The sequence below is a fragment of the Phocoena sinus genome, chromosome X, assembly GCF_008692025.1.
Source record: "Phocoena sinus isolate mPhoSin1 chromosome X, mPhoSin1.pri, whole genome shotgun sequence".
NCBI classification, from domain to species: Eukaryota; Metazoa; Chordata; class Mammalia; order Artiodactyla; family Phocoenidae; genus Phocoena; species Phocoena sinus.
This window is the reverse complement of record NC_045784.1, coordinates 85,629,498-85,773,676: the sequence shown is the minus strand read 5'-3', so window position 1 is coordinate 85,773,676 and position 144,179 is coordinate 85,629,498. Positions and strand designations below refer to the sequence as shown.

General features: G+C 41.1%; 2 protein-coding genes across 7 annotated transcripts; one reads left to right on the top strand and one right to left on the bottom strand.

Moving 5' to 3' along the window:
• The first annotated feature begins 38,216 nt into the window (after positions 1-38,216).
• SYTL4 (synaptotagmin like 4) lies at positions 38,217-111,404 on the top strand. 5 transcript variants are annotated; one of them, XM_032620304.1, is made up of 18 exons: positions 38,231-38,351; positions 68,952-69,060; positions 69,194-69,376; positions 69,625-69,840; positions 69,982-70,091; positions 70,322-70,424; positions 95,373-95,474; positions 95,944-96,019; positions 96,354-96,444; positions 96,557-96,660; positions 97,196-97,291; positions 99,306-99,484; positions 99,778-99,880; positions 100,410-100,571; positions 104,409-104,517; positions 106,607-106,706; positions 107,465-107,673; positions 109,731-111,404. In XM_032620304.1, exons 3-18 carry the CDS (start codon positions 69,267-69,269, stop codon positions 109,877-109,879), a joined length of 2,019 nt encoding a protein of 672 aa, XP_032476195.1. In that variant the 5' UTR covers positions 38,231-38,351; positions 68,952-69,060; positions 69,194-69,266; the 3' UTR covers positions 109,880-111,404. The 5 variants fall into 5 exon arrangements, 4 of the variants coding, with proteins under 4 accessions (XP_032476194.1, XP_032476197.1, XP_032476196.1 ...); XR_004348110.1 differs by lacking the exon at positions 68,952-69,060 and having other exon boundaries at positions 38,217-38,351; positions 106,790-107,673; XM_032620303.1 differs by lacking the exon at positions 68,952-69,060 and having other exon boundaries at positions 38,217-38,351.
• A 2,911-nt stretch (positions 111,405-114,315) lies between these two features.
• SRPX2 (sushi repeat containing protein X-linked 2) lies at positions 114,316-138,727 on the bottom strand. Of its 2 annotated transcripts, none has more exons than XM_032620308.1 (11): positions 138,368-138,727; positions 136,443-136,684; positions 132,009-132,089; positions 123,816-124,007; positions 121,522-121,698; positions 121,119-121,245; positions 120,838-120,959; positions 119,374-119,553; positions 118,579-118,712; positions 115,958-116,079; positions 114,316-114,847 (listed from the first exon to the last, which is right to left on the bottom strand). In XM_032620308.1, the coding sequence occupies exons 2-11, from the start codon at positions 136,522-136,524 to the stop codon at positions 114,667-114,669; spliced, it is 1,398 nt and encodes a 465-aa protein (XP_032476199.1). In that variant the 5' UTR covers positions 136,525-136,684; positions 138,368-138,727; the 3' UTR covers positions 114,316-114,666. The 2 variants fall into 2 exon arrangements, with proteins under 2 accessions (XP_032476199.1, XP_032476198.1); XM_032620307.1 differs by having other exon boundaries at positions 114,320-114,847; positions 115,913-116,079; positions 138,368-138,698.
• Positions 138,728-144,179: the final 5,452 nt, after the last annotated feature.

Below are 144,179 nucleotides of genomic sequence, written 5' to 3'. Positions count from 1 at the left end.
GATCTTCATGGTGATTTCTTATTGGGGTTTTGCCAGAGGTTTCATACTACTCTGCCTGCCACAGACATATTTTGAATAGCATTGGATTTGTTGGGTCCTAAGACCCAAGTGGCAGATCAGCTTTCATTGCAACCAGCACCTGCTGCAAAGTCATTACTTTCTCTGAGATTCACTCAAGGTTGCAAGGTTCCTGATAAATGAGTCAGAGGGGCATAATCAAATATGGTAAATGTTACCTTCAAAATCCAAAGAGGCTCACCACACTTTGTGCCTCTGTCTTCATGGTAAATAGTACAAGTGCAGGAGCTTATATACTATTTTATAAGGAATATTCAGAAATGCCCCATACCACTGGACCCTTAGAAACTTCACCAATGTGGCACGCCCTTGAACTTCTCCAAGGTTCATCCACTATACTCTGGCATACATATGTCTTGCTAAGGTATTTATTTATTTGCTATTTCCTATTCACTGTGTTTGCTTAGCATAATATCATCAATATAATGGACCAGTATTATGTTCTCTGGGATATCAAGATGATCAAGCATCCTCTGGTCTATGACAGTGAGCAGAAGAGTTGACATAGCCCTAGGGCAACAGTAAAGGTATACAGCTAATCTATTGTCCTTGCCCTGTAAATGTAATCTGTTTCTGATTTTGCTTGTTGACTGAAATGAAAAAGTATACATTTTCCAGGTCAATAACTGCATACCAATAGAGATGGCTCATATGGAACCTCAGCTGCAATTGGTATCACTTGATTAAATTTGTGATAATTTACTCTAATTTTCCACAAATCATCTGACTTACAGTAGCCAAGCAGGTAAGTCAAATAGGAATTTGGTAGAAAGTGCCTTTATAGCATCTCTCAATTTTTGATATAGGTTATCTCTGCAGTTCCCCCAGGGAAACGATATTCCTTTAGGTTTAACTATCATGGTAGGGGTAAGTGTTGTTCCAGGGGCTTCCACTTGGATTTTCCTCCCATAATAGTTCTCACTCCATAGGTCAGAGGATCAATTTGGGAATTCTGTCAGTTAATATCTATTCTCATTATATATTCTGAGTCTTGGGAAATAACCATAGGATGCGTCCTTAGTTCCAATGTAAGACATGTTCAAGCCAAGACTCCATCTATCACCTAAACTCCATAGGTTCCCTATTATCAGAGGATAATAGTAGTTATTCCAGTTGTTTAGGGATCAGCATACCTTCGGAGCCAGTATCTAATAATCCCCAGAAGGTCTGAGTATTTCCTTTCCCTGAGTGCAGTTACCCTAATAAATTGCCACAAAACCTTTGGGGGAAGATTCATGATACATATCTGTGGCTGCATTGCAGGATCCCTCCTCCGTCAGGGGGCTCTGTGCCTGTGAACTGGCTTACGACTGGAAACTGGGTAAGATGCCATGAATTTTCTTTATGATGACCAAAGGAAGTTAGGTTTCTGCCCAGAAGACCTAATAATTTTTCCTACTATGTATTTAAAGCAGCACTTTAGTAGGCTAACCATATATTTCATTTTCAGGGACTCTATGAAAAATTAGCCATTGCCACAGATCTTTGTGGGTCAAAACATGGGTCAAAACACTGAGATTACCATTCTGTCCTTGTGTCTTATTGTGGTAAATGTTCTTATTTTGTGGTTAGGCTGCCACCTGACCTTTCACTTTGGGATCCCATTAGGTCCCATCTGAGATCAGGGAACCCAATTCCATCGTGGAATCTCCCATCATCGTCTTGGGCCTTCGGAGTATGGCCATTACTTAGCTTGTTAAGGATGCAGGTGCTCCCCTTACCCAATGCATATTTTTATAATTTTTTTGGGAAACAATCACAGGTGTACAGAAAATGTATAGAAAAGTGGCAAATACAAGTAACTTTTCCTGGAACCTTTAGAGGGTTAGTTGCCAAATTATTGCCCTTCCACCTCAAAATACTAAAGTATGAATTTCTCCAGATACTTAAGTGTGTATTTCTGATAAACAAGGATGTTCTCCTATATAATCACACAACAAACATCAGTATCAGGAGATTAACACTGATACATTATTACCATCTAATCCTCAGACCCCATTCAAGTTGTGCCAATTGTCCTTCAGTGCAAAGGGATTCAGGAATTGTGCATTGCATTAAATTGTAATGTACCTTTAGTTTCCTTTAGTCTGAAATGATTCTTCCTTAACTTTTATGATCTTGAAACTTTTGAAGATTACAGTTATTTTGTAGACTGTCCCTCAATTTGGATTATTCTGACATTTCCTCATAACTAGGTTCATGTTATGTATCTCTTGTGGCTTTATAATGTGTCAACTGGTTAGGGTGAGCTGCATTTTCCAGAACCCCTTTTCTGTATGTTTCTTGCTGAGGTGCACCACGAAAGACATTCTTATGGGAAATTTGGAGGGTAGAAGTGAAACAACAGCCATTTTGTAGTTTACACACATTATTGCTTATCTGTTGGCTTAGCGCGTTGGTGTGGGGCACCAGCTGGGCCCGCAACTGCCCCGCCTTCCCCTAGATCTCCCTTCAGCTTCTCTCGGTCAGGGGTAGGTTTAGCTTCACAATAAAGGGCCCAGCTTCTGTGGGATACACATACCACTAAAGGCAGAGACAACAAGAACTGCCTGCTAATGCTTGTGGGTTCCAACTTGTCTTTACTTTCCCCCTGCCTTCCATCTATCTTACCTTTCCAACTGCCTGACCTGTGGATTGCAAGCTCCAGCATCAGACACAAAGACAATAGCCTTGCATACACTTCTTAACTAGGTCCCACAATTGTATAAGGTCAGATTTCTGTGACAGATTCCTTGTGGTTCTGTTTCTCTCATTGAACCCTGACTGATAGAGCATCTTTAGTAGGAATATCACAGAAGTGATGCTGCATTCTTCTTATCATGTCCTACTGGGTGGTGAATAATTTCTGTTTGTCCCATTACTAATGATGTTCATTTTGATCACTTGATTAAGGTGGTATCTTCCAGGCTTCTCGATTGTAAAGTTACTAAGTTACTCTTTTTGTCTTTTGTAACTGGTAAGTATTTTGTGAGGAGATACTTAGAAACTACATAAATAACCCATTCTTCAAGCACTGCCTTCCTTCCTTAGTTTCTGGCACAAAAAGGGGTTCCAGGCTCATCTTATCATTTCCTGGTCTAGCCCTTGTAATAAGCTAATTCTCCAAGGAGCTCTGATTTCTTTTAGCAGAAAATGGTATTTAGAAAACAAGATCTGGGGCTTCCCTGGTAGCACAGTGGTTAAGAATCCGCCTGCCAATGCAGGGGACACAGGTTCGAGCCCTGGTCTGGGAAGATCCCACATGCCGCAGAGCAACTAAGCCCGTGAGCCACAACTACTGAGCCTGCGCTCTAGAGCCCACGAGCCACAACTACTGAGCCCGCGTGCCACAACTACTGAAGCCCACATGCCTAGAGCCCGTGCTTTGCAACAAGAGAAGCCACCGCAATGAGAAGCCCGCACACCACAATGAAGAGTAGCCCCGCTCGCCGCAACTAGAGAAAGCCCACACGCAACAACAAAGACCCAATGCAGCCAAAAACTAATAAATAAAAAATAAATAATTTTTTTAAAAATAGAAAACAAGATCTGGGGTACAGGTCTTTTGCCTCCTTAGGTAGGTTTAATCCTAGGTATTTTATTCTTTTTGATGTAGTGGTAAATGGGATTGTTTCTTTTTTTTTTCAAAAAGAATTTTTTAATTTGAAAAATTATTTGCTATACAAACTAGATAGTGGATCAATACCTCTAAAATATAAAGCACTTATAAATTCATAAGAAAACAATATCTAAGTAGAATATTAGCAATTCATAAATGTAGAAATACAAATAGGCAAAATGCAAATGAAAGTACATTTGAAAACAAAAACTATTATTCCTTGCCTGTACATTGGTAAAGAAAGGAAGATTAATAATTCCCAATATTAGTGAAGGCTTAGAGAAAACAGCACTGAAGGGGAGTGGAAAGCAGTTTGATGGGATATATTTTTTTAATTTTAATTTTATTGGAGTATAGTTGATTTACAATGTTGTGTTAGTTTCAGATGTACAGCAAAGTGATTCAGTTATAATATGCATATATTCATTCTTTTTTAGACTCTTTTCTCATATAGGTTATCACAGAATATTGAGTAGAGTTCCCTGTGCTATACAGTACATCTTTGTTGGTTATCTATCTTATATATAGTAGTGTGTGTATGTTCATCCCTGTTTCTTTAATTTCTCTTTCTGATCTTTCGTTGCTAGTGTATAGAAATGCAACAGATTCTGTTATTTTTTTTGTATCCTGAAACTTTACTGAATTCATTGATGAGCTCTAGTAGTTTTCTGGTAGCATCTTTAAGACTTTCTATGTGTAGTATCATGTCATCTGCAAACAGTGACAGTTTTACTTCTTCTTTTCCAATTTGGATTCCTTTTGTTTCTTTTTCTTCTCTGCTGTGGCTAGGACTTCCAAAACTATGTTGAATAAAAGTGGAGAGAGTGGGCATCCTTGTCTTGTTCCTGATCTTAGAGGAAGTGCTTTCAGCTTTTCACAGTTGAGTATGATGTTAGCTGTAGGTTTGTCATATATGGCCTTTGTTATCTTGAGGTATGTTCCCTATATGCCCACTTTCTGGAGAGTTTTGATCATAAATGGGCATTGAATTTTGTCAAAAGATTTTTCTGCATCTATTGAGATGATCATATGCGTTTTATTCTTCAATATGTTGATGTGGTGTATCACACTGTTTGATTTGTGGATATTGAAAAATCCTTGCATCGCTGGGATAAATCCCACTTGATCATGGTGTATGATCCTTTTAATTGTTGGATTTGGTTTGCTAAAACTATGAGATACTGATGAAAGAAATCGAAGATGACACACACAGATGGAAAGATATACCACATTCTTGGACTGGAAGAATCAGTATTGTCAAAATGACTGTACTGCCCAAGGCAACCTACAGACTCAGTGCAATACCTATCAAATTACCAATGGCATTTTTCACAGAACTAGAACAAAAATCTTAAAATTTGTATGGAGACACAAAAGACTTCAAATAGCCAAAGCAACCGTGAGAAAGAAAAATGGAGCTGGAGGAATCAGGCTCTCTGACTTCAGACTATACTACAAAGCTACAGTCATTAAAACAGTATGGTACTGGCACAAAAACAGAAATGTAGATCAATGGAACAGGATAGAAAGCCCAGAAATAAACCACACACCTATGGTAAATTAATCTATGACAAAGGAGGCAAGACTATACAATGGAGGAAAGACAGTCTCCTCAATAAATGGTGCTGTGTAAACTGGATAGTTACATATAAAAAATGAAATTAGGACATTCTTTAACACCATACACAAAAATAAACTCAAAATAGATTAAAGACCTAAATGCAAGACTGGATACTATAAAACTCTTAGAGGAAAACATAGGCAGAACACTCTTTGACATAAATAGCAGCAAAAGCTTTTTCAATCCGTCTGCTAGAGTAATGGAAATAAAAACAAAACTAAACAAATGGGACATAATTAAGCTCAAAAGCTTTTGCACAGCAAAGAAAACCATAAACAAAACAAAAAAGGCAACCCACAGAATGGGAGAAAATATTTGTAAACAATGCAGCTGACAAGTATTTAATCTCCAGAATTTACAAACAGCTCATGTGCCTCACTGTCAAAAAAGCAAACAACCCAATCGAAAAATGGGCATAAGACCTAAATAGACATTTCTCTAAAGAAGACATACAGATGGTCAAGAGGCACATGAAAAGATGCTCAACATCGCTAATCATTAGAGAAAGGCAAATCGAAACTACAATGAGATATCACCTCACACCAGTCAGAATGGTCATCATCAAAAAGTCTACAAACAATAAATGCTGGAGAGGGTGTGGAAAAAAGGGAACCCTCCTACACTGTTGGTGGGAATGTAAATTGGTAGAGCCACTATGGAGAACAGTATGGATGTTCCTTAAGAATCTAAATATAGAACTACCATATGACCCAGCAATCCCACTCCTAGTCATATATCTGGAGAAAAACATGGTTTGAAAGAGTACATGCACCCCAATGTTTATTGCAGCACTATTTACCATAGCCAAGGCATGGAAGCAACCTAAATGTCCATCGACAGGTATATGATAAAGAAGATGTGGTTCATATTTACAATGGAATATTGCTCAGCCACTAAAAAGAATGAAATAATGCCATTTGCAGCAACATGGATGGACCTGGAGAGTATCATACTAAGTGAAATAAGTCAGAGAAAGACAAATATCATATGATATTGCTTATATGCAGAATCTAAACAAAAATGATACAAATGAACTTACTTTTTTTATGTTGGGGGTAGGAGTTTATTAATTTATTATTTATTTTTGCTGTGTTGGGTCTTTGTTTCTGTGCGAGGGCTTTCTCTAGTTGTGGCAAGCAGGGGCCACTCTTCATCGTGGTGCGTGGGCCTCTCACTATCGCGGCCTCTCTTGTTGCGGAGCACAGGCTCCAGACGTGCAGGCTCAGTAGTTGTGGCTCACGGGCCCAGTTGCTCTGCAGCATGTGGGATCCTCCCAGACCAAGGCTCAAACCCGTGTTCCCTGCATTAGCAGGCAGACTCTCAACCACTGCGCCACCAGGGAAGCCCATTGAACTTATTTTTAAAACAGAAACAGACTCACAGACTTAGAGAACAAACTTATGGTTACCGGGGAAAAGGGTCGGGGGAGGGATAGACTGGGAATTTGGGATTGATATGTACACACTGCTATATTTAAAATAAATAACCAACAAGGACCTACTGTGTAGCACAGGGAGCTTTGCTCAATACTCCGTAGTAACCTAAATGGGAAAAAAATTGGAAAAGAATAGATACGTGTATATATATAACTGAGTCACTTTGCTATACACCTGAAACTAACCCAACATTGTTAATCAACTATAATATAAAATAAAAAATTTTTAAAAAGCCAAAACAGAATAGAAAACAAGATCTGGGTACTATGTATGATCATTGCTACTGATGTGTCATTGCTTCTAGGTCCTCTCAACAGACAGAGTTAGGAAATATATGTAGAAGTGCACAGGGGGACCTTGAAGATGGTGGAAGAGTAAGATGCGGAGATCGCCTTCCTCCCCACGGATACACCAGAAATACATCCACACGTGGAACAACTCCTACAGAACTCCTACTGAAGGCTGGCAGAAGACCTCAGACCTCCCAAAAGGCAAGAAACTCCCCACGTACCTGGGTAGGGCAAAAGAAAAAAAGAAAAAACAGAGACAAAAGAATAAGGACGGCACCTGCACCAGTGGGAGGGAGCTGTGAAGGAGGAAAAGTTTCCACACACTAGGAAGCCCCTCCGCGGGCGGAGACTGCGGGAGGCGGAGGGGGGAGTTTTGGGACCGCGGAGTAGTGCACAGCGACGGGTGCGGAGGGCAAAGCGGGGAGATTCCTGCACAGACGATCAGTGCCGACCGGCACTCACCAACCCGAGAGGCTTGTCTGCTCACCCGCCGGGGTGGGCGGGGCTGCGAGCTGAGGCTCGGGTTTTGGTTTTGGACGGAGCTCAGGGAGAGGACTGGGGTTGGCGGCTTGAACATAGCCTGAAGGGGCTAGTGCACCACGACTAGCCGGGAGGGAGTTCGGGGAAAAGCCTGCACCTGCCGAAGAGGCAAGAGACTTTTTCTTCCCTCTTTGTTCCCTGGTGCGCGAGGAGAGGGGTTTAAGAGCGCTGCTTAAAGGATCTCCAGAGAAGGGCGCGAGTCGCGGCTAAAAGCGCGAACCCCAGAGACGGGCGCGAGCCGCGGCTGAAAGCGCAAACCCCAGAGACGGGCGCGAGCCGCGGCTGAAAGCGCAAACCCCAGAGACGGGCGCGAGCCGCGGCTAAAACCGCGGACCCCAGAGACAGGCGGGAGACGCTAAGGCTGCTGCTGCCGCCACCAAGGGGCCTGTGTGCGAGCACAGGTCACTCTCCACACCCCTCTTCCACGGAGCCTGTGCAGCCCGCCACTGCCAGGTTCCGGGGATCCAGGGACAACTTCCCCGGGACAACGCACGGCGGGCCTCAGGCTGGTGCAACGTCACGCCGGCCTCTGCCGCAACGTCACGCTGCCTCTGCCGCCGCAGGCCCGCCCCGCACGCAGTGCCCCTCCTTCCCCCATCCCCCAACCCCCGGCCTGAGTGAGCCGGAGGCCCCGAATCAGCGGCTCCTTTAACCCCGTCCTGTCTGAGCGAAAAAACAAACGCCCTCCAGCGACCTACACGCAGAGGCAGGGCCAAATCCAAAGCTGAGCTCCTGTGAGCTGTGAGAACAAAGAAGAGAAAGGGAAATCTCTCCCAGCAGCCACAGAAGCAGCGGATTAAAGCTCCACAATCAACTTGATATACCCTGCATCTGTGGAATACCTGAATAGACAAGGAATGATCCCAAATTGAAGAGGTGGACTTTAGGAGCGAGATCTATGATTTTTTTCCCTTTTCCTCTTTTTGTGAATGTGTACGTGTATGCTTCTGTGTGAGATCTTGTCTGTATACTCTTGCTTCCACCATTTGTCCTAGGGCTCTATCCGTCCATGATTTTTTTTTAAAAATTCTTTTTCTTAATAAGTTTAATTGTAATAACTTTATTATACTTTACCTTCGTTCTTTCTTTCTTTCCTTCCTTCCTTCCCTCCTTTAGACAACGAATCACCCCAAATTGAGGAGGTGGTCTCAGGGAGCAGGATCTATGATTTTTCCCCCTTTACCTCTTTTTGTGAAGGTGTATGTGTATGCTTCTGTGTAAGATTTTCTCTGTATAGCTTTGCTTCCAACATTTGTCCTAAGGTTCTATCCGTCCCTTTTTTTTTTTCTAAATATTTTTTAATTCAATAACTATATTATACTTTATTTTATTTTTACTGTATCATCTTTCTTTCTGTCTTTTTTCCTTCTTTCCCTCCTTCCTTCCTTCCTCCCTCCCTCCCTTCCTCCCTCCTTTCTTTCCTTCTCTGCTTCTTTCTTCCTTCCTTCCTTTCCTCCTTTCCTTCTTTCTTTACTCATACTTCTACTAATTCTCCCTACTTTTTCTCCCTTTTATTCTGAGCTGTGTGGATGAAAGGCTCTTGGTGCTCCAGCCAGGAGTCAGGGCTCTGCCTCTGAGGTAGGAGAGCCAACTTCAGGACACTGGTCAACAAGAGACCTCCCAGCTCCACATAATATTAAACGGTGGAAATATCCCAGAGACCTCCATCTTAACACCAGCACCCAGCTTCACTCAACGACCAGCAAGCCACAGTGCTGGACAACCTATGCCAAACAACTAGCAAAACAGGAACACAACCCCACCCATTAGCAGAGAGGCTGCCTAAAATCATAATAAGGCCACAGACACCCCAAAACATACCACCAGACGTGAACCTGTCCACTAGAGAGACAAGATCCAGCCTCATCCAGCACAACACAGGCACTAGTCCCCTCCACCAGGAAGCCTACACAACCCACTGAAACAACCTTAGCCACTGGAGACAGACATCAAAAACAACGGGAACTACGAAAGTGCAGCCTGCAAAAAGGAGACCCCAAACACAGTAAGATAAGCAAAATGAGAAGACAGAAAAACACACAGCAGATGAAGGAGCAAGATAAAAACCAACCAGACCTAACAAATGAAGAGGAAATAGGCAATCTACCTGAAAAAGAATTCAGAATAATGATAGTAAGGATGATCCGAAATCTTGGAAGTAGAATGGACAAAATGCAAGAAACAGTTAACAAGGACCTACAAGAACTAAAGATGAAACAAGCAACGATGAACAATGCAATAAATGAAATTAAAACCACTCTAGATAGGATCAATAGCAGAATAACAGGCAGAAGAACGGATAAGTGACCTGGAAGATAAAGTAGTGGAAATAACTACTGCAGAGCAGAATAAAGAAAAAAGAATGAAAAGAACTGAGGACAGTCTCAGAGACCTCTGGGACAACATGAAACGCACCAACATTCGAATTATAGGGGTTCCAGAAGAAGAAGAAAGAAAGAAAGGGACTGAGAAAATATTTGAAGAGATTATAGTTGAAAACTTCCCTAATATGGGAAAGGAAATAGTTAATCAAGTCCAGGAAGCACAGAGAGTCCCATGCAGGATAAATACAAGGAGAAACACGCCAAGACACATATTAATCAAACTGTCAAAAATTAAATACAAAGAAAGCATATTAAAAGCAGCAAGGGAAAAACAACAAATAACACACAAGGGAATCCCCATAAGGTTAACAGGTGATCTTTCAGCAGAAACCCTACAAGCCAGAAGGGAGTGGCAGGACATACTGAAAGTGATGAAGGAGAAAAGCCTGCAACCAAGACTACTCTACCCAGCAAGGATCTCATTCACATTTGATGGAGAAATTAAAACCTTTACAGACAAGCAAAAGCTGAGAGAGTTCAGCACCACCAAACCAGCTTTACAACAAATGCTAAAGGAACTTCTCTAGACACGAAACACAAGAGAAGGAAACGACCTATAGTAGCAAACCCAAAACAATATATAAAATGGGAATAGGAACATACATATCGATAATTACCTTAAATGTAAATGGACTAAATGCTCCCACCAAAAGACACAGATTGGCTGAATGGATACAAAAACAAGACCCTTATATATGCTGTCTACAAGAGACCCACTTCAGACCTAGAGACACATACAGACTGAAAGTAAGGGGATGGAAAAAGATATTCCATGCAAATGGAAACCAAAAGAAAGCTGGAGTAGCAATTCTCATATCAGACAAAATAGACTTTAAAATAAGGACTATTAAAAGGGACAAAGAAGGACACTACATAATGATCAAGGGATCGATCCAAGAAGAAGATATAACAATTGTAAATATTTATGCACCCAACATAGGAGCACCTCAATACATAAGGCAAATACTAACAACCATAAAAGGGGAGATCAACAGTAACACGTTCATAGTAGGGGACTTTAACACCCCACTTTCACCCATGGACAGATCATCCAAAATGAAAATAAATAAGGAAACACAAGCTTTAAATGATACATTAAACAAGATGGACTTAATTGATATTTATAGGACACTCCATCCAAAAACAACAGAATACACATTTTTCTCAAGTGCTCATGGAACATTCTCCAGGATAGATCATATCTTGGGTCACAAATCAAGCCTTGGTAAATTTAAGAAAACTGAAATTGTATCAAGTATCTTTTCCGACCACAACGCCATGAGACTAGATATCAATTACAGGAAAAGATCTGTAAAAAATACAAACACATGGAGGCTAAACAATACACTACTTAATAATGAAGTGATCACTGAAGAAATCAAAGAGGAAATAAAAAAATACCTAGAAACAAATGACAATGGAGACACAACGACCCAAAACCTATGGGATGCAGCAAAAGCAGTTCTAAGGGGGAAGTTTATAGCAATACAAGCCCACCTTAAGAAGCAGGAAACATCTCGAATAAACAACCTAACCTTGCACCTCAAGCAATTAGAGAAAGAAGAACAAAAAAACCCCAAAGCTAGCAGAAGGAAAGAAATCATAAAAATCAGATCAGAAATAAATGAAAAAGAAATGAAGGAAACAATAGCAAAGATCAATAAAACTAAAAGCTGGTTCTTTGAGAAGATAAACAAAATAGATAAACCACTAGCCAGACTCATCAAGAAAAAAAGGGAGAAGACTCAAATCAATAGAATTAGAAATGAAAAAGGAGAAGTAACAACTGACACTGCAGAAATAAAAAAAATCATGAGAGATTACTACAAGCAACTCTATGCCAATAAAATGGACAATCTGGAAGAAATGGACACATTCTTAGAAATGCACAACCTGCCAAGACTGAATCAGGAAGAAATAGAAAATATGAACAGACCAATCACAAGCACTGAAATTGAAACTGTGATTAAAAACCTTCCAACAAACAAAAGCCCAGGACCAGATGGCTTCACAGGTGAATTCTATCAAACGTTTAGAGAAGAGCTAACACCTATCCTTCTCAAACTCTTCCAAAATATAGCAGAGGGAGGAACACTCCCAAATTCCTTCTACGAAGCCACCATCACCTTGATACCAAAACCAGACAAGGATGTCACAAAGAAAGAAAACTACAGGCCAATATCACTGATGAACATAGATGCAAAAATCCTCAACAAAATACTAGCAAACAGAATCCAACAGCACATTAAAAGGATCATACACCATGATCAAGTGGGGTTTATTCCAGGAATGCAAGGATTCTTCAATATACGCAAATCTATCAATGTGATAAACCATATTAACAAACTGAAGGAGAAAAACCATATGATCATCTCAATAGATGCAGAGAAAGCTTTCGACAAAATTCAACACCCATTTATGATAAAAACCCTCCAGAAAGTAGATATAGAGGGAACTTTCCTAAACATAATAAAAGCCATATATGAGAAGCCCACAGCAAACATCATCCTCAATGGTGAAAAACTGAAAGCATTTCCACTAAGATCAGGAACAAGACAAGGTTGCCCACTCTCACCACTCTTATTCAACATAGTATTGGAAGTTTTAGCCACAGCAATCAGAGAAGAAAAGGAAATAAAAGGAATCCAAATCGGAAAAGAAGAAGTAAAGCTGTCACTGTTTGCAGATGACATGATACTATACATAGAGAATCCTAAAGATGCTACCAGAAAACTACTAGAGCTAATCAATGAATTTGGTAAAGTAGCAGGATACAAAATTAATGCACAGAAATCTCTGGCATTCCTATATACTAATGATGAAAAATCTGAAAGTGAAATCAAGAAAACACTCCCATTTACCATTGCAACAAAAAGAATAAAATATCTAGGAATAAACCTACCTAAGGATACGAAAGACCTGTATGCAGAAAATTATAAGACACTGATGAAAGAAATTAAAGATGATACAAATAGATGGAGAGATATACCATGTTCTTGGATGGGAAGAATCAACATTGTGAAAATGACTCTACTATCCAAAGCAATCTACAGATTCAATGCAATCCCTATCAAACTACCACTGGCATTTTTCACAGAACTAGAACAAAAAATTTCGCAATTTGTATGGAAACACAAAAGACCCCGAATAGCCAAAGCAATCTTGAGAACGAAAAAAGGAGCTGGAGGAATCAGGCTCCCTGACTTCAGACTATATTACAAAGCAACAGTAATCAAGACAGTATGGTACTGGCACAAAAACAGAAAGATAGATCAGTGGAACAGGATAGAAAGCCCAGAGATAAACCCACGCACATATGGACACCTTATCTTTGATAAAGGAGGCAGGAATGTACAGTGGAGAAAGGACAGCCTCTTCAATAAATGGTGCTGGGAAAACTGGACAGGTACATGTAAAAGTATGAGATTAGATCACTCCCTAACACCATACACAAAAATAAGCTCAAAATGGATTAAAGACCTAAATGTAAGGCCAGAAACTATCAAACTCTTAGAAGAAAACATAGGAAGAACACTCTATGACATAAATCACAGCAAGATCCTTTCTGACCCACCTCCTAGAGTAATGGAAATAAAAACAAAAATAAACAAATGGGACCTAATGAAACTTCAAAGCTTTTGCACAGCAAAGGAAACCATAACCAAGACCAAAAGACAACCCTCAGAATGGGAGAAAACATTTGCAAATGAAGCAACTGACAAAGGATTAATCTCCAAAATTTACAAGCAGCTCATGCAGCTCAATAACAAAAAAACAAACAACCCCATCCAAAAATGGGCAGAAGACCTAAATAGACATTTCTCCAAAGAAGATATACAGAATGCCAACAAACACATGAAAGAATGCTCAACATCATTAATCATTAGAGAAATGCAAATCAAAACTACAATGAGATATCATCTCACACCAGTCAGAATGGCCATCATCAAAAAATCTAGAAACAATAAATGCTGGAGAGGGTGTGGAGAAAAGGGGACACTCTTGCACTGCTGGTGGGAATGTGAATTGGTTCAGCCACTGTGGAGAACAGTATGGAGGTTCCTTAAAAAACTACAAATAGAATTACCATATGACACAGCAATCCCACTACTTGGCATATACCCTGAGAAAACCAAAATTCAAAAAGAGTCATGTACCAAAATGTTCATTGCAGCTCTATTTACAATAGCCAGGACATGGAAACAACCTAAGCGCCCATCATCGGATGAATGGATAAAGAAGATGTGGCACATATACACAATGGAATATTACTCAGCCTTAAAAAGAAATGAAATTGAGCTATTTGTAATGAGATGGATAGACCTAGAGTCTGTCATACAGAGTGAAGTAAGTCAGAAAGAAAAGGACAAATACCGTATGCTAACACATATATATGGAATTTAAGGGAAAAAAATGTCGTGAAGAACCTAGGGGTAAGATAGGAATAAAGACGCAGACCTACTGGAGAACGGACTTGAGGATATGGGGAGGGGGAAGGGTGAGTTTTGACAGGGCGAGAGAGAGTCATGGACATATACACACTAACAAACGTAGTAAGGTAGATAGCTGGGGGGAAGCAGCCGCAAGGCACAGGGATATTAGCTCGGTGCTTTGTGACAGCCTGGAAGGGTGGGATGGGGAGAGTGGAAGGGAGGGAGACGCAAGAGGGAAGACATATGGGAACATATGTATATGTATGGCTGATTCACTTTGTTATAGAGCGGAAACTAACACACCATTGTAAAGCAATTATACCCCAATAAAGATGTTTAAAAAAAAAAAAATTACAAACTAAAAAAAAAAAAAAAAAAAAAAAGAAGTGCACATATGTGTATGCATGTGTATATTTATCTCTCTAGCTGTCTATCTAAATGTGTATAAATACACTTACACACATTTATATCCATATTTATTTTGTATTGAAAACCACAACTTCTCATTGATACCTCCAATTCCAGTCCAATGCCACAAGGTTCATTATAGTTTTTTTCCCTTATCAAATTGGTAACTCTCTTCTCTGACAATGCAAAAACCTGGCCTCAGTTATCCATAATAATTTGATTAGGCCTCTTGTATGTAATTAATCCGCATTTCCTCCACTACCACTTATCCTTTGGAGATGCCTTCCTAATCCCACTTTGGCTTCAACACCTGATATCAGGCCATCCCTCTGCATGGATGCTCTCCTCATCCTTCTTGGCTGCTGACACCCCATACCAGGCTATCTTTTTGTGGGGATACCCATTCTATCCCATCAAGTCTCTGATGTTGCACACTGCCCATCCCACTCCTATTCCACTGTGTGGATGTTCTGTTAACTCCACATGGGTTTTAACATTCCATGCAAGGCCATTCCTCTGCAGGGGTGCCTTCATCACCCTGCCTTGCTCAGGCTCTGACCGTTCAGTGCCAGGCTGCCCCTCTTCCTACATGGATGCTTTTTTTACACTGCTTGGGTTCTGACAGCCCACATCAGGCAGCCTCTTTCTGGAGACCTCATCTTCACTCTGTTTGGGCTCAAACACCCCTCTCTAGGCTGCTTCCTCACCTGTATGGAAACCATCCTACTCCAACGTGGACACTTACATCCTGCAGCGGGAAGTCTCTTCCCTTCATGGACATGCTTTTCACTCTTCTTGGATCTGACACCCCATGCCAGGCCTTACCCCTTCATGTATGCCTCCTTCGTCCTGCTCAGGCTCTGACACCTTGCTTTAGCTTGCCACTTTACTTCATGGATGCACTCCTCCCCTTGCTCAGGATCTGACGTCCTGTATGGGGCTCCCTGCCATTATGGACACCTTTCTTACTCCACTTGGGCTCTGATATTGCACGCCAAATTGCATCTCTGTGTGAATGCCTTCCTCACTGCTCAGCTCTGACTTTACATGCTGACTTGTGCTCCAGTGTGGACACCCTTCTCAGCCCACTTAGGCTGAGACATCCCATGCCAGGCCACCTCTCCCCACTGATGCCTTTCTCATTCCACTTGGGCCCTGACACCCAGTCATCAGGTCACCCTCTTTGCAAGGGGCTCTGATTCCCCATGCCACGCAGCTCTCCTCACTCCGTGTGCACGCTTTCCTCACTGTCCTTGGACTCTGATGATAGTCCATGCCAGAACACCTCTCCTTGGGGGTGTCCTTCTCACCCTGCCCTAGCTATAACTCCCTATGTTGGACTGCCCTCTAGAATGAACAGTCTTCTAACCCTATTTGGGTACCAGAACCCCATGCCAGACCACCCCTCTGCATGAACTCCCTCCTTTCTTCAATTCAGCTTTGACATTCCATGCCAGACTGCCTCCACGTGTGATGCCCTCTATACCAGCATAGGTGCCCTCCATACCCTGCTTGGGCTTCATAACCCTATGCCATGCCTTCTGTCAACTGAAAAAATGCACAACCTAAAAGTTGAGAATTATGTTTTATTTAGCGGACTTTCTGGGGACTCAAGCCTGGGACGAAGAAGTAAGGGAAGAGGCAGGATACATAGGGGTTTTGCAACAAAGACCAGGTAGTCAGAACACCAAAAGGTTACTGTTAATTAAAGAAAACCAGACATCTCTAGTTAATGAATTTAGTGCTGTTTTGTGTATAGGAAAATGCAAGAGTCTGGGCTCAGTGAAATCATTCCTTTGATATGTACCTCAGCAATCTGGGGCCAGAATCCTCTTCTTTCCCATCCTCACTCCCATCAGGGCACACCGTTGAGGGTGGCTCCAGTGGCTGAGGGCTTAATGGCCACAGCATCCTTTGTTTGCTGATATGGCAGGCAACATTTTTTATTCACATTTCTTTACCCCACTCAGGCTCTAATACCTTGCCCTCTAGATGCCTGCTTTTCTCCCCGCCCCCCCACCTAATGGCTTTTAGACTGAATTATTCAGGAATGGGAGGGAAGAGAAAGGGCATCAATACATGTTTTAATGCCTTGGTGAAGGGCGTGTCCTCTGTGTCCTCGACGAGGTGTGGTTAGGGGTAGCTAAGCAGTTTGCTAGTAAATCTATTCTGTTATATCCATTACCCAGAACCTCTGGACTCCTTCTTCTATAGGATGTCACAGAAGTTCAGGCATTTTGACTTCAATGACTGCAGGCTGTCACTGAGTCCAGGCTTTGATTGGCCAATTTAATAGACTATTACAACACAGCTCAGTGCTTCAGCCAACACTTTAAATTTTCAATTCTGGGTGAGTACATCAGTGAATTCGACCCTATCACATCTTACTCTTCTTCTCCCTTGGTCAACTACCTTAGAACACACTTCCATACATGCTTCCTATGCTCCTGTCAGTATAGACTGCTGAGGTCTTATGAGTCTCTTGGGGAATAGGCTCTCTCTTGGATCAAGCCTTGTACTGAGGTAGGAGATAGATGGGCCCCTGGCCTGGACAGCTGGTCTTTGTCAAGTGGAGTAAAATTGAAGCTTTGTTTCCCCCCAGACACTCCAAGGACAAAGCTAGTGGCAGAAGCTGAGCTCTGCTGAAGAGATAAGATAACCACTCCTGAGGTCAAGGAAAACTTCCCTGTCTGCACATGTGCAGGAAGGCTCCTTGGGGGTCAAAAAGAGAGGGAGTGCCACTGCATAATAAGTGTGGACATGCACCCACAGGCCTCTGGGGTGGGATCCATCTTAGCAAAAATTGAGCACGCATGTTGGGGAGGGTCCTGGGACCAGTCAGGTGTGAAAAAAGAAACAAGATAATTGGCCAAATGTAAACAAAGACAGAAGGACTGTCCTAGGTAAGTGATTTAAACCACCTCTTCACTGCACTCCTCCTCATTAAGGGGGATACCCATACCCTTTCTTTCTGGGTGTGTATTTCTGCCTCATCTCTGTCTTAAATAAACAAACTGCTTCTCTGTGTGCTCTCCCATATGTTGTGCTGCATCTCTAATAATAAACTTTGTACCTGTTTTTACAGTTTTTGCCTACTTGAAACAGTTATGCTTTCAAACAGGGGAAAGAGCCAGGGCCACTTTGCTTCTAGCCTCTAGCCCCTGGTGGTCTAGTGGCTAGGATTCCTGGTTTTCATCCAGGCTACCCAGGTTCAATTCCTGTGCAGGAAACTAAGATCTCTCTTCAGAACCACTCACTGCTGTCTCTCTGAGATCAGTACTGCTCCAATTTGTGCTGTGTTGGCAATCTAACGCCTTATGGACTTGGAGCTGACGAGAATGTGGATCCAGAGGAGGTCAAACACTAGCTTGTCAGGCAACTTCCCCAAGGGCATTTGTTGAAAGGACTGTATGCAGAGGAGGCCTTGTTCCCTGGGGGGAGGGGGTGTTGGGGGGGAGATGAGGGAGTGTTGGCTTAGTTTCTCAGCAAGTGGGGACTCTAAGAACTATAGATATTTGATGTTAATCAATTATCTTTTTCTCACTTCCCTTTCCTTGCTTACTTGATGAAGGGTACGGGTGGTGACAACTCTTATAATTTAGGTTCCAGATAAGAATATAACTGAATACCACCTCATGATGATATGGTGACTTATAGATTTTGTGTCTCCTCTGTGTTGGAAATGATAGTTCTTCTTTTGCATAAAGGACAGGAGTGGCTTCTGAGTGACAAAAGGGGTAGGCCATGCTGATTATTCTTTGCCCCCTACCCCCATCCAATTTCTATTCTTCATAGTCCTGCTCTGTTTTCTAGGTTTACCCCTGCGGACTGTATATTCTTGGCTCCTTTGCCTGCTGGCTTGTAGTTGGGTTTGGTAGAGGGGTAGAAATGGTAAGAGATCAGTTAGTGGGAAGAAAGGGAGGTCAGAGTATTTCTCCCCAACTCCCTTCCTGCGCTGGCACTGCACTTCTGGCAGTAGCTTCATCCCTGCACAGCTGGAGTACCTACTGGGCTCCTCCTCCTCCGTGGGTCCAGCACTCACTGGGCTCTGGCAACGGTATTACTTCCTTTGACCCTCCCACTCATACTTCACTCTTCCTTGTTTCTTCCTGTAACCCTGACCACTCACTGTAAACAGTCTTTTCACAGTCTATTCATCTGAACCATCTGGAGTGAATTATTTTCCTTCCAAGGCCCTGCTGATAGTCTATTCATATATTCATCCTTTGCCTTATCTCCATGATTTTAAAGAATAATAATGCTGGTAGTGGAAAACTCCCCACTTGGGTGTTTTTCTGTACATTTTCTGGGCTGTTCTCCAGTGCTTGGAGATAGAGCACCAGGGAAATAAAAATGTATCATCTAGGAAGGTTACCTTTTTAAACAAGACATTTAAAAACATCTATGCAAGTAATACATGGTCATGATGGAAAATTTAGGAAACCACAAAGAGAAAAGAAAAATCTCCAGTAATCCCACTCCAGAGAAATAACCACTATTCACATTTTGATGAATATCCTTTTAAACTAAGTTGTACACTTCTTTTTAAAAAATCCACAATTCCTGAAGCAGTGCCAGCTTGAATTTTTGGGCTTTCGGAATTTTCACAACTGCCCCATCTGTAGTAGGGTGTATAAAGCAGGAGCAATTGAAGAAAAGAGAAGCACGGTGGAGGAGGAAGCAGACCTGGGGTGGTTTCATAGTTCAACCCCTTTCTGGACTGTCATATTGGACGCACTGGATGAACCCCACCCACACTAAGTCCTGCTGTGCTGGGCTGGGCTTGTGTGCTCTCTGGGAGGGGCTGCCTTCTCCAGTCACATTTAGAGGAATCTAAACCAGAAGCATGAGTAAATAAGCCACAGTTGCACAGCTGGCTGCTCTGCACAAAGCTCCTTTGCCATACATGGAACCCTCTGGAGCCTAAGGCAGCCTAGAGAGAAGTTAAGAACCAATTAATTCTCCAGTGGCCCTGAAAAGGTTAATCCCAAACTGACTGCAGAACACAAATGTGTTCGCACAGGGCAGAATCTAATCTTATTGTGGGTAATAACTTCAGTCTTCGGAACTGGAGCTTATTTTCTAGATGCCAAGGTCATTTTGTTTTCCCTCAGAATCCGAAGAGCCAAAAATTCCTGCCATTTGATTCCTATGTCTCCTCAAAAGAAATGACACTATTATGTATGTATGGAACATCTTGTTCTCATCCCCTGTATTTGCTTTTCCACTGCCCAGTGTTATGCTGACCCCAAATAATCAACCCCTTTGTCATCAAGTTTATAAATTAGGCTGCTAAAATAGACCCCAGAGTGGTGGAATCTGCCCAGGCAGAGATATATACAGAGTTGAGGCTACTCTGAGCTAGCTGATTGGTGCTGATGCACGTTTTTTTTCTTCCCCTGGGTATGTCCCATTTGATTATTTGTCTCACTGCTTCAGAGCAACAGAAGCATCAACTTTCTACCAGTTTCCTCCTCTGACAGCAGTAGCAATGGAAGGATGGAATTTTGACATCATCCTTGCTTGTTCTTTCTTTCCTGTTCTATTCTTCAATGCCCAAGTTTCACTCTAAAAAGCTCCTGCTGTGATTTTTTTGAGACCTGAAGAAAGATACCGTGCAAAAAATTTGACACAGGCCAATCATAGGACTTAGAGCACAGAGGGAACCAATCTTCTTATTTAAAAAAGACCGCTTTTCACTTTAACTGCACTAATCATGTATCTTTCTTTTGGAAATCTTGTTGCAACTTTTCAGTTCATGTGGAGCTGAGATGTAAGTTTACTAAACTTCAAATAGAACGGTATCTGGGAAGGGTGGACTCTCAGAAAACTTGTTTGTATACTCAAAATGGGTGCCAGGACTCAACAAATTTGCTGAAGCTTCCTAGTTACTGCCTGCACATGTAATTGCAGTTTATTTTCATCAGGTTTCATTCTCACATATCTTTGGCTACACATTAAAAACAGCCCCAAGATTATCAAGTTGGAGTGTAAGAAGAACCACAAAGAGTATTTTAAGAGAAAGAAGCAGGGATTAAACCCAGATGAAGAGTTGTGCCGTCCTTCCTTGTAAGTATGAAGAGAGAAATTTTGAATTGCACTATCAGAAAGGAATGGCAGCAGCAAGGTAGGTGGAGATGTGACCTCCAAATCCTTGAAGATGAAGCTTGTGATACTAGAGTAGATATAAGCAGAGTGGGGGAGAGGCTGGTGATGCAGGTTGTGGTGTGAAATGTTTAGACTATATGCTACCACATCACCAAAAACTGTCCTTTGCATTGAGGCATGTTGATGCTTGAGTAACTGAGACATTATAAGGCAGGCACAATCTTATTATAATGACCACCATTCCTATGAAGCATTATATATGATGCTAGAACAGTCTTCAATGGTGGTGTTATCAGCAACAGAAAAATTGTATGATCCATGCTTTCCTCTGATTCTTGCTCATGCAATAGTCACTTCCTTTGGAAGGATTAGTTTCATGATGGTATAGCAGGTTACACAAAAAGAACTCCTGTGATCGTCGTCTAGCATATTGAGATTGTTTCCCACTCTACAGAATGGTGGAGGGGGAATATTGATGAGGACCCCAAAGGGATAGAAAGGGCAGCTGTAGTTTTGCAAAGAGGGAAAAGCAGACTGAATCCTAGGGAATTTTGGCTAGGGAGTGGGTCTGGGCCTGAGAAAGGACCCTAAAGTTGCATATTAGAAAAGCCTGTATGTGGGGTATATCACATTTATCATATCCTGTTGTTATCATAATCAAACTTTATCATTTTGCAGGTGAGAAATCAAGGAATAGTGAGGTAAAATGCCAGTCAATTTTTTTGAGTACACGTGATTAATTGAATGGGTTTATATCTTTTGATTCACAGCCTAGGCCTGATCCTATTGGACTACAGTGCCCCTAATGGAAATGTACCAAAGGAAGATGGGCCCTACTCAAGTGTGAAGAATCAAACAAAGGGTTAACTGGACTTAGAGTGGATGCCAAACTACTTTTTCTTTTTTAAGTTTGACAGAAGCAAACAAAACATTGAAAGAGTTAGAATATATCTTCTGCCTTGAGAACTTGATTTTTATGTGCCTTTAGCACTGAATCATCTAGCATGGTGTAATAGAAAGGCATCGGATTTAAGTGCTTATTTCTTCATTTATCATTAATGTGTTACTTAGCTTCTCTGAGCCACAGTTTCCTCACCTGTAAAGTGGAGATAGTAACAGTGCCTAATTTATAGTGCTGTTGTGAAGATTTTAAAAGAGATAATGTCTGTGAAGTACTTTGGCATATAGAAATAGCTCAGTACTTTACATAGTGTTTGGCATATGGAAATAGCTCAACAAATGTTCATTACTCTTTCCTTTTCCACTTGTACAGGAGTTTGTCTAGTGCACTTAGCTTGAGTAAAAAAATAGCTCTAAAGAGCTCTCTGAATCTAGTTAAAGCCCTTTGGGCCATTTGTAGAATGACTCATCTCTCTGTAAGTATTTTCCCAAATATGGGTTTTAGCACACATTCAAATATGGTTTTGCTCATCCAGGAAAACCCAAGGCCACAAGAACTTTATCTTTATGACTTGTTTTTCCTCCTCATTATTATCTTAGACCTCAGAAGACAGGACTGGATTTCACAGGCAGCTAATTCAGCACAAGAGAAACAAGGCTAGAAAAGTCCACCAGAGCTGCAGGGCTTTGCTTGCCCTCGGTGTGGGGGTCGGGGTGGGGGTTTCTTAGCCTCCATACTATCGATGTTTTCGTCTGGATACTTCTTTGCTGGAGGAACGCGCTGTACTGTGTACTACAGGATGTTTAGAAGCATCCCTGGCCTCTACCCACTAGATGCCAGTAGCACACTATCCCTTCTCCGAGTTGTGCCAACCACAAGTATCCCCGGACATTGCCAAATGTCCCCTGGGGAGGGGGACAACTTTGTTCCCAGTTGAGAAACAGCCCTAGGAGGAACAATCTGTTAGCTATGTAGCACACAAACATCCAGTAGGATAAGCTAATGAATTCTTAAGGAATGATTAGAAATTTAAAGGGCAAGGATGAGTAAGGAGGAGTTCAGGTAGAGGAACAGTCTGGATTTTGAAAGAGAACCTGTGTTATATGTCAGGTCTTATTGATACAGAGATTAATAAGACATAGATCCTGCTCTTGAGGAGCTCACATTTTAATGGGAAGGGCCACCACTTGAACAGTGAGAATACCATGGAGTGACTGCTATGTCAGAAATATATAGAAGGTGCTGTGGGACAGGGGGAACACAAAGCATGGGTACCCATCTTAGTGGGGTGCAGAAAAGGCTTTCCAGAAGACATCACATGTGAGCTGAAGAATGAGTAAGGATTAGCATGGCAAAGATAAAGGAGGATGGAAGAGATATAAGAGAATTTGGGGTTTCGAGGGAAGTGCAAATCATTTAGGTTGGCTGAGAGAGGAGCGCTCAAAAACAAGGAGTGGTGGAAGAGATGGCTTGTAAGATAGATAGGAAGCAGATCATAAAAGTCCCTCTAAGCCACATGAAAGACTCAACTCTGAGAACTATCCAGAGGTATTGAGTTTCTCTATTATCCTGTTTGGATTTAGGAAAGATTACTTTAGCTGCAGTGTGCAAGACAGATTGGAAGTAGGGTGACCAGTCAGGAGGCTATTATTGTAGTCCAGGTGAGAGATGATTATGACTTGAGTTAGGGTAGTGGCAGTGGGAGGGAATTCAAGATCTGTTTATGTGATGAGAACAATAGGATCTGGGACTGGTTAGATATGGGGACAGTTTCTGGCTTCTGCTACTTGTGCTATTCACTAGGATGGAAAACACTGGGGACAGAAGAGGTTTGGAAGAAAGGTGAAGTTTGGAGAAGTTGAATTTGAAACAGTTGTGATCATTGAGGCAGGGTTATCTGGTAGACATTAAATATATGAGTCTGAAGATCAGGAAAAAAATTAGGGTAGAGATACAAGATTGAGAGTCATCAGGGGAATTTAAGCTATGGGAATGGATGAGATAGCCCAAGGAGAATGTGTATACTGAAAAGGGCTAAGGGCTAAGGATATTCCTATGGCCTCCTATGGCCTGGTTCTTCACTTCATTTGTATCACATCTTCTGAGAAGCTCTCCTTGACTAACATATGTAAAATATCACCCCATCACTCTCTATTCATTTACCCTGCTTTTATCTGGTAACACATTACTATCCCGTACTGTGTTAGGTATATAACCCATTGGCTTTTTGGCTACTCTCAGATATTTACAATAGCTTAATCAACAGGCATTAAAAAGTTCAACCATTCAAAATTAAAAATTCTATCTCACATTGAATTTAAAGCTTCTCTTTCAGCCTTCAACTTCCAGTACAGTTTGACTAGAGATCCCACAGATCTCCAATGAAAAAAAGTGACTTGGTCTGTTCTTTCACTCTCCTGGATCCACTTCCTCCCCCACTTGCTCTGCAGCTTCTGGCTCCTCCAGTGTTGAGGTAGGTAGGAAGAGAGAGTCTTAAAGGGACAGTGAGGCTTAACTGACTGGGGCTGATGTAATCTGGCTACAATGCCTTTTGTAATGCCCCAATACTGCCTTTTCTTTTTTGTTGTTTTTAACATCTTTATTGGAGTATAATTGCTTTACAATGGTGTGTTAGTTTCTGCTTTATAACAAAGTGAATCAGTTATACATATACACATGTTCCCATATCTCTTCCCTCCTGCGTCTCCCTCCCTCCCACCCTCCCAATCCCACCCCTCTAGGCAGTCACAAACCACCTAGCTGATCTCCCTGTGCTACGCAGCTGCTTCCCACTAGCTATCCACTTTACGCTTGGTAGTGTATATATGTCCAGACCACTCTCTCACCTCGTCATAGCCTACCCCTCCCCGTCCCCATATCCTCAAGTCCATGCTCTAGTAGGTCTGTGTCTTTATTCCCGTCTTACCCCTAGGTTCTTCATGACCTTTTTTTTTTTCTTAGATTCCATATATGTGTGTTAGCATACGGTATTTATTTCTCTCTTTCTGACTTACTTCGCTCTGTATGACAGACTCTAGGTCCATCCACCTCACTACAAATAACTCAATTTCGTTTCTTTATATGGCTGAGAAATATTCCATTGTATATATGTGCCACATCTTCTTTATCCATTCATCTGTTGATGGACACTTAGGTTGCTTCCATGTCCTGGCTATTGTAAATAGAGCTGCAATGAACATTTTGGTACATGACTCTTTTTGAATTATGGTTTTCTCAGGGTATATGCTCAGTAGTGGGATTGCTGGGTCATATGGTAGTTCTATCTGTAGTTTTTTAAGGAACCTCCCTACTGTTCTCCATAGTGGCTGTATCAATTTACATTTCCACCAACAGTGCAAGAGTGTTCCCTTTTCTCCACACCCTCTCCAGCATTTATTGTTTCTAGATTTTTTGATGATGGCCATTCTGACTGGTGTGAGATGATATCTCATTGTCATTTTGATTTGCATTTCTCTAATGATTAATGATGTTGAGCATGCTTTCATGTGTTTGTTGGCAATCTGTATATCTTCTTTGGAGAAATGTCTATTTAGGTCTTCCACCCATTTTTGGATTGGATTATTTGTTTTTTTGTTATTGAGCTGCCTGAGCTGCTTGTAAATTTTGGAGATTAATCCTTTGTCAGTTGCTTCATTTGCAAATATTTTCTCCCATTCTGAGGGTTGTCTTTGGTCTTGTTTATGATTTCCTTCGCTGTGCAAAAGCTTTTAAGTTTCATTAGGTCCAATTTGTTTATTTTTGTTTTTATTTCCATTTCTCTAGGAGGTGGGTCTAAAAGGATCTTACTGTGATTTATGTCATAGAGTGTTCTGCCTATGTTTTCCTCTAAGAGTTTTATAGTGTCTGGCCTTACACTTAGGTCTTTAATCCATTTTGAGTTTATTTTTGTGTATGGTGTTAGGGTGTGTTCTAATTTCATACTTTTACATGTACCTCTCTGGTTTTCCCATCATCACTTATTGAAGAGGCTGTCTTTTCTCCACTGTATATTCTTGCCTCCTTTATCAAAGATAAGGTGACCATATGTGCTGGGTTTATCTCTGGGCTTTCTATCCTGTTCCATTGATCTATATTTCTCTTTTTGTGACAGTACCATACTGTCTTGATTACTGTAGCTTTGTAGTATAGTCTGAAGTCAGGGAGCCTGATTCCTCCAGCTCCGTTTTTCGTTCTCAAGATGGCTTTGGCTATTCAGGGTCTTTTGTGTTTCCATACACATTGTGAAATTTTTTGTTCCAGTTCTGTGAAAAATGCCAGTGGTAGTTTGATAGGGATTGCATTGAATCTGTAGATTGCTTTGGGTAGTAGGGTCATTTTCAGAATGTTGATTCTTCCAATCCAAGAACATGGTATATCTCTCCATCTATTTGTATCATCTTTAATTTCTTTCATCAGTGTCCTATAATTTCCCGCATACAGGTCTTTTGTCTCCTTAGGTGGGTTTATCCCTAAATATTTTATTCTTTTTGTTGCAATGGTAAATGGGAGTGTTTTCTTAATTTCACTTTCAGATTTTTCATCATTAGTTTATTAGAATACCAGAGATTTCTGTACATTAATTTTGTATCCTGCTACTTTACCGAATTCATTGATTGGTTCTAGTAGTTTTCTGGTAGCATCTTTAGGATTCTCTATGTATAGTATCATGTCATCTGCAAACAGTGACAGCTTTACTTCTTCTTTTCCGATTTGGATTCCTTTTATTTCTTTTTCTTCTCTGATTGCTGTGGCTAGAACTTCCAAAACTATGTTGAATAAGAGTGGTGAGAGTGGGCAACCTTGTCTTGTTCCTGATCTTAGTGGAAATGGTTTCAGTTTTTCACCATTGAGGGTGATGTTGGCTGTGGGTTTGACATGTATGGCCTTTATTATGTTGAGGAAAGTTCCCTCTATGCCTACTTTCTGCAGGGTTTTTATCATAAATGGGTGTTGAATTTCGTCGAAAGCTTTCTCTGCATCTAGTGAGATGATCATATGGTTTTTCTCCTTCAGTTTGTTAATATGGTGTATCACATTGATTGATTTGCGTATGTTGAAGAATCCTTGCATTCCTGGAATAAACCCCACTTGATCATGGTGTATGAGCCTTTTAATGTGCTGTTGGATTCTGCTGGCTAGTATTTTGTTGAGGATTTTTGCATCTATGTTCATCAGTGATATTGGCCTGTAGTTTTCTTTCTTTGTGACATCCTTGTCTGGTTTTTGTGTCAGGGTGACGGTGGCCTCGTAGAATGAGTTTGGGAGTGTTCCTCCCTCTGCTATATTTTGGAAGAGTTTGAGAAGAGTAGGTGTTAGCTCTTCTCTAAATGTTTGATAGAATTCGCCTGTGAAGCCATCTGGTCCTGGGCTTTTGTTTGTTGGAAGATTTTTAATCACAGTTTCAATTTCAGTGATTGTGATTGGTCTGTTCATATTTTCTATTTATTCTGGTTCAGTCTTGGCAGGTTGTGCATTTCTAAGAATTTGTCCATTTCTTCCAGGTTGTCCGTTTTATTGGCATAGAGTTGCTTGTAGTAATCTCTCATGATCTGTTGTATTTCTTCAGTGTCAGTTGTTACTTCTCGTTTTTCATTTCTAATTCTATTGATTTGAGTCTTCTCCCTTTTTTTCTTGATGAGTCTGGCTAATGGTTTATCAATTTTGTTTATCTTCTCAAAGAACCAGCTTTTAGTTTTATTGATTTTGCTATTGTTTCCTTCATTTCTTTTTCATTTATTTCTGATCTGATCTTTATGATTTCTTTCCTTCTGCTGACTTTGCGGTGTTTTGGTTCTTCTTTCTCTAACTGCTTTAGGTGCAAGGTTAGGTTGTTTATTTGAGATGTTTCCTGTTTCTCAAGGTAGGATTGTATTGCTATAAACTTCCCTCTTAGAACTGCTTTTGCTGCATCCCATAGCTTTTGGGTCGTCATGTCTCCATTGTCATTTGTTTCTAGGTGTTTTTTGATTTCCTCTTTGATTTCTTCAGTGATCACTTTGTTTTTAAGTAGTGTATTGTTTAGCCTCCATGTGTTTGTATTTTTTACAGATCTTTTCCTGTAATTGATATCTAGTCTCATAGCGTTGTGGTCAGAAAAGATACTGAATACGATTTCAATTTTCTTAAATATACCAAGGCTATATTTGTGACCCAAGATATGATCTATCCTGGAGAATATTCCATGAGCACTTGAGAATACAGTGTATTCTGTTGTTTTTGGATGGAATGTCCTATAAATATCAATTAAGTCCATCTTGTTTAATGTATCATTTAAAGCTTGTGTTTCCTTATTTATTTTCATTTTGGATGATAGGTCCATTGGTGAAAGTGGGGTGTTAAAGTCCCCTACTATGATTGTGTTACTGTCGATTTCCCCTTTTTTGGCTGTTAGTACTTGCCTTATGTTTTGAGGTGCTCCTATGTTGGGTGCATAAATATTTACAATTGTTATATCTTCTTCTTGGATCGATCCCTTGATCATTATGTAGTGTCCTTCGTTGTGTTTTGTAATAGTCTTTACTTTAAAGTCTATTTTGTCTGATATGAGAATTGCTACTCCAGCTTTCCTCTGATTTCCATTTGTATGGAATATCTTTTTCCATCCCCTCACTTTCAGTCTGTATGTGTCTCTAGATCTGAAGTGGGTCTCTTGTAGACAGCATATATACAGGTCTTGTTTTTGTATCCGTTCAGCCAGTCTGTGTGTTTTGGCGGGAGCATTTAATCCATTTACATAAGGTAATTATCGACGTGTAAGTTCCTATTCCCATTTTCTTAATTGTTTTTGGTTTGTTATTGTCAGTCTTTTCCTTATCTTGTGTTTCTTGCTTAGAGAAGTTCCTTTAGCATTTGTTGTAAACCTGGTTTGGTGGTGCTGCACTCTCTCAGCTTTTGCTTGTCTGTAAAGGTTTTAATTTCTCCATCATATCTGAATGGGATCCTTGCTGGGTAGAGTAATCTTGGTTGTATGTTTTTCTCCTTCATCACTTTAAATATGTCCTGCCAGTCCCTTCTGGCTTGTAGAGTTTCTGCTGAAAGATCACCTGTTAACTTTATGGGGATTCCCTTGTGTGTTATTTGTTGTTTTTCCCTTGCCACTTTTAATATGTTTTCTTTGTATTTAATTTTTGATAGTTTGATTAATAGGTGTCTTGGCATGTTTCTCCTTGGATTTATCCTGTATGGGACTCTCTGTGCTTCCTGGACTTGATTAACTATTTCCTTTCCCATATTAGGGAAGTTTTCAACTATAGTCTCTTCAAATATTTTCTCAGTCCCTTTCTTTTTCTCTTCTTCTTCTTGGACCTCTATAATTCGAATGTTGGTGTGTTTAATGTTGTCCCAGAGGTCTCTGAGACTGTCCTCAGTTCTTTTCATTCCTTTTTCTTTATTCTGCTCTGCAGTAGTTATTTCCACTATTTTATCTTCCAAGTCACTTATCCGTTCTTCTGCCTCAGTTATTCTGCTATTGATCCCTTCTAGAGTATTTTTTATTTCATTTGTTGTGTTGTTCATCGTTGCTTGTTTGCTCTTTAGTTCTTCTAGGTCCTTGTTAAATGTTTCTTGCATTTTCTGTATTCTATTTCCAAGATTTTGGATATCTTTACTATCATTATTCTGAATTCTTTTTCAGGTAGACTGCCTGTTTCCTCTTCATTTGTTAGGTCTGTTGGGTTTTTACATTGCTCCTTCATCTGCTCTATGTTTTTCTGTCTTTTCATTTTGCTTATCTTACTGTGTTTGGTTTCTCCTTTTCGCTGGCTGCAGGTTCGTAGTTCCCGTTGTTTTTGGTGTCTGTCCCCAGTGTCTAAGGTTGGTTCAGTGGGTTGTGTAGGTTTCCTGGTGGAGGGGAGTAGTGCCTGTGTTCTGGTGGATGAGGCTGGATCTTGTCTTTCTGGTGGGCAGGTCCACGTCTGGTGGTGTGTTTTGGGGTGTTTGTGGCCTTATTATGATTTTAGGTAGCCTCTCTGCTAATGGGTGGGGTTGTGTTCCTGTCTTGCTAGTTGTTTGGCATAGGGTGTGCAGCACTCTAGCTTGCTGGTTGTTGAGTGAAGCTGGGTGTTGGTGTTGACATTGAGATCTCTGGCAGATTTTCACCGTTTCACAATACGTGGAGCTGGGAGGTGTCTTGTGGACCAGTGTCCTGTAGTTGGCTCTCCCACCTCAGGGGCACAGCCCTGACACCTTGCTGGAGTTCCAAGAGCCTTTTGGGAAGTCCGAGGTCTTCTGCCAGCGATCAGTCGGTGTTCTATAGGAGCAGTTCCACGTGTAGATGTATTTCTAGTGTATCTGTGGGGAGGAAGGTCATTTCCACGTCTTACTCTTCCACCATCTTCTCCCTCCCCCACTGCCTTTTCTTGTAATGTGCTTTTGTAGTTTCTTCAGAGACTCCTTCACTTCCCATTCCCTCAGTGGACCTCCTCCCTGCACCATTCCTGATGGGAACAATGTACACTCTGACTGTCTTCCCCCCGTGGCTCTCGCCCATACAACTTTATTCTCATAGTATCCTTATTCTTCTGCTGGAGTTGCCAGATACAGTCTGAGGAAACTACCTGGCCCATAGACAACATGGTCCCTAGGAAGTCTAGACCTTTTTCTTTGTCCTGCTGCTGTGAACAACTTTAATCAGCCTTCTGCATTCAGATTTCTTCAAGTAAAAGTCAAGGACAAGTTTCTATCTTATTCAGACACCACAGGACACATGTGAAGTTCTCCCATGAACTCTTCCTGCTTCAGTGTCTACACAGGCAGGCCTAAAAATTTCTGTAGTGCAGCAAGCCTTCTGCCTGGGATTAAGATACCAGTCTCCCCTCTTGAAAGGTTTAACGGAGACCTTTTTGCTTGGCTTGAGCAGGGGAACGATAGTGCCTTCTACTCCCATGAATTCTCTGCAAAAAATTCTCTTTCTCTTCCTCCAATTAATTTCTAGAATTCTCCTGTATGGAATGGAGGTGACTGGTGAATAATGATAATTAAAATACCAGTTTAGCTATCTCTTAGTAAGTCTTATTTGATGTGTTTATTTATTACTGAGAAGCAATATAAAGTACTAGTTAAGAACATGGATGGTGGAGCCATACTGTCTGGCTTCAAATCCCGACTTAACCATTTGACCTCTCTGTGCCTCAGTTTCTTTATTTGTAAAATTGGAGTAGTAATGATATCTACATCATAGGATTTTTGTGAGGACTAAATGTGTGTGTGTGTGTCTTAGATTAATATCTTAGAACAGTAATTAGAATAATAGTAAGTGCTATGTGTGTTTGCTACTGTGCTACTGTTTATTTTTCTTTAACTTAGAATGTAAGCTCCATGTGTGCAAGATCTTTTTTGTTTGTTTAGCGCTGCATTTCCAGCTCCTAAAAACAGTACATTTAACAGGCACTAGTAAATGTTAGTGCCCTCAGACTTCTCCTGAATAAATTAATGTGATGATTAAGTCTTAAATGTTAAGGTTTAGGCAGAGAAAGTGGGGTATGAGAAGAGTAAGAAAGACAGTGAGAGATAGGAGAACCAGGAAGCTATGATATTCCAGAAACCATAGGAGACTTTAATAAGGAAGGAGCGGGCAATAGCATCAAACATTGCTAGAGTGGCAAAGGAAAATAGAACACATATGGTCATTACATTTTGTAACAAGGCGCCCCTATCTTTTGCTTTCATATCCTGGTAAGTAATCGTTTTCCTTCCTTCAGAGATGCTTTTATTAGAATAAATGACCACTCAGAACAGGTCTTAAAAGTTATCAACCTCCCAAGAACAAACCAGTTCTGCACTTATTTATTTTGGCCATGACCACAAACGACCCATTCTCAATACAATTCAGTACATTTTCCCCTGACCTGGACTCTCCTCTTGAATCAAACAGCAAAACCAGCTGTTAACATCTGCATACAACTCCATGCCACTTCTTCTAACAATGTTCTTCTCCCTTCTCCGTTCCCCCAACCCATTCTCTCTTTTCAAGAGTATTAAGTAGTGAATATAAAGAACACTTACAATTCAATAATAAAAGACAACCCAATTTAGAAATGGACAAAGGGTTTGAATAGGCATTTCTTCAAAGAAGATATACTAATGGCTAGTAAGTACATGAAAATGTGGTCAACATCATTAGTTATTAGGGAAGTGCAAATCAAAACTACAGTGAGATATCATTTCGCACCCACTGGGACGTCTAATCAAAAAACCAATAATAATACTGTTACAAAGGATGTGGATAAATTGGAACCCTCATACATTGCTGGTGGGGATGTAAAATGGTACAGCCACTTTGAAAAGAAATCTGGCTATTCCTTGAAAGGTTAAACATAGTTACTAGGACCCAGTAACTCCACTCCTAGGTATGTACACAAGAGGTTTGAAAACATATGTTCAAAAAAACCTCATACATGAATGTTTATATCAGCATTATTCATAATAGCCAAAATGTTGAAATAACCCAAATATCCATCAACTGATGAATGGATAAGCAAAACCTGGCTTATCCATACAGTGGAATATTATTCAGCCATAAAAAGAATGAAAAATAATTTGAGTGACGTCACCAAAAATGATAGAGAACTCCAGGCCTCCTTGAATGGCTGTGACCAGCTACTGAATAAAGTCCAAATTCCTTAACATGACTTACAAGACCTCTGAAGTTCTAATTCCTACCCATCTGTTATGGGTTGAATTATATCCCTCCCAACATTCATATGTTGAAGTCCTAAGCCTCAGTACCTTAGAATGTGTTCTAATTTAGAAACTGGGTCATTGCAGATGTAATTAGTTAAGATGAGGTCATTAGGGTAGGCCCTAATGCAATATGACTACTGTCTTTATGAAAAGAGAAATTTTGGACACAGGGACACATAAACCAAGAGAATGCCGCGTGAAGATGAAGGCAGGGATGAGGGTGATGCTTCTATAAGCCAAGAAACCCTTAAGATTGCCGACAGACCACCAGAGGCTGGGAAAGTGGAACTGCTTTTTTTTTTTCTCACAGTTCTCAGAAAGAACTAATCCTGCAGACACCTGATCTCAGATTTCTAGACTCTAGAACTGAGGCAATAAGTTTCTGTTGTTTAAGCCACTCACTTTGTGGTACTTTGTTACGGCAGCCCTAGAAAACTAATACGCCATCTTTCTAGCCTCATCTATGATCACTTCTCCCTTACATTTTCTGCTCCAGCCAACACCAATTTTCCTGTACTTCCTTTGCACAGACCTAGTGTTTCTTGCCTTTTTGTTTTTGCCTATGCTGTTCTTTTGCCTGAAATTCCCTTTTTGGTCTAGCTAATTCCTACTCATTTTTTTAAGTTTCAGAGAAGGTATTACTTTTTGCAGGGACCCATCACTGACCACTCCCTACCAGTCTGGTGTAAGTGGCCTTCCTAGGTGCTCCCACATATCCTGTGCATCTCCCCAGCTTTGCACTTTCCACATTGTATTATAATTTTATGTTTATGGTTTGTCTGCTTCCCTTCACCCTATGCAATAAACTGTGAACTCCTTGAGGAAAGGGTCACCAAAATCTCCATGCCTAGCACAGTATACTTTGCATGTAGTAGATGCTCAATATATATCTTTGAATAAAGGGACTTTTTCTCAATGTTTATTCCTCTTTCTTTCCATAGCACCTGCTAATGTGCTTCTCATGTAATGGGTACTCAGTACATCTTGACCTGTGGTCCTCAACTGAGGACGTTTTGCAATATATGGAGACGTTTTTGGTTATCACTACTGGCATCTAGTGGGTAGAGGCCAGAGATGCTACTAAATATCCTACAATGCACAGGACACCTCCCAGCAACAAAGCATTAGCTCGTCCAAAGCTCGATAGTGTGGAGGTGGAGAAACCCTGATCTTGCCTGGATAAGAGACTGAGTCTACTTTTTACAACCTATACTCACTAGTGCACTAAATTTGCTTTGTCAGGAAGTCTGCTTTTTCTTTGTTGTTTTTTTTTTTTTTTTTTTTTGTTTTTTACAAAAGTAAATTATTATCCAATCAGAAATAGAGGGAGTGTGCTAGAATCCTAAGAATTAAGACTTTGGCAATTTGAAAGTACCTGATCAATAGGAGAACACATGTATAAGATAGAATACTTTTATGCCTGGAATGCTCTCTAGCAGTGAAAATGAATGAATTAAAGCTAGAGGGGTAAATCTCCTAAGCATACTGTTGAGTGAGGACAGCAAATTGCAGAAGGTACATACAGAGTGATACTACTTATGTACAGTACTACATATTGTTTAGGGATAGACAAATATGCAAAAAATGTATAAAGCTATACATGGAAACAATCAAGATGAAATCTGGGACAGTGAAAACCTTGGGATTGAGGTGTATACAGAGGGCTTTTATTGTATTGATAATGCCTTATTTCTTAAGCTGGGTAGTTGGCATATGCTTGTTATATTATTTTTATACATTGAAATATTTAATATGTTTTGGACATAAAATTTTTATTTATCAATTCATTTCTTTATTATAATTAAAATAAATTATAATTACATAAAATAAAATTAACCTTTTTTTGGTATAAAGTTCTATGAGATTTAGACATGGATACATTCTGATAATCACAACCAAAGACAGGATACAGAAAATCCCGATGTCACCCAAAATTTCTTCGTGCTGCCCTTTGTTTAATTTGCATTTCTCTAGTTACTAATGGCGTTGAGCTTCTTTTCCTGTCCTCATTTGCCATCATATATCTTTTTTGGTTAGGAGTCTGTTCAAATATTATATCTATTTTTTTAAAAAAATCGATTGTTTCATTATTGTTGCTTTTAATTTTTAAAAATTTTCAAAGTATGAGTTCTCTAATTTGTGGTTGGAAGATATGCTTTCTCATATGCTTTCTCTGTGACTTGTCTGTTACAGAGCAAAAGTTCTTAATGAAATGCAATTTATCAATCTTTTCATTTATAGATTGTGTTTTGTATACCATAACAAGAACACTTTGTCTGACTCAAGGTCATAAAGATTTTCTGCCATGTCTTTCTTCTCTAAAAAATTATACATTTACATTTTACATTTATAGTTTACATTTACGTTATGATTAATTTTGAGTTTAAGCTCTGTATACAGTGTGAGGTATAAGTACAGGTTCACTTTTTTAATATGAAAAAAAAATGTTTTCTTGTTCCAGCATCATTTTTAAAAGACTTTCTCCATTGAATTGTCTTTACTATCTGATAGAATGTCTTCCCTCATCCTTAAATGTATCGTCTATTCTTTACTGTTAATTATTCCAAATGTTATTTGGAATTACTCAGTTCTCATCTTAATCGTAGAAAATTTAGAGTTGTGACTGGAATTACATAAAAGTACATAGATTAACTGAGAGAATTTATATTCTTACGATAGAAATTTTAATTTATTTTTTTAATTAAATTTTAAAAAATTAATTTATTTTTTTCTTTTTTGGACACACTGCAAGGCATGCAGGATCTTGGTTCCCAGACCAGGGATTGAACCCGTGCCCCCTGCAGTGGACACTCAGAGTCCTAACCACTGGACTGCCAGGGATTTCCCTTCCTGTGATAGAAATTTTTATATAGGTTAGTCTTACATCACTCAAAATGTGATAGTTGAAATATTTAATACTTTTAAAAGAGAGTAATTGCTCAATACTGAGGCATCCTGTTATCCAAGGCTGAGGAAAATCTCCATCTTATTAGTTAGCACCAGCCAGAACTTCCTCAACATGGTAAAATGAAACAACTCATTGAATCCGTCATTCACTATGGGACAGGAGCTTACATACTCTACATAGGATAATCATAAATTCCTGTTGACATTGTTGCAGTGGGTTAGTGTCTGAGTTTGCTTGCATTGGACCCCTCACAATATTTGGCATAAGAACTAGTGCACAGTATCCTCGTGGCAAACAAGGAGAATCAAACAGAAATTGACAGCAGTTTGCAAAGCACAGAATCTGTATAAACAGGCCGCTGACTAACTTTGTTTTGGTTCATCGTTTATGTTTGTCTCTGTATTTGTAGCTGGTTCAGTGAGACTGTCTTACAGTAAAGGAGTCAGATCCTCACATTCTCCTTAACGAGGTGGACTTGGAGAGTTAGAAATTGCACATGTAGAAAGAAGTAAAAACATAAAATAATATCTGGAAGTTTTGCTGAGGAATAAGGGGATTGGACTAAATATTTTCTGAAGTCCCTTCTGGCTGAGGGTGTTTCCAGCTCCACCAAGGACAACCTGCAAAGAAGGAGCAGAGAAGTGCTTGGTCTGAGTTCCCACAGGCCAGGTTAGGGAGGTGAACACATTCAAAGCCCAGAGCTGAGCAGAGGGGCCCTGAGGGCTGAGCTGGCAAAGCTAGACCAAACAAAAGGATTTCCTTTTTGAAGTGGCTTCTTCACACTTCAGGCTGTGGGCGGGGTACTGAAGGGCTAAAGTATGGAAGAAAACTGTGGGGAGAAGCCGGGAGGCTGAATTTTACTGTTTTATCTGTTAGAATTAAAATGATTTTTTTCTTTCCCCTTTAAGATTTTTCCAAAAAATCTATATTATCAAAGCCATACTTGCTTATTATAAGAAAGTTGAAAAATACAAAAAAGTAGGAGGAAACTAAAAACTTCATTTAGTTTCACCACCTAGAGATAGTCACTGTTAATATTTTCCACATTTCTTTTTAGCCTTTTTTCCACGCATATCTACTCATATTCACTAATTGTTGTGATCATATTTTATATTAATGTATATTACTTTCAATTAATACTAGAGCATAAGCATTTTCCTGTCATTATGATCTATGTGTAAATATCATTTTATTGTCTAGATAATATTCTATGACTATACTATAATTTATTTAACCATTGAACCATTAGGGTTTTTTCCCTAGTATTTTATTATTCTAAGTAATACTGTGATTAACATAATTGTACAAAAAGTTTGTGTACTTTTCTGTTTCCTTAGGAAACATTCATTCGTTCATTATACAAATATTAGTGAGGACTTACTATATGCCAGGCACTATGCTAGGTGCAAAATTTTTGCCTTGGGTGGCATGTTGTCACCTACTGAGATAAGAAACAATGGAGGAGGAGCAAATTTAAGAGAAAATGTTTGACTGGATGTGTTGAGTTTGAGACGTCCAAGTGGAGTTGCCAAGAAAGCAGAGCTCAGTGAAGAGGTCTGGATAGAACTATAAAATTACAGTTGTGGCCATATAGATGGTGTAATTCATGCCAAGTGAGTGAAAGATCATTTAGGGAAAGAGTATATGTAGCCTAGTCCTGAGAATGTCTGGCTTTCAGAGGTTAGATAGCAGACGTGGAATATGCAAAGGAGACTGAGGAGAGGGCAAAGGGATAGGAGGGAAAGCAAAAGAGTATGGCATCATAGATGCCACAGGAAGACTTTCAAGGAGGAGGAAATGGTTAACAGCGTTAAATGTAGGGGAGAGGTCAAGGAAGATAAAAAGGGAAAAATGCCCTATTTATTTATTTAATATAGCTTTTTTGACACGGAGGTCATTGGTTGGGTATCTTGTTGAGCACAGTTTCAGTGGAGTGTTGGGGGAAGGAAGCCAAATTGCTGAGTAAGAAGTAAGGGAATAGAAATTGCCCATAAAGAGGAGCTGGAGAGGTACCTAGTGTGTAGGGAGGATTTTTTTTTTTTTAAGATGGCAGAGACTTGAGCATGTTTAATTGCTTATGACAGATGAGAGGGACTTGAGCATGGTTAATGGCTGATGAGAAGAATGGAGAAAGAGAGAGAGGGAGGGAGGGAGAGGGGGGAGAGGAATCTGTAATTACTGGGTAAATATAAACATTTTAAAGTCTATTGATATATATTGCTCACATGCTTTCTAAAAGGGTTTTAAACCAACATACACTCCTACTAGCAATTATGAAAGAGCTTGTTTGAACACTTTGTCTTAAGTGTTATAAAAACAAACAAACAAAACCTTTGCCAAAGAGTTGCATTATGGTTCTAATTTGCTCTTTGATTACTAGTGAGTTTAACCAGTTGTGTCCATGTGTGAATTTAGTCTATGTCCTTTCCCCAAAACGTTTCTATTTTAGACAGACAGTTTTATTTGCTATAAAAAGTGGAAAGTCAAAGGAGCAGAATAGTATCATTATCTTCCCGAATTATACGGTCTAGAGCCTTCATCTTCTTAGAAGTACACAACAATTTGACAACTTTTGGCTCAGGCTGAGCGGAAGAGAATGATGATGTATCGTCTGAGAGAGTGACCACCAATGGAACCCAGGTCTAGTCTTAGACTGCTATCGACAGGCTTCAAGTACCCTTTGCTAACCGGGGCCGGCATCCCTCCAGTGCCTTAAGGCTTTGGCTCTCGGAGCTCCCCTTCGCTAGGCGCGGCCCCCTACCAAGGAGCCCGGAGCGCTGTGCGGCCCCTTTAAGAGTCCAGCTCCTCCCCCGCTCCAGGGAAAGTTGCAGCTTTTTCCGCCTCCCGGGAGGGTAAGAAGGGCCAGCCGCCAGAGTGGGGTTGCGGTCTTCCCGGACTCGGAGACCCTCCCCTGAATCCGGTACTGCGACGTCTCGCCTTCTCGCGGCACCTGTTGCAGGTGACAGGTAGGTCCGTGGCCCGCGACCGCCCCTCCGCCCTCTGTCCGGGACGCCTCCTGGGCTCCCAGTACCTTTTCGCTGCCTAAGCGCCCCCACCCCCATCTCGGGGACCTGCGCGCTTCCCTACCCCCTTCCGCTCTCCTAGTCTCTCCTTGTCCCTAGCTGATCCCCTGTACCCTCTCTCCGTCCGCCTGTGCGGACCGCACCCCCCACGCTTTGACTCGCGTCTGTTGGGGCGGTCCCTCCCCACCATTCTGCTTTCTCCCTGCCGCCCCTGACCATTTCCCCGGACCATCCGTCGCCGCCACGGGCTGTGCTCCTCGGGGCTCTGCTTCCTTCAGAGTGGCCGACTTTTCCCGCCCTTCGGAGCCCGGGCCCCCTCCCGGGAGCTGGCCCTGGGGGCGGGGGTGGGGCCGAGCTCCTAGCGGGAACTGCACCCTCCGGGGCGTCGAGTCACCTTTTCGGGGGTGTCTCTAGCAGCACCCGGCGGTCGCGCGGGGTCTGGGCCCCGCACTCTTTCCGGACCTCTGACCTCGCGGCGTCCGCTTCCCTGCCCTCGGTGGATCCGCCGCAGCTTAAAAGGCTGGAGGCCGATTGGCCCCGAGCCCTGCCTCAGTGGGCACCTTCTGCGCTTGGGCTGGGGACCCAGCTGTGTGCTCTGGAGCTGAGCCGCTTTATCTTGCCATCCTTCCAGCAGGCAGCGGGGGTACGCCTCTGGAGGAGGGTCCCACAGCCCTCAGAAGGGACACAGAACGCCTCCGTCTTCTGTGATGGTTTGTAAAGGGGCAGAAAAGATGTTCCTCCAGCCCTTAACTTTGAATAAAATGGTTGGGTTTTTTGGTGGTGAAATCGTTTGGTGAGAATTTTGGTGACTCGAACAGGTGATGTTTCTCATCAACCAAAGTTTTCTTCCCCCAGTAGCCTGCCAGCTTCTTCAGGACCAGAGGACCTAGCATTCCAGAATACTGCTTTAGGCAGGGTTGATCCTAGGCCTTGTACATTTGTGCCAGAAATTAGTCTTCAGTACATCTTGTACCTTCTATTTTTAACTGGCTTCTTTTCTGCTTTCAGCTCCCCATCCCCACCCCTCATAAATCCATTAATATTAAGGTGTTAATGACCTTATGTGTTTACCCACTGGTCTGTGGAGAGAACAATGTTTAATGCAAAGAGTTGAGGCCCTAGTGAAGTTTTCTGCTGTAGTTGTAGCTGTTGCTGTTTTGTTTTTTTTTTTTTTAAAGCACCTGCTGGAAATCTTAGTAGAAAAAGACCATCAACTTGGCTTGTGAGACTTTTCCTAGCAGGGGATGAACATTTCTGGTAGCACAATTTCAGGTGCCTCTCACTAGGCTAGAGCAGTGAAATGAAGTTTGGAGGCCTGTTCAGGGATAATTGGTCTGTGAGTGTATGTGGCATTATGATTTTTTTAAAAAGAAACATTGTTTATTATTATTTTTAATTAATTTTTATTGGAGTATAGTTGCTTTACAATGTGTTAGCTTCTACTGCACAGCAACGTGAATCAGCCGTACATATACATATATCCCCTTCCTTTTGGATTTCCCTCCCATTTAGGACCCCACAGTGCATTAAGTAGAGTTCCCTGTGCTATACAGTAGGTTCCCATCAGTTGTCTATTTTATACATGGTATCAATAGTGTATATATTGTCAATCCCGATGTCCCAATTCCTCCCTGTGGCATTCTGGTTGATACTCTCTGAGCTTTTCCCCTTAAAGGCTGCTACTAATCATGGTTAGAATTCATTGAGCCAGGGACTATGATAAATTCTTTACATAATTATCTCACATAATCCTAATGATAAGTGTATGTGCTAGGCACTACAGTTATAAGCATGCTATGATGAAAGGGAGACTCTGAGAGTTTAAGTGCTTTGTCTCAAATCACCCAACTGATGAGGGGCAGAGCTGGGCCATCTGACTGCCGAACTGTGTTCTTATCCCCTATCACACCACCTCTGCTGTCTTGGATGTTAGGAACACTAAATAGCTCACAGGTGAGGACTAAGTGATTAAAAATTTCCCTTCCAAGCTGAAGCCTAAGTTTTGGTCCTTGACTCCACCTCAGAGGCACTGCAGAGACTTTGGACCACTTACCTCACTGATGTCTTACCCACTTCACTTCCAACGTGAGGCTGGTTGCCACGTTGCCACTATAAGTACACACCCCTGGGTGTACCTAGTTGAATGAAACCTTCAGGGATCTCAACTCAGAAGGAATTGTCTTGAACTTAGAGAGGGTGACCCTGGATTCTAGGGATGTGCGCCTGACTCAACTTTTTCTTTTCCTGCTGGCTAGGGGAGAAATGAGGGTGTGGAAAGTGATAAGGATTTCCCAACAGCCAGGCCAGAGAGCCTGAGGGTGAGTGTGTGCTTGTTTTATCATGGGATGGATGGAGTACCTTAAGGAGGGACAGCCCACAAGAAAATGTCCTTTCTGATTCCATCTCTGGGTCTTTGCTCAAGTTACTCCTTTTTTTTTTCCCCCTGAAGAGAGACTTTCCCACCCATGACCACTCTCCTGCCATTAATTAATATTCATCTCAAGATTTAGTTCTAAAGTCACCTCCTTTGGGACAGCCTTACTGAACACACAGTTCCTTCCCCTAAGCAGAATTACCAGTTATTCTGTGTCCTAAATCACTTTGTTTACACCTCAGGAAAATTCCTTAACACCTCTCTCAGTTGGTTTTCCATCTGGAAGGTACCTCTCTGAGTACAAGGTCTACATCTTAGAGCTCCCTTTGTCTTGAGCACAAGAGATTAACAAATATTTGTGCTAGGAACTGGGAATACCATGCCTTCAAGGGCCTGAGATCAGGTGACGGTGGGATTGAAGTACAGAAGACACCTTTTTGAGGCACTTGAAATCCGACAGCTTGGAGTTTGTATTTAAATGTCACCTTAGTGAGGCCGTTCTTAACCACCCTATTTAAGCTTATAACCCCTTCCCTGAACTTTCTATATGCCCCTTCCCTACCTTATTACTCTAATGTAATATATTATGTATTTTATTCATTTTTCTTTCTTATTGTCTGTTCCTCTCCCCCCTCCATAATGGAAGTTCCATGTGGGCCGGGATTGCCATCTGTTTTATTCACCAGTGGACCCCAGCATCCATAACAGAGCCTGGCACATCCTAGGTGCTTGCTAATATTTGTTAATTGGATTAATGAATGACATTACCATGGTAGGAAATGGCACTCTTTTGTGTTCTCCTGGACCTGAAACTAAGTGTCCCCAGTCTGCCCCAGGCCCAGTTATCACACAGCTTTGCTTTGAGAGTGCATACCTGATGGCAACTTTGACCTAGTTGGAAGTACTTCCTCTCTTTTTAAGGCATGAGTCTCTGGATGGAAACTTCTAAAGTTTAAAGTGGAAATGTGAAGATGCTGTGCTTCTTGTGGGTAGGAAGGGGGGTTGCACTTAGAAGAGGGAGTATGGCTTGTCAGATGTCTTGAGGTGTTTGTTCAGTGAGCTCATAAGAAGCTGGAGAAAGTTCCTGTGTGATAGGGAAGTGAACAGCCCAAACGAATAAAAGATGCCAACCAGATTAAGCTTCTGGCCTCAAGTCACTCAGCCTTTTAGGCATGAGGTAGTTATGAGATTATGAACTTTATGGAAAAGCCATTGCTGATTACTATTGGTGTAGTACTTGACGAGTTTTATACTAGGAGAATTATACAATGTGAGGAAACCACTGTGTAACAGAAAAGAAAAAAACAGTACTGTTCTATTTAAATGCTTTGAAGTCTTCAGAAAGAAAAATAAGGCTAGAATCTTTTAAAAGACAGGCTTGGAAGGAGTTGGACCCTTGATACAGTGGTAAATATGTGATTTTCCACAATTTGATGTATGGTAACTTCTCTGAAACTGAAGTTTGTACAAAAAACTTCTACCCAGCCTCCTCTTCTACTCAGTTTATCTCCCCAACCTCTCAGCAGTGGAGTGACCCAGAGCTCAGTCCATTGACTTTTCTCTATCCAGAATCTTTCCAGATGCATTCATCCAGCCACATGGCTTTATTTTCTTTTTTAATTCTTTTAACATCTTTATTGGAGTATAATTGCTTTACAATGGTGTGTTAGTTTCTGCTTTATAACAAAGTGAATCAGCTATACATATACATATATCCCCATATCTCCACCCTCTTGCGTCTCCCTCCCACCCTCCCTATCCCAACCCTCCAGGTGTTCACAAAGCACCAGCTGATCTCCCTGTGCTATGAGGCTGCTTCCCACTAGCTATTTTACATTTGGTAGTATTTATAAGTACATGTCACTCTCTCACTTCGTCCCAGCTTACCCTTTCCCCTCCCCGTGTCCTCAAGTCCATTCTCTACATCTGTGTCTTTATACCTGTCCTGCCCCTAGGTTCTTCAGAACCTTTTTTTTTTTAAGATTCCATATATATGTGTTAGCATATGGTATTTGTTTTTCTCTTTCTGACTTACTTCACTCTGTATGACAGACTCTAGGTCCATCCACCTCACTACAAATAACTCAATTGCCTTTCTTTTTATGGCGGAGTAATATTCCATTGTATATATGTGCCACATCTTTATCTATTCATCTGTCGATGGACCCTTAGGTTGCTTTCATGTCCTGGCTATTGTAAATAGAGCTGCAATGAGCACTGTGGTACATGACTCTTTTTGAATTATGGTTTTCTCAGGGTATATGCTCAGTAGTGGGATTGCTGGGTCATATGGTAGTTCTATTTGTAGTTTTTTAAGGAACCTCCATACTGTTCTCCATAGTGGTTGTATCAATTTACATTCCCACCAACAGTGAAAGAGGGTTCCCTTTTCTCCACACCCTCTCCAGCATTTATTGTTCGTAGATTTTTTGATGATGGCCATTCTGACTGGTGTGAGGTGATACCTCATTGTAGTTTTGATTTGCATTTCTCTAATGATTAGTGATGTTGAACATTCTTTCATGTGTTTGTTGGCAATCTGTATATCTTCTTTGGAGAAATGTCTATTTAGGTCTTCTGCCCATTTTTGGATTGGGTTATTTGTTTTATTGATATTGAGTTGCATAAGCTGCTTGTAAATTTTGGAGGTTAATCCTTTGTCAGTTGCTTCATTTGCAAATATTTTCTCCCATTCTGAGGGTTGTCTTTTCATCGTATTTATGGTTTCCGTTCCTGTGCAAAAGCTTTTAAGTTTCATTAGGTCCAAATTTGTTTATTTTTATTTCCATTTCTCTAGGAGGTGGGTCAAAAAGGATCTTGCTGTGATTTATGTCATAGAGTGTTCTGCCTATGTTTTCCTTTAAAGAGTTTTATAGTGTCTTAGCCCCATGGCTTTAAATGCCATCTGTCTGTACACTCATCAGTCCCAAATTTATGTCTCTGTCCCAAGCCTTTCTTCTAAGCTACAGCCTCATATATCTGATGGCCTATTCAACATTCCTACTTGGATATCAAATAGACATCTCAAACATAACTTGGCCAAAACAGGACTCTTTCTTTTTTTTTAATTGAAGTATAGTTGATTTACAATGTTGTATTTATTTCTGCTGTTTAGCAAAGTGATTCTATTATATATACATGTGTATATATGTGTGTGTGTGCATGTATATTTATATATGTATATATATTTATATATACATATACACATACATACATACACATATATATACACACACACATATTTTTTGCCACACCACGGGGCTTGCAGGATCTTAGTTCCCCGACCAGGGATTGAACCCATGCTCTCAGCAGTGAAAGCGTAGAGTCCTAACCACTGGACCACCAGGGAATTCCATATACATTCTTTTTTTTAATATTCTTTTCCATTATGATTTATCATAGGATAATTGAATATAGTTCTCTGTGCTATATAGTAGGACCTTGTTGTTTAGCCATCCTTTATTTACTACTTTGCATCTGCTAATCCCAAACTCCTAATCCATCCCTTCCCCAACTGCCTCCCCCTTGGCAACCAGTAGTCTGTTCTCTATGTCCACGATTTTGTTTCCAAAACAGGACTCTTGAGTTCTCTCAAATCCCTAGCCCCTTCCCTCAGCCTCCCCAATCTCAGTAAAATGGCACCATCATCTATTCAGTTGCTCAAACCAAGAACCTAGGGTCACCCTTGATTCCTGTCTTTCTCTCATCCCCCCTCCCCACACCCAATTCATCAGTAAGTCCTGTTGACCTGAACTTCCAACCATGTCATTATATTCTTTATTTTAATTTTTTAAAAAAAAATTATTTTATTTATTTTTAGCTGCATTGGGTCTTCGTTGCTGCGTGCGGGCTTTCTCTAGTTGTGGCAAGAGGGGGCTACTCTGTTGTGGTGTGTGGGCTTCTCATTGTGGTGGCTTGTTGCGGAGCATGGGCTCTCGGTGTGTGGGCTTCAGTAATTGCGGCACGTGACCCCTGTAGTGGCTCATGGGCTCTAGAGCACAGGCTCAGTAGTTGTGGCGCATGGGCTCAGTTGCCCCACGGCATGTGGGATCTTCCCAAACCAGGGCTTGAACCCATGTCCCCTGCATTGGCAGGAGGATTCTTAACCACTGCGCCACAAGGGAAGCCCCATGTCATTATATTCTGTCACGTCTCCATTTCCTCTGTCACCCTAGTCCAAGCCACGACATGCTGCAATAAGCATCTTTGCACAATACTCAATGATGTATGTAGATCTAGATATACACACAGAAATATTTCTGTGGGATAGCTTTCTAGTAGAAGAATTGTTGGGTCAAAGGATATGCACATTTAAAAAATGTGAATAGACATCACAAAAATGTCATCCAAGAGGATTTACAATCTCACCATTGAGAGTGCTTTTCCTCATGCCCTTGAATGGACAGTCTTTAATTTTTGCCAATCTGATAGGTGAAAAATAGTATCTAAGTGATTTAACTTTCATTTATCTGGTCACTAGTAAGGCTGAGTATCTTCATGTGTGTTAGCTATTTGTATTTTTCCTGAGACTTGCTCCTTAATATCCTTTGCACATTTTTCTTTTGGGTTATATATTTCATTTGTTTATAAGAACACTATTATTAGGGATATTTAACCATTGCCTATTATACAGTACAATTTTTTTTCTCTTTAGTCTGCCGTATGTCGTAACTTTGTTCGTGATGTGTACCCCTCTCATAATCAGATAAAACATACTATAAAACATTTTAAAAACATGCTCATTAGATTTGGCAGTTAGGATCTCAGTGATGACATCAGTGCAGTAGGAGGAGAGAGGCAGATTGTAGAGGTTTGGGGAGAGAGCACTTAGAGGGACTGATAAGGAATACAGTATACATTTGGAAGAGGCTTGGCTATGATAGGAAGGACAGTGTTTCCTATAGACAGTGGGGCACAAGGGAGAAGAAAATGTTAATTTCGTTCCCTTTTAAATATAGGAGAGAGATGAGCCCATTTATGTGTAGATGGCAGAGCCTGATCCATGCAAGGTCGCTGAGGAAGCAGGAGGGTGGGGACTTCAGAGTGAAAGAGGTGAAAAGACGGGTTTAGAGAAAGGGAGGTAGCTCTTCCATTGAGACAGGAGGGAAAGAGGGCAGGATTGGTGAAGCTGTGGAGGAGGAAAGAGCTATGGAAGGACAGGATTTTGCGGGAGGTTCCAACTGATGAGAGCAGTGAGGGGTTGGAACAGCATTTGAGAGGGATGAATAGAGGAGCTCTTTAGAGGCAAACCATCCAGATTGCCACATCATAGTGAGCCTAGAAAGGCTTGGATAACTTGAGTTTGTCTCTCACCAAGTCACAGAACCCTGTATCCATTCTCTCCAACAGCACTCATCAGCCCAGGTGTAGAGACAGAGTGGAGTCAGTCTAGTTTGGGGGATTTTTCTGGGTGCTGTGACAGACATATAAGAGGATAGGAGACTGGACAGTGCTGCCAGAATAGTTGAAATGACAGACCACTGTGGCTTTCATATCTGTGTCTATCTAAACCTACCTTGAACTTGAGTAATTCGTAAGAGGTGGAAAATTTCCATGACCTCTACACTGTTTCTTGTTTGTATTTCTGTCAACTCAGGCATCAGAATAGCTTTAGTATCAGTGTCTTTAAACTATTGTTTGTAATTTCTCAGAAAGTATGGGTTGATTTACTGAGAGCCAACAATGTGCCAGTTTCTAGGCTAGGTGCTTGAGATATAGTGGAGAAGAAGGTAGACGATGGCCTTTTTTTTGGTAGAACTTATTTCAGCAGGGGAGGTATGTGTTAAAAAAAAAAAGAACATAATATATAATCAGTGATTTAATCGCAATTGTGAGAAGTTGAAGTTCGGCTTTTTAGAAATCAAATTTAAATTTATTTATTTTAATTTTTATTGGAATATAGTTGATTTAAAATGTTGTGTTAGTTTCTACTGTACAGCAAAGTTAATCAGTTATACATATACAAATATCCGCTCTTTTTAAGGTTCTTTTCCCATATAGGTTATTACAGAATATTGAGTAGAGTTCCTTGTGCTCTACAGTAGGTCCTTATTAGTTCAAAACTGATTTGCATTTGCCAACAAAGTATGCGAGTACTTCTTACATCTTCCCTTTTTTTTTTTTTTTTTTTTTTTTTTTTTTTGGGTTACGCGGGCCTCTCACTGTTGTGGCCTCTCCCGTTGCGGAGGACAGGCTCCGGACGCGCAGGCTCAGCGGCCATGGCTCACGGGCCCAGCCGCTCCGCGGCATGTGGGATCCTCCCAGACCGGGGCACGAACCCGCGTCCCCTGCATCGGCAGGCGGACTCTCAACCACTGCGCCACCAGGGAAGCCCCCATCTTCCCTTTTAAAATTAAATATTGTCTTTAAAATTTTGCTTAATTGATAGGCAAAGATAAAAATAATCTTTATTACCAGTAAGAGTGAAACTTTTTCTTTTTTACATCTATTGGCCATTTGATCTTCCTCCTTCAAGAATTATCTGTTCATGCTCTTGGTTTATTGGACACTTACCTCTTCTTATTTTTTACCTCTTCTTTTTATTTTTCCATGTTTGAAACCATTAACCACCTTTCTCTCCTCCCTTATCTCTGGAACACTAAAATATATCTTACACAGTCTCTCTGGCCATTCCCTTTTGATCTCCTTTGAACTTCTTTCTTACCTACTTTGGAAATGTTGGTGTGCTTAGGAATCTGACTACACTTTTATTACTTGACCCAATAAAAGATAACATATAAGTCTTCCATTCTCTTTTCTGCATCCCATTCACCAGGGGTAACTATTAAATTTGTATCCCCTTTCAGACATTTTCCATGCCCATATGAAATATTTCCTTTCTTCCTTCCATCCATCTATTCATCCATCCATCCATCCTGTCTGCAATTATATGTTACAAAATACAAATGGAATTATAGTATATATGTTTTGCAGTGTATTTTTTACTTAATATTTTTGGCATGCTTTCAATGTCAATATATATGTAACTACCTCTTTATTTGTTTTTGGCTGTGCCCCCCGGCATGCAGGATCTTAGTTCCCCAACCAGGGATCAAACCTGTGCCTGCTGCAGTGCTGCAGTGTAAGCTTGGGGTCTTAACCACTGGACTGCCAGGGAAGTCTTCTACCTCTTTCTTTTTAACAGTGACATAGTATTCCATTATATGTATGTACCATAGTTTATTTAATCAGTTTCTTATTGATGCTTAAATTGTATAATTTTTTTTGCTGGTTTAAACATTGAGCATCCTTATGATATATGTTTGTGCATCTACTTGAATATCAATAGGAGAAGTTTTTCAAAATGGAATGGCTCCATTGAAAAATGGTCAGTGTTGCTAAAGATTCAGAGAGGTCTACGACAATAAAAACTGACTACTGTCCATTGGATTTAGGAGGTTCTTGTTGACCTTAGAGCAATTTCAGGGGGGTGGAGGGAGGAATTCTAGACTTTGGTGGGCTGAGAAATGTTTGGGGATATGAGGAAGTGGAGGCAGTGGATATGGGCAATTCCTTAGAGAAATTTGGCTCTGAAGAGCAAGGAAAGGGTGGTAGTAGGGGAAGGGTTGAGATCCAGAGAAATTTTTTCTTTTCTTCTTCTTTTTTTTTTAAATTTAGGAGGACTTAGATGTCTTTAAAGGCTGATGGGAAGGAAGAGGTAATTGATAGAGCAAAGTCCTTACCGAGTAAAGTCCTCATGCCAGATGGGAGAGGATCCAGAATGAAATGGAGAGATTACCCTTAAACAAGAGGAAGGACATTACAGTTGGGAAGAACAAAAAGTGAACAGATATAGATGAAAATAGGTTTATAGATTTGGTGGCAGGAACTTGTCTGAGAGTGTTTATATTTCCCTATGATGGAAGAGGAAAGGTCATCCTCTTAGAGCAGGGGTTGAAGTAGAGCAGGGTTTGGGTTGGAGTATTGAGGTGCTTGAGGAAGGTTTGAAATACTGTGGTGAGCAGGAGAGCAAGCTAGGACTAGGGAAGCATAGCTGGAGTGTCAGGCAGTGTTGAACTGAGCTTGGCAACCAAGAATTCATATTGATCATAATCTACCAGATTGTGATTATTTTCTTCAGTAGGTATCAGTAGTCCCAGTGCAGGCATAACGCACAACAGTTGGGCTCTCCTAGGGTTACGTTTTTGTTAGATATTTGCAATGAAAATGGGTTATTGAGGATATTGACAAGAGTGCAGTTGAAACAATAGAATCCAAACTGTCTAGGAAAGGAAGTGAAGACAGGAAGGAGCTGACAGGGTGGGAGTGAAAGGTCTATGGAGGACTACTTCCCTGCCATGAGGTCTGAGAACTGGTGTAGGGCTGGGGGAGGTCATTGAGTGAACAGGCCAGAAGGACAGGGGATTGTAGTTAAGAGTGGGATATTTGAATTAATGATATCAAATGTGGAGAAGTCCTGGGTGATAAGTTCTTTGGTGTGGCTGAATATGATATATAGTATTTTTTTTTTTTTTTTTGCGATACGTGGGCCTCTCACTGCTGTGGCCTCTCCTGTTGCGGAGCACAGTCTCCGGACGCACAGGCTCAGTGGCCATGGTTCACGGGCCCAGCCGCTCCGCGGCATGTGGGATCTTCCCAGACCGGGGCACGAACCTGCGTCCCCTGCATCGGCAGGCGGACTCTCAACCACTGCGCCACCAGGGAAGCCCGATATATAGTATTTTTGATGCCAGCTCATTCATTCAACAAATATTTATTGTGTGCATATTATGTGCCAGACAGCACTCTTGGCACTGAAGGGTACAGAAGTGAACAAAACAAAGTCCCTTCTCTCAAACGATTTATTATCTAGTGGGGGAGATTATTAATTTTTATAAAATAAAAGGGCATCCTCATTGATATGCTGATTACTGAATGTGTAATACTAAGGTCACATGTTTATGCATGTGGGGCTAGGAAAGTCCATCTAGACATTTTGAATGCCTTGATTTATTGTAAGTTATATTAACTGAATTACGAAAATTCATATATCTTCCCCGCTTAGAACTTTTAAAGGTACTTTTATATGCTATGTCAGAATTGAAAACAAAACAAATATATAATAACATGCAATTTGAACATTTTAGCAGTTTTAAATTCTTTATAATACTTCAGTATTTTTTTTAATATTAGGACATTGCTTCTAGCTATAGACCAGATGTTGATAATACATGTACTAACCTTGTTCTAGGGATTTGATGTAATGTGTCAAGTAATTATGGTTAAGCAGCTTAGGAGGAAAAGAGAGCTTGTATGTTAACACTTTATTTTATATTCTCCAATTTTTACCTACTCTTTTGTGTACATATACTCATGTATACATTTATTAATGTTTTATTTGAAAGAAATTAGCATTTATTTTATGTCTTACAGGCCTTAAATAACAACTTAAAATTATCTGCCATATATATAGTTCAATTTAAGTTCAACTACAGGTTATTTCACTGTGTTTAAGGTTTCTGTGGCCATAGCTAGATCACAGCATCCCTAAAATTAAAAAAGAAACCAAATGCATGAAATCACAGTTATGTGTGAACATGGGCTGGATTAGTCATGAACCATCGTGATTTCTTATTTAAGGGGACTGTGTGAGTGATTTTTAGGTGATGTGGCCTACAAGAAAGAATTAGATGCTAGCTAGAGTTCAGTTTAGAAATCCCCACCATCTGTGACCCAGGCAGGAGAAGAGGGTCTTCCCTGGGGGGATGCTGGTTTATCAAAGCTTGTTGACTAAGGAAAGATAATGGAGTTTCACAGGGTGATGAGGCTTATTGAAAAATGACAACGTGTCGGCTATCACCAGACTTATAAATAAAGTGTTTTATGCATATAAACCTGGATTTTAAAGCATTCTGTTCTTTTCGTTGTGGATTTTTTATCTTTTTAAAAAAGCTTTTGGGCTGTTAAGGAAAGTGACTTGGGCAGAGGAGGGGATGAACAGGCCATCCTTCTCCCCATTAACCTCATGGGGTTCTAGTGAGCCTGTCTGGCTCCTGTGAGAGGAAGCTTCTAAGAAGTGTACATCTTGCAAGCTTGAAAGCCAAATGGGCTTTGTCTTAATAAATGCATTTCTCCTGTTGCTGAGGGGAGTGTTTAGACACATGGTCTTGTTTTCTACTTACTTCTATGTACCACGTTTATGGAGATCTGCCTTCTAGGATCGGTGGTAGGTTTAAGATGCCTGGAATTGCTGAGGAGCAGGAAAAGTGTGAAATCATGAAAATAAGACCACATTTCCATGTATCAAAATAACCACTCTGCAGGAGAAATATATATATTTTAAGACGTCCCACTTCCCTCTGGCACTTACTTTAGAGAAGTATTAATACATATTATTTTAAGTGGGAATTTCTTCAAACTGTTTATGAACAGAATTTGGTGGTATTGAAAGGTAACCATGTGGATTCAATCTGGAGGAAATTTTCCCCGCCTGTGTTTCTAAGAGCTAACAAAAGAGATTATATTTTAGTTACTCCCCCCATATATACTCCTACCATCATTTAGAAGGGGTGTCCTGGATGAGGAGAATGGGTCCTTTCCCATGTGTAGAGTTGCTCTGAGCCTGGTGCATGTTATTGTGTGGGGAGGTCAGGGGTAAGAAGGTAAGGTAAGGTAAGCTGGACCACTGGCCTTTCAAACATTCATTTGATATTAGCTGAGGACTTTAAAAAAACTGTACCTCCAGCTTCTGTGGGAAAGATGTCCCCTTTTCCAAATATTACCATGTACAAGCAGTGTTATCAGAATATGAAGAGACCCTATAGCATAAAGAGCTCAGACTCTGGAATCAGACTGCCTGGGCTCAAAAACCAGACTGTTCCTTATAGGGCATATGACCTTGGGCAAGTTATTTGCTCGATGGGTGTCTCACTTTCCTCATTTGCAAAGAATTATAATAATAGTACCTACCTCATAATATGATTGTGAGACTAAATGACTCCATGTATGTAAAGTGCTTAGAAAAGTGCTTGATACATAGTAAACATTATAGAAGTGTTAGCTGCTTTCTTCTTCCTTTCTTCTTCTTCTTCATCTTCATCTTCATCAGTTGGTAGATATATTAAAAGGAGGTAAAACTGCAAAATGCCTCAGTACATGCAAACTCCACATTTACAGAACCTATTTTGGAAAGGATTGTGGGGGGCAAGAGAACCTTACTGTAAACCCAAAATCAGAATCTTGTAAAATTGAGAGCTATTATACATTTCTCATTGTTAGGGGAAAATGAAAAACACCTTGGCTACCATAACGCTTTTGAGAAAGGACCCCAGTGCGGGCAGGCCTGGGTATGTTGTCTGAGTTGTAGATTTGCTCCATGGGTGGGCTTGCGGGGGCCTGGACCCCAGCCGACCACTGGGAAGCCTCAGTTGCCCTTTTGTTTTGTAGCCTTGATTCTCACACCTCTATTTTGTCTCCACTCTTGCTTTTCTTCTTTTTGATCCTAGTTTTAAAATTTATGCTATTTTGTTATGTTTTATGCATCTCTGTGAGTCACTTTAAACTCTGTCTGGAACAGTGTATAAATAAATATCTTTTAAACTGATCATATCTAATTACTAATATTTGCTTAATATTTACGCTTGTCAGCTACCTCCCTGCAGAGAGGTGACTTTCCATCTGGGCAAGAATACTGATTCGATTTCTCAAATTTCATAGTAAGATGTCAAAACTGCAATTTGCTCATATATTTTCTAAAGCATATGGTTAATTATAATAAAATTAAACAGCTACCAAAATTGATTGCTTATTCTAGACCAGGCACTATGCTATGCCCTTTAATCATGACATATATTTGAATCCTCACAGCCTTAAGCAAGAGCTGTTGTTATTAATCACCGTTTTTACAGATTGGGAAACTGAGACTCAGGGAGGTTGAGTAACTGGCCCAAGGTCACACAGCTAAAAAGTAGTGAAGCTGTGCTTGGAACCTGGCTCCAGACCCAGTGCCTGTAGGTACTTTTCTATGCCATACTGCTCTTTTTTTTTTTTTTTTAAACATCTTTATTGGGGTATAATTACTTTACAATTGTGTGTTAGTTTCTGCTTTATAACAAAGTGAATCAGCCATACATATACATATGTTCCCATATGTCTTCCCTCTTGCGTCTCCCTCCCTCCCACTCTCCTCATCCCACCCCTCCAGGCTGTCACAAAGCACCGAGCTAATATCCCTGTGCCTTGCGGCTGCTTCCCCCCAGCTATCTACCTTACTACGTTTGTTAGTGTGTATATGTCCATGACTCTCTCTCGCCCTGTCAAAACTCACCCTTCCCCCTCCCCATATCCTCAAGTCCGTTCTCCAGTAGGTCTGCGTCTTTATTCCTATCTTACCCCTAGGTTCTTCACGACATTTTTTTCCCTTAAATTCCATATATATGTGTTAGCATACGGTATTTGTCCTTTTCTTTCTGACTTACTTCACTCTGTATGACAGACTCTAGGTCTATCCATCTCATTACAAATAGCTCAATTTCATTTCTTTTTAAGGCTGAGTAATATTCCATTGTGTATATGTGCCACGTCTTCTTTATCCATTCATCCGATGATGGGCGCTTAGGTTGCTTCCATGTCCTGGCTATTGTAAATAGAGCTGCAATGAACATTTTGGTACATGACTCTTTTTGAATTTTGGTTTTCTCAGGGTATATGCCCAGTAGTGGGATTGCTGGGTCATATGGTAATTCTATTTGTAGTTTTTTAAGGAACCTCCATACTGTTCTCCATAGTGGCTGAACCAATTCACATTCCCACCAGCAGTGCAAGAGTGTCCCCTTTTCTCCACACCCTCTCCAGCATTTATTGTTTCTAGATTTTTTGATGATGGCCATTCTGACTGGTGTGAGATGATATCTCATTGTAGTTTTGGTTTGCATTTCTCTAATGATTAATGATGTTGAGCATTCTTCCATGTGTTTGTTGGCATTCTGTATATCTTCTTTGGTGAAATGTCTATTTAGGTCTTCTGCCCATTTTTGGATGGGGTTGTTTGTTTTTTTGTTATTGAGCTGCATGAGCTGCTTGTAAATTTTGGAGATTAATCCTTTGTCAGTTGCTTCATTTGCAAATGTTTTCTCCCATTCTGAGGGTTGTCTTTTGGTCTTGGTTATGGTTTCCTTTGCTGTGCAAAAGCTTTGAAGTTTCATTAGGTCCCATTTGTTTATTTTTGTTTTTATTTCCATTACTCTAGGAGGTGGGTCAGAAAGGATCTTGCTGTGATTTATGTCATAGAATGTTCTTCCTATGTTTTCCTCTAAGAGTTTGATAGTTTCTGGCCTTACATTTAGGTCTTTAATCCATTTTGAGCTTATTTTTGTGTATGGTGTTAGGGAGTGATCTAATCTCATACTTTTACATGTACCTGTCCAGTTTTCCCAGCACCATTTATTGAAGAGGCTGTCCTTTCTCCACTGTACATTCCTGCCTCCTTTATCAAAGATAAGGTGCCCATATGTGCGTGGGTTTATATCTGGGCTTTCTATCCTGTTCCACTGATCTATCTTTCTGTTTTTGTGCCAGTACCATACTGTCTTGATTACTGTTGCTTTGTAATATAGTCTGAAGTCAGGGAGCCTGATTCCTCCAGCTCCTTTTTTCGTTCTCAAGATTGCTTTGGCTATTCGGGGTCTTTTGTGTTTCCATACAAATTGCGAAATTTTTTGTTCTAGTTCTGTGAAAAATGCCAGTGGTAGTTTGATAGGGATTGCATTGAATCTGTAGATTGCTTTGGGTAGTAGAGTCATTTTCACAATGTTGATTCTTCCCGTCCAAGAACATGGTATATCTCTCCATCTATTTGTATCATCTTTAATTTCTTTCATCAGTGTCTTATAATTTTCTGCATCCAGGTCTTTCGTCTCCTTAGGTAGGTTTATTCCTAGATATTTTATTCTTTTTGTTGCAATGGTAAATGGGAGTGCTTTCTTGATTTCACTTTCAGATTTTTCATCATTAGTATATAGGAATGCCAGAGATTTCTGTGCATTAATTTTGTATCCTGCTACTTTACCAAATTCATTGATTAGCTCTAGTAGTTTTCTGGTAGCATCTTTAGGATTCTCTATGTATAGTATCATGTCATCTGCAAACAGTGACAGCTTTACTTCTTCTTTTCCGATTTGGATTCCTTTTATTTCCTTTTCTTCTCTGATTGCTGTGGCTAAAACTTCCAAAACTATGTTGAATAAGAGTGGTGAGAGTGGGCAACCTTGTCTTGTTCCTGATCTTAGTGGAAATGCTTTCAGTTTTTCACCATTGAGGATGATGTTTGCTGTGGGCTTCTCATATATGGCCCTTATTATGTTGAGGAAAGTTCCCTCTATGCCTACTTTCTGGAGGGTTTTTATCATAAATGGGTGTTGAATTTTGTCGAAAGCTTTCTCTGCATCTATTGAGATGATCATATGGTTTTTCTCCTTCAATTTGTTAATATGGTTTATCACATTGATAGATTTGCATATATTGAAGAATCCTTGCATTCCTGGAATAAACCCCACTTGATCATGGTGTATGATCCTTTTAATGTGCTGTTGGATTCTGTTTGCTAGTATTTTGTTGAGGATTTTTGCATCTATGTTCATCAGTGATATTGGCCTGTAGTTTTCTTTCTTTGTGACATCCTTGTCTGGTTTTGGTATCAAGGTGATGGTGGCCTCGTAGAAGGAATTTGGGAGTGTTCCTCCCTCTGCTATATTTTGGAAGAGTTTGAGAAGGATAGGTGTTAGCTCTTCTCTAAACGTTTGATAGAATTCACCTGTGAAGCCATCTGGTCCTGGGCTTTTGTTTGTTGGAAGATTTTTAATCACAGTTTCAATTTCAGTGCTTGTGATTGGTCTGTTCATATTTTCTATTCATACTGCTCTTAATTAGAAATGTAGCACATCATTGGAACTTCCCTGGTGGCACAGTGGTTAAGAATCCGCCTGCCAATGCAGGGGACATGGGTTCGAGCCCCGGTCCGGGAAGATCCCACATGCTGCGGAGCAACTGAGCCCATGTGCCACAACTACTGAGCCTGAGCTATGGAGCCCGCAAGCCACAACTACTGAGCCCACGTGCCACAACTACTGAATCCCGTGTGCCTAGAGCTCATGCTCCACAACAAGAAATGTCACCACAATGAGAAGCCTGCGCACTGCAATGAAGAGTAGCCCCCACTTATCGCAACTAGTGAAAGCCCACACGCAGCAATGAAGACCCAATGCAGCCAAAAATAAAATAATTAATTAATTAAAAAAAAAGAAATCTAGCACATCAGAACTCCAAGTCCTAGTAGAAGAGACTGTTCTGTGTTACAGAATATTCACAGGTCCTGCAGATTTTACACCAGTGTTAATTCTTCAGTATGCCCCTTTTCATCTCTACTACCATTGCTCTCTATTTAGGGCTCTCGTTATCTTCCCCCTGGATTTATACCAGAGCCTCCTCAAATCTATATTCTGAAAAACTGTCAGAGTGATCTAATGAGTCCTTGCCTTCCCTAAAAGTCCTCAGTCGTTCCCACGGTCAAAGGCTAATTATCCATGTTTCTGAGCATAGCATGTCACGCTCCTCCTTTGATCCCCACCTACCTCTTCCACATCCTTCCTTACAATTTGATATACAGTATCAGTGCACTCCTTGCCTATACCACATTGCTTTGTGCCTTCATGCTTTTGCTTTTGCTTTTGTAAATGCTGTGCCCTCTACCTGGTTAACTAACTGGTAGACATTATTTACAGCTAGTTCATGTGCCACTGTTGGTGTTTCTTTCTAGTCCCCTTTCCCCAAGCTGGAATAGGTGTCCCACCTTAGCATTCCCATAATGCCCTGTGTGTATATTTTTTGATTACCATGTTCTTTTATGATTATCTATTTAACTATCTCCTTTGATAGACTGTGTGTTCTTTGTGGGCAGGTACTCTGCATTGTTCCGTCCTTAGCCAGCTAGCACAGCACTTAGCACATAGTTGGCCCTCTTAACTAGTGAGCATTCTGTAAACAGTGCAGAATGCAGAGCTCCAGGTCAGGGGAGGAAGTAGGATTTTGAAGGCCTGAAATCACACAGACATTCAGAGATAACTACCAGCACAGGAGAGGGAGGTCTCACAGAAGAATCTTTGGGACCAGATACATTTACATTATTTAATCTAGGATCCAGAAGGGACTTGAGGAGATGGGAGTTGAAAGGGACAATTGATAAAATAACCAACACAGTATCTCAATGTAAACATTTTGTTGACTGTAAGCAATGTTGCATGCTCACTCAGCTGGTTACCAACCAAAACGATGTTCTCAGTTGGTGCCTTTGTGCATAGGTGGCTGGATCCAAACAAGGGGATTTAGGGAAGCCCTGCATCCCTGGAAGCTTTCTTTACTACATGGAGTTCTTTTGTTTGTTTGTTTGTTTGTTTTGAGTTCTGCAGACTCACCACATAACCTGTTTTGGTTTCATTTTTCTATGCTCTAAGATCTACTCTCTTTTACCTTTAGATTTTCAAATAATTATTTTTTTTTCCCAAAGTGGGCTGGATTTTGCTAGCTATGCTTCATTCATGTTTTAGAAACCCACACACGTAATAGGTATTAATTCTGACAGTGCTAGATTGGTCTGCTTCAGACACTATAATTGCCTTGGTCACAATTAGTTAATAGAGTCCACTTTGGAATGTACCTTATGGCAGCACAAATCCTTATTCATTAAGTTGCCCTACTTGCATCAGGCCAACTATATTACAGTCATCAGAATGATTTATTCTTTCCTAATTAACATGTATTATAACTATATGCAAGCAGAATCACAATAATGCATGTCAATTCATAAGAATGATTTCCCTTCACTCTTCTTTAAGCAAAGCATTTCCCAACTTTTTTGATCACTCTCCCTTACTACCAAAAATTTCAATCACCCCAATATACATATATTTATTTACAAACTATATATTTGCCACTGTCCTAATATTATCTATTATAAAGCATTTACAAAAATAGAAATAAAGAAGGATATGAGATGAAACGAACGCTTTTTAGATTATTTTAATATTTATTAATAGTGTGACAACGTTTGCTCTCATTTTGATGAGAACAGTGACATTGTGTGCTTCGTTTAAACAAAATCTTGGTTTATGATACAGCTACCTGAAGGTCTGATTCTAAGTTGTTTATTTTTATACTTCATTTTAATGACTGTTGTAGCTGAGTAAAAGATACCTCACAAAACATAAATCTAAAAATAAAAAAGTGCATTGTTGGATGCACTTACTAAATAACAATACACATATTGTAGTTTCAGGTAACAATTATACAAACGTTTTGTTGCTGTTCCATCTTCTCAGCTCTCAGCATGCTGTCTTTTCCCATTTTTAACAAATGGTTCAAAACTCGTGGAACTTCTTCATTTGGAAGAGATAGACGATGAAGTACATCTTTTAAGAAACAAAAATAATAATAGAAACATTTTCATATCTACTCTGTATTATTTATTCTTTATAAAAAGCCCCTTTGATGTAAAACATTTTACTGTTTGAATGCATTTAAAATCTGCTACTGCCTTATAGGTATTCTAGGAGTGTAAAACTGCTGATTGCAAGGTTTAGTTACATTTAATCTTAAAACTTTAAAAAGCAACTTTACTGAGTTATAATTTGCATACAATAAACTGTGCATATTTAAAGTATACAAGTTGATAAATTTTGACATCTCTCTATACCCATGAAACCATTACCAAAATCAAGAAAGTAAACATATCTATTACCTTCAAAAGTTTCCTTATGCCATTTTGTAATCCTTCCTTCCTGTTTGTATTATATCCCTCTTTTCCCACAACCACTGATCTGTTTTCTGTCACTATAGATTAATTTGCATTTTCTAGAGTTTTATATAAATGAAATCATGTACTACTGTGTGTTCTTTTTTGTCTGATTTTTTTCAGTTAGCGTAATTATTTTGAGATTCATCCATATTGCTGTGTGTGTCAGTAGTTCATTCCTTTCTATTGCTGAACAGTATTCCATTATATGGATATACCACAATTAAAAAAAAAATCCATTCACCTCTTAATGGGCATTTGGGTTGTTTCCAGTTTTTGACTATTATAAATAATGCTATTACTATCATTCACATGCAAGTCTTTGCATGGACATATGCTCTTGCTTTTCTTGGGTTAATACCTAGAAATGGAAAGTCTAGGTCATATGGGAGATATATGTTTAACTTTTTGAGAAACTACTAAAATGTTTTCCAGTGTGGTTGTATCATTTTACATTCCCATTGCAGTGTGCGAGAGTTCCAGTTGCTTCAAATCTTGGCCAACATTTGTTACACTTTTAATTTTAGCTGTTCTGGTAAGTGCATAGTGGTATTTCATTGTGAGTTTAGTTTGCGTCTCCCTAATGATTAATGATGTTGAACATTTTTTCAGGTGCTTATTTGTTATTTATATATCTTCTTTGGTGATGCATTTGCTTAAATTTTTGGTTCATTTAAAAAATTTAGGTTTTTTTTTTAATTATAGAGTTTTGAGAGTTCTTTGTATGTTCTGGATACAAGTCTTTGTCAGATGTACTATTTGCAAATATTTTCTTCCAGTCTATATAGTTTGTCTTTTTATTTGCTTATTAACATCTTTCAAAGCACAGAGTTTTTAGTTTTAATAAGGTCTATTTTAGCAAGTTCTGGATCATGTTTTAGGTGTCATATCTAAGAAATCTTCACTTTTTTTGCATATGGATATCCAGTTTTCCCAGCACCACTTGTTGAAAAGACTATCACTTCTCCACTGAATTCCCTTGCATCTTTATCAAAAATCAAATGACTATAAACATAAGGATTTATTTCTGGATTCTGTTCTCTTCCAGTGTCTATCTGTATGCCACTACCACACTCCCTTGATTACTGTAGGTTTATAATGTCTTGAAAACAGATTGTGTAAGTCTTCTAACTTGGTTCTGCATATGTTTTGAACCTCACAATATATTGTTTTCTAATTTTTTGCTTTAAGGAGTCAATTATATTTTTAAAGGAAATTTAAATAAGAAAATAATATTTTTACCCACATATTTACTATAGCATGTGTTCTTCATTACTTTTTATAGACCCATATTTCTATTATTTGTATCTGGTATTATTTTTCTTCTGCCTGAAGGACTTCCTTTAACATTTTTTATAGTTGCAGGTCTGCTCATGATTAATTCTTTCAATTTTTGCCTGTTTGAAAAAGTCTTTATTTCACCTCTGTTTTTGAATGACACTGGGTTTAGAATTCTAGGTTGACAGGTATTTTTCTTTCAGTATTTTAGAGATGTTCCACTGTCTTCTCATTTGCATTGTTTCCAATGGTAAATTTGCTTTCATCATTATCTTTGTTCTTCTGTATCTAATGTGTTGTTTCCCTCCCGCCTCCCACCTGCTGGCTGCTTTTAAGATTTTCTCATTATCTCTGGTTTTAAAAATTTTGACTATGCTGTGCCATGTGCTGCAGTTTTCTTTCTGTTTCTTGTGCATGAAGTTCATTGAGCTTCTTGGATCTGTGGATTCATAGTGTTCATCAAATTTAGAAAAAAATTTGGGCCAGTATTTTCTCAAATATTTTTTTCAGTGCCCCCATTTCCTTTGGTGACTCCAATGACATGCATATTAGGCAGCTTAAACTTGTTCCATAGCTCATTAATGCTCTGTTCTTTTTCTTCAGTAATTTTTCTTTCTGTTTCACTTGGATAGCTTCTATTGCTGTCTTCAAGTTCAATAATGTTTTCTACTGAAATGTGTAATCTGCTGTTAATCCAATTCTGTGTATTTTTCATCTCAGACATTGTTTTTTAATCTCTAGGTTTGATTTGGGTCTTTTTAACACCTTTCATGACTTTGCTAATTCTAACATTTGTGTTAGTTCTTGGTCAGTTTTTGATTACTTTTTCTTCTCATTGTGCATGCATTTTCTTGCTTTTTTGCATGCCTGTTTATTTTTTATTGGGTACTAGATATTGTAAATTTTACCTTGTTGGGTGCTGCATATTTTTATATTACTAGAAATAAGCTTGAGCTCTGTTCTGGGATGCACTTGAATTACTTGAAAGAGATTGATCCTTTCAGGTTCTGTTTAGATTTGTTAGGCAGGACCAAAGCAGTGCACAGTCTAGGGCTCATTATTTCCCATTATGTAGGCAAGACCCTTCTGAGTACTCTGCCCAGTGCCCTGTGAATCATGAGGTTTTCCAGTTTGACTGGTGGAACAGGCACTACTCCTGGTCATGTGTGAGTGACAGGCACTGTTCTTTTGAATCCTTTCAGCTGGAGTTCTTTCTCTGGCCTAGGGTAATTTCCTCACAGGCATGCCATGTGCTGATCAGTCCTTTGCTGAATACTTGAGGGAGACCCTCTGCAGGTCTCTGAAGACCTCACTCTGTGTGGCTCTCTCAGGTACTCTGTCCTATGAACCCTAGCCAGACTTTTAGCTCTGTCACCTCCACTCAGGGAGTTCACCAAGCTCTGCCTGTATTCGTCCTCCCTGCACCATGGCCTGGAAACTCTCTCAAGACAGTGAGCCTGGAAAATCAGAGGGCTCACCCTATTTGTTTCCTATTTCCCAAGGATCACAGTCCTCCATTGCCTGATATTCAGTGTCTTGAAAATCACCATTGTTTTATGTATTTTATCCATTTTGGGGGGTGGGGGGTCCAGGCAGGGTAAAAATCCATCCATTCTTGGCCAGAAATAGGCCACTGACATTTTATAATCCCAAATTTTCATGACCAATTATAATTTGTAGCCCAATTTCAATTCTAATTTTTCAAAAATGTGCATACCATCATGTTTCTTGACATAGGTAGATCAGTTCTAAATATCTGTTCAAAAGTATACAGAATCTGACATGCAGTGATGCAGATCTTTTCATATCACTCATCAGTTTCTGTGTAAAACATACTATCATTTGCTTAATAATAGCAGTTTGATTCAGGATTTCTTGGTTAAACTAATATCCTTTGAAAGACACTGGTTTACTTTTTCATTTTCCGTGAGGTATAAACTTTACCAAAATTGTCCATTGCCCTTGGTCCAAACAGCAAAATGCTTTTGTCATATCACTTAAGTGGGACATGACTGATAATGGAATAGAATTTATGTGCAAAACCAGCACATCATTATTACTTGTGGGTTTAGAGGACTAATTAAATACCAATTCAGCCTTTGTGCCCTTGAGCATGGGTCAATTTTTCTGGAATTCACTGTCACCTCTAAAGTTGTCAGCATAGTTTCTCACTTTAAAAAAATGCCTGAAACTTTAAATGGTGTCTAGATGCAGTTTACCTCACACTTCATCTGTATTCTTTAATAGAAAATAAACGTCACTTTGTAAGACCCAGTCACATCTTAAAACACAAATGCACATATAAAAACTGACAAAAATAAAAATAGCTAAAACTTGGAGTGCACTCTCTGTGTTTACAGTACTTTAAACACTACATATTTAAAAAACTCATTGAATCTTTATAACAAGCCCAAGGTGGTAGGTATAGTTATTATCTTCCTTTTACAAATAAGGAAATTGAAGCACTGAGAGGTTTAGTCATTGCCCAAGGTCACTCAGCTAGTAATTGATGAAGCCGGGTTTCAAATTCAGGCAGTCTGAGTCCAGAGGCCATGCTTTTAACCATGACACCAGTCTGCCTCAGGAAAATAAAAATACTTTGCTCTCAGCTCTAGTACCACTCTTCAGTTTCTGTGAGTTTAAGTTTAAACATATAAATACAAATAGATTTCTGGGTGAAGACATTCAGTAAGCATTTATTGAACTCATATTGTGTATCAGACACTATGCCAAGTAAGCTCTTGGGGGTATGAAGTCCAGATACAGTGCCTCCCTTCAAGAAGCCCACATCTGGTGGAAGTTGCTAGTTTGAGCATAAGTATTACCATCTTCACATTTATATGTGCATTGCATGTTTGGGAGAGGGAAGGTTACCAGTGTGCCCAGCAAATTAAACATGGAAAAATATGTTTTATTTGCTGCCCAGTGCAGGGACTTTATTTGATGTTTTTCTAATTCACACCAGTTTCCATTTTGGGGACACCACAATGATTTTAAAGTCAAGTACTGTTCTTACAAGGACTTCTATATCTTTGATAATCTTTTTTATATCTTAGGCCCTTGCCCAAGGTCATATAACTAATAAATATCGCTGCTCTGTTGAACTGGTCTTCAGAATTTAAGATAATTTGAGAGAGCTCCCCTCACCCCTTCTTGAAAACTAGCTGTGTTAGTGTTGGTGTTAATGTTCATTTATTAATTATTATTATCTCTTAATCTACAAGATTAGGGTATAAAATGGATATATCCATTTGGTTAAATAATTCTACACATGTTCGTGTGTTCTACAATTATATCAAGATTATTGTGTTGTTCAAGTTGTCTGTATATATACTGTTTTTATCTGCTTGTGCTATCAGTAGACAGAGGTATATTAACCTCCCATTCTGATGGTAGATTTTTCAGTTCCCTCTTGCCTTTGTAAGTATTTGCATTAAAATATTATCCTGAGCAATAAATATATGTAATTTTCTAACTCAACAAACCATCTTTTCTAAAATATCTTCTGGGCATGAGGCCCCACAAGGATGCTATATTAAGACATTTCATTCGAGTCTTGACACCCCGTGACTAACATGGAACAAATTGTCCATCAGAGCTTGGGTTCGGACATTCATGTTATCTGAGCTGTGGTCTTCTCAGTAGATAATCCTTACCCTTTTGACTATATACCTCTGACTGAATTTCAGTGAAGGGCCTTAACGAGTTTTCTTGGGCTTTGGTTTTGCCATTAAATCCTAGTGCTGTATCCGTCAGTTGGGAGAATATGAAAAGTGACAGGTTTTCTAACCACAAATCTGTCTGGTTTTCTTATTTGTGCCCCTATTATTTTTCTGAGTTACATTTTTCAAAACGTGATGTGCCATTTACCATAAAAATATATCACTTAACTCATTGCATATAAAAGAAGTATTTCTATCCCATGTTTTCCTTTTTGAATTTCTAGAAAACATTCTACTGTATGGTATGGGCATGGTGGTGGTGGTGGTGAGGCAGGCAGCAAGTTTCTTCTTTAAGATGTTAATGATAGATTTAGTACAATTATGAAGTTATGATTTCTTCTTTGGCATATGAGTTATTAAGAAGTATCTTTAAATTTCTAAAAGTATCAGGATTAAAAATTATCTTTTGTTATTGATTTCATATTTAATTTCCTTGAGGTCAGAGACCATGGTCTGTATGAGAATGGTTTCTTTGAAATTTACTGAGACTTGCATTATAACCTAGTACATGGTCATTTGGTGGTGGGGGGTTGGTAAATGTTCCATATGTGCTTAAAAAGAATATGATTTCCAATTGGATATAGAATTCTACATATGGCCATTAAATCAAGCTTATTTTGTTCAACTTGTCTATATACTTAGTGATATTTTATCTGCTTGTACTTTTTTTTTGCTTTTACTATTAATAATTGAAAGAAGTATGTTAATCTCCCCCCCTTTTTTTTAACAAATTCTAGACTATTTTATTTGTTGACTACAATTATCGGTATAGTGCTAGATAATTTACATAGATTACATCATTTTTTTTCCTTTTTTAATTGAAGTGTAGTTAATGTACAATATTATGTAAGTTACAGGTGTACACTATAATGATTCACAATTATTAAAGGTTACATTTATAGTTATTGTGAAATATTAGCTATATTCCCTGTGTTGTATCCTTGTAGCTTATTTTATATAATCTCCCATTTTGATGGTCCATTTTTCAATTTCTTTCTCTAGTTGTACATAATCTTCCTTTAAATATTTGGAGGTGTTTTATTAGTGCCTATTAATAAAACATACTAGGTTTTTTTACTCTATGTAGTGGTCTTATCTTTTATATAATGCTTTTATTATTTTGAAGTTTTATTTTTTAGATATTAATATAACTACCTCAACTTTATTTAGGTTTACATTTATCTGGTATATTTTTTCCATCTTTTTTACTTTCAGTCCTTCCTGATCTTTATGTTATAGATGTGTCCCTCATGAAATGGCACATACCTGGATTCTTAAATTTTATATAGTCTGTTAACCTCTGTATTTAAAAGGATGAGTTTTACTCATATATTTTTTGTTTGTTGAGATGTTGGAGCTTGTTTTTACCATCTTATGTTTTGCTTTCTATTTGTTTCAGTTTTTCTATGCTTTTTCTCCTTGCCTTTAAAATTTTTTTTCTTATTCTGTTTTATTTTCCCCACTACTGACTCTGCAAGATTGCATCTCAAGTGAGCTGGCTAGTAACAGGGTTAACATTGGAAATAGCAACCTATGGTCCAAGGTGGGGTTGGGGATGGGATGTGGCTTTTCTAAAAGGAGTCACATTGGCAAGTGATGGGGGAGAGGAGGCAGGGAGCTGATGGAGGTCATGGCTGATGGATTCTAAAAACGTTTTTGTTTTTTTTTTACAAGGGTGAAACAAGGATGTCTGATGGGAACTAGGGGAAAGGGAAGTGGGGATGTGAGATGAATGAAGGCTTAAAATAGAACCTGAAAGGACTAGGTAAGGGAACTGAACTAAAGGCATGTAAAAAGACTTATGGGTGACAGTGTGGGTCCAGCTGAGATTGTAGACCAGGAATTATGTAGGACCTGGGTATAGGAGCAGAAAAAAGGCAGACTACTATAGCATTGGTACAGGTTTGGAATTTTTTTTTTTTTTTTTTTTTTTTTTTTTTGCGGTATGTGGGCCTCTCACTGTTGTGGCCTCTCCCGTTGGGGAGCACAGGCTCCGGACGCGCAGGCTCAGCGGCCATGACTCACGGGCCCAGCCGCTCCGCGGCATGTGGGATCTTCCCGGACCGGGGCACGATCCCGTGTCCCCTGCATCGGCAGGCGGACTCTCAACCACTGCGCCACCAGGGAAGCCCCAGGTTTGGAATTTTGATGGACAGTTGCTGCAGAGAGATGAAGGTGCATGAATATGGAAGATATTGGTGAGAGTGGTTCAAATGTTGAGCCATCTGGAGTCCAGGATGGGTAGGGAAGGAAGATAGATCAACAGGAGGCAAGTAGACCAAGAGAAAATGGAGGGTGGGCTCAAGAGACTGTGGTCTTGATGAGGTTGAAGAACAGGTGTAGTGGGAGTAAGCTGTAATTGAAAAGTAGGGATTCTTGAATTTAAGATTCCAGAGGGGGGCAATTCTGGTTGGTCAAGTCCATGAGTGAAAAATAAAGGGAAGATGTACAGTATTAGCAGTTCCATTTTGTTATGGTGCTGTCTTTGTTTCCTCAATGATGCTGTTACTTCCTTGGCTTTTACTATTACTTGGTCTCATTATTGTGCCAATGTGCTTGTCTCATCACAGAACTCTGCTGCCTCTCCACAAACATCAATTTTCTAATAAATCTGGTTTTGTTCTCATTTCCAGTATGCCTGTGCCATTCTTGGTCTTTAATTGACAGGCAATTGGTGATACCTATTTTATCTAGGAGCCGCTGATTTTTTGCCAGTTCTTCAGCCATAATCACACATATGGGAATTCATTTCCACAATGCTTTTGATTGCTCTGTTCAATATTTTATAATTGCTTATTTTATAATTGCTTTGGCCGTGATCCTGCCTGGACAGAGCCAATAGAGCACTAGCTCTAGAATCTGATTTCCTGGGCTTGAATCCCAGCAACTGCAATTACTTTCTGTTTATTCTTGGGCAAGTTAACCTAACCTCTCCTGAGTCCTCATCTATAAAATGTGGATAATAATAGTACTCATTCTTGGGGTTGTTGTGAGGATTAAATTAGTTAATATATGTAAAGTACTTGTTGCCTGGCAGGTAATAAATTCTCAATAAACGGAACTGTTGGGGTGATGATGACGGTGACGATGATCAACAGTAGTGGTGGCATATGCAACACAATGTGCCAAATACAGCATTAAGTGCTGGGCCAGATACATAGAAGAATATTGAAAAAGTCCTTGTTCTCATGGAGAGTGTATATTCTCCTCAGGGATAAGAATTAAGAATATTTCCTCAAGACTACCTAAGAAAGGGCCTATGAAAGAGGCTTAGCATCTTATAGTTCAATAAAGACCAAGAAATAGTGAAGTCAAGAAAATATTGAGATTTCTGGAACCTGTGTCACTTTGCTGTGTTGTTTATACTCTCTATTGTATTGTCAGTAATTAGTTTTAAAAAGTGACAAGTGCTTGTTGTGTAGTTTCAAGGGAGAGCAGAGAAGGTAAGTATGATCCTCATTTCATTTCTCATGCTCTGTCCATCCTGGGCTGTTTGACTCTCATGACAACCAAATCTATGTTTTCAGATGCAGTCTCTCTTCCTGAGGTACAGTTTTATGCCTCCAATTACTTCCAGAACCTAATTATCTGGATATCCAGTATGCAGCACAAACTCAATATGACTGAAATGAAACTTCTTGCCTTATTTCCACACCTGTTTCTTCTCTTACAGCCCTTATCACTGTCAGGACTGTTACTAGTCAGTTGTTTAACCTTGACATACACAGTAGGCATCTTTGCCTTCACCTTCTTCATCCTCTCCACTCAATCAGTCACTCCATTCTGTCAATTCTACTTCTCAAACCTATTCTGTGTTCTTTTGTCTTCCTGTTCTGGTTTAGGCCTGCCCTGCAGCAGATTCAGTGAGTACGTGTACTCCAAACGTGTGTTCCAAACATTGTGATGGGACCTTTAACACACATTATTTAATTTTCTTGACAAGCTTGAGAGGTAGGTCATTTCGTAGATGAGAAACCAGAGGATGACAGAAATACAGTGACTTTGCCTAATTGGTTAGAAGCATAGTTAAGTAAACCTAGATTGTCTTTTTGTCTGGATTATTATAATAATCCCCCTGTCTCCTTTGAACTTTTTTCTTTTTTGAAATTTAAAAGACATGTTTGTAAAAAAAAAATCAGAACTATGTAAAGTAAAAGTTGCCCCCTTGCAGTTCTGCTTCCCAAGAGAAACCAATAATAATGGGTTTTGTTCTAGACCTTTTTCTTTGCATATACAAATGTATAGATAAATACTTTACCAAAGAGATCATTCAAGTGCAGTCCTGAAATGACTTTTTTTCCCCACTCAGGAACATATTTTCATACAGATCTACCACATTTTTAAAATGGATACATAGTATGCCATCATATGGAAGTATTGTTTTGTTTAATAATTTCTCTGTTAAAGAACTTCTTTTTGCTCTTACAAATAATATTGCAGTAACTTTTTTGTACGTATACCTTGCATACACATTTATGTGAATATTTCTACTGAGTAGGTTCTTAGATGTGGTATTGCTTGCCTAAGGAGTATGCATATTTTACAGTGTGTTACTAACTGTACTTCAATTTGTCTTTTGAATCAGTCTTCCATACTATAGCTGGAGCGATCTTTGTAAAACAAATTTGAGTATGTCATTTCCCAATATCAAAAACAAAGCAACAACAAAGATGCTCAATGGATTTCTATTGTCTGTGTCATCAGTTTTAAAATTCTTAATTTTTAAGAGTATTTGTGAGCTACATAATCTGGTTCCAACCTGTATTTCCTAGCATTCTCCCCAACCAACAAACATATACTCTGTTCTATAAGGTAAAATCCACCTGCTTTGTAAAACCTTCCACATGTATAGTTCTCTCTCTTCCCTCTCTAGGCAAGATAGAACTAGTTACTCCCTTCTGTAAGTTCCCATAACAATTTATTATCCCTTTAATAGCACTTAGTACACTGTGCTATGTATCTGTCTCCCCCTACTACTCTGTGACCTTCTTAAAGACAAGAACTGTGCCTTACTCATCTTTGTATCCCCAGCATGTTGCCCAATACCTGTGATTGAGTTCTTAACAAATGTGCGTGAAATAGGTGAAGATATTCTTGGGTAGTGTTAGCAATAAGGACTTTGGGAGATAGAGTAGGTGACAGCAGTTTTGAAGTGTAGCAGAAAGCTGACTGCATCCTGGGAACATGAATGCTGGTCAGGAAAGGGGAAATGGGTTTCAACTGGCAGAGGTCCCTGTGTGGTTTTCTCCACTACAGAGACCAGCTGTCTGATTATTTGGCTTAATAGACTTGTTACTTGAGAACATTAAAAAAATTGAAAATTGGATGATTGAGGGTACACTTTGGTGGAGGGGGAATTTGACTCAGCTGTTCTGTGCTCTTTCCAGACTTATGTTGAAAGACCCAACCCTTTGGCAGAGTCATGAATAAGTGTTTCTTCTTGAAAAATCAAAGCCTCTTCATTTTCAGGATAGGATTCACCTGGGAGTAGGAATGGTAAATTGGTCACATACTTCTATGTTATCTCTAGCCTGGCTCAAGGGGGAGGTAGCCCACCGAAAGGCTCTAGGGCTGTGGGCCTCTTCTGGAGTAAATTACCTGTGCGAAATTAGTTCTTATCTTATTTCAGGCAACTCTGGGGTAGCTCTCCTGGACTGGTAGCTTTGAAGAAAGAAGAGTAGAAGGAAAAACTAGAATAAGTCATGTCGGAGATACTTGACCTCTCTTTTCTGTCTGAGGTGGAAAGGGATTTGATCCTCAGTGTTCTACAACGAGATGAGGAGCTCCGAAAAGCAGATGAGAAAAGGATTAGGTAAGAGTCCCAGAAAAATCATGGGCTCCCAGGCCTTTAACCAATGATACCTGGACTTTTCCTTATACTTCTCATTTGACTTTCAGAGGAACTTGTGTATGAGGTTTACAACTCCTCTGTGGGTCAGGTTGGGTTCTGAGGTTGCTTCCACAGAACCAAATAGTCTTACTGTCTCTACCCCTCAACCCCTCTCCATCCAGCCTATGCAGTTTTCAAATCACTTGTGTTTCTCTTTTGGGTCTTGGCAGACGACTGAAGAATGAGTTACTGGAGATAAAAAGGAAAGGGGCCAAAAGGGGCAGCCAACACTATAGTGATCGGACCTGTGCCCGGTGCCAGGAGAGCCTGGGCCGTTTGACTCCCAAGACCAACACTTGTCGGGGTTGTAATCACCTGGTGTGTCGGGACTGCCGTATCCAGGAAAGCAATGGTATTTGGAGATGCAAGGTGTGCGCCAAGGAAATGTGAGTGTTAACTTATGGCTGAGTAGAGAGAAGAAATGGGGCCCCAGTTGTGGTTAGAATTTTTCCCCTCATCCTTTGTTGGTTGAATGTCAAGGGCATTTTTTTAAAATCCATATGTCATTTTCTTTTATTCTTTTGCAGAGAGCTGAAGAAAGCAACTGGAGACTGGTTTTATGACCAGAAAGTGAATCGCTTTGCTTACCGCACCGGCAGTGAGATAATCAGGATGTCCCTGCGCCACAAACCTGCAGGTACCGGACCTGTCGGGAAATGGTTCCTTGAGGTGCTTGACCCTCTGCTGTGGGTGATAGACCCTCTGCTGTGGAATCTTAGTGTATTCTTATTGGTGGTGTCTTCACTCCATGAGCTCAGCCTGTTTGTAGGGAACATGAAGATAGTGTTGATCCTTTCTGCAAGCATGCTGTGTTTCCCTTGCCCCCCTCATCACCACCCCTCTGCCATGCTTTTGTTTGTCTTGAAGTGAATAAAAGAGATACAGTGGGACAGTCCCTCCTTCATCAGTCACAGATGGGCAATATCTGGCCAGGAAGAAAGATCATTCAGGAGCAACAGAAGGAACCCAGGTAAGAACCAGCAATCATTTAAAGAACTGCTACACATTCCTTTAATTCTTTTATTTTTTTTACTTCTATTTGTAAAATAATAGATGCTCATTGTAGGCAACTTTGGAAAGTACAGAAAAGAATAAAGAAGGAAGAAAAAAAAACTTCCTAATCCTGCAACCCACATATAAACATTAACATTTTGGTATATTTACTTTGTGCTTTATAAGAACAATTTGAAGACAAATACAGATAACACATACTCATTATTAAACATTTAACCAGTATAGGAAACAATAAAGAAATCAACAAATCACCCAAATTCTTACTACCCCAGTATTCATATTATGTGAAAATTATTTCAGATATCTTTTGTGCATATATGTAGATAGAGGGATGGGTGGATAGATAGACTGAAAAGCCTTTATAATATTGGGTCATAATATATTAAATTAAAAGCTTTGTTTAATTTTACTTGAACTTGACAGAATAAAACACTGAAATAAAATACAGGAATTGCTAATCTTCAGACGAATGTTTCTTTACCATAAAAGATATTAGTCATTAATATCCATTTAAGCTTAAGAAAAAATATGAAAACCATTGAGCAGTTAGTCATTTTTTTGTAGCGTCTTTTTGGTAACAGCCTTATCAAGCTATAATTCATACACCATATAATTCACCTATTAATAGTGTACAATGCAATGGTTTTTAGTATATACACAGAACGGTGCAACCATCACCTCAATTGATTTTAGAACTTTTTGTCACATTAAAAAGAAACCCTATACCCTTTAGCTATCAGTGACTCCCCAACCTCCATATCTTTCCCATCCCTAAACAGTCACTGATCTACTTTTAATTTCTATATATTTGCCTATTTTGGACATTTTATTTAAATAGAATCATACAATATGTGGTCCTTTGTGACTGTCTTGTCTCACTTAACATAATGTTTTCAGGGTTCATCCATGTTGAAGCATGTATCAGTACTTCATTTCTTTTTATTGCCAAATAATATTCCATTATATGTATATACCCCCATTTGTTTATCCATTCATCTGTTGATGGACATTTGGATTGTTTCCACTTTTTAGACTAATGCTATTATGAACATTTGTATTGAGTTTTTGTGTGGACATATGTTTTCATTTCTCTTAGAAAGATACCTAGGTGTGGAGTTGCTGGGTCAAATGATCATTTAGTCATTTTGTAAATCTACCTTTTTCAATATTAAACATTATCAGTGGACTCTACTATGAAGAAGGAGGAGGAGATTAGCTTGCTTACACTTCCTCCTAACACTTTCCCCTACTCCCACTTTTTATTAATCAAGTTATTTTTACTTTGTCAGGGCTTACAACATTTACATTCTGTTATGCAGTTATAAACCATCTGCTTGTTTTATCTGTTTGTTTAGTTTTAGTTCATATTTAAAAGGATCTTATGCTTACAACCAGGCTTTGGCCCGTGGTTCATCTATATTTCTGAATCCTTTACTTTGACTTCTTTTTATTTTTATTTTTTTATTTTTTTTTGCCATACACGGGCCTCTCACTGTTGTGGCCTCTCCCGTTGCGGAGCACAGGCTCCGGATGCGCAGGCTCAGCAGCCATGGCTCACGGGCCTAGCCGCTCCGCGGCATGTGGGATCTTCCTGGACCGGGGCATGAACCCGTGTCCCCTGCATCGGCAGGTGGACTCTCAACCACTGCGCCACCAGGGAAGCCCTGACTTATTTCTTGATTGTCAGGATTTTATCACTGAGAAGTTCCTTCAAGAATAGCTTGTGGGTGCTATATTCATTTCACTCTTTCATGTTAAGAATGTCTGCCTAGTCCCTTTATGAATTTGAATGATATCTTGGCTGGATATTATATTCTTGGGTTACACTTTCTTTCCCTTAGAATATTGTAGACATTACTCCATTGTCTTCTGCCACTGAATGTAACTGAAGGAGTCTTAGGCCAGCTAGCCTTTTCTTTTTCTCCCTTGTAGGTAACACACTGTGTGTGTGTGTGTGTGTGTGTGTGTGTGTGTGTGGTGTGTGTGCGTGCACACATACATGCACGCACACTTGTGTCTGAATATGCCTGAAAATTTCCTTTTATTTTTCTTGAAGTTTAGTAACTTAACAAGGATAGATCTCAATGGTGATCATCCTGTTTCATTTTCCCCTAATACACAGTGTACCCTTGATGAATTCTTTCTTCATTGATGGAAAATTTTTCTGCATTGTATCCTGTGAACTCTTTCTATTTCACTAGTTAAGCTCTCCACTTCACGGACATTGGATTTCTTCATCTTCCATTTCTGTCCTTTTACTGTCAAATGCAAAAGAAAAATAGAAAGGTGAAAGCAATTAATCATAATAGCCCATCCCTTTCTTCTGTGCTATTACTTTGATTTTCAGCCATTTTCTTTTTTCCATTTCCTCCCTTCTTCCCTCCCCCCTTTCTTTTTGCTGTATCTAATTTACTGATTTGAATGAATGATCTTGTTTACATTTTAATTTATTCTTTGCTCTCAGTTTTCCTTTTTCTCTAATTTTGTTGTTTCATCATCTTGTATTGAGCTCTTGTGCCTTATCAAATCTATATTCTTATTAAGTTCCTGTGTAAGTCTAAAGCATTCACAAAACTACTTATTTTCCTATGATTATATTCTTCTCCACAATTCGTTCTTTGTTCATCATGCAAGTTCTTTCTATTTCTCCACACCCCATGTCATATTTATGTATCTTCTAGACCACTTCTTTTCATTCTACTCATGTTTAATATGGGAGGTTCTGTCTGTATTTTTTGTTTGCTCTGATATAGTGTGTGAATTCTTCTTGACAGGCTTTTCATCTCAACTTGACACAATTTATCTCTTCTCCACACTCAATTATACTTTAGTTTAAGGATAGAAGTTACTTTCTACAAAATACCTGTACTCCAAAAACTATAAGACGCTGATGAAAGAAATTAAAGACCACACAAACATACTATGTTCTTCAATTGGAAGAATCAATATTGTTAAAATAACCATACTACCCAAGGCAATCTACAGATTCAATGCAGTCCCTATCAAATTACCAACGGTATTTTTCATAGAACTGGAACAAGAAATTTTAAAATTTGTATGGAAACACAAAAGACCCTGAGTAGCCAAAACAATCTTGAGAAAGATGAATGGAGCTGGAGGAATCAAGTGCCCTGACTTCAGACTATACTACACAGCTACAGTAATCAAAATAGTATGATACCAGCACACAAACAGACACATAGATCAGTGGAACAGGATAGAAAGCCCAGAAATAAACCCACACGCTTATGGTCAATTAATCTATGACAAAAGAGTCAAGAATATACAATGGAGAAAAGACAGTCTCTTCAGTCAGTGGTGTGGGGAAAACTGGACAGTTACATGTAAAAGAGTGAAATTAGAACATTCTCTAACACCATATACAAAAATAAACTCAAAATGGATTAAAGACCTAACCATAAGACCAGATACTATAAAACTCCTAGAGGAAGACATAGGCAGGACACTCTTTGATGTAAATTGCAGCAGTATTTTTTTGGACCTGTCTCCTAGAGTAATGGAAACAAAAGCAAAAATAAACAGATGGGACCTACTTAAACTTGAAAGCTTTTGCACAGCAAAGGAAATCATAAACAAAATGAAAAGACAACCTACAAAATGGGAGAAAATATTTGCAAATGATGTGACTGACAAGGGATTAATTTCCGAACTAAACAAACAGCTCATACAACTCAATATCAAAAAACCAAACAACCCAAACAAAAAATGGGCAGAAGACTTTTAATAGACATTTCTCCAAAGAAGACATGCAGATGGCCAACAGGCACATGAAAAGATGCTCAGCATTGCTAATTACTAGAAAAAAACAAATCAAAATGATAATACGGTACCACCTCACACTGGTCAGAATGGCCATCATCAAAAAGTCTACAAATGATAAATGCTGGAGAGGGTGTGGACCAAAGAGAACCCTTCTACGCTGTTGGTGGGAACGTAAATTGGTGCAGCCACTATGCAAAATAGTATGGAGGTTCCTTAAAAAACTAAAAATGGAGTTGCCATATGATCCAACAATCCCACTCCTGGGCATATATATAGAAAAGACAAAAACTCTAATTCGAAAAGATACATGCACCCCGAGGTTCATAGCAGCACTATAGTCAAGACATGGAAGCAATTTAAGTGTCCATCAACAGATGAATGGACAAAGAAGATGTGGTACATATATACAATGGAATACTACTCAGCCATAAAAAGAAAGAGAATGCCATTTGGAGCAACATGGATGGACTTAAAGATTATCATACTAAGTGAAGTAAGTCAGACAGAGAAAGACAAATACCATATGATATCACTTATATGTGGAATCTAGAATATGATACAAATAAACTTATTTACAAAACAGAAATAGACTTACAGACATAGAAAACAGATTTATGGTTACCAAAGGGGAAAGGAGTAGGGAGGGATAAACTGGGAATTTGGGATTAGCAGATATACACTACTATATATAAAACAGATAAACAACAAGGACCTACTGTATAGCACAGGGAACTATATTCAATATCTTGTAATAACCCATAATGGAAAAAAATCTGAAAAAGAATATATATATATATATGCATATAACTGTGAATCACTTTGCTATACACCTGAAACATTGTAAATCAACTATACTTCAATAAAAAGTAAATAAAATAAAATACAATACTTGGGAAAAAAAGAAATTGCTTTCTATATACTTCTTTTCTGTAACCCGAGGGGAGGGGCAAAAGACAACTTGAGGATCCTGGGTTTCAGTCTCCTGAAAGTCTCTTAAATGTCTGGGCTCACTCAGTCCAGCTCTGGATGCATCCTCTAGTTCATACCAGTGACCCTGAAAGATGATGTCCCCCAGCAGGCTTGTCTGCCTCTGTTGGGGTCTCCCAGTGATACCTAGGGCTGCAAATCTTGAGGATTTTTGTTTTCCTTGTCTTACCCCAGGACTGCCTGCTCACTTAATCTGTACATCTCCACATTGGAAGTTTTGCTGAGCTAGATCTTTCTTCTGTTTTCTTAGCCATGACTTTTTCAACTTTATGACTTGAGGCTTTATTCCTTTCCTCATTTGGCTGCTGCTGGTGAATTTTTGACTTTTTATTTGTGTTTTTTTCCCCTAACTTTCTCTTGGCCAAAGAGAAATGACTTTATCATGTTTTATATGATTGATGAAAAGCAATATAGAAATATATCAAATGAGTCCCCAGTAACCTCACTTCCTCTGCCCCAGACAGTTCTTGTTACCAGTCATTAATAATTTTGATATATGGACTACCAGACTGCCTAAATGTACAAATATGGGTTGGATTTTTCAAGTTTTAATTTCTTTTTACAAAAGGATCGTACTGTATACATGTTAAGTGAAAAAATGAGACAATTTAAAAAACTCAAGAGGGCTTCCCTGGTGGCGCAGTGGTTGAGAGTCCGCCTGCCGATGCAGGGGACGCGGGTTCGTGCCCCGGTCCGGGAGGATCCCGCGTGCCGCGGAGCGGCTGGGCCCGTGAGCCATGGCTGCTGAGCCTGCGCGTCCGGAGCCTGTGCTCCGCGACGGGAGAGGCCGCAACAGTGAGAGGCCCGCGTACCGCAAAGAAAAAAAAAAAAAATCAAAAAACTCAAGAATACAGATAATATGGAAAATGGGCAAAAGATTTGAACATTTTACCAAAGATAATATACAGATATCAAATAAACACATGAAAAGATGCTCAACATCATTAGTCATTAGGGAAATGCAAATTAAAATCATATGATGCTACTGTGTACCCACTAGAATGGCTAAAATTATAAAGACTGACTATAACAGTTTTTGTTAATTTAAATTTTTATTGAAGTATAGTCAATTTACAGTCTTGTGCTAATTTCTGCTGTACAGCAAAGTGACTCAGTTATGCACATATATACATTCTTTTCAAATATTTTTTCCGTTATGAATTATCCCAGGAGATTGGATATAGTTCCCTGTGCTATACAGTAGGACCTTGTTGTTATCCATTCTAAAAGTAATAGTTTGCATCTATTAACCCCAAACTCCCTGTCCATCCCTCTCCCTCCTCCTATCCCCCTTGGCAACCACAAGTCTGTTCTCTATGTCTGTGAGTCTATTTCTGTTTTGTAGCTAGGTTCATTTGTACCATAGTTTAGATTGCACATATAAGTGGTATCGTATGGTATTTGGCTTTCTCTTTCTGACTTCACTTAGTAAGATAATCTCTAGTTGCATCTATGTTGCTGCAAATGGCATTATTTCTTTCTTTTTTGTGGCTGAGTAGTATTCCATTGTATGTGTGTACCATATCTTCTTTATCCATTCATCTGTCGATGGACATTTAGGTTGTTTCTATGTCTTGGTTATTGTGAATAGTGCTGCTTTGAACACAGGGTTGCATGTATCTTTTTGAATTATAGTTTTGTCCGGGTATATGCCCAGGAGTGGGATTGCTAGATCGTATGGTAACTCTACTTGTAGTTTTCTGAGGAACATCCATACTGTTTTGCATAGTGGCTGCACCAGTTTACATTCCCACCAACAGTGTAGGAGGATTCCCTTTTCTCCACACCCTCTCCATCATTTGTTACTTGTAGACTTTTTGATGATGGCCAGTATGAGGTGGTACCTCATTATAGTTTTGATTTGCATTTCTCTAATCAGTGATGTTGAGCATCTTTTCATGTGCCTGTTGGTCATCTGCATGTCTTCTTTGGAGAAATGTCTGTTAAAGTCTTCTGCCCATTTTTCAATTGGGTGGTTTGTTTTTTTGTTGTTGAGTTGTATGAGCTGTTTGTATATTTTGGAGATTAAGCCCTTGCTGGTTGCATCATTTGCAAATATTTTCTCCCATTCTGTAGGTTGTCTTTTCGTTTTGTTTATAGTTTCATTTGCTGTGCAAAAGCTTGTAAGTTTGATTAGGTCCCATTTGTTTATTTTTGTTTTTATGTCTATTGCCTTGGGAGACTGACCTAAGAAAATATTACTACAGTTTATGTCTGAGAATGTTTTGCTTAGGTTCTCTTCTAGTTTTATGGTGTCATGTCTTATATTTAAGTCTTTAAATCATTTTGAGTTTATTTTTGTGCATGGTGTGAAGGTGTGTTCTAATGTCATTGATTTATATGCAGCTGTCCAACTTTCCCAGCACGACTTGCTAAAGAGACTGTCTTTTTACTATTTTAGATTCTTGCTTCTTTTGTCAAAGACTGACTGTAGGTGTGTAGGTTTATTTCTTGGCTGTCTATTCTGTTCCATTGATCCATATGTCTCTTTTTGTACCAATACCACACTGTTTTGATTACTGTAGCTTTGTAGTATTTTATGAAGTCTGTGAGAGTTATGTCACCTGCAGACAGGTGTTTTTTTTCCCTCAGAATTACTTTGGCAGTTCTGGGCCTTTTATGGTTCCATGTAAATGTTTGGATTATTTGTTCTAGTTCTGTGAAAAATGTCATAGGTAATTTGATAAGGATTGCATTAAATCTGTAGATTGCTTTGGGTAGTATTGCCATTTCAAGAATATTAAATCTTCCAATCCAAGAGCATGGGGTATCTTTCTATTTCTTTGAATCCTCTTTAATTTCCTTTATTAATGTTTTATAGTTCTCAGAATATAAGTCTTTCATTTCCTTGGTCAGGTTTATTCGTAGGTATTTTATTTTGGTGCAATTCTAGAAGGTATTTGTTTTTACATTCTCTTTCTGATATTTCATTGTCATTGTAAAGATGCAATTGATTCTGGGTGTCAATCTTGTATCCTGCTACTTTGCTGAACTCATTTATTAGATCTAATAGTTTTTGTGTGGAGTCCTTAGGGTTTTCTATGTATAGTATCATGTCATCTGCATATAGTGTCAATTTTTCCTCTTCCCTTCCAATATGGATACCTTTTATCTCTTTTTCTTGTCTGTGGCTAGGACTTCCAATACTATGTTGAATAGAGGAGGTGAGAGCGGGCATACTTGTCTTGTTCCAGAGTTGAGCACGAAGGCTTTCAGCTTCTCACCATTGACTATTACAATGGCTGTGGGATTGTCATAAATGGCTTTCATTATGTTGAGATATGTTCCCTCTATACCCATTTTGGTAAGAGTTTTTATCATCAATGGATGTTGAATTTTGGCTTTTTCTGCATCTACTGAGAGGATCATGTGGTTTTTGACTTTTCTTTTGTTTATGCGGTGTATTAAATTGATTGTTTTGCATATGTTGAACCATCCTTGTGAACTTGGGATGAATCCCACTGGTCGTGGTGTATGATATTTTTTAATGTATAGTTGGATTCAGTGTGCTAATATTTTGTTGAGAAGTTTTGCATCTATACTCATCAAAGGTATTGGCCTATAATTTTCTTTTTTTCATGGTATCTTTGTCTGGTTTTGGTATCAGAGTGATGGTGGCTTCACAGAATGTCTTTGGGAGTGATCCCTCCTCTTCAGTCTTTTGGAAGAGTTTGAGAAGAATCAGTATAAGTTCTTCTTTGTGTGTTTGCTAGAATTCGCTTGTGAAGCCATCTGGCTCCAGACTTTTGTTTGTAGGGAGGTTTTTTTTTAACATCTTTATTGGAGTATAATTGCTTTACAATGGCGTGTTTGTTTCTGCTTTATAACAAAGTGAATCAGCTATACATATACATATATCCCGATATCTCCTCCCTCTTGCGTCTCCCTCCCACTCTCCCTATCCCACCCCTCTAGGTGGTCACAAAGCACGGAGCTGACCTCCCTGTGCTATGCAGCTGCTTCCCACTAGTTATTGGTTTTACATTTGGTACTGTATATATGTCCATGCCACCCTATCACTTTGTCCCAGCTTACCCTTCCCACTCCCCGTGTCCTCAAGTCCATTCTCTACATCTGTGTCTTTATTCCTGTCCTGCCCCTAGGATCTTCAGAAGCATTTTTTTTTTAGATCCCCTATATATGTGTTAGCATACGATATTTGTTTTTCTCTTTCTGACTTACTTCACTCTGTATGACAGACTCTAGGTCCATCCACCTCACTACAAATAAGTCAACTTCATTTCTTTTTATGGCTGAGTAATATTCCATTGTATATATGTGCCACATCTTCTTTATCCATTCATCTGTTGATGGACACTTATGTTGCTTCCATGTCCTGGCTATTGTAAATAGAATTGCAATGAACATTGTGATACATGACTTTTTTTGAATTATGGTTTTCTTGGGGTATATGTCAAGTAGTGGGATTGCTGGGTCATATGGTACTTCTATTTTTAGTTTTTTAAGGAACCTCCACACTGTTCTCCATAGTGGCTGTATCAATTTACATTCCTACCAGCAGTGCAAGAGAGTTCCCTTTTCTCCACACTCTCTCCAGGATTTATTGTTTATAGATTGTTTGATGATGGCCATTGTGACTGGTGTGAGGTGATACCTCATTGTAGTTTTGATTTGCATTTCTCTAATGATTAGTGATGTTGAGTATTCTTTCATGTGGTATGTTGGCAATCTGTATATCTTCTTTGGAGAAATGTCTATTTAGGTCTTCTGCCCATTTTTGGGTTGGGTTGTTTGTTTTTTTGATATTGAGTTGCATGAGCTACTTGTAAGTTTTGGAGATTAATCCTTTGTCAGTTGCTTCATTTGCAAATATTTTCTCCCATTCTGAGGGTTGCCTTTTCATCTTGTTTATGGTCTCCTTTACTGTGCAAAAGCTTTTAAGTTTCATTAGGTCCCATTTGTTTGTTTTTCTCTAGGAAGTGGGTCAAAAAGGATCTTGCTGTGATTTATGTCATAGAGCGTTCTGCCTGTGTTTTCCTCTAAGAGTTTCATAGTGTCTGGCCTTACATTAAGGCCTTTAATTGATTTTTTTTTTTTTTTGCGGTACGTGGGCCTCTCACTGTTGTGGCCTCTCCCGTTACGGAGCACAGGCTCCGGACGCACAGGCACAGTGGCCATGGCTCATGGGCCCAGCCGCTCCACAGCATGTGGGATCTTCCCGGACCTGGGCACGCACCTATGTCACCTGCATCGGCAGGCAGACTCTCAACCATTGTACCACTAGGGAAGCCCGGTCTTTAATTGATTTTGAGTTTATTTTTATGTATGGTGTTAGGGAGTGTTCTAATTTCATTCTTTTACTTGTAGCTGTCCAGTTTTCCCAGCATCACTTATTGAAGAGGCTGTCTTTTCTCCATTGTATATTCCTGCCTCCTTTATCAAAGATAAGGTGAGACCATATGTGCGTGGGTTTATCTCTGGCCTTTCTGTCCTGTTCCATTGATCTATATTTCGGTCTTTGTGCCAGTACCATACTGTCTTGATTACTGTAGCTTTGTAGTATAGTCTGAAGTCAGGGACCCTGATTCCTCCAGCTCCATTTTTCTTTCTCAAGATTGCTTTGGCTATTCGCGGTCTTTTGTGTTTCTATACAAATTGTGAAAACTCTTGTTCTAGTTCTATGAAAAATGCCATTGGTAGTTTTATAGGGATTTCATTGAATCTTTAGATTAGTTTGGGTAGTATACTCATTTTCACAATGTTGATTCTTCCAGTCCAAGAACATGGTATATCACCCCATCTGTTTGTGTCATCTTTAATTTCTTTCATCAGTGTCTTAATAGTTTTCTGCATACAGATCTTTTGTCTCCTCAGGTAGGTTTATTCCTATGCATTTTATTCTTTTTGTTGCAGTGGTAAATGGGAGTGTTTCCTTAATTTCTCTATCAGATTATTTATCATTAGTGTATAGGAATGCAAGAGATTTATGTGCATTAATTTTGTATCCTGCTACTTTACCAAATTCATTGATTAGCTCTAGTAGTTTTCTGGTAGCATCTTCAGGATTCCATGTATACTATCATATCATCTGCAAACAGTGACAGCTTTACTTCTTCTTTTCTGATTTGGACTCCTTTTCATTCTTTTTCTTCTCTGATTCCTGTGGCTAAAACTTCCAAAACTATGTTGAATAATAATGGTGAGAGTGGACAATCTTGTCTTGTTCCTGATCTTAGAGGAAATGGTTTCAGTTTTTCACCACTGAGAATGATGTTGGCTGTGGGTTTGTCATATGTAGCCTTTATGAAGTTCAGGTAAGTTCCCTCTTTGCCTAGTTTCTGGAGGGTTTTTATCATAAGTGGGTGTTGAATTTTGTTGAAAGCTTTTCCTGCATCTATTGAGATGATCATATGGCTTTTCTCCTTCAGTTTGTTAATGTGGTTTATCACATAGATTGATTTGTGTATATTGAAGAATCCTTGCATTCCTGGAATAAACCCCACTTGATCATGGTGTATGATCCTTTTAATGTGCTGTTGGATTCTGTTTGCTAGTATTTTGTTGAGGATTTTTGCATCTATGTTCATCAGTGATATTGGCCTGTAGTTTACTTTCTTTGTGACATCCTTGTCTGGCTTTGGTATCAGGGTGATGGTGGCCTCGTAGAATGAGTTTGAGAGTGTTCCTCCCTTTGCTATATTTTGGAAGAGCTTGAGGAGGATAGGTGTTAGCTCTTCTCTAAACGTTTGATAGAATTCGCCTGTGAAGCCGTCTAGTCCTGGGCTTTTGTTTATTGGAAGATTTTTAATCACTGTTTCAATTTCAGTGCCTGTGATTGTTCTGTTTATATTTTCCATTTCTTCCTGATTCAGTCTCAGCAGGTTGTGCTTTTCTAAGAATGTGTCCATTTCTTCCAGGTTGTTCATTTTATTGGCATATAGTTGCTTGTCGTAATCTCTCATGATCCTTTGTATTTATGCAGTGTCAGTTGTTATTTCTCCTTTTTCATTTCTAATTCTATTTATTTGAGTCTTCTCCCATTTTTTATTGAAGAGCCTGGCTAATGGCCGAACTTCGGGTTTTTTTGTTCTTCTCTCTCTAATTGCTTTAGGTGTAAGGTTAGGTTGTTTATTTGAGATGTTTCTTGTTTCTTGAAGTATAATTTTATTGCTATAAACTTCTCTCTTACAACTACTTTTGCTGCATCACATAGGTTTAGGGTCGTCATGTTTTCATTGTCATTTGTTGCTAGGTATTATTTGATTTCCTCTTTGATTTCTTCAGTGATCTCTTGGTTATTTAGCAGTGTGTGGTTTAGCCTCCCTGTGTTTGTATTTTTTACAGATTTTTTCCTGTAATTTATATCTAGTCTCATAGCGTTGTGGTTGGAAAAGATACTTGATACAATTTCAATTTTCTTAAATTTACCAAGGCTTGATTTGTGACCCAAGATCTGATCTATCCAGGAGAATGTTCCATGAGCACTTGAGAAGGAAGTGTATTCTGTCATTTTTGGATGGAATGTCCTATAGATATCAATTAAGTCCATCTTGTTTAGTGCATCATTTAAAGCTTGTACTTTCTTACCTATTTTCATTCTGGATGATCTGTCCATTGGTGAAAGTAGGGCGTTAAAGTCCCCTACTATGATTGTGTTACTGTTGATTTCCCCTTTTATGGCTGTTAGCATTTGGCTTATGTATTGAGGTGATCCTATGTTGGGTGCATAAATATTTACAATTTTTATATCTTATCCTTGGATTTATCCGTTGATCACTATGTAGTATCTTTCTTTGTCTCTTGTAATAGTCTTTATTTTAAAGTCTATTTTGTCTAATATGAGAATTGCTATTCCAGCTTTAATTTGATTTCCATTTGCATGGAATATCTTTTTCTATCCCCTCACTGTCAGTCTGTATGAGTCCCTAGGACTGAAGTAGGTCTTTTGTAGACAGCATGTATATGGGTCTTGTTTTTATATCCATTCAGCCAGTCTGTGTCCTTTGGTTGGAGCATTTAATCCATTTACATTTAAGGTAGTTATCGATATGTATGTTCCTATTACCATTTTCTTAATTATTTTGGGTTTGTTATTGTAGGTCTTTACCTTCTCTTGTGTTTCCTGCCTAAAGAAGTTCCTTTAGCATTTGTTGTTAAGCCGGTTTGGTGGTGCTGAATTCTCTTAGCTTTTGCTTGTCTCTAAAGGTTTTAATTTCTACATTGAATCTGAATGAGATCCTTGCTGGGTAGAGTAATGTTGGTTGTAGGTTTTTCTCTTTCATCACTTTAAATATGTCCTGCCACTCTCTTCTGGTTTGAAGATTTTCTGGTGAAAGATTAGCTGTTAATCTTATGGGGATTCCCTTGTATGTTATTTTTTGTTTTTCCCTTGCTGCTTTTAATATTTTTTCTTTGTATTTAATTTTTGATAGTTTGATTAATGTGGCTTAGCTTGTTTCTTGGATTTTTCCTGTATGGGACTCTCTGCGCTTCCTGGACTTGATTGACTATTTCCTTTCCCGTATTAAGGACGTTTTCATCTATAATCTGTTCAGATATTTTCCCAGTCCCTTTCTTTTTCTCTTCTTCTTCTGGGACCCCTATAATTCTAATGTTGGTGCGTTTAATGTTTTCCCAGAGGTCTCTGAGACTGTCCTCAGTTCTTTTCATTCATTTTTCTTTATTCTGCTTTGCAGTAGATACTTCCACTACTTTATCTTCCAGGTCACTTATCCATTCTTCTGCCTAGTTATTCTGCTATTGATTCCTTCTAGAGAATTTTAAATTTCATTTATTGTGTTGTTCATCATTGTTTGTTTGGTTTTTAATTCTTGTAAGTCTTTGTTTGGTCTGGTGTGTTTTTTTTTGCGGTATGTGGGTCTCTCGGTGTTGTGGCCTCTCCCGTTGCAGAGCACAGGCTCTGCACACGCAGGCTCAGCGGCCATGGCTCACGGGCGCAGCCGCTCCGCGGCATGTGGTATCCTCCCAGACCGGAAATGAACCCACGTCCCCTTCATCGGCAGGCGGACTGTCAACCACTGCAGCACTAGGGAACCCCCTGTCTGGTGGGTTTTTACCTTGCTCCTTCATCTGCTGTGTGTTTCTCTGTCTTCTCATTTCGCTTAACTTACTGTGTTTGGGGTCTCCTATTCGCAGGCTGCAGGTTCGTAGTTCCTGTTGCTTTTGGTGTCTGCCCCCAGTGAGTAAGGTTGGTTCAGTGGGGTGTATAGGGTTCTGGTGGAGGGGAGTGGTGCCTGTGTTCTGGTGGATGAGACTGGATCTTGTCTTTCTGGTATGCAGGAGCGCATCTGGTGGTGTGTTTTGGGGTGTCTTTGACCTTATAATGATTTTAGTCAGCCTCTCTGCTTATGCGTGGGGTTGTGTTCCTGTCTTGCTAATTGTTTGGCATAGGTTGTCCAGCACTGTAGCTTGCTGGTCGTTGAGTGGAGCTGTGTCTTAGCATTGAGGTGGTGATCTCTGGGACAGCTTTTGCCATTTGATATTACATGGAGCTGGGAGGTCTCTGGTGGAGCAGTGTCCTGAACTCGGCTCTCCCACTTCAGAGGCATAGGCCCAACACCTGGCTGGAGCACCAAGACCCTGTCAGCCACATGGCTCCGAAGAAAAGGGAGAAAAGAAAGAAAGAAAGAAAAAAATAATAAGATAAAATAAAGTTATTAAAATAAAAAAAATTATGAAAAACTAAAAAGTAGTAAAAAAAAAAAAAGAAAGAAGAGAGCAACCAAACCAAAAAACAAATCTATCAATGATAAGACTCGCTAAAAAATATATTAAAAAAAAAAAGAAATGGACAGAACCCTGGGACAAATGGTAAAAGCAAAGCTCTACAGACAAAATCACACAAGGAAGCATACACATGCACACTCACAAAAAGATAAAAAGGAGAAAAGAATATTTATCTATATATATAAAAACAGAGGAGGAGAGCAATCAAATCAATAAACAAACCTTCCAGTGATAATAAACTCTAAATACTAAACTACGATCAACATAAAACCAGAAACAAATTAGATGCAGAAAGCAAACCCCAAGTCTACAGTTGCTCCCAAAGTCCACCACCTCAATTTTGGGATGATTCGTCTATTCAGATATTCCAGAGTTGCAGGGTGCATCAAGTTGATTGTGGAGATTTAATCTGCTGCTCCTGAGGCTGCTGGGAGAAATTTCCCTTTCTCTTCTTTGTTTGCACAGCTCCTGGGATTCACCTTTGGATTTGGCCCCACCTCTGCATGTAGGTCACCTGAGCGCGTTTGCTGTTCGGTCAGACAAGATGGGGTTAAAGGAGCAGCTGATTAGGGGGCTCTGGCTCACTCAGGCTGGGGGTATGGAGGAGTACGGAATGTGGGGCAAGCCTGTGGCGGCAGAGGCCAGCATGACGTTGCAACACCCTGAGGCACGCTGTGTGTTCTCTGTAGGGAGTTTTTTAAAATTACAGATTCTATCTCACTTCTAGTGATCAGTTTGGTGGGCTTTATGTTTCTAGAAAGTTGTCTGTTTCTTCTAGGTTGTCAAATTTGTTGTCATAAAATTGTTCATAGTTTTCTCTTATGTTTTTTTTTGTATTTCTGCAGTATTGGTTGAGATTTCTCCTTTTTCATTTGTGATTTTGTTTATTTGGGTTCTCTCTCTTTTCTTCTTGGTGAGCCTGGCCAGAGGTTTGTCAATTTTGTTTACCCTTTCAAAGAACCAGCTCTTCATTTTATTTACTTTTTCTATTGTCTTTTAAAATCTGTTTCTTGTTTATATCCTTCCTGATCTTTATTACTTCCTTCCTTCTGCTTACTTCAGGTTTTGTTTGTTCTTTTTTTCTAATTTCTTTAGGTGGTATGTTAGGTTGTTTATTTGAGACTTTCCTTGTGTTTTTAGGAAAACCTGTATTGCTATGAACTTCCCTCTAAGAACTGCTATTGCTGCATCACATAGATTTTGTATGGTTGTGTTTTCATTTGTTGTTTTCTCAAAGTATTTTTAAATTTCCGTTTTGATTTCCTTTTGACCCATTGGTTTTTTAGTAGCATGTTGTTTAGTCTCTGTGTAATCATTTTTCTGTCATTTCTTTTACTGTGGTTTATTTCTAGTTTCATGCCATTGTGGTCAGAGAAGATTCTTGAAATAATTTCTATACTCTTAAATTTGTTGAGGTTAGATTGACCTAGTATGTGGTCAATCCTAGACAATGTTCCATGTGCAGTTGAAAAGAATGTGTATTCTGGGTTTTTTTTAGATGTAATATCCTGAAAATATCAGTTAAGTCTAACTGTTCTGCTGTATCATTTAGGATCTCTCTTGCCTTACTGATTTTTTTGTCTAGAAGATCTGCCCATTGATGTGAGTGTGGTGTTAAAGTTTCCTACTATTATTATATTCCCGTCAATTTCTCCCTTAATGTCTGTTAGTGTTTGTTTTATGTGTTTGGGTTCTTCTGTATTAGGTGCATGTATGTTGATAAGTATAAAATTCTCTTCTTGTATTGATCCTTTTACCATTATATAGTGTCCTTCTTTATCTTTCTTTATGGCCTTTGTTTAAAAGTCTATTTCGTCTGATATGAGTATTGCAACTCCTGCTTTCTTGTCATTTCCATTTACATGAAATAACTTTTTCCATCCCCTCACTTTCAGCCTGTGTGTGTCCTTTGCCCTAAGGTGGGTCTCTTGTAGGCAGCATATTGTAGGCTCTTGTTTTTTTGTATCCAGGCTGCCACTCTATGTCTTTGGATTGGAGCATTCAGTCCATTGACATTTTAGGTAATTACAGATATGTATGTATTTATTGCCATTTAAAACCTTGTTTTCCAGTTGACTCTATGTTTCTTCTTTGTTCCTGTCTTTTTCTTTTTCTTTTTGTGGCTTGATAATTTCCTTTTATTTTATGCTTGTGTTCTCTTCTTTTTGTTTTTTGTGAATCTGTTATATATTTTTGATTTGTGGTTGCCCTGTTTTTCAAGTATGTTAACCTCTACCTATGTCTGCTTGCTTTTGACTGATAGACATATAGGCTCAAACACATTCTGAAAAAAAAGAATCTACATTTTCTTACTCTCCTTCCCCACATTTTATGATGTTGATGTCCTCTTTTACATCTTCATGTTTATCCTTTTGCTGTTCCTTGTGTTTATCATCGCTTGCACAAATAGGTTTTTTTTTCTCTTTTGATCTGTATACTGGCTAATTTAAGTGATTTACTTTCCAATTGTGATTTCCTCCTTCCTATATCTTCTTGCTTCTTTTCAATTTAGTGAAGACCTTTCAAAATTTCTTTTAGGATAGCTTTAGTATTGCTGTATTCTTTTAGTTTTTGCTTGTCTGAGAAATTCTTTATTTCTCCTCCCATTCTAAATGATAATCTTGCTGGGTAGAGCTTTCTAGGTTGCAGATTTTTCTCTTTCAAGACTTTGAATATATTTTGCCATTCCCTCCTGTCCTGCAGCATTTCTGTAGAGAAATCAGCTGATAGCCTTATGGGGGTTCTCTTGTAATTAACTCTGTTTTTCTCTTGCTGCCTTTAGAATCCTCTCTTTAACTTTTTCCATTTTATTATAATATGTCTTAGCGTAGGTCTCTTTGGGATCATCTTGTTTGGGACCCTCTGCTTCTTGTATCTGGATATCTGTTTCGTTCTTAGGTTTGGGAAGTTTTCAGCCATAATTTCTTCAAATACATTTCCTTTCTTTTCTCTTTTAAATTTAGTTATTTATTTATTTTTGGCTGCATTGGGTCTTTGTTGCTGCACGCAGGCTTTCTCTAGTTGCGGCGAGCGGGGCTACTCTTCGTTGCGGTGCGTGGGATTCTCATTGTGGTGGCTTCTCTTGTTGTGGAGCATGGGCTCTAGGTGTGTGGGCTTCAGTAGTTGTGGCGTGCAGGCTCAGTAGTTGTGGTGCACGGGCTTGGTTGCTCCACGGCACGTGGGATCTTCCCAGACCAGGGCTTGAACCCGTGTCCCCTGCATTGGCAGGCGGATTCTTAACCACTGCGCCACCAGGGAAGTCCCCTTCAAATACATTTTCAATCCCCTTTTCTCTTTCTCTTCCTTCTGGAATCCCCATTATGCATAGATTGGCATGCTTTATATTATCCCGTAGGTCTCTTATATTGCTTTCACTTTTTTTCTTTTTCATTTGGCTTTCTGCCTGCTGTTTTGATTGGGTAATTTCCATTATTCTATCTTCCAGATCAGTTATTCTTTCCTCTGCATTATTCATTCTGCTGTTCATTGCCTTTAGCTCAGCTTTTGTCTCGGCAAATGAATTTTCTAATTTTTCTTGGTTCCTCCTTATAGTTTCTCATTCCTTTTTATAGTAATCTGCATTTCTGTCAATAGCCTTCCTTAATTCCTTTAGTATTTTCATTATCTCCTATTTGAAATCCATGTCTATTAAACTGAAGTGGTCTGTTTCATTGTTTGTTCTTTCAGGACAATTTTCTTGGTCTTTTAACTGGGAATGGTTCCTCTGCTTCTTCATTTTGCTTGTATTTCTCTTACCCTGTGAGTTTAGGAGAAACTGTTATCTCTTGGAGGGCTATTTATATGCAGGAGTGTTCCTGCGTAGGTCGTTTGGGTTTAAAATTTTTTTGGCGTGAGGGCTGATTTTGGTTTGGTTGTTTGCCATCTCCTTCCTCAGCGTGTGTCGGCTGTGCATGCTCCAGGGGAGATGGCAGGGGTGGGGGGGCAGAGGTTGGTGACTGGTCACAGGACCCTTGGCAGTGGCGGGTCTTACGCACTCCCAGGGAAGTGGGGGCAGTGGCTGGTGCCTGGTCATGGGACCCTTGGTGGCAGTGGGCTGCACACCTTCCTGGGGAGGTGGGGGCAGTGGTTGGCACTCAATCTTGGGACTCTTGATGGTGGCAGTAGTCTGTGCCCATCTCTGGGGTCTGAGACGGCAGTGGTGGCTCACGCCCACCCCTGGAGCTTGTGTAGGCAGTGCCTTGCTGCTTGAGAGTGTGTGCTCGGAGAAAGAAGCTCCTATGGTGAGCTCACCCCTCTCCTAGCACACCCCCCAACAATGGCGCCTTGCCTCTCCGGCGGGCCCATGCTTATTCCTGTATTCCCATGATTGTGGCACACCACATCTTAGCCCCCTCAGGCTGTCTCCACGCAGCCAACCCCAGTCCTCTCCCTGGATATGACCTCCGAAGCCCAAGGCTCAGCACCCAGCCCCCACCTGCCCCAGCGGCTGAGCGTCTCAGGCTGGGGAGTGCCAGATGGTGGCACTGACCTTCTGTGCAGGTCTCTCTCCGCTTTGCCCTCCATAAACCAGTTCTTGCACTCTCCTCCAAGGCTCTGAAGCTCCCCATCTGTCCTGGCTTCATCTCCCCACCAGTGAGAGGACTTACCAGTGTGTGGAAACCTTTCCTCTTTTGCAGCTCCTTCCCAGGGGCACAGGTCCCATCCCTATTCCTTTCTTTCTTTTTTTTCTTTTGTCCTACCCCGGTATGTGGAGATTTTCTTGCCCTTTTCGAAGTCTGAGGTCTTCTGCCAGCGTTCAGTAGATGTTCTGTGAGAATCGTTCCACATGTAGATGTATTTTTGATGTATTTGTGGGAGGAGGTGAGCTCCACTTCCTACTCCTCCGCCATCTTGATCCGATCCCCTGACCATACCAACTTTTTTTTTTTCTGTACATGGGCCTCTCACTGTTGTGGCCTCTCCCATGTGGAGCACAGGCTCCAGAGGCGCAGGCTCAGCAGCCATAGCTCACGGGCCCAGCCGCTCCGCTGATCATACCAATTTTTGATGAGGATATAGAGCAACTGGAATTCTCATACAGTGCTGGTAGGAATGTACAATGGTGCAGCCACTTTGAAAAACAGTTTAGTAGTGTCTTAAGTTAAATGTGCACCTACCTGTGAGTCAGCCTTTAAATTTCTAGGTATTTACTCAAGAGAAGCAAAAAAATATGTCCTAGAAGATATACAGATTGCCAACAAACACATGAAAGAATGCTCAACATCATTAATCATTAGAGAAATGCAAATCAAAACTACAATGAGATATCACCTCACACCAGTCAGAATGGCCATCATCAAACAATCTAGAAACAATAAATGCTGGAGAGGGTGTGGAGGAAAGGGAACCCTCCTGCACTGTTGGTGGGAATGTAAATTGATACAGCCACTATGGAGAACAGTATAGGGGTTCCTTAAAAAACTAAAAATAGAGCTACCATACGACCCAGCCATCCCACTACTGGGCATATACCCAGAGAAAACCATAATTCAAAAAGAGTCATGTACCACAATGTTCATTGCAGCTCTATTACAATAGCCAGGACATGGAAGCAACCTAAGTGTCCATCAACAGATGAATAGATAAAGAAGATGTGGCACATATATACAATGGAATATTTACTCAGCCATAAAAAAATGAAATTGTTATTTGTAGTGAGGTGGATGGACCTAGAGACTGTCATACAGAGTGAAGTAAGTCAGAAAGAGAAAAACAAATACCGTATGCTAACACATATATATGGAATCTAGAAAATAAAAAAGGTTTTGAAGAACCTAGGGGCAGGACAGGAATAAAGACACAGATGTAGAGAATGGACTTGAGGACACGGGGAGGGAGAAGGGTAAGCTGGGACAAAGTGAGAGAGTGGCATGGACATATATACACTACCAAATGTAAAACCGATAGCTATTGGGAAGCAGTCACATAGCATAGGGAGGGCAGCTCGGTGCTTTGTGACCACCTAGAGGAGTGGGATAGGGAGGGTAGGAGGGAGGCACAAGAGGGAGGGTATATGGGGATATATGTATATGTATAGCTGATTCACTTTTTTATAAAGCAGAAACTAAAACACCATTGTAAAGCAATTATACTCCAATAAAGGTATTAAAAATGTATTAGAAAAAAATAAAAGAATATGTCCATACAAAGACTTGTACATGAATGTTCATAGTGACTTTATTTGTGATCACCAAAACCTAGACACAACCCCAGTGTCTATCAACAGGTGAAGGGATAAACTGCTTTTTTTATACAGTGGAGTACTACTCAGCAGTGGAAAGGAATGGACCACTGATACATGCAACAACATGGATGAATCTCAAAATAATCATGCTGAGTGAAAGAAGCCAAACAAAAAGAGGACATACTGTATGATTCTGTTTATGTAAAATTCTAGAAAAAGCAAGCTAAATTTCAGTGACAGCAGATCAGTACTTACTTGGAGATGGGATGAGGAAGGAGAGATGGATTATGAAGGGGCACAAGGAAACTTTGGGGAGTGATAGATATGTTCGATAGCTTAATTGTGGTGATGGTTTCACCAGTGTATACATATGTCAAAACTCATCAAACTGCACACTTAAACATGTGCAGTTTATTTATATCAGTTATAACTCAAGGTGCAAATGGGAAAAAATGACAGAAAAATATAACATTGACATCTTTCCATGTCAGCACCAAGGGTCTGCCTCATTCTTTTTGCTCTCTGTATGGTGTTTCATTGTATGTATATACTGTGATTTTATCCACACAGCCTTGGGTGGGTGACTCATCTGTTTTAGGTAATGAGGCCCCCCTTTTTCCTTTGCGGATAAGGATGGCTTTTATTTCCTGAACCTGATTAATACATCTGGCATCATTGGTCAGAATGTAATTTCTGAAGCCCATTGCTTCTGGCTGTCTGTGACCTCTTGTCTCATTGGGCTCAGAAGACTCTTATTTATCCTAAACATGGAAACAGATTAAGTGGCCATAAATGATCTTTTCCATAAAATTATGGAGCCTCAGAGATAATCTAATTCAACCCCCTTATTTTTACAGAAAAGAAAGCAGGATAAGTGATTTACCTGAGATCATACAGATAGTTAGAGCCCAGGACTCCTGTCTCTTAGTGTATTTTTCTACTGCACAGATGTCAAATAATTGCTTTTTTGCCTTACGGTGGTTTGTATCAGCTTTGGATCAGTACGTATTAATCTTTGGGAAAAAATACAAGCAGAAACACTCTCCATGGGCCATTATTAAACTACCTCTCTAGAGGAATGGTTCTGCTTTAGGTTCTTTATTCTTTGCAGCAAATGGGGAAAAAGAATGGTTCTAAAGTAAAAATGAAATCGAACTCCCTGCTGTGTCTTCACCTATAAAGCTAATGCATCTCTCAAGAAATGACCACTGTTTCACCTCTGGCATGCCTTAGGATTTCCACCCCAGCTGTCTGTTTTCATAAAGCTATCTCAAACATCATGTTATGTTAACTTGGACAGTTTAGTCTCTACTGCCTAAGACATTATACATTTTGGTTACTTCATTCTTTGCTCATTTGTTATTAGTTCCTTCATTTATTTGATAAATGTCTATGAATGCCTACTATTTTCCAGGCACTGTTTTAGGCAGTGGGATACACTGGTGAAGACAACAAAGTCCCTTGCTTGAGGAGCCTAGATTGGGAGTGGGGGGCACAGACAATAAGGGAATAATCAAGTAAATATATTGTATATCAGATGTTGACAAGCGCTATGGAGAAAAATGAAGTAGATTAAAGGGAGGGAGTGCCAGGAAAGCATATGTGTATATAAGCTGTTTTATCTAGGCCAGCAGGGGAAAAGTCTTAATAATATGATGACATTTGAGAGAAGACAGGAAGCAAAGAGGCACAAACCCTTAGAGTATCTGGGGGAAAGAGGTACTTTCTAGGCAGAGAAAGCAGCAGGTATAAAGACCCTAAGGTGAGTTTGTGTTTGGCACGTGTGAGTCATCTGGAACTGGTGAGCAAGTGGGGAGAGTAGGGGATAAAGACAGAGGTGAGGTGAGAAGCAGATCATGTAAGATATTGTTGGCACTTGTAAGGACTCTGTCTTTTACTCCGAGTGAGAAGGAGGGCTCTGAGTGACAGGATATTATTTTTTCTTTTTTTAAATTGGGGTAAAATTTACATAACATGAGATTAATCATTTTAACAGTTTTAAAGTATACAGTTGAGTAGCTTTTAGTACTTTCAGAATGTTGTGCAACCATCACCACTGTCTAATTTCAGAACATTTTCATCACTCCAAAAAGAAACCCCGTGCCCATTAAGCAGTCACTCTCCATTTCCCTCAGCCCCTAATCTGCTTTCTGTCTCTATGGATTTGCCTATTCTGGACATTTCCTGCAAATGGAATCATACAGAATATGGCCATTTGTGTTCGGCATTTCATTTAGCATAATATTTTCAAGGTTCATCCATGTTGTAGCATGTGTCAGAACTTCATTCCTTTTTATTGTCAATAATATTTCATTATATGGCTGTACCACATTTCCTTTATCTGTTCATCTGTTGATGTACATTTGGACTGTTTCCACCTGTTAGCTATTGTGAATAATGCTGCCATGAACATTTGTGTACAAGTTTTTGTGTGGACACGTGTTTTCAGTTCTGTATTGGGGAGATATATATATATATATATATATATATATATATATGATTGATTGATGTTTGGCTGCATTGCGAGGCTTGCAGGATCTTAGTTCCCTGACCAGGGATTGACCCCAAGCCCCCAGCAGTGGAAGCGCAGAGTCCTAACCACTGGACCACCAGGGAATTCCCTGGATTTATATTTTAGAAACTCATTTTGGCTGCTGTGTTGAGGGTAGATTGTATGAGGACAAGGGCAGAAGTAGGGAGTTCAGTTAAGAGGCTACTGCAACCATCCAGGAGCTAGGTGATGGTGGTTTAGACCAGAGTAATGGCAGTGGAGGGGGAGAGAACTGGTCATATTCTAGATATACTTTGAAGACAGAGCCAAGAGGATTTGCTAACACATTGGATATGTATTTTGAGAGAACAAGCAGAGTCAAGGGTGATTCTTAAGATTTTTGACCTGGGAAATGAAAGGACAGAGTTGCCATTTGATGAAATTGAGGGAAGAGCAGGTTTGGGGGAGGATTAGGGCTTTGGTTTTGGACTTGCTGTGTTTGAGACATCCCAGCAGAGATGTCAAGTAGGATGTTGGAAATAGAAGTCTGGCGTTTGAGTAAGAGAGAAATTTGGGAATTGTTAGTTTATAGAGCATATTTAAAGCCATGAGACTAGATGAGATCATTTAGGGATAATTCTAGATAGTGAAGAGAAGCAGCCCAAGGAATAAGCGTGGACACAATCCAAAGATTAGAGGTCTAGGAGGTGAGGAGAGACCAGCAAAGGAGATTGATAAGGAGCAGCCAGTGAGGTCAGAGGACCAGGAGAGTGTGGGATCCTGGAGGCCAAGTGAAATTACTTGAGACACTTCAGGAAGAATGATTTTTTTTTCCTTTTCTTGTTCTCACAAATTCCTTGAGGTAAGGGGTCCAGGAATTGTGTCCTTCCCTTTAGAGATGAGGACTGCTGTTTTGAGTGCCCAGGGTCATCCTTCATTAAGCTGAAAAGGAATTCTGTTCTTCTGAATAATATCTTCAAAGCATACTGCTTATTTATGTATACACTTTATGCCCCACTGAGGGCATTTAGTCAAAAATTCAGTCAAAAAATAATTGAGTGCCCACTCTATGCTAGTCTTTCTTCTAGGCATTGGGAACGCAGCAGTGAACAAAATATGTGGTCACTGATCTCCTGGAACTTACTCTAATGGAGGAGAAAGACATTAAACAAATCATTTGTTTAAATTATTGAACAAATTAAGTAATTTATATAAAAGACATAAAAAGTTACATATATGATGACTGCTACCAAGGCAGGGTGCTTTAGGAGCATATTAGGAAGGTTACTAATCCAGACTTGGGGTGGGGGCATGGTCAGAGAGATCTCCAGGAACTGACATATAAGGAGAGACCAGAAGAAGCAATAGATTTAGCCAGAAGTTTCAAGTAAACAAGAAAAATGGCCATTGTGGCCATCCCAGGCAGAGAAAAGAGGGAAGAAGAAGAGCTTTGGCACATTCAGGGAACCAAAAGAGCTTCATCATTCTGGAATGTAAAGTATAAGGAGAGGTGGAGGGTGAAAGATGAGTCTGCAGACGTGAGCAGGGGTCAACTCATAAGGATTTTCTTGCCATGCTAAGGAGTTTGAACTCAATCCCAAGAGCAATGGGGAACCACTGAGCAGTTTTAAAAGCATACTCAGCTCTTAGAAAGATCACTTAGGCTACCATTGTGAAAGGTTGGAAGGAAGCCTGCCTCCCGGCAAGAGAGCCCACTTCCTTTATGTGTTGGCTCTTGGTTTTTATTCTAGTGTTCCATTTGAAGTCCCCAAGCTGAAAAGTGGAAAGAGTGGCCTGGAGGCTGAGAGTGAGAGTGTGGATAGCTACATGGCTGACTCGGATAGCACGTCCAGGTGAGATGCCCCCAGTCCCTGCTGCTTTGCTCAGCCGAGCTCCCATTTTGTTCTCTAGCGCCAGGGTGCGGGAATCTACTGCCTTCAGTGTTCCTGACTTCTGTCCTCAGCAAGGCGTATGAAGTATTTTCTCTGACGTTGCCACAAGTCTTCCAGTAGCACTTCTACTGTTGGCTCTGAGCACAGCCTTCTGGAACATGCTAACTTCCACAGGCTGCTGCACCTTGGAGGAGTCTTCCTGGACGCTGCTATCCCTTAGGCTTGGGGGTTTGAGTGTTTGTGTTTGTACAGAGTTGCTTATCTAATCATCTGCATTCCTTCAAAGTAAATCAGATGTGAAGTTTACCTTCTGGATTTGGTTATTGCAATGGCCTCAAGCCAGTGGCTCTCTTTCCATAGAGCTTGGGTCCCTAGACAGAAGGGGAAGGGGAGAAGGTGATTTTATTATAGCTTCTGTATCTGCCTCCAGGAGAGACTCTCTGGATAAATCTGGCCTCTTTCCAGAATGGAAGAAGATGTCTGCCCCCAAATCTCAAGTAGAAAAGGTAAGCTTTATTTATTGGTTGGTCGATCTCTGTCTCTCTTTTGTCTGTCTTTGTCTGTGTATGTCTCTCTCTCTTTCTTTTACTTTCCTCAGGAAGAATTTAAATCAAGAGTTCAAACAAATTTTAGTTCAGATTCCCTTGGGAGCATTTTCTAAAGTTTTGGTTGAAACATGTGAGAAAATAGGTTTTGTACAATTTCCTAGGATTAAGTCCTAAGAGTAATCTTTCCTTTAAGTTTGTCATAGTTTAGTGAAAATCTGGGCCTTCTTCCTTACTCTACTCTTCCACCTACTCAACTGTCTTTTTCCATTTCCTTGCCCTTACCTCTTCCTAGGAAGCTCAGCCTGGGGGTCAAAATGTGGTATCTGTGGACGAGGGTGAAATGATATTCAAGAAGAACACCAGAAAAATCCTCAGGCCTTCAGGTAGCTGGTTTCCCTTCATGGCCTTTTGAGATTGAAGTTCTGAGTACTTGGTGGGTTATTCGTACGGAGAAGAGTAGGTTTCTTTTGATTTGGTTTTCGGCCTTCCACTCAGAGTACACTAAATCTGTGATTGATCTTCGCCCGGAAGATGTGGGGCATGAAAGTGGCTCCTTGGGAGACAGAAGCAAATCTGTCCCAGGTCTCAGTGTGGATATGGTAAGTACCCTTGTATTTCACTTGGTCACTCTATGAAATTTTATATATCTAAAGTTGACTTTACTGCCTGATACTCTCAGTTCACCTGTTTCTTTAGGAAAAGGTAACATGAATCTTGATTTCCCCCTCAATTTCTTTTTTTTCAGTATCCCCCTCAATTTCTAAAGTAAATCTACTTGCTGAATTGCTTGAAGAAAAAGACTGTCTTTCACTGTCTCTTTTATTTTCTAAACATTGCTTGATATATGGTTGGGGGCTCAAATAAATACTTATCTTGAATATAATGTAAAGAGATGGCTGGGTTGGGGCAGTCAAATGAGAAAGAGATATTCTTATCTTATTATTTTGTGATTTGAGAAGGGTAGTTGGAATATAGTTCGGAAGCCTGAAATGGGGAAACATAAAGATAAGTATGTATGTGTGCATATGACACCTCAGAGCTTATCAACAATTATGGCCCCTACTAAAGGAAGGATATTCATCTTTGAACTTTTTCTTATTTTTATTAACTCTGAATCTGTATTTATTTTTCAAGGAAGAGGAAGAGGAAGAAGAAGAAGACATTGACCACCTGGTGAAGTTGCATCGTCAGAAGCTAGCCAGAAGCAGCATGCGAAGTGGCTCTTCCATGGTAAGTTCTATTAGTTCTGTGGCTATGGACATGTTGGGATACCAGGAAGGATGGAAGTGCCTCCCTAGAGCAGGATCAGGACCTGGGGAAATTCTCCTAGTCACTCTTTCTAGGTAAGTGAGATGCATTTGTTTGTTCCTTTCCTCAGTTTAGACCATAGTTGCTTAGTGCACAGTTAGGTGGCTTTCTCAGCCTCTGCCCTGGAGATTCTTACATCAGGTAGTTAGAGCTAGAGATGTTCATCATAGCCTTGTGAATAGTAACCCATAACTTCTCCCTAAAAAAGGTACCCAGGGGCTTCCCTGGTGGCGCAGTGGTTGAGAGTCCACCTGCTGATGCAGGGGACACGGGTTCGTGCCCCGGTCCGGGAGGATCCCACATGCCACGGAGCGGCTGGGCCCGTGAGCCATGGCCGCTGGGACTGCGCGTCCGGGGCCTGTGCTCCGCAACGGGAGAGGCCACAACAGTGAGAGGCCCACATACCGCAAAAAAAAAAAAAAAAAAAAAAGGTACCCAGGCCATGAAGTGAGCAAGATCAGGTTTCTTCATCAGAGCATGTACCAGGTCTCACATTCAAGGGCACTGAGTGCCATGAGAAGGGCCTTGGCAGGGTTAATTGGCATCAGGATATGATTAAGGAACAACAGCATCAATCAGAATCATGAAGTTAAAGGGACATTTAAGAATCTGGGCCTAGTTCTGTCATAAGTGTGAAGATTGATGTTTAGGGGAAACAGAATCAGAAAGCAGGGTGATTAGATGGTCCCACTCACACATAAGAAGAGAACAGTGGGCTTGCAGAGTCAATTATTACCTGAGAGGAAGGTATCTTTTCACCTCTGTTGGGATTTTCCCCCCAATTCTGATGCAATCACTTTTCTCTGTAGGTCTTGACAGACATAAGGTGGATAAAAGAAACGCATAGATAATTAAGGCCCCTTGTTTTAATTAGTAACTGACCTCTTCTAGCCAGCATTGTAGCATATATAACATACACCAAAATTGGACTGAGCTGCGTCTTACCTCTACTCCTTGCCCACCTTCTGGGGCAGTTGAAAATTAACAATAAAATGTGTAAAAAGAGGGGAAAAGAGCAGCTCGGAGCCTAGGTGAGCCATGAGCTGATTGATGAACCTGAGCAGCTGTGCGTGTGCCCTTAGCTGTCTCTTATACTCTGGGTACAAGACGACTGGCAGTACTGGCTGGTTGGTTGCAGGGGGCTTTTGTTTTCTTCAGTGACTATGGCTTTCTCATGAGGGAAAATGTTAGCAATGTGGCAGGGGGAGTGTGCCTTCGCCAGATGTTTGTGGGTGCTTTATCTTTTTTTGTTTGGTTGGTTTTTTGTTTTGTTTTGTTTTGTTTTTTGCCACGCCACACGGCATATAGGATCTTAGTTCTCCCACCAGGGATTGAACCCGTGCCCTCTGCATTGAAAGCACAGAGTCTTAACCACTGGACCACCAGGGAAGTCCCTGTTTGTTCTTCCAGTTTTATTGAGATATAGCTGACATAAAGCACTGTGTAAATTTAAGGTATACAGCATAATGATTTGACTTACATATATCATGAAAAGTTTACTGCAATAAGTTTAGTGAACATCCATCATCTTATATAGATACAAAATTAAAGAAATAGAAAAAAATTTTTTCCTTGTGATGAGGACTCTTAGTATTTACTCTCTTAACAACTTTCATATATAACACACAGCAGTGATAATTATATTTATCATGTTACGCATTATATCCCTAGTACTTATTTATCCTATAACTGGAAGTTCATACCTTTTGACCACTTTCATACAATTCCTTCTCCCCTGACCCCTTGCCTCTTATAACCACAAATCTGATCTCTTTTTCTGAGTTTTGTTTGTTTGTTTGTGTTTGAAGTATAATTGACCTACAACACTATGTTAGTTCCTGTTACACAACATAATGATTCGATATTTCTGTAAATTTCAAAACGATCACCATGGTAAGTCTAGTTACCATCTGCCATGTGGGTGCTTTATCTTCAGAGTACGATTGGCAGCATGATGAGCATTTATAGCGAAGCTGGCGATTTCGGGAACATCTTTGTGACTGGCAAGATTTCCTTTTCCCTGAAGTATGAGCAGCAAACACAGGCTCTGGTCATTCACGTGAAGGAGTGCCACCATCTGGCCTATGCTGACGAAGCCAAGAAGCGCTCGAACCCGTGAGTGCTTCTGGACCCTGCGCGGTGCTTGGAGATGATCAGACCCCAGCATCTCTCTGGGCACCCTTGAATCGAGGCTCTCACTTCCTGGGCAGACAGGGAGGTGTGATTGAGAGTGGTTAGGGGAGATGTGGGAAAAGGACCAGGATTGGGAAAATGCAAGAATGGCAGGTCTAAGAGGACTCGATGTGGCATTTTCATTTCATCATGGCATATGTATATGGAGAGGAAGAAAATAAGGAATGGGCTTCCAAAAAGACAGCAAATTACTCAGTATTCTCCTTGGTTTTTAGATATGTGAAGACTTATCTTCTGCCTGACAAATCCCGCCAAGGAAAAAGAAAAACCAGCATCAAGCGGGACACCATTAATCCGCTATATGATGAGATCCTCAAAGTAAGTATCTAGAGCCCGAGAGGGTATGAGAATTTGATCTGTCTTGTGTGCTAAGCTGTAGCTATTCCTCTGCTACGTGGGTGGTCGACATGGTTTTCAGCGGCCATGTCTGTGTTTGAGGATATACTATGGGCATCTGTTCACGTCCTGACCTCCCAGAGAAGAGAACAAAGCTGATCTGACTTTCTTGGATTATTGTGAAGTTGGAGGTCCACGTGGCCACAAATCTCATTTTAAAGAGTCATTTGCGATCAGGAGTCTCCCTGGCAGTTCTTTTTGAATATTCCAGTGTTCTCTCCCCCACTGAAGGAAAAATTCATATTCCAGGTCCTCCGATGGAATATGGTAGGTTTTTGTGAAACGGGGTAAGTGGAGGCTTTGAGGGAGGAAACTCAAAGTGCTTAGGGACTAAAGTGATTTGATATTCAAGACTATGGACTTTGAGTATGGTTGCTCAGATTTTGGAGTAATCTTTTTCTGAGGAATTACCGTGAACTAATCATCTTGGGCTTCTTCTTTCCTTTCACAGTATGAGATCCCAGAATCTCTCCTGTCCCAGAGGACTCTGCAGTTCTCGGTTTGGCATCATGGTCGTTTTGGCAGAAACACTTTCCTTGGAGAGGCAGAGGTCCAGATGGATTCCTGGAAGCTTGATAAGAAACTGGATCATTGCCTACCTTTACATGGAAAGGTAGTCTGCTTTAACAACTCCTTACAGAGTTTGGATCTGAGGTAGAATTGCCTGCAGTGACTTCTGCTGGGACAGTTTTGAATGCAGTCTGTGGAGTTCTAGCACACCCTGCTGGGGTTACTGAGTTTAACAGTAATTTCAGATGCCATGGTTTTCCTTTGAAGTCTTTCATATGTGTGCCAAGCTTTGCCTCCTGATCTTCCAGAGTCTGGGCGTATCCTAACGTCCTAACTTGTGCCTCTTCTCCAAGCTAACTTTTTGGGTGTATCCTAATCTGCACTGGTTTTCCAAACTACCCTTTTCACTAAAGAAGTGGGAAGTAAAGCAATTCACGGAGTTCCAATTGCTGTGCTCTTGGTCACACAAGCCAGGGACAGTTTTACTTTGGAGATGGCATCTCGGGTGAGAGTGTGGCAGTGTGCGTAATAGTACCTGGGATCTGAGTGCAGACCTGGATTTGAATCCAGGCCCTGTGATTTACCAGCTAGGTAAATCACCTAAATTAAAGGTAACTTATAGGACTTCCCTGGTGGTCCAGTGGTAAGACTCCACGCTCCCAATTCATGGGGCCTGGGTTTGATCCTGGTCAGGGAACTAGATCCCACATGCATGCCGCAACTAAGAGGTTACCTGCTGCAACTAAGAGTCCGCATGCCGCAACTATGAGCCTGCATGTCACAACTAAAAGATCCCACATGCCGCAACTAAAAGATCCAACATGCCTCAGTGAAGATCCCGAGTGCCACAACTAAGACCCAGCATAGCCTAAATAAATAAATCAATATTTAAGAAATAAAAGAAAAAGATAACTTAGGTAAGTCACCTAACTTCTGTGGGCCTTAGTTCCTTCACCTTTAAAGTGGAAATGATAATAATATTGCTCTTCTGCAGGGTCATATACAGAATACCAATCAGTGCCTGGCACATAAAAGACATTCAGTAGGTTACTGTCACTCTGGTTAAGATGAAATGCTAAAACAGAGTTAGGACTTCTTGATTATCAGAACTGTTCAATGGCAAGGTTCTTCTGTAAAACTTTTTTTACACTAGCATTTTCAATGCTAAAAATAGTACATGTTACATAGAATGCCTTTGGAAAGATGGACATGAAACTAGTAGTAGTGGCTGCCTCTAGGAAGAGAGACTGAGGTGGGAAGGTTTAGTTTTCTCTATATGCCCTTTTATAACGTTTGAACTTTTTTATCAGGTCTACGTATATTGCTTATCAAGAACATTAAGAATAAAAGGATTTATGTGCACGATTCAAAATTAAAACAACATGGAAGTGTATAAAAAGAAAAATAGGTTATTTCCATTCCATAGAAATACTACTGTTATCAACTACTTGGATATCTTTATAGAAATTTTGTATTAAGCAGCACAGTTATATATATACATATGGATTTACATTTTTCCTTTTTACACGAATGGGCTCTTATCATTGTGTATATATATCTTGACTTTTCATTTAACAATGTGTCATTTACCATGGACATTTTTCTATGCCATCACTTACAGATTTATCTCATTTTAACTGCTGGATAGTATTCTTCATGTACCTATATTATAATTTATTTACAATCCCCCCACCAATGGGTATGCCTCTTTTTTTGCTATTAAAACTATGCTATAATATATCTTGATCCTCTTTTGTGAGTGTAACTGTAGGAGAAGTTTCTGGTGGTGAAATTGCTGAGTCAAAGGAAATGTACATCCAGTATTTTGATAGCTACTTCCCTCCAAAAAATAGTAGCAATATTAAAAATGTCCCTAGGAAAGCAGTTATCACCAAACTATAGCATATTATTAGAAATTTAGAATTTCTGAAGCATTTGGCATATAAGATATTCTCTCTGGGCCTACAGTTGATATAATTATATTGGAAATGTCACTGTAAGCCATCATGAACTACTGCCAATAAAAAAAATGTCTTATATAAAAAGAAAAACCTGCACTATAATGGAGCTGTTTGCTCTTTGCAATTATTTTGAGCCAGAATGAAAATATGCTACTGAAACAAATACGCCAATTTCCAGCTAAGGCTAAACTCCAACTTTTAAGAGTCCACTAAAGTTCACAATCTAGAGACTAATAAATTGTGTAGACATTTTATAAACAACAAAAAGACCACTCCAGTGTTACATATCTATTTTAACTGAAAACATTCTACATTTATTGTCTCTGATTTTTCTTTTTTTGCCCTAGTGATCCGTTTGCTCCCATTCAGTTTTCTCTTCCTGGCATCCACCTCCCTGTTCTTCTGTGTCTCTCCCATACACTACACTTCTGTGCATTCTGGGTATGTGGTGCATTTTTCCAAACCAGTGGGGATTATACCTTCCTTGCATTGCCGTGCTCAGAGTTGAGGCCTTAGGTTAGAGGAGCCCCAGTGAACACGGGCAGTGAAAGAGCACCTCTGATCTGCACCAGCTCATGCTCTGGGTACCAAGGCATAAGGGACAGAGCCATGCTGAGAGAGCCAGTAGAGTGAAGCAGTCCTGCTGCCCACGGCCACTTGCTGCTCATCCCACATATCCACTCATTCACTCTTGCATTCATTCAGGAAATATTTGTGGAGCATCTACTATGTGCCAGGTACATTGCTAAGTGTTGGGCATACTAGGATGAACAACAACAAAAAGGCTTGATTCCTGTCCTCCTGGCATTTAGATTCTAGTGGTAGATGCAGTCATTAATCAAAAGTAACCTAAACAAATGTAACATTAAAAATTGTGGCATATTCAAGTCCTTGTAACAGAGTTTCACCTAGCCCTCAAATCTTTGCAAGCTCTCTTTTAAAAAAGACTTTTTATCTTTGAAAATCATACAAGTGATACATGCCATTCTCATTAAAAAGACACTATCAATATAGACAGAGTAAAAAGTGAAAGCCCTCTTTCCTTTCCCCATTCTACTCCCCTCCTTAGAAGATACAGGTGTTATGTCTGTATGCTTCTGGGTTTTTCTATGCAGTGTAGTATAGTGCTTAAAACCATGGATTCTGGGACCAGTCTGTCTGAATTTGAATCCTGGCTCTGCCAATTACTGGGTGACCTTGGGCAAGTTACTTAACTTCTCTGTTCCTCTGTTTCATAATCTGTAAAATGGGGATAATTGTACTCATGTCATAGGGACTATCTTGAGGATTAAACAAAATGATATAATTAAAATACTATAACAGTACCTGGCACATAGTAAGTACTATATGAGTGATAATGATAATAATCATTATTTACATACATATATATTTACATATACAAATATGAATATATTTTAATATAAGTGGGATGCTTTTTCTGCATCTTGCCCTGTTGACTTAACAGTACATCTTGGATATCTTTCTATATGTCAGTGTGTAGAGTTTCACTGCATCCTTTTTGATGATTGCACACCATATGCCATACAATGGCATTAAAATCACTCATTTAACCTTTCCTGTATTGATTGACATTTAGGTTGTTTCCACTTTGGGGCTATCACTAACAATGTTGGTAGCAAGATTCTTTGTCATGGTGTCAGTCCCCTGTCAGTTTGTATGGCAACTTTGCTGGCAGACCTTTGAGGGTATTTGGAATCTAGTAATGGTATCCCCAAAGTAGCAAAATAGTAGGCATTGCGGAAGACTCTTTGTTAGTTCTTCCTCAGCTCCTTCGGAAGAAACTGCCTTAGAATCCTGTGGCTGCCATGGCCTAGGGATCGTGGATGGTATTCATAAGGAGAAGGATCCTTTTATGCTGTGAAACTGTTCTTGGGGGTAATTTTAGAATCTCCTCAGCGAGAGGTCTCAACAACTCCTGAACAGCCCAGCTTGACCTATTGGGTTTCCCTGTGTTTCAGATCAGTGCTGAGTCCTCGACTGGCTTGCCGTCACACAAAGGCGAGTTGGTGGTATCATTGAAATACATCCCAGCCTCCAAACTCCCTGTTGGAGGTGACCGGAAGAAGAGTGAGTTTTCTTTGGGGCCCTGGATTTAGCTCTTAGTTTTCTGCACAAGATCTGTGCGAGGTGGTGCTGGCTAGTGGCTAGCACTATTGGAGAGGCCAGATTACGATGCACACTGGATCATTTTCTAGGGAAGATTCCTTTACTAAGTAAGCCATTTCTGTTTTTCAACCAGAAGGGAATGCCTTAAGAGTTGGAGTCCCTTTTTTGTTTTTATGTTGTTGTTTTGTTTTGCTTTTGATGCCATTAAACTAACTTGGTCTTGGTCCAGCTCTGACAGGCTACTAAGAGGTCAGAACAGAACAGAAACTTCAGGACTGAGAGAGGGTGGTTGGAAAGGGTGGTGTATAAGTATAAGGGACAGGAAGTTGAAGGCTGAGGAAGAGTAAATCAACACACCAGGCATAGTGACTGTGGATATGTAGGTGAATAAGACACTATATTTGCCCTCCCTTGCACAGTTTATTTTAGAAAGTAATATAGTCATCTGCTAAAGGAACACAGATAAGGCAGTGATGAATTCTGTCTGGTTATATTTGGGAGAATTTTAAAGAGGAAGTAATGATGATACTGGACTTAAGACTTTACCAGGAAGAAAAAGAAGAGGATGGGGTGAGAAGAGCGTTTCCAGAAGAGGAGATAGCATGAGCAAAGGTTTGAAAAAGGCATGGTAAATGGGGGGTTGTATGTAAGTGTGAGGCAGTGAACTCCTTAGTTGAGTGGGGCTACAATTATGGTATATAGATGTGGAAGTAGGGCTGGAATTGTTGATGAGGCTGCAGCCTAGCTGAAAAGGGCCATGAATGTAATGGTAAGGAGTTGAACTTGACACTTTGGCAACGGGAAGCCAAGTTCTTAAAAAGTTACCTGCAGCAAAGTCTAATCTATAGGATTTGGGGAAGTCAGTGAGATTCCCAAGGAGGGTGTGCAGGATAACTAGAGAAGAGAGGCAAGGATAGAACCAGAAGGGAACACTTTAGAGAATGAAGATGGGAAGAGAAGCCAGTGAGGTGGAGGCTTATCAGGGGAGAGCAATGCCGGGAGAGAGCTTGAAGAAGGGAGTGGGTGTTGTCAACAGTATTGAAATACCACTGGCATGTCGGGCCCAATGAGAAGACACAGCTTATCGGCATTAGATTACATTTTCAGTGGATCAGTGGAAGCAGATGCCAGATTTCACTAGAAACTAGGTTGAGTGAATGAGGCAAAGAAGTAGAGGCAGTGAGTGTGGACTCTTTTTTTCCAGGATAATTGATGGTGAAAGAAAGGAGAGCCAGGGAGGACAGCTTGAATAGGAGATAAGGTTGAAGGGAAATTTACTTTTAAAAGGATTTTTTAAAGCCAGAGGTGAGATTAGCATATATTTAGACTGAGAGGATGGGACCAGTAGAGAATGAGATATTAAAAATGGGAGGTGGGGGGGCTTCCCTGGTGGCGCAGTGGTTGAGAGTCTGCCTGCCGATGCAGGGGACACGGGTTCGTGCCCCGGTCTGGGAGGATCCCACATGCCGCGGAGCGGCTGGGCCCGTGAGCCATGGCCGCTGGGCCTGCGCGTCCGGAGCCTGTCCTCCGCAACGGGAGGGGCCACAGCAGTGAGAGGCCCGCGTAACGCATAAAAAAAAAAAAAAAAAAAAAAAAAAAAAAATGGGAGGTGGGGATTGAAATTGATGATGCCTGATGAGTCTTGTTGATGTGGGGATGGGATCCAGAACACAAGTGGTGGAGTTCCCTTTTTTCAATCATTCAGCAAACATCAGGAAACTTTATTTCTCTATGCCTCAATTTTCTCATCTGTAAAATGAGGAGAATGATGGTATATATCTCATATGGTTGTTTTGAGGAATAAATGCTTAATGTTGAATCAGGCACATAGCCAGTTTTCAATAAGCCTTTGTTGCTATTGTTATGACTTGAGCACCTATTTCTCGCTGTTAGGTGCTGTGCTAGGTACTGAGAATACAAGACAGGTGTGGTCCACTTATCATGGCAGTTGCTGTCTTCAGGAACAAGGAGAGGAAGTGCTATGTAGATAAAGCTTGAGAGAAATGTGGAGGTGTCAGAACTCACTTGCTATGTCTGACATCCCTTCCAGGTACAGGTGGGGAAGGGGGAGAGCTCCAGGTGTGGATCAAGGAAGCCAAGAATCTGACAGCTGCCAAATCAGGAGGGACTTCAGACAGCTTTGTGAAGGGGTGAGTCCCTGGACCAGCACCAAACTAACCAGTTTCAGGACATGAGAGTTAAGAGAGGAACCCAATTTAACCTTTCTCTGTAGATATTATCCCTGTGTGTCCTGCCACCTCCAGCAACCAACTTGTTCCTGAAATTAGGTAATGGCACAACCTCCGCTACCACGTTTCCACTGGTCTGAGCTCAGTTTGGGCTGGGCTGTAGTGTTGATTTCCAAAAAGGAGGGTGGTAGACAGTTAGGTCTGACTTTTCCTTTGTTATAGATTTATGCTCTTAATTAATCCTGAATAAAAATCTGTGTTCCCTGACTGTCAAGACCTGGGGACTCAGGACTTTGTTCCCCACAATATTTAAGCAATGGCAGCTTTCCCCAAGTTACAGCTCAACCTACTGACTTAAGTTCTCTAGCAAATCATGTCTGGCTATGCCTATGCTTATTACTGTTGTTTTTATTAAACAGGACTTTTCCCAATAGAAGTGGAACCAAATATTCAAAACCTATTTTTGATGGCATATAGACAATAGCTCCCTAATAATATTGTATTAATTTTCTCTCCAGGTAAAAGGAATTGAATCGGGTGAATGATCTAGTGGAGGTGGTAGGAACTATGCTTCAGCAGATTCAGAGGAGGGAGAGTGTGTCCTCGGATCTGAGTGCTGACTCAACTTCCTGGGCTAGGCCTGTGGGAGGGGAAAGGGAAATTTAGATAGATATTGCCAGCTTTGAGTAGGTTGTTGATTCCTCCGCACCCTCTGCCAGATACCTCCTTCCCATGAGGAACAAGGCCAGTAAGCGTAAAACTCCTGTGATGAAGAAGACCCTGAATCCCCACTACAACCATACATTTGTCTACAATGGTGTGAGGCTGGAAGATCTCCAACACATGTGCCTGGAACTGACTGTGTGGGACCGGGAGCCCCTGGCCAGCAATGACTTCCTGGGCGGAGTCAGGCTGGGTGTTGGCACTGGTGAGAACCTCTCCCCCACCCTCACTGTCTTCAAGGCCTCTTAGATATTTCACTCTGAATAGACCCATCACCCTCCCTACACAGCTCCACTATGTCAGGAGTTGTCTTCTTTCAGTTAACATTCAGCCAGTTTTTACTGAGGGCCTATTATGTGCAGAGCTGGGGGGAGGCTGAGCTCCTGCACTTTCATGTGTACAGGTAAATGGGACCCTGATTTCCAGGAATGCCATCATCTTCCCACCGAAAACATATAAAAACCTACATATATCTGTACCTCTGATTTCCACCTTCCATCCTGTTACATGAAAGAAGGGTCCTTCCTAGCAAGGGCCAAGCTCTTTCCAAGTGTTCTAGATCACACCCTCTCCTTCTCAGTGACCTTACTTCTGGAATCTCCTATCTATCCTATCTGACCAGTTTTATTCTCTCTACCTCCCTATTGGAGGAGAAAGTACATATACTCTGGTATTTCCAGTCTTAATAAACAGAAACAAACCTTCCCTTGACCCCACGTCTCCCCTCTGATTTCTTAAAGAGTGGTTTCCATGGCCTCAGCTCTCCTTTAGTCTTCAATCCACTGTGATCTGACTTCTGTCCCACCATTCCACTGAGTAACTGCTTATGCCAAAATTTTGTTTTCATCATCCTAGAATTTTCATGCTATTTAGCATAGCTGATCACTCACTCCCTTTTTCTTGAAATACTTTGCTTCTCTTGACACCACACTTTTCTTTGGGACATCCTCATTCTCTACCCAAACTCTAAATATTGGTGCTCTCAAGGCTTAGTCTTGAATTCTCCTTTCTTTCTCTACAGTCTCTGCATTCCTGTGGCTGTAAATATTACTTGCATATTAATAATTCATACAAAGCATTTAACACAAAGCATCTAGAATGATGTTCTTACACATGTAAGCCAGTTCATGTCAGTCCCCTACTTCAAACACTTCAGGGGCTCCTACTGCACTTAGAAAGCAATCCAAAGTTCTCACCATGCCAATAGGCCCCTGTGTCTAGACCCTCTGTTCCTTTATGATCCATCATATAGTACTACTTGCTCACTATGCTCCAAACACAATGACTTGCTTTCTTTTCTCCAAGTATACCAAACTTCTCCCCACTTTATAACCTCTGCAATTAGTGCTCCCTCTGTCTGGGAAGGCTAGTTCCTTCCAGCCCTTCAGCTCCTGACTATATGTCTCCTTCTCAGAGGGGCCCTCAGATCACTTAATCTAAGCGAGGCCTTGATCTAGGTACTACAAGTCACCCTGTTTATTTGCTTCATGACACTTACCTCACTATCTGGAATACTCTTGTTGATTTACTTGTGTATTTTCTGTCTTCTATATTCAAATGTAAGCTGCCTGTGGGCAGGACTCTTTCTGCTTTGTTTACTACTGTATCTCCAGAGCCTAGAATAGTACTTGGTACACAGTAGGCACTTGATAAATGTTTGTCGAATGAATGAATATACAAGAGAATAGAAATGAGGCCCCATATGATCTGAACTTCAAGCCTGGAGTCTACAGCCAGAAAATAAAGGTGTTCAGCTTCCTTCCTTCCTTCCTTCCTTCCTTCCTTCCTTCCTTCCTTCCTTCCTCCCTCCCTCCCTCCCTCCCTCCCTCCCTCCCCCCCTCCCCCCCTCCTTTCCTCCCTCCCTCCCTCCCTCCTTTCTTCCCTCTTTCTTTCCTCCCTCTCCCCCTCTCTTCCTCCCTCCCTCCCCTCCCCTCCTTTCCCCTCCCCTCCCTTCCCTTCCGTTGTCAAGTTGGCAATAACAGAAGGGCTATAGCTGTAACAGCCTTAGAATAAGAAGTCTCGAGCTACCGTGTGCTGTTTCGAGTCTCATTTCATCAACTTTAAGTCTCTTGACGGAGTCTCAAGAGCACAGAAATAGCTGTGCAAAATCAACAGGGAGCCATTCTCAGACCGCTGTCCCCATCAGCCCATCTTCATAGCGCACTGTCTTTTATGGGGTGCTATCCTTAATGCATAACCCATATTTCTCAGTAGGCTGAGGAATGGGGTCCCTGTTCAGCCTCCTCTGGTGTTTCTCCTTAGGGATCAGTAATGGGGAAGTGGTGGACTGGATGGACTCGACTGGGGAAGAAGTAAGCCTATGGCAGAAGATGCGACAGTACCCAGGGTCTTGGGCGGAAGGGACTCTGCAGCTCCGTTCCTCGATGGCCAAGCAGAAGCTGGGCTTGTGAGCCCCTATCCTCTGCAGGTCCAACCTTGTCTAGGGCAAGTCAGAGGAAGCAAAGAAACCAAGGGTGAAGATTTATAATTTAGTGTGTGTGTGTGTGTGTGTGTGTGTGTGTGTGTGTGTGTGTGTAAACGTGTATTTCTACAAATCTCATTATGCTAGAGTGATGTAGACTATCCCTTTTTAAAGCAGGCTCGAAAATAAGCGTCTCTTCAAAATGTTTTTATTTGTGCATAAACTACTATATATTTTCAGAGTCCATGTTTCTTATATCTTTATGAGATTTAATTAACTTATCTTTTAAAACAACTTTTTATCACCTGTCTTGCTATCCTGGTTCTTCCTTCCCCAGGAAGCCCCGGCTGCCTTTGGCACTCATACTGGTCTGTGTTTCAAGGTGTGCCTGGTCTGAGGCCAAGGCTCCGGGAAGCAGGGGTGGGTTACAGAAGATGGGGTGGAAGACAGAAGATGGGAGAGAGGTGAGTAGGTCCATCCCTCCTTCTCCAATTTATGCTTTTAACTCCATTTCTACCTTGACACATTTCTGGAACTTGGCTTTTAACTCTTCTTGTTTGTAGCAGTTTCCACCTTGCTTGGGTCGAATGCTTTTCTTGGAAATGCTAAGAAAATGTCTAAGTTGCTTCCAGTTCTGAAAACCTTCCCTAGACCTTTGGAGAACCCTTATAACAGAGCTGCTTTAGAAGAGCACTTTAATTAGATAATGGCCTTTGGACTGGGTCATGGGCATGCCCAGTAAGGGCTTCTCAGTTGTCCCTGAGGACAAGTGACTGAGTATCTCCCAGCCCATGCTGAATTCTTTGCATTTTAAACTGATACAACAGTTGTTAAAGAGCTCCTAATTTCTCTAATGAAAGACAAGACATCTTCACTCTCACGTACCACACTTTTCTTAGCGTTTGTGTTCGCCATATGTTACCACCCAGAATAGGGTCTACATACTGTTTTGTCAGCCAGAATGGCCACGTATGGTCTAAACCAGTCCAGTGTTTCTCCAGGCTGGGCACTGTTAGTGTCCAAGAGAGTGTGTTCAGAGAATCTCCCAGGTTTTCTGACTTCCTTCTTGAAGTGGTTTCAGTTCCTATTTTTTCTCTTGTTTCCTAAAGTTGACCTAGATGTAACCTGGGTGTGGTGGGTTGAGACCTTTCTAAGAAGGGTCTAGTGATCTAAGGTTCATTTTCTGAAACTCACTCTCCCAAACTGACCTTCTTATTCTCACAGTTTTATCTTCACAAAGTCATTTGTAAAAGGAGTCTGTACCGGAGAAGAAATCCCTTTCAGTAGAGTTGACTGCTAGCGGACTGTCCTATAAGGCTACTGGATTGAAGGTGGCCACTGCAGTTTCTGTTGTATGTGTGAAGTGAACGGAAGAGTGTTTTAAAAAGGTTTATTCGGTGTGGATTGATATTGTAATGGAAGGCATAACTTGGGATCCTGGACTGTCACTTGCTCCTTTGTTCTCCACCCCCTGAAATGTGTGTGTGCTTCAATAAAGCTTTCTTCCTTGTCAAGCGTTTGCATTTGGTAGTCTTATAGATGCTTTTGTCTCTGATGTCCTGACTTACTGTTGTTGCTTTTCATGTGGCTTGAAGGATAAGAACCAAAGTGACAAATGCCCTTCCCTAACCATACTGTGCTCACTTGAAGAAAATTTCCCTGTCCCCACATTGGTGCCTGATAGCTCTGCTGAGCTCTGATCCATTGACCTCTGTGTTTGGTATTGAGGGAGAGAATGAGAACCCATCTTAAAAGTGCTAACACTTTTCTTTCTCTCTCTAAAGTACCAAGGGAAACTCCTCTTTTACCTTTGTAGCCACCCGCATCCCACCTCTGCAACTGCAGGAAGGAGAGAAAAGTGCACAGGGAAGGGAAGACATCCCCTGCTGTTTCTTTCTGGATCCTTCACCTTCTCTAGGAGGTAGGGCCTTTTCCTTCGCTCCTACTACCACTATTCAGTTTTGAGAGATAAATAACCCAGATACCAAGTAACCCATCTCAGAAATAAGGCTCTGGGTTTCTAGGTAGAGCCCAGGTGATTTTTGACCTCTTGTATAAAAGGGTATTAAAATATATTGAATGCCTTTTGTGTACAAAGCTTTCTGCTAGGCATATATTATTTCCTTCATTTCTCCAAGCACCTTATGAAATAGGAAACCTTGCCTTTTTACAGGTGAGGAAAGTCAAGCCCACTATCATGCATAAAGCTGGGAAGTGAATCAAGGTCTGACGCTACAGGACCATGCTGTCTCCTGTGAGGCATGGGCCAAGATTCAAAGAAAGGGGTGACTCCTCTCTTCTAAAATATCTCAAAGAAATAAGTTTCATTTACGGGGTAGGACAATCAGAATGCTTTGGATGTTACCTAGTCAGCTGACTGACGGAATAGCTTGTATGGGGGGAGGGGGCAGGGGAAGGGAAGGAGAGGGGAAAGGAGGAGTGTTCGGGGCAAAGAAGGAGCAGAGAGAAACACAGAAACAAGTAGTACAGGGTCTGGCTGTCAGACTGATCAAATGCCCTTCCCTAACCCCTTTGGGTCTGGCTGTCAGACTGATCCCACTGCTGTCTCCTTCCCCTGTTTTAGGAGTTGGGATTTCCTGACTCATAATGCTGACTTTACTCATAGCCGTAAAACTTGACCGAAAGAAAGCAAGATTGATTTGTACTCAATAAAATGAAACAAAACAAAAGCTTCTCATTTTTTTTTAAGCTAGAGGAGCATTTATATGCAAGAGTCAGGCCCAGGTGGGAACTCTGCTTGAGAGGCAGTGAGCCTCCTCGTGTTATCACTTGGGCCTTTGACCCTCTGGCGTGCCCTGGCTTGCCACATGAAGTGTTAGTAATAAAGACAAGGAAGGGCATTCATTTTGCCTGATGTGCAATCTTTGCCCCTGGAACCACAGACCCTGTCTGATTGGAGCTCTCCCACATTAACTCATTGTATTTTGCCTTCTGCCCATAACTTGCTTCCTGCCTTTCAGAGCTCCTGTATTTCTCTGGAGGGAAGTGGGAGAAGGGACCTTTGTGCTCCAAGTTTGATCATTTCCTCCATGTCCCATTCCACCCAGAAACTGCCTTTTAATTTTGCATTTTACAAATGAGATTTCCACTAACCGCCCAGTATAACAGCTTCTCTGTGACTCACTACTACCCCATCGGTCCTGGGCTCTCAATTTCCATCCCATCACTCTGCTTGGGAGAGTGTTTTCTTGGGTTGAGAGCTTTTCTTTTCCCTCTTTCCTCCTGGGCACACTCTGAGTGTTCTGTCTGAGTGGGATTACAGAAGATAAAACCTTTCTCCTTACTTAGAGCTGTCAGCTGTCTTTAAATGAAAAGTAGAAAAAGAAGTAGAGGCAGTATAACATTGTGTTTAGGAACACTGACTCTGGAGCCAGGCTGCTGGGGTTTAAATCCCGACTCTGCCACTTCTGAGCTGTGTGATCTTAGGCAAGTTGCCTAACCTCCCTGTGCTTCCATCCCTGCATCTGTGAAATGGACCTCATAACAGGACCTACCTTACAGGGTTCTTGTGAAGATTTCAGGCAATTGAGAGTGTTTAGAACAGCACCTGGCACATAGTGAGTGCTCGAGCATTTTAGCTCTGCCTCTCCACCTAGCCTGCTTCCTTCTCCCCTCTAATTTCCCGCCAGTGAACCCCTGGGGAAAGTGGAAGGTGAATGGCTGCTGAGTCTTAACCATGACACTGGGTTCCAAGAGAGTAGAAAAGAAGGTTCCCAGCAGCCTGGGGAAGAGCGCTTTTCTTTCAAACACTGATGCACGCTTGAGTGCGGCCAAAGCCAGAGCAGGGAGTCTGAGTGTGGCTCTGCTTCCCAAGAGCTCAAATAGCCCACATTTCCTTGCAGGCCTGACCCTTAAGGCTAGCCTTTGTGCTGCTGTAGCTCTCACCTGCTCTGTGGCCATCTCTTCAAAGTGGGTGTCTGAGTAAGTTAATACATGAGGCTGAGGCTGTCTTTTTTCCTTCTCCCTGATTTAGTTTATAGTTGGTGGTTCTGAGGTTTCCTAGATCACGAACTGGGGGTTTCTCTGAGGAAGGGGCAGCATTGGCTCCCTTTTTGCTATGAGAACTGGAGGCTCAGTAAGGAGAGAGACTGTTGCCCATGAGCTAGTTGGAGGGGCAGGAGAAAGTCTGCTCTGGCCTGATTTTACTTCCCAAGCTCCCTCCCCCTGCAGCAGTTTGCTAACTCTTAGGTGAAGTGATGGCTGACAGAACATTTGTGGCCCAATACCCTAAAAAGGGAAAGGACAAGCAAGCTCAAGAACGTTTTGGTGCTCCCCCCACCTCCAATCACACAGTTAACCTGTAAGGAAGATCAGCCACACTTGCTAGTGTCCTGGTTGTCTGTTGTGATGGTGCTGCCCTCTGCTGTCACTTCAGGGTAGAGAAACCATTTAAAACACAGCCGGTTAGTGAATGAATTTAGAATTTACTTATCTGGAAGACTTTGGAGAGCTGGGCAGAAGCCCAGGTTAGGAAAGCAAGACCTTCTGTCCACAACCTGCTGCCCAGGGCCTGTCCTCAGTCCCTCCCTAGCTTCTTATGCTCCTCCAGTGCTACCTAAAGCAGAGACTTGCTTAAGGAAACTATTCCACAGCCCTAAAAAGGTGCCTGGAAATGTCCCAGGATCCGGGAACCTCACCCACTTCAGAGTCCTGTCCCTAGAGCTGTGGAAAAAGCATTTTTTCCTTTTATTAGGCCCCAGTTTCGGCTGACTGTGGGACCTTTGCCCTTGACCTCAACCATACCCTGGCTCAAGTTCACTCGCATATGTCCCTTTGCATCCGGCGCTGGGTCAGCTCCTGGTTGCTCAGTAGATAGTCATCAATGAACGTGAAGATTTCTTCGGGAGTGACAGGTTCCATGTAGCGTTCCCGGTCAATTCCCTGCTTGTCAATCAACACCATGTTGAAGTAGGAGCGAGTGAGGTGCTGAAATTGCCTAGAGAGAAGAGACCAGGGAGGTCTGAGACCTCGTATTGGCGTCATCCCACCAGGCTCTACTACCCTCTGACCTTTCACAGCTCCACTGATGGACTATTTTTTTCCCCACCCAATCCCTTTGCCCCATCCCCTCCACTACCTGTCTCAAGTCCCTTTGTTTTTCTCTGCTCAGACCCGAGTCTTGCTGCCCCTACGTGTCTAGCTCTGTTAAGCTGTCCCTTCCTCACTCCAGATGGAACAGCTTTGTTATTACCAAGCTGTGTTTGCCTCACAGGCCCCCTTAAGCAGGGCTATCACATACAGCAATGCGGGCTGCATGGAATAACTCCAGGGAGTACTGGTCACATGCACTATGCTGCGACTAGTGTTTCCTAGAGTTGGGCTGGGCACAGCCTGCACAACCAAACGTGGCAGCCCTGAGGTTGATGAATGTCACCTAGTCAACCTTGAAGTTGAGCAATATCACCAAATCTGCAGTCTCCTTCCTCTGAGTGTTTCCCAGTCTCTCTTCTATCTGGGACTGAATCTTTCTGTCCCTACTGAGACTGAGCTTTAGGGGCAGGTATTGTTTATAGAACAGAGATCAGTGATGGCTTTATTGGCTCTGAGTATATGTGGAGACATTGGAAGGGTGATAATAGATAGATAATGAGAAAAGTCAACTTCTACCACCTGTTGCCTATGGTCTTCTCTCCCCCCAGGGGCAGATGGGTATGATTCAGATTTCAATGCCTAAAATGTGTCTGGCTCCTTTGGAGACTGAGGGCAAAGGGATAAGGCCATAAGGCAACAGGATCAGAGGCTTATCTGAGTCATGTCTGGGTCTGTGTCTCAGCCCTGGCTGTGCTTCAGAGTCACCTCAGGTGCCTCCTAAAAGCACAGTCCTGAGGTGGTTTGGGGCGGTCATCTGTATTTTAAGCACCGCCCAACCCCCAATTTAATTGTGACACCCTGCCACTCTCTGACCTTACCTAATACATCCAAAGAGTTCAAACACAAGGAATTCCCTAAGAGAACAGTGTCTGCTGATTGTCCCACAACCCTCCTGTGGCCAATGACCTGCCTAGAGTTTCCGCCCAGCCCTTCCCTGTGGCCTCGCAGCCTGGACCTGAGCTCCTCGATGATGCTGGCTGACAGCTGTTGCTCCCGAATGCGCCCCACTTCCTGAGGTGGCTGCCCCACCAGCTCAATGATGGTCACGTGCCGCAGGTCCAGTCCGCAGATGGATTGCTGGGAGGGGAGAGCAGAAGGTTTTCTGTAATAGGCTATCAGACTCAAACCTAAGGCTACTTAGCTGATTCCTCCTGGGACCACGTGGAGGCAGTGTGGGAAAGGAGGGGCTTCTTCCCCAACCATCACACCAGGGGGTCTACGACCTCTTCCCTCTGTCATTCCTGAAGCTCTTGCCCTAACCAGTGTTTCCTTTATTCTAATGAAGTGTGGAACACTGGTTATACCATGTGGGGTAGAAAAGAGAAATGTAATTGATTAAATTGCAGGAACATCATCTCTCCTTGCTTAGTTTTGCATAGGTTTTTTTTTTTTTTTTTTTTTTTTTTTTTTACGGTACGCGGGCCTCTCACTGTTGTGGCCTCTCCCGTTGCGGAGCACAGGCTCCGGACGCGCAGGCTCAGCGGCCATGGCTCACGGGCCTAGCCGCTCCGCGGCATGTGGGATCTTCCCGGACCGGGGCACGTATCCGTGTCCCCTGCATCGGCAGGCGGACTCTCAACCACTGCGCCACCAGGGAAGCCCCTGCATAGGTTTTTAAATACATAGGTTCATTTTTAAATTGAGATATTATTTGACATATAACATTATATTAGTTTCAGGTGTACAATATAATGATTTGATATTTGTCTATATTGCAAAATGATCACCACAATAAGTCCAGTTAACATTCATCACCACACATAGTCCCATTTTTTTCTTGCAATGAGAACTGTTAAGATCTACTTTCTTAGCAATTTTCAAACATACGATATAACTATAGTCACCGTGCTGTACATCACATCCCCAGGACTTATTTATTTTATAACTGGAAGCTACATAGGTTCTTAATGGATAGCTATTGTGATAGGATAACAGTGACTATTGTTCATCGAACACACATACCTAATGCTTCGCGGGAATAATTGAATTTAATCCTCACAACACCCCTAACAGGGTAGGTGGTATCATTCTTATTCTGTAAAGGAGAAAGTAACTTGCCCACATTTTCATGACAATAAGATGCTGAGCCAAAATTCAAAATGAGGGCTGAGGCTGCCTGCCCCAAGTGTGTGCTCCTTACCACTAGGCTACATGGCCATGGCCTTCTCTCAGTCTCCAGAATTTCTCCAAAATGGTGCCAGTGCTCTTTCCATTACCCCTTCTCGCGTTCCTCTGCACTGGGCTGGACAATATGTAACCCTACCCCGGCTCTTTGTCCTGCCTCATCCAGCAGGGGCGCCTCTTAGCCAGTTACCTGGGGGGAGGTTTAAAGTGGCAGTGAGCACTGCCTGGTGCCCACCCCTTGTTTAATCTTTGGGCTACTCCTCTAGACCTGGCCCTCAAAGTCACAGTCCTCCCTGGCTGGTTTCTGTTCTTGTTCTTGCTTTCTGCTCAGGCTGAGGTATTGCCTTTGTCTGCCTTTTTGGGATCCCTGGAGGAACTAGGTCCTTTTTGGTCTAGATACCCAGGGTCATTCTCTTGATACAGCTGCTTTCATCCTGGGCCTCTGAATATTGACTTGGCAACTTGTAAGATTCAACTTTTAGAACCCCCCTAACTAACTTCTTCTTTTACCTGGGTATCCAGCCCCTTTCAGCTTATCAGAGCTGGTTCTCCAAGTCTTGTCAGCATAACTTGAATTCTCTTCAAGAGCCTAGTCTATTCTTTATTTTTAACATTATATTATTTTTTACTGAGGTATAGTTGATTTACAATATTATTTAAGTTTCAGGTGTACAACATAGTGATAGAATCTGGTCTATTCCTTTCACAAGTCCCAATGGTCAGATCTATTCTGTCCTTTCCACTTCTCCTTCCCCCACAAGTGGCTTTAACTAGATATCTGGTAGAATGTTAAAAATCCTCACGCAATTCCCACATATTACTTTGCAATATCACAACACTTTTCCTTCTCGTCTGCTATTAGTCGTGGTTAAGAGCACAGATCCTGGAATCAGACTGTCTGGGTTCGGTCCTGGCTCGGCCACTTACTAGCTAGTGATTTTGGGCAAATCATTAACCACTCTATGCCTCAGTTTCCTTACCTAAAAAATGGAGATAGTAATGGTACCTATTTCATAAGGGTTGCTGTGAGAATTAAGTGAATATGTGTAAAGCACATACTTGTATACCTGGTCCTTATATAGCACTTACTGTCTGTCTGTTAGTGCTATTATACCTTGAAAACATAAACATAATTAATTCCCCGCATTTACATTTGATCATCCATCTTACAAGTCTCTCCAGAGTGTTTTGCCACACAGCCTTCTCATGCTTCACCAAGCCTCCTGTAACCCACCATTCCAGTAACCTCACTGTCTTTTCAGTAAAAACAGCGGTTTTTAAAATGTGCTAAATTTGTCTACAGTAAAACTGATCAAATGTTGTCCATGGAGTCTGAGGAAGTAGCATTTGTGCTGCAGAAAGAGCAAGTCTTTGAGAAGAGGTAGGAGAGTAACGGAGTGAGGTAGGTGGAATGCAAAGAAGCTAAGCCCTGGTTAGAGGAGTGGCTCTCACCTGTAGCATAGAGATCTGCATTTTATAATATCGGTTGGAGGGATCAGGAGCCGAGATGATGAGGAGTCGCCGTTTCTCATAGAACTGATCCAGAAGGCCAGCAGCCGAGTTGACATTGACATTAATCTTCATAGCTAGGGCAGAAGCACATGGCCAGTCAGAGTATGGCCTGCTCCTTCATCCCAGCATGGATAACAACATCCTGAGGTGTTCCAGCCTTTCGGGTTAACCTTTTTTGGTGTTTCTCCCTTTCTTTCTTTTTTTCTTTTAACATCTTTATTGGAGTATAATTGCTTTACAATGGTGTGTTAGTTTCTGCTGTATAACAAAGTGAATCAGCTATACATATACATATGTCCCCATATCTCTTCCCTCTTGTGCCTCCCTCCCTCCCACCCTCCCTATCCCACCCCTCTAGGTGGTCACCAGGCACCGAGCTGATCTCCCTGTGATATGCGGCTGTTTCCCACTAGCTATCTATTTTACATTTGGTAGTGTATATATGTCCATGCCGCTCTCTCACTTTGTCACAGCTTACCCTTCCCCCTCCCCATGTTCTCAAGTCCATTCTCCATTTTCCTTGGGGGAAATCCTGAAAGAACACTTGGAGATTTTAAATCCTTTTTCTTGGAGGTGGAGTATGCTAAGGGGGAACACTGGCCCTGAAACATCTCAGAATCCCCCATTCCCACATCAGACACATTGCTCTTGGCCCCTGAGTCATAGACATTGGGAGATCCCCCAAAGTAGCCCTGATCAATATGTCCACTCTCCCCATTTCCTAGTTTCACTCACGAGCACAGATAGGTGGTGATCCTGACCACTGGCGGCTGGACTGGCACACCCGGGAGGGGGTCCCTTGGCGCTCATACCCTCCATCACAGTGGTATTCACAGGTGGCACCATAGTTGTCCCCCACTGAGGTGCAGGTGAGGTAGCCATGCTGCGGTGGTTTCAGAGTTGGACAGCGTCTCACTATCAGGGAGGAGTTCAAGTTAGGGGCTATGTTATTTCTTTTAGAAAAAAAAAAAGGCTAAGAGGATGCCTATCCTGGGTTTTCTAGATCAGCAGACCCAGAAAGATCAGAATGAATGACTTGTCTGTGTTTCCAATGGCCAGAGCTAGAGCCAGAATTTTCCTTCCTTATGGAATTAAATCTAAAATGTAGGCAAAGGTGTTCATAAAATGTGGAAGCACAGGTGAGTATATATATTGTCATCAAAAGAGTATCAATCTGTAAAAAGAAATTGCCATTTTTGTTTTCAGACTTTGGGGACACCCCGCATAAAGATGACTACCATACAAATTACTTTTAAGAGCAAAAAGAAATTGGAGGAGACTTAAATATCCATCAGTGGGAGAAGTGTTAAGCAAAGTATGATATATTCTTAGAAGCAGATTATTATACTGTCATTACAATACTTCTGAAGGGGGCTTCCCTGGTGGTGCAATGGTTGAGAGTTCGCCTGCCAATGCAGGGGACACGGGTTGGTGCCCCGGTCCGGGAGGATCCCACGTGCCGCGGAGCGGCTGGACCCGTGAGCCATGGCCGCTGAGCCTGTGCGTCCGGAGCCTGTGCTCCACAACGGGAGAGGCCACAACAGTGAGAGGCCCGCATACCGCAAAAAAAAAAAAACAAAAACAAAGTACCTGTGTTGTAATGAAAAGTAAAAAAGGGTGACATAAGATTGGATATGCAGTATGATCTCAATTATATACTTTTTAAAGTATGTGTGAATAAAAGACTAGAAGGAAAATACCAAAAGATTAACAACAATTGCCTCTGGATGATAGAGTAATAGGTTTTTTTCCCCTTTATATATCTCTTTATTTCCCATATGTTCAACAGTGAGCATGAATTAATTTTATGATGAAAACAAAACAAAACAAAAAGCAAGAATCAGGCAGCCAACACCACCAATTTCAGCAGAGGAGGAAGATGGAGAATGAAGGCTGATTAGCTTTAATCATTAATTTGAAGGCCAAGAAAAGAAATGGATAAGAGTACCTTTGTGGATTTTATGTAGATTTAGGAGAGTGAGAAAGTCTTGTTGGGAAACAGAGTTTCTGAAACATGTGTATGCACATGTCATGCAGGCTTCCTGAATGACCTGTTTAGTGAACTTATTTTCCCCATCTCCCAATGTATATGCAGTGTCTGTTTTAGGTATAGAGAGGAGAGGGTTGTGATGGGCATCTGGAGGGTAAGGGAAGAGCAGGAATAATAAGCAATGTAGAAATGGAAGACTTCTTTCTAACCTTGTACTTTTACAATGAACTTGCAGCTGGCCCGGTTGTAGGCTTGGTCGTAGGCAGTATAACGAATCACGTGCTCTCCTTCGGGAAAGTGAGAGCCAGGCTCAGGGCCCCGAAGTGTCACCCTGCATGGGACAAAGTGAGAGAGCCACTGAGGAAAGTGACTCTTAGAACTGGGGTCTGGGGCACATTATCACTGTACCCTCAGTCTGTGCGGTTCAGTGTGGGCAGCCTGAGTGCCTGGGAGAAGCTGGTGGGAAGCATAGGAGGCATCCATTACTCACCTGGTGATGGTGCCATCAGCCGAATCTTTCACCAGGGGTGGGTCCCAGTATACTCGAGCAGTCAGTTTCTCTGGCTCTGCCATCTTCTCACGGGAGTGGGGACAACGGATCTTGGGGGGATCTATGTCTGGCAAGGTCAGAAATCAAGTGCTGACTCATGGGTCCCCTGCCTTCCTTGGAGGGAACCCATAGAAACAATGCCACACCACTGGGTAGGTAAAAGATGCACTTTCAGTTCTAGATGCTCAACAAAACTGGGAGGCCCAGCTCCACGGGAAGTGATCACTTTGTTAAGCCCATGCCCAGGGTACCACCCTTGCAGCGAGCAGGAATGCCTTCTGTGGTGGACATAATGCCAGGCTGGCTCTTTGCAGCAGGACAGCTGGGAGCAACCAGCATTTACCTACACATACAGGCTCGCCTCCACTCCATCGCCCATCTTCCATGCAGATTCGACTGCGGTCACCTTCTAGGTGGTAGCCACTGGAACAGCTGTAGTCACAGCGAGAGTCAAGAAGCACCCCATTTGTGCATGTGTAGGTGCCACTCGTGATGAATGGCAATGCGTGGCATCTCATCTCTAAGAGAGAATGAAGTGGCAAGTTCAGTGGCCTGTGGGGTTTATGTGGAGGTGATGCCTGGGCATCTAGCACAGGGAGAACCGTATCGGAAACAGCAGAAAATACAGAAAACCCTACACCAAACTGCCCTGACATTTTTGTGCCTGATTGCCTCTTTTTCCTAATTGCCTTCTTATTTTGATATTATGAAGTATGGTACTGCTCTTGGTGGGTGGGGGTGGGGTGGTGGTCTCAAAGAAGTAAATTACTCATCCAAGTGCATGGATTTGAGAAACGCACCTGAGTTTGGATCCCAGCTCCACAACTTACTAGCTCTGTGACCTGAGCAAGTTACCTCATCTCTCCAAGCCTCAGTGTTTTCGTCACTAAAATGTGTATACCATGAAGTGGGATTGTTGTGCCGATTAAAGAGACAATGCATATAAACCTCTGGGCTTATTCAAAGCCTCAGCAGCTGATAGTTTTCCTCTCTTGTTCCTCAAATGCTAGACGCCCTTGAACAAATTTAAGGCTCCTTTTTTGAGTATAATGTTGGTACTACCACAAGCACTCCTCAGCTGAGGCTCACTTACAGGCAGGCTAGCCCTCTGTGCCAGTGAGAATACAAGTCAGGCCAGTGCCTGGAGGGCCAGCTTTGGTGGCATTTGCTTAAAGACGAGTCCATGTGCTTTAGACATCACGTGTGCCAGAAGCGGAAACAGCTTCCATGAATTGATTGTGAGCCTGTGCTTGCCAAAGTCTAGTTTGAAATACCTGATACCTGAAAGAAGTAGGCCAGCCATATCTTCCTTTAGGTTGTCTAAGTTCTAACCCTCCTTAACTTCAATTATTGGAGCTTTGAATAAAGATTCTATGAGCTATGTTTGTTTTGCTTCTTGGTCAAACCAGACTTGAGGATGATTGCCTTTTATTTTTTCCAGTCTCCTTTATATAAAGACCTAGGCAAAAAATGACCTCCTTGAAATCAGGTCCAAAAAAAAGGTTTGTCTTTTCAGCTGAATTTGTTTTCTTAGTATTACATGACAGTGAAAATGATAGATCCAAAGTGTTTGCCCTTGTGTCTCTTATGAGGAAGGCCACAGCCAGATTCAGTGTTTAAATATAGTAATTAACTCATTCTAGGCACCTGGAAATATGTACATCTCCAATTTTTAACTGGTTTTATGTTCATTTGTAGACTTATTTTAAGTTTTATGTTCATTGTAGACTTATTTGTAAGGCCAATTCAAATTCATTTTGGAAATGATGGTGTCTAAGTCCTAAAACAAATGCATTACAGTCACCTAGAGGGACGTGGTAGCTTCCCTCTTTCTGGCTATCAAGCTTCTCTTGTCCTCCACAGCATCTTCTCTGACCAACCCCATTTCTCTCTGAATGCTCAGCATTCTGCATCCCCTTACACTCCATTCACGTGCACACATTTGTGTTTCCATCCCATTAGTCTATAAGCAGCCTGGTAACTGAGGGATTGGCTTCTGAAGTGACCAATACAAGGCCCCGCACACATGGGTGTTCTACAAATGGCATTCAGTGATGGACATAGGGACAGACAAAGCTCAGCTGCCAAAATGGGGTAGGCTGTAGGGCTTGAATAAGAGGCAGGGATTTGGGAGCTAAGGGGGACATGACGTGAAACGTGCATGTTAGCACACCCACATTCCAGCCTTAGGGATTCTTCTTGACTTTCAGAAGAAAATGAAGACTAGTGGATGTCTTACAGTTTCATTGCCAAGGCCTTCTAAGGCCTTATGTCAGGAAGTACAGCAGTTTACCACAAGTGGGAATGAGTCTGAGACCACATATGCTCAGAGCTCCAGAGGAAGGCCCAAGTCTACATCAGGCCCCAGGCGTAAGCCTTCCATGCACTCCTCGACCTCCTGTGCCAGAAGGGCTGGTTGCTACTTAATGCCCCTATTGCTTGACCAATAACCACAGGGAGAGAAAATGAGCTGGAATGTTAGGATGGGGAAAGACCCTGTTGGGAGCCTGTGGATGATTCTCAATTTGCACTTGACAGAGGTCAGAGTAACACCTCCAGGCATATACCCTGGGTGGCTGGCCGGCCAGCCTCTCTCACACGCTCATGTCAACATATGCACGCACAGATACCACTTACGCCTGCAGTAGGCAGTTCCAGACCAACGGCGGCTTGGCAGGCATTGCACCGACCTCCGTCCAATCAGTCGAAAGCCCCGGTCACAGGAGAGCTCACAGCGAGTGCCCAGGCTGCTGTGATAATTTCCTCCTCTTGGTGAGTAGCATGTGGCTTCTCCATCCTGGATGTTTAATGTATAACACCATCGGGGGACTGTAGCAATAGAAGAAAAGTAAGCTAGAAGTACAGTAATCAAGACAGCGTGGTATTGGTGAAAGGACAGACACATAGATCAATGGAACAGAACAGAGAGCCCAGAAACAGACTCACACAAATATACTGAAATGATTTTTGACAAAGGTACAAAAACAATTTAATAGAGGAAAGATAACCTTTTGAACAAACGATGCTGGAGCAATTGAACTTCCATAGGCCAAAAAAAAAAAAAAAAAAAGGAAAAGCAAAACAAAGAACCTTGACCTAAGTGTCTCATACCTTAAACAAAAATTAACTCAAAATGGCTCGTGGACTTCAGAGAAAAAAGTAAAATTCTAAAACTTTTAGAAAAAAAATAGGAGAAAAATCTTTAGGATTTAGGGCTAGGCAAAGAGATCTTAGACATGATGCGAAAAGCACAATTCATAGAAGAAAAAAAATCAAGAAACTGAACCGTGTCAAAGTTAAAATCTTTTGTTCTGTGGAAAGCACTGTTGATAGGTGAAAGACAAACCACAAACTGGGGGAAAATATTTGCAAACCACATATGGGACAAATGACTAGTATCTAGACTATATAAAGAACTTGGAAAACTCAACAGTAAAAAAAGCAAACAAGCCAGTTAGAATATAAGCTTTAGATATGAACAGATATGCCACTGAAGAGGATATAGTGATGGCAAATAAGCACATGAAAAGATGTTCAGCATCATTAGTCATTAGAGAAATGCTAAATCAAAACTACAAAAAGATACCCTTATACACCCATTGGGATGACTAAACTTAAAAAAAATGGCAATTCTAAGTGCTGGTGAAGATGGAGAGAAACTAGAACTCTCATACATCACTGGGGGAAATACAAAATGATGCAGCTACTTTGGGAAATTATTTGGTAGTTTTTTAGAAAGGTAAATGTACACTTGCCAGGTGACTCCACAGTCCCACTTTAGGTATTTACCCAAGTGAAATAAAAACCCGTGTTCATACAAAATCCTGTACACAAATGTTTAAAGTATTCTATTCATAATTGTCAAGCACTGGAAACAGCTCAAATGTCCTTCTGAGGGTGAATGTTTAAACTAACTGTGGTTTAGCCATACAAAAGAAGGAAGTGCTGATACATACAACAACTTGGAGGAATCTCCAATTCAGTTTGTGAAATGAAAGAAGCCAGAATCGAAAGGCTGCAGGCTGTAGGATTCCATGTATGTGACATTCTGGATAAGGCAGAAATATTGGGATAGATCAGTGATTGCCAGAGATCAGGGGTAGAGGGGTGGATAACCTCAAAGGGGCAGCCCTGGGCAAATTTTTGGTACTGTGGTACTGGTGACCTGACTCTTTGCATTGTCAAAACACCAGAAAGAGTGAATTTTTACAGTGTGTACATTTACAATAACTGTTAAAAATAACACAAAGATGTAAGCTAGAGAAAGGAGGGGAATGCCATGTCAAAGTAGGCTGCTTAGGAATGAAAGTCCAATCCCAGTTCAATACTGAGCACAAAAGGTAATAGGGCTGTTAAATCATAAAGATGCCTCAGCTGCTACACAAAATAAGTGACTCTTCAGTGGGTTCAGATTTTAAAGGGGAACATATAAACAAGCAGAGGGCCACCTGCCCAAGAACACATACATAGGCTAACACAGATTTCTTAGCCTGGGGCTGGGAAGGCTAAAGCCCCGTATGAGCTAATTTGGTTCCCAAATCCTAAGAGACAAAAAAAGGGGGGCTTTGAAAAAAAAGCTCAACAGGAGCTAAAGGAACAAAGAAAGGCTAGAGCCTCTGTTTGAGGGCAGCTGGAGAATGAAGACAGATGACAGTGAGAAAACTAGCCTTTAAGCCACAACAGCCTTATGGCTTCTAGCGTTAGCTTTGAGCCTGTGGCTGTGACACACAGCTGCCATCTGGAGACACCATCTCCAAATGACAGAAAGTCTCTTAAGCACTACAGTGGCAGAGCTGTTGATTATATGGTCACAACACATATCATCAAGACTTTACATTCGAGGCCGGGACCTCAACAATCACTCTCATCCTATTTTTCACCCATATTCTGTCAAGGAAAATACACATAAAAGTGGAATGGATAGAACAAGCAAGCAATAGTAAAGGGAAATATATACCTCAGGATAAATGCTGAGACAGTAATAGAGGTTCTAGCTATTGTAAATAAGTCCAAATTGGCTGGCCTCGAGGAATACTGGCATAAAGAGAACATGTCAGATTTGTGATTACCAGAGGCAGGGGGTGGGGGGAGTGGGAATTGGATGAAGGTGGTCAAAAGGTACAAACTTCCAGTTGTTAGATAAATAAGTGCTAGGGATGTAATGTACAACGTGATAAATACAATGAACAGTGCCATGTGTTATATGTGAAAGTTGTTAAGAGAGTAAATCCTGAGTTCTCATCACAAGGAAAAATATTTTTTTCTATTTCCTTAATGCTGTATCTATATGAGATGATGGATGTTCACTAAACTTATTGTGATAATCATTTCATGATGTATGTAAGTTAAATCATTATGCTGTACACCTTAAACTTGTACAGTGCTGTATGTCACTTATAGCTCAATAAAACTGGAAGAAAAGAAAATAAAGACTTGAACCACGAGGCACAGCAGTTTACCAAAAGAAAAAAAAAGGAACATGTTGGAAGGCTGGAAAGAGCAAAAACACTATCCCAATTTTCTATTTTTCCAGATTTATTGAGGTATAATCAACACATAAAATTGCATATATTGAAGGTGAACAATGTGATATTTTAATATATGTATACATTGTGAAATGATTACTGCAATCAAGTTCATTAACACATCTATCACCTCACATAGTTACCTTTTTTTTTTGTAGTGAGAACACTTAAGATGTACTCTCAGTAAATTTCAACTATGAAACATAGAATTATTAACTATAGTCACCATGCTGTACATTAGAGCCCCAGAAGGAAGAAGAAGGCAGCCTCTGGGAACTATAGCCTGGTGAGACTGACAGCACTGATAGCAAAGTGTTCTAGAATATTTAAACATAGGCTTATGAGCAGTTAGGAGAAGAAGTGGTGATCTCCAAGTGACCCCAAAAACAAGTAATTGAAGACTGACCTTGTTTCCTTTTTGGGTATGGTCACCAGACTAGTAGAGCAGGGGAAATGGTAGGTGCATTATGTGGAAGTCAGTGAGGCATGTGACAATGCCTTTCATGCCATTGGTGTGGATGAGATGAAGAAATACTTCCACATGGGAGAGGTGACAGTACAGTTATGGAGATTCATAACTGGCTGAACAAAAGAGTACTGATGGGAAATTGAAACTAAGAACGTGGTAGGAAAATTGTTAGTCATTATGGAGTAGCTATGGTGTGCTAGTCACCATGCTTTATATTTTCATTTTCCCATCATCTCATATAGTTCTCCCAATAGCTCTGTAAGGTACAATATGTAGGTATTTATCCCTATTTTGCAGATGAGGAAGTAACTTGCCCAGGATCCCTCAGCAAGTAAGGGACAGAGCTGGGATTTGAACCCCAGGTTTGTCTGGCTCTAAAAGCCATTTTTTTTCTAACTACAATATCTGTCATTGCAGCATGTTAGGCTGCTGTTTTGAAGTATACATTTACATTTTTGATTAGGTACTATAGCCATATGTTTCAAAACCCCAAAAGTATAAAAGTTATGCAGTAAAATTCTCCCTCCCACCCCTGCTCCCACACCTACCCCCACTAAGTCCCCCCATCAGGAAACACTGTTAATAGTTTCTTTACACATATACAGCGAATCCTATTTTCCCCTCCACTTTATCACATAGAGTAGCATATTACGTCCACTGTTCCCACCAACGTTTTTTAAAATAAACTTAACAATGTGTTTTAGAGGTCTTCCCCATCACTCCAGAGCAAGCACGAAATGTATTTAAATGAAATAACATTTGTAAAATACATAGCACAGTGACTAGCACATAATACGTGTTTGTCCAGGGTCAAAACTGCTGGAAGGTGGAGGAGCTGGGATTTGAATTCAGGCCTGTGGCCTCTGCGATCCACATATCTCTTTCTAGAGATTATAAAGAAAACAGTGTGCTGACAACAGGATTGAAAGCACCTTCTTCGTGATTACCTTCAGATAACTCAGGCAGAGTTACCAGCTTGCCCAGAGCTGCAGAAATCTGGGAGCAAGTGGTGGCCCAGAGGATTGGGACGTACCTCAGAGAACGGTTTCTGACTCCAAGCTAGGAGTCAGTTTAAGGGAATGAAAGAAAGTTCAAGATTAGTGAAAATGGTACCAAAGTACATGCACACTTTGCTCTAAAATATTGATCTGCTTTTTACTGGTTAACTCTTGTTTTTTTTTTTTAAACCTTCTTTGCAAAAAAAAAAAAAAGGTTACCTTTTTAATGAAAGAAATAGAATAAGCATGGCTTTGAAGTCAGACAGAACTGGGCTTAAATTCCTGCTCTGCCACCCCTGAGCTCTATGATTCTCTAAACTGAAATTCCCTGAGCTTAGTTTCCTGATCTGTAAAGTGGGGATAATAAACCAGTTTCATAGGACTGTTTTGAGAATCAAATGAAAATGCGTGTGTAAAATATATCTACTCCTGGGAATGGGAATGATATTCCCTGAATCAGTGTCTGGGTTTGAGCCACTGGCTCATCCCATCTCAAGCAACAAAACGCTGCAGCCATAAGGAGATGCCATCCCCAAATTACAGAAAGTCTCTTAAACACTACAGTTGTAGAGCTGTGGATTATGAGGTCACAAGACCTTACAAGGAATGCTGGAACCTCAGGTTGTACTTTCCTGGCCACCCCTCCCCCCTCAACATAGATAACCGTACTGAATTAGTTTTATGCCTTGAGACTAAGTCCCAAAGATAGCCATGAGACACTTGACCCCAAGGCCAAAGGCCACCATGTGGCTTATTTTTTTAATGGCTTTATACACATTTAAAAATAACCAATGAGGCAGATTAATTTTAATCATAGGGCTGTTGGACCCTCCCCACCAAAAGTACCTTCTGCACCTGTTGCTTTTTCCTATCTACTTCTCCCATCTACAGTCTCCTACAATCTGGCTTCTGCTCCCAGAATGCCAACCAGCCAGTAAACATTTCTTGAGCATCTACTTTTGACATAGCTCTATGGGGTGTCATACGTGGCTCCTTCTGTTAAACAGGTAACTATTTTGTTGAGGGTAATAAAAAGTAAACCAAAGAGGCAGTATATAATGAATGCCGAACGAGTGGTCCAGACAATAAACATTTATTTCAGAATAGGTATACAGTAGGTACTCAACAAATAGCCATTGAATAAATGAATGAAAGAATGAATGGATGAGGGAGAGTTCAGCATGGGCCAAAGCAGTTAGGGAACAGAGTAGAGCTCCACTAATCTGGCTACTCATCGATTTCATGTGGGGAGAAGGGGTAATAAGTTGTTAGGCCAGACAGCTAGACTGAGACCAAATTCTGTTAGAAATGATCACAGTGGGTCACTAGGTTTGGGGAAAGGAGAAACATGAGTCAGAGAATCCAGTTAGGAGGCAATTGTCATTATCAATGTGTGAGGTAATAAAGGTTTTAATCCCATGGATTAATAAACAAATGACAATTCTTGGTGAATGACTGGTGAGAGGTGATGAAGAAAAGGGGCTATTAAAGGTGCCATTAAGGTATTTTTAAGAGAATGATGGTATCATTATCAAAAGTTTGAAGGCCAGATGTCAAACCTTTTTCAGGGAAGCAGAAAGAATTTAGTTTTCGATATCTCCAAATTTAAGTGTCCAGCAGCAATTGGAGATGTAGTCCAGAAGCTCAGGGGACAGGTCAGGGTCACTCAAAGTTCAGATCCATGCCTCAGGCTCCCTCTTGTCACCACTAGAGAACGCATCTCCGTTCTTGGCTTCAGCTATGGCCAGAATAGTGAAATGTCGTGGAGCCCAAGGAAGGGGGCGGGGTGAGAAGAGAGGGATGGTGTCCACTGTTACTGAGAGATGGGGGAGGTTGAGCTCAAGAAGGGGCCATATGATTTGGGCTTGAGGAGAGAATTGTGATTGATCTTCAAGGGCTGTCATTCCAGCATGGAAATCTGTGGGTGAGTGGGAAAGAGACCATAGGGAGTTGGGGAGTTAGCAAGTGCTGGGACAGAGAGGCAGTGGGTCTGGACAATTTAGCAGTGAGAAGACAGGTAGAAGGTAGCTAGAAAGGAGCAGAGAGGAACCCCAAACTCCGATCACTTGTCTATTGAAACTGTTTTCTCAAAGGTCACCATTTACCTTCTTCTTGCCAAATATATTGTTTATACCCTCAATTTGTTTCTTTCCAATATTTGACACAGTAGATCTGTTATCTCTTCCCCTTCCTTAAAATTCTCTTCCCTCATGGCTTCTGTAATTTGATAGGTGCTACCCCAATCTCCTCCTACATGGCGGACCACTAATGATCTCTCTTCTTCTTGTTGGTTCCTCTTCTCCTGATCACATTCGTAGATGTCTTCTAAGGCTCTGACCTTGGCCCTCTGATCCCTCAGACAGCTCATCCATCTAAGCTAACGACCTGACTCACGAAGCTCCATCTTTCTACTCCCCACTGTCTATAGGGTACAAACCACTTTTTTTTGTGGTACGCGGGCCTCTCACTGTTGTGGCCTCTCCTGTTGCGGAGCACAGGCTCCGGACGTGCAGGCTCAGCGGCCATGGCTCACGGGCCCAGCCGCTCTGTGGCACGTGGGATCTTCCCAGACCAGGGCACGAACCCGTGTCCCCTGCATCAGCAGACGGACTCTCAACCACTGCGCCACCAGGGAAGCCCCAAACCACTTTTCTTTTCTAACCTTGTCTCTGTGAGAGGGGGGGTCTTACAGTTCTCCCAGGTGTTCAGACTGGATGCTTTCAGAGGGTTGTTTGTTTCTTACCCTCTTGGTGCGTCAAATCTGTACTAGGTCTTGTCATCTCTTTGTTTGAGACATCTCTGGGGTTCATCCTTGCTCTCCATTTCTTTTCCACTAGCCTCAATCATCTCTTACCAACATCACTGTTACTGATTCCTGGAGGATCTCCCTGACCTGGGCTCTACCCCTCCCAAACTCCTACTTTCTGTCCACAGTAATGAGGTTGATATTCTGAAATTACTATTTACAATCTCACTCCCCTCTGCAAAAACATACGATGACTCCTTATAACTTCTAGCACAACAGCTAAACTCTTCAGCATGGCTTGCAAAGCACAGAAACAAAGAATCTTAGAAGTGGAAGGGATATCAGACATTGCGTGATCTAAATTTCCTTCTAATGCAGGAATTGCTATTCAGCATTTTTCACAGATAGTCCTCGTGCCTCTCCTTAGAAGGGTCCCTAGATCATGGAGCCTTTCCAAATTTGGTCTCACTCTTTATATTTACCTCCTACTACTCCCTCCACATCCCATCTCCTCTAGTGAGGCTGGATTCTTCCTAGCTCCTTCCTCTTACACGTTTGTTCTTACCTCTATATCTGTGGCCATCTGCTATGCTGAAGGCCCTCCCATCCCCTTTCCAGTTCTCAGATCCACACATCATTCAAAGCCTAGTCTAAATGTCATCTTTCATGACCCCTCCCATGACTTCTTTTTCTTAACTCCTATCGCATTTACTGCTAGCACAGAGTTTCACGCTTACTTGCCCTATGCCTGCTAATTTTATTGCGCCCTCACCCATATCCCCCAGCAGAATGTAAGCTTCTTGAGGGGGACAAAACCCTACCTTAGATTTTATATCACCCAAGGCTTTCGTTACAGAGGATTAGGCATACAGTAGGTACTCAGTCAATACTTAAATATAGATGGGCAACTCTAGACAGGTGAGATCACACAGCAAGTCAGTAACCAAATTCATGACTGGAAACCACAGCCCCTGCTTCCCTGAGCTGCAGCTTTGGCACAAATGAGCCAAGCTGGGTGAGGATGCTTCAGGCAGGGCCTAGGCCTTAGGCCAGATAAGGCCCTTCCTGAGCCTGAGAAGCAGAGAGGATTACCTCGGTAGTCTAGGGCAGGGGCCTGTGGGACCTCTTCAGCATATACTTCATTGTAGCTTTCATCTGGGTAGTAGCCTGAACCTAGAATGAAGAATATATCAAGATGACATATTGGTTTCTTATGCAAGTCCTTCCCAACCTTTTCCCCTTTCCAACTTGGTCCCTTTCTGAGGACATGACACTCCATGGGTGGGGAACTAGGTGGCTATTTAGTGGGGAAAATCCTGTCTTGTGAAGCAGCAGAATTATTGTGGGCAAACGTCCACACCTCAGGTGCACAGAGGGTGAACTCATGTTGTGGGAGAGGTGGGCGGCTTACTGGTAGCACTGGAAACCTCCATTCAAAAGAAAAAAATCAAAATTCTTGACCAGCCATGAATCCTGCCCATCTGGACTAGAAATGACCCATTTCCTTGATGTAGCACATGAGTTTTGGTGAGACACTGATGATCAAGCTCTGAGGATGGACAGTTGTTGTCCCAGGTAGGAGGAAAACATAGAGCCTGAGCAAGGGTCTTTCCACTAGTGATGGGCCTTCTCACAATCCTCAGAGGGAAATAATTCCTCAAGCTCCCACCAGCCCACAGGGCACCAGCCTTTTGCCACCTGGTTGCCAGGGCTAGGGGTGGCATGCGAAGGCAAAGAGGGAGGGCTCAAAAGGCGAGGGGGCATGAGAAGGGTTTCACTTCCTGAGCAGTTTGTCCTGCTTTGGAGAGATACCTAGTTCCTCTAATCAGCAGGAGCCTTAGTAGGGGGCTGCTGAGCTAGAGAACATTCCACAACCACCCTCATCCCGTTAAGTGGGCCACTCCCCGGTGGAGGCCAGTCTATGGCTGTCCGGGAGACTAAACAGTGCGTTCCACCAGACGGCAGGAAATGGGTCATGAATACGAACTAATTGGAATACAACTTGGTCCTTTCCGGAGGGAAGTTGCCGGAAGCTCTCTTTCCAGCCTCCCAGAGCCCTAAAGCACACACAGGAATAGAGCAGCCAGCCCTGCTGGAGTCAGAAGACAATTCTACATTCCCAGGAGAGAGTGTGCTTCCAGGACAGGGCTGGGTTTTAGTGCTGAAGCCCTTTGGCCTGTGTCAACACTCCGACCACAAGCTCGCCTGCCTCCTCTCTGCACAGAGGCACAAGGCCCCCTGCACTAAAGGGTGGAGCAGAGCGCAGATGATGAGGCTCTTCCAGTCCCCACAGGCATAGGCTGCGGGTGGGGGGGCGTGTTGGGAAACCAGTCCAGCTTGATGAACAAGGGAATGAATCAAACTGAAAGTTTGCCTTATGAAATCATGTCCTCGTTGGTTTGCCCTCATTCCAGAGGAAAGAGTTCATTTTTTCTCCTTCCCTTTATTTTTTCCTGGTTTCCCATTTTGCTTCTTCTCCTGGATTTCCTTTATTCCTTCTTAGGCCTCCTCTCCCTTGCTCCCTCTTTCCCCACCTGGGAAGTTTCTTTGTAGGGAGGTGGGAAACAGAATTCTTGTCAGCTGTTTCAGTTTAGTATCAAACCCTTACAGCGCCTGTAAACAGGAGGACAGATGTGCACGATTCTCTAAACGCTTTGGTCCCCCTACCCTTGTTCCAGAGCTTGCTTGTGAAGAAATGCCCAGCAGGGAGCAAGCCTCTGTTTACCAGAAGAGCAGACAGGAGTGTCCAAGGCCTGTGGCTGGATAACAACAACCACAATAACAACGACTGCTAACATCACTCAACACCTACTCTGGGTTCAGCGCGTTACATACGTCATCTCATTAGATCACCCTGACATCTCAGTGAGGTAGACACCCATATTGCTTTCATATACACTTGAGGTAACAGGCTCAGAGGAATTCAGGGAGTAGCCCAAGGTCTCCCAGCTAGTAAGGAGCAGAATGGGTATTCCAGCCCAGGGTGGTTTGGTCCCCTCGAGACCAAACTCAGACACTCCACTAAAGATGGCGGTAGGGGAGAGCTTTGGACAACGCCCAACAGGAATAAAAATCCAAAATCTTTCTCGCAATTCAGCCTTTTTTCACTCTATGTGTGCGGGATCGAAGGCCACCAAGCATTTCACATCATTCCAGAATTACAGGGGATTTGGGAAAGCTGAGGGGAAGACTCAGTCAGATAATTACAGTCTTTGCCAGGGTACAGAGGTGGCTGGCCCAGTGCCAAGTCTGCTTTGTGACAGGAATAAGTTGGGGCCACCTTACCACTTTAAGTCTTTCCATTTCTCCTCTTTGCCTGTCTTTGGGTATTTTTTTGGCAAATATTAAGATACTGAGATGAGATATGGGAAACCAGAGGGTCCCCCCTTCCCACCTTGTTCTGTCTGCGTGTCCCTCTTCAGCCCTGGTTGGGAGAGCTTTGGGCAGCATTCCTTGGTTCCTTTATGCTGATCAGTGGTTACTCTGTGGTCTGTTACTGGGTTCCTCCAACTTCCATAGTACAGTCAGACCCTCTAAGCACTACCCTTCACAAAGGTGTGGTTGGAAATGTAACTGATAGTTGATGACAATTTTAAGATCCCCCCTAATGCTTGGATTATGATAAGAAATACTGTCTGACTTCCTGAACTGCACAGATATGCCAATATGCACTTTTAACCCACTGTTGGCTTGATTTATATTCTTAACGCTTCCCACCCCCTGCTGATTATTCTTGGATCCTTTTTCTGATTAGCCAGGAATCCACACTTGGCTGCTTTCCTTGTACCATTCCCATTGGAGGACAAAGCTATAGTCATGAACAAAACAGTGCTGAATGCATAGAGAGTGGTCATTAAATATCTATTGAATGAAGAAATGAACAGGTGGGATGGAGCAAGCTCCGACAACTGAGCTAGTGATGTAGGGGAGGATTATTGGGAAATTTCCAAATTTCTCTCATCACGTAGCTTCCTAAGAAAAGAGAAAGGCAGAATGAGTGGGCTTGCAGGGCTGCCAGAGACCTCACCAGCCTGGGCTCCTGAGAAGGAGTGATGACCATAGTGATTCTTGTGAGAAGTGGGGAGTAGCCACCTTTGCAAACAGCCCTTTGAGAGTTTCAAATGAATCCAAGTCTTTTAAAAAACTGCACTGTCCTTAAGACTCCAACAGCTCAGGCTTCCACCCTGGGAAAGGTCAAGGCCTTTGTGTGCCATGAGGTTTCTTATGGTTATTCAAAATGGGGCTTGAGCCATCTAACCTCCACTCCATAGTCTCATGGTCTTTGGCCGGATTTTGGGCTCATGTACTTGAACTGAAGCTGGGGGGAGGTTGGGGAGGACGGCTGCACATGGTATCTCCTGGGGACTTGGGGCTCCTATAACCCCAAGCAGTGTGCACTCTTCCAAGGGCTTGACTTGAATTTCTTCATCTCAGCGTCAGCCCTTATGCTTCACCCCCTACAGAGCCAGGTTAAGCCAAGGAGGGGAAGAAGTGCGCATATTTGTTTGAAAGCTCGATGCAGCTGTTCCAAACAGAGCTACTGCCAGAAGCCTCCACCAGGAGCTAAGGGCATGTGGAAAATTTTAGCTACAATGACTGCAGCTGTGATGGAAGCAGTTTCTTATTTACTCATCTCTGGATGTTTTTCTAACTCCATTAGTTGAGCCTGTCTCCTGCCCCTACTCCCCCCAGCCCCCATGAAGGCAGATGCTGCAGGCCACAGAATATTCTTAGCACTTGGAATGCCAGCTGGGCCCCATCAAAAACCCCTGTCTGGCACCTCATCATCCTTCCTTCATTCCTCCCCTTCCCCTCTCCCATCTCCTCGCTGGGTCTGTTCTCTTGAGCTCCCTATGTCTCCCCAGGGGCAAAGGATGAAACATTCAGGGATCTAGAAATGCCCATCCCTTCCAAAATAAGAAACAAGCCAGAAGAAACTGAGGGATTCCTGTTTAACAGAATGTGGTCTGAATTGTCATTAACAATCTTCAGCAGAAAAGGGCTATAAAAATCTCATCCTATAAACAAGGTCTGGGAGGGGCGAGAGAAAGAGAAAGTAAGTGGAGAAGCAGGTAAGATAGTGGCCTCAAAAGCCATGTTGACCAACCTTATTTTTTAATATTTATTTATATTTATTATATTTATGAAGTATAGTTTATGTATAATATTATATAAATTACAGGTGTACAATATAGTGATTCACAATTTTTAAAGATTATACTCCATTTGTAGTTATGATAAAATATTTGCCATATTCCCTGTGTAGTACAAATAAGCTACAAAGATATATTGACCAACATCGTTTTTATGCTGGTGCAGCCTGTTTTCAAAAATCTCTTATCTGTTTGCCTCAAAAACCTCCCTCGGTAGCCTTTTGCAATGTTTAACCATCTTTGTTGTTGAGGATAGTTCTTCTCTGTATCTAATTTAAGTGTCTCCTATTGCGGTCTAACCCTTCCCTTCTCTAACACTTGCTCTAAGCCCTGCCCTTCCTGGAAATAATGGGCAACAGCTCCTAGAGCTTACCTGCGTACCAGGTTGGCGTCACTGCTGGAGTGAGGAAGAGCAGCAGAGAGAGAGCTCTTCTTCGAGTTAGTTGAATGGCCATCCTTGAAAGGGGGAGAAGGGGGAGTGGGAGGGTGGTTTAGGGAGACAAGAATAGAGGTATGTGGCCAGGAGCGCCAGGAGCACCAGGGCAAAGGAGGATGACTTTCAGAAATCAGCCATCAACGAACTTCCAAAAGTGAGGGAAAGCAGAAATGCAGGATCTGCAAGGAAGAAGAGAGATTTTTAAAATAATGAATGCCTATTATATGGTCCCCCTTGTAAGGATCTTCCACTTTATAGAATAACAACACTCTGTTTGTTAATTTTGGTCTTTCCCTCCCAGGAGGAAGAGGGCATAAAACAACCAGTTCTCAATTGACCCTGGTGATAGCTGATGCCAATGTTCTATGTTCCAAGTTACAGAGAGGGACAGTGAGGTACAAAGACCAGGAAAGGGCCAACATTAAGTCATATAGAACCAAATGGGAATCCTGCAATCTAAAGGCACCAGTTGATGGTTTCATCCACTTAACTAGTACTTCCTAACCACAAATCTGGGAAAGTGTTAGCATATATGGACTGAGAACTTGAACTCTAGAGTTACACAGATCTGCATGTGTATCCAATTCTATCCCTATTAGCTATGGGGCTTTGGACAAATTCCTTACCTTCTCTGAGCCTCAGTTTCCTCATCTATAAAATGGGAATAATAATAGTATCTACCTTATAGAATAGACTGTTGCCTGGCACATAGGGAAGCAATCCATGTGTATTAGATATTATTATTACCAACTCCATCTTGAACAGGACTGGATGTCTCCTTTCTGCAGTCTCTCAGGTGGTGACTATACCCTGGCTCTGTTCTTAGCTTTGGGCTTTGAGGCTTAGTGGCTTAGTAGTGGCTTCTGGCTTTCAAGTCCAGCCTAACCTTCTAGTTTTACCCTGCTGAGCCAGCAGGAAGTCAGTGGGGTTGGAAAGAACCTACTGAGGTACGTGAGGAGAGGGTAAGCAAGCTCCCACTGCCCTCTTACTTCCCGTCCTGTCCTCACTCTAATGGGATGAGAGTTGTGTGGTTCCCAGTAGGCAAATGCTTCATAAATGACAGTGTTAAAACTTGCTGCCCATTGGTATAAACTGGCTGCTGGACTTCTCAGCAAGCACCCACAGGCTTTCAATGAAATGCCATGCTCGGGGGAGGTGTCGGTCCCAGAAATGGAGGAACAAAAGGATGGCAGATTCTGGCCAGCCTCCCTAAGGGGCGTGAGAAGTCCAAGAATGGCAAAAATTCACTTTCCAGTTCATTACTCCATGGCTTCAGATTTTGTCTAGAGAGTGGCAAGGAAGCAGGATAGAGAAGTAAGAGCAAGCAGGGGAGGCAAGGAAAGTGGAAAGATGTGGAAAGGAAGCTTAGCAAGAAAAGACAATCTGCCAGAGCTGAAGGCAAGAGATAAAAGCAGAAAGAGGGAGCGAAAGGATGAGAGAGAGGAGATTAAAGAGAGATTCAGGAAAATGAACAGCTAGATGCCCTGATCATCAACCCCTCTCCCACATGCAGCTTCCATCCAGTTCCTTGGTTTGGGAGCAGGGGCTTTCCTTTGCAGACCCAGTGCTCTGAGACTGTGACCCCTTCCCTGCCCACCTTCTCCCCAATCTCAGACTGAAAACTTGACTCATCACTGGGGTCAGCCATCCCTCTGCTGTGGGCCGGGAAGGTAGTGGGAACTTGTGTCTGCAGCCAGGTCACGGCTCAAATGGAAAGCAGCATGTGGTCCAGTTTCATAAAAGAACTTCTTCCTCCCCCCACCCTCCGTCCAAGCCATTTTTCCCAAGTCCTGGCTCTCGTTACCCTCCCGGGTTGTGAAATGGGGTAGTGTGGTGTGGACAGATGAAGCGGCAGATCTTACCTGTTGTATGGTTTTTTTGTGTTCTCTCTCTCTCCTTCTCTTTCTCTCTCCTTCCTCTCTGCTCCTCTCATCAGTCGGAAAAACTTCTACTTTTTTACATTCCTAGAACGAGTGGCTCCTGGTCTGTCCGGGCCTCCGGGATTCTGTTAACACTGCCCAGATGTTAGGACATCAGCATCTGCCAAAAGTTTCCTTAAAGCTATATTATCCCCAAAGTTATAGCTGTTCCTCCCTCAGAAAAGAGTTTTAGAGAGGTGGGGGAGAAGGAACTCAAGGATGAGAGGAGCTCAATCCGTCTGCTGCAGAGCAGAGGAAAGTGTGAATGGTGCTGGCCCCAAGCCTGTGAGTATAGTAATGACTAACAGGCTGGCTAAAGGGCTTCCAGAGATGTGGTGTACTGAAGAACACTTTTTTTTTAAAATGACTCAGCATGACCTCAGGATTGAATGAAAAGGAATTCCACAAACTCCTAGGAGAGGGGAAGAGTGGAGCTGATTTTGACATTCCCTGCAGATTTCCCCTGTAATTCCTTAGTACTCTCCATCCCCAAGTTGCCCTGCCATCCCTATGTACAGGGTCAGATCCACTTTGAAACCCTCTCTGATGACCTAACTCCTATGGACTTCAGTTTCTGATAAGATTATGTTGCTGACAAAAAATACCATGCACTTCTAGCCTGCAGAATCAAAACTGATTTCCTGTAATAAGCGTGGAGACAAAGCATACTTAGAGAAGCTTTAGGGGGAGGTTGTTTAAGCCAATTGAGATGATCTATCTCTGCATGGCAAGGTTATAGCCATTGCTAAGCTGTTTCCCAATGATCTCTTATGGAGGGCTGTGTTTCTTCTCACTAAGCAAGCTTTGTTCATTTTAGTATCTGATAATGAGACTGTTCTACCACAGTGCAGAACAGCTCCTGATACTTTCCCTCCCCTTAGAGTTTAATTTCCATCCTTTTAAATGCATTGTCCTGGAAGAATTTTTTTTTTAGCTGCTGTAGAAATGATTTCTTCCTTGTGTGTGTAAGCAAACTGGTAACCCCTTCTCAGTCATGAAGGGAAGAATTATGTTTACAGTAATAAAAAGTTCAGTAGCAAGCCCATTTCATTTCCCATCCACCGATCAAAAATATGTAATGAGTGTTAATCATGTGTTCAACAGTGTGATCATTGTATAAAGAAGGCAAAGACATGGTCTTGGCCTCATTCATTTAATAAGTTTATCAAACATCTACTGTGTTAAGGATGGTGGACAAAATCCCTGACATTCTAATCCATAATTAATTAAACAAATATTTGTTGAGCATCTATTATGTGCCACAAACTCTTCGAGGCATCAATACCTGATAGACATCAATGTGTAAAATGGAGATAATCCTTGCCCTCATGGATTGGAGGAGACACACATTCAACAAAAATGTTCTTTTTTTTAAACAACTTTATTAGAGTATAGTTGCTTTACATTGTTGTGTTAGTTTCTGCTGTATAGCAAAGTGAATCAGCTATATGTATACTTATATCCCCATATCCCCTCCCTCTTGTGTCTCCCTCCCACCCTTCCTAGCCCACCCCTCTAGGTGGTCACAAAGCACCGAGCTGCCCTCCCTGTGCTATGTGGCTGCTTCCCACTAGCTATCTATTTTACATTTGGTAGTGTAAAATACCAAATGTAAAAATAGAGAGTCAACGCCACTCTCTCACTTCATGCCAGCTTGCCCTTCCCCTTTCCCATGTCCTCAAGTCTATTCTCTACATCTGCATCTTTATTCCTGTCCTACCTCTAGGTTCTTCAGAGCCATCTTTTTTTTTTTTAGATTTCATATATATGTGTTAGCATATGGTACTTTTCTCTTTCTGACTTACTTCACTCTGTATGACAGATTCTAGATCCATCCACCTCACTACAAGTAACTCAATTTCATTTCCTTTTATGGATGAATAATACTCCATTGTATATATGTGCCACATCTTCTTTATCCATTCATCTGTCGATGGACTCTTAGGTTGCTTCCATGTCCTGGCTATTGTAAATAGAGCTGCAATGAGCACTGTGGTACATGACTCTTTTTGAATTATGCTTTTCTCAGGGTATATGCCCAGTAGTGGGATTGCTGGGTCGTATGGTAGTTCTACTTGTAGTTTTTTAATGAACCTCCATACTGTTTTCCACAGTGGCTGTAACAAAAATGTTCTTAACTGCAATTGTGTGTGTTTAGTGGACCAACCTTCATTGGACATCTATTATAAGCTAAGAACCAGAGGACAGTGATGAGTAAAAACTGTGTGATTCTTGATCTTATGGAGTTTACTCTCCAGCTCCCAGAGGGTTTATGTTTACTGCGGGAGAGAAGGGGGACACAAACAATTAGAAAATTGTACAAGACCATATAAATTTCCAAAAGCTATGGAATACACTGTGAGGTCTCTGTGGGAAGACATGGGCTGTGGTCTGCTCTCAGGCAAGGGAAATGACATGTTCAAGGGCTCATTGTTAGCTCAGAGGGGAGATGGGTTCAGGGGAGCAGTAGGAAACAAAGTTGAATAAATACAGTAGGGCCAGATTGTGAGGCCCTTGAAATCAGATATAGGAGTTTACATTAAACTTATGTGTTAGGAAATAGTGAATCTATTAAATGAGTGATTGTGTGTGTGTGTGTGTGTGTGTGTGTGTGTGTGTGTGTGTGTGAGTGACAGAGAGAGAGAGAGAAAGAGAGAGAGAGAAAGAGAGACAGAGAGATGGAGAGAGAGGAGAGAGAGCTAGTGAATGAGCAGAGGAATAAATTCTACCAGGGTTGTTTTCTTTCTAAAAAATCCCTTCACTGGCTCCCTCTTGGCAAAGAGTATAGTCCCAGGTCTTAGCAGGGCACAGGGCACACCGTACCCCGCACAAGCAAACCTCACTTATGTCCTCAGCCTAGTTTTCAACATTCACCCCATGACTCCTCATTCTGGACACACTGAACCTCTTGCTCTTCCTTTCACACTGTGGTAGCTTGGAGCAGATATATTTACTCTGCCCTGTAACCCTTTCCCTTCTTTCCTGGGCTGTTGAGACCATATCCATCACTGCTGCTGAGAAGCTTCCCTCAGCCCACCCCAGCCAGAACTGGTTTACTTCACCTTCCTTTCTATCATATCACTTTGTACATGTCTCAATTACAGGATTTATCACACTTATTGTCACTGTTGATATATGACAATCTCTGTCCCCTATTCTACTAGTCTGTTCATCTCAGTCTCATCTCTGTCCCCTACTAGCCTGTGAGTGGGACCACGGCTTAGTCTTCTTCATTCCCCCAGCACCAAACACAGAGGCCAGCATGTGCTAAGGTGAGGATGCTACATAAGGCCTCATGTCCCACTTAGGGCTGGAAGGAGCAGGGCAGAGGGTTGGCAGAGAGAGATTAAAGAAGAAAATGAAGGAGAGATTATGGAAATCATAGGGAGATCAAAGTAAGGGGATAAATGAGACAAGAGGGGCAGCATTTGTATGAAGCACTGGGATGGGTAATATGAAGACCTTGCTCAAGACAAGTGGGGTCAATTAAAAAAACCAACATTTCTTCAGCACCTACTATGTGTGGGTAACACTATGTTAGACACTGTGGGGATATAAAATTAAACAAAACACCTTTCCCTATAATTTGGTTGGGAAGATAAGACAAAGACTGGCAACATTCATGCATACAAATACAACGTTTTAAGATTCTTAAAGTTCAGTATCATTTTCAACTTCAAGACTTTTAATATGAAGCCCCTCAGCAGTCAATAAGATATTGTTTTAAGAAATATTAGATATGGAAACTGACTTGCCTAGTTGAGATCTCAGCAAAGCTCAACAAGCCTAGACTTGAAACAATTTTCTTAGAAAGTGGACTAAGACAAATTGACATGGAAATGTAAATTTTAATACCATTTAGGAGTATTTCTCATTTCTCTGTGTCTCAAACAGTATATTATGAGCCTTTTGGAAAGAGGCAAGATCAAGGCTGGAAAGGGAAGAAAGGATTCATAGAGAATCCGAAAAGACAAGAGGAATAAAAAGATATTCCTATTCAGGAAACTAATTTTTAAAACTATACCTATGAATTATCTGTTTAAATGATGATGTTTAAATTATGTGTTTAAATGATGTTTATCTGATGGCTGTAATGTAAAATATGACACTTTAAGAAAATAAGTAGGGCTTCCCTGGTGGCACAGTGGTTAAGAATCTGCCTGCCAATGCAGGGGACACGGGTTCGAGCCCTGGTCTGGGAAGATCCCACATGCTGCAGAGCAACTAGCCCTGTGAGCCACAATTACTGAGCCTGTGTGTCTGGAGCCTGTGCTCCACAACAAGAGAGGCCGCAATAGTGAGAGGCCCGCGCACCGCGATGAAGAGTGGACCCCGCTCGCCACAACTAGAGAAATCCCTCGCACAGAAACGAAGAGCCAACACAGCCATAAATAAATAAATAAATAAATAAAAGGCAAAATTCCTTTAAAAAAAAAAAGAAAATAAGTAGAAGGTGCTTTAAGATTTTACGATAGGCACTTAGCCAAAGGTAATTGGAGGGATTCTAGAAAAGGTATTAGAAAATGAAAATGGTAAGATCATTATGTGAATAAGAGATAAGATGCATTCTGTGCAAAATGCCTAATGTCTTTTTACTGGTGCCTAAGACAAGCAGTAGTAATGTGCCAAGACATTATCAACTTAATTTTTCTGGTTTATGTCAGTGCGACACTGGGATGGCTTAGACATTTAGTTTTTAATTTCATTTAACTTAATCAAACCTTGAGTGACTACTAAGTGGTTAGCCTCAGAGACCAGCTATGACCAATGAGCTGAACAGGGGTTGGCTGAGCACCAAAGGAGCTCATCAACTGAGCATTGCGTCCTAGGGTTCTGGAGAGTATAAAAGGGGGCGCAGTAGTTTCTGAACAACAGGATGTAAGACAGGTAAGTAGAGAAAAAGCAGGTACTGAAAGCAGGTACTGTAGTAATGGACTAAGGGTATGAGTTAACATGAGTAGTCAGAGTATAAGCACTGATGTTAAAGAAAAAGGTATGTGTGTGGGCTGGGGTGGGGGGTTGGGGGGAGGATGCTCTCATTGAGTTGGGGTTGAGCTGAACCTTAAGTTGGGGGGCAGGAATTTTGAGTTTGGTGAGTGGGAAGTGAGTAGGAAACAGATCTTATTTATTGGGGAAGATAATCATACTGGCTTATTGTGGAACAGAAAATTCACTTTGGAAAAGCTGTAGGAAATAAGTTGATACATGTGCTGGGGGAGGCATCATTTAAATGCCAAAGAAAAACATTTAAATCTAATCTTGAAAGTTACAGGAAGTTAATAGGGAAGGGACACAAATCTATACTAAATATTGAATGTAAAACAAGCAGCAACAATACTTAAGAAAGGTATCTTCCTTTTTTCCTACATTTTCGGCATCAAACATGTTCTTGTGCTCAGAAAAGAGGGAGAAATTAAGAGGGTGAACCAGAAGAACTGTTGAACTCTCTACCACTCTGGGATGCACAGGATTAGCTCCTAGGTGATTGGGCTATTGAGTGAAGGCAAAAGTAAAATTCAACAAAACACCCCAAGTATGAGGCAGAATTGGGGAAACCATTGAGGTTCTTGTGCTTCAGGGGCTCCAAAGAGCCCTTGTTTGTGTTTAAATGTACAATGGCAGCCATGTCTCATCACAGAGTGGGCCCCATTTCTGATGAGGGAAACAGAAGTTGCCAGGGCTTAGTCCTAGGCAAGTTACTTAGCCTCTTTGAACCTGTCTCCTCATCTGTAAAATGTGGGCAGTGGTAGTCCTC

What these genes read in the sequence shown, in the direction of transcription:
- SYTL4 (XM_032620303.1), top strand. Translation starts at nt 69,267, where the DNA reads ATGTCGGAGATACTTGACCTCTCTTTTCTGTCTGAGGTGGAAAGGGAT. An exon ending in GACTCGGATAGCACGTCCAG is followed by an intron (nt 95,475 to 95,943) that starts GTGAGATGCCCC and finishes ATCTGCCTCCAG; the next exon opens with GAGAGACTCTCTGGATAAAT. An exon ending in TGGAGGTGACCGGAAGAAGA is followed by an intron (nt 104,518 to 106,606) that starts GTGAGTTTTCTT and finishes CATCCCTTCCAG; the next exon opens with GTACAGGTGGGGAAGGGGGA.
- SRPX2 (XM_032620307.1), bottom strand. Translation starts at nt 136,524, where the DNA reads ATGGCCATTCAACTAACTCGAAGAAGAGCTCTCTCTCTGCTGCTCTTC. An exon ending in GCTGATGGCACCATCACCAG is followed by an intron (nt 120,960 to 121,118) that starts GTGAGTAATGGA and finishes TGTCCCATGCAG; the next exon opens with GGTGACACTTCGGGGCCCTG. An exon ending in TGCAGATCTCTATGCTACAG is followed by an intron (nt 116,080 to 118,578) that starts GTGAGAGCCACT and finishes CTCCCCTCCCAG; the next exon opens with CAATCCATCTGCGGACTGGA.